Below are 140806 nucleotides of genomic sequence, written 5' to 3'. Positions count from 1 at the left end.
AACAACAATGCAAGCGACACAGCGTGCCTCATTAAAACAGAACTAAACATCCACCCTGTGTGTGTGTGTGTGTGTGTGTGTGTGTGGCTGTGTGGCTGTGTGTGTGTGTGTGTGTGTGTGTGTGTGTGTGTGTGTGTGTGTGTGTGTGTGTGTGGCCGTGCGTCTCCATTACCAGGTGTATGTGAGTGTGTGTGTGGGTGTCAGAGCGAGGATGAGGGGAGGTGGCTGGCGAGGATGGATCAGGGGCTTGATATGCAACGCAGCCTGTCGGCTCACACAACACACACTCTATAATTGGACTCAGAGGAGCGAGGAGATCCGCCCGCAGGCTTTGGATTATGCTGATGTATGGCATATATTGCTATCCTAACATTCCTATCTCATATCCGGCTCTATTGTAAGCCTGCATTTAGTACACCGGCAAAGCAGAGGGAGGGCAGAGCGGAAAGACCGTCCTGGCTGAACGCTAACGGAGCATCATGGCCGGCTGTCATGTCAGAGGAAATCTGGGATGTCTTGACACAAATCAGCTTCTAGCCTGAAGCGTTTTATCTCCAGAAACATTTCTGTATCAGACAACAGACCACCCCTCTGGGGCATGACACACACAGACAATCACAGGGACACACGCTCAAAGGGCTTCATTTACACCAGCTCATTCATCAGAGGAAATTGATTTTCCTTGATCATCTGCTCGGAATCAGAACTGCAGCAAAATGCTCGGGAGCGTCTGAGAAACGCCCGCAAACGACGGCCTGGATGAGGAGCCGTACGGAGTCCCAGGAGTGCCGATGCTGCTAATAGGCTGAACAAAACAACAGCAGTATTTCAAATCATAAATAAACAGCAGATTGAGCTGAATGATTAAAATACTGTGAAGCTAGTATTATTGAGTACTTTTATCAGTGAGTATCTTAGGGTCTGTTTTAATGTATTTGTAATCGTTATTTTGAAAGGCGCTGTGGTACAAAGTTCATTATTTTACACTAGACTTACTCACATAATCGTTGGTTTTGAAAACATTTTCCTTTCTCCTCACAGACCTTTTCCCACGTTCTTCACCACTAATACCAACAAGTATGTGTCGACAGCGCCTCAGTGGTTTTTAGCTCCCATTAACGTACAGTACAGCAGGAGTTAAGTTAATATTCAGCACTTAGATTAGATCCATCCATCCATCCATTGTCTATACCCGACTATCCCTTCTCGGGGTTGCGGGGGGGCTGGAACCTATCCCAGCTGTCAACGGGCTAGAGGCGGGGTACAACCTGAACCAGTCGCCAGTCGATCGCAGGGCAACATATACAGACAGACAACCATTCAACCAATTTAGAGTCACCAATTAATCTAATGAACATGTTTTTGGTCTGTGGGAGGAAGCCGGAGTGCCCGGAAAAAAACCCACGCAAGCACGGGAAGAACATGCAAACTTCACACAGAGGCACATGCACTACCTGCTGCCCCACCGTGCCGCCCACTTAGATTAGATGATGTGGTAAACCTTTGAACCTTTGGCAAAGAGCCTGAAGAGTTCACCAACTTGTTGATCTCATTTTGTGGAGTCCCAAATCTGATACTGAATCCACATTTAAATTAAAAATATTTAATTCTGCAAGCAAACATATCTGAACATCAATCAGCAACTGCGTTTTATTCAACACACCTGATATATTCTGAACAAATTAGGCTGTGTCCTCGTCTAATGACGTGATGTTTGCGTGGATCCTTCATCGAGAGCTGCAGCTCAAACCAAACGCCGGCTGTCTGAAGCCTGAGCAGCTCGCTCTCCATCACGTCCGGCCTCTCACTTAAAATTCAACTCGTGTGGCTGTTTCGCTCATTAATTTGTTTTGGTGTGAGTGGTGGTGGTGGTGTGTGTGTGTGTGTGTGTGTGTGTGTGTGTGTGTGTGTGTGTGTGTGTGTGTGTGTGTGTTGTGTGGCTCAATGCTCAGTATTCATGCTTTGTTATGGCATGCAGACTGTTGCCATAGAAGAGAGCACAATTCATTTGAGCTCATTATGTGGCTGGCTGTGAAGCTGTCATTAGCAGCGTCTCAGATGGAGGTAATGTGAGCACACTTTAAAAACTGGAGGGGGTGGGGGTGGGGGTGACAAAAGGCAAAAGGCAAGTCTATGCATATGCATGTTTTTCTCTTTATACACTTTGTCTAATGCACTGCTGCCTGTAACACTCTAATTTCCCCTACGGAGGATTAATAAAGTCTTATCTTAACTTACGCTGGGACCAAACTCTTATGGGAGATACAGTAAACAGTGTCGATACTCACAAACACAATGAACACAGAGTGCAGGTGCCTGAGCCCTGAAGCAAGAAAAAGCACATAAAAATGAATAAAAACATTATGAGTTCAAAAATTTTTTAGAATAAAAGTATTTCTCATTATGTGGCTGAATTATTTTGCATTTATCTTTACCTTTTTACTGATTTTTTTGTTTTCCCTCAACATATTATTCCCCTGGCATCAACAGCCTGAGGTGAGAATTACTTCATCGACTCCCTACGTTTCAGTTTAGTGTTTACATAGTGTGGTATTTCTCCTGCACTAAATCTGTTTGAAGACTTTTTACACTAAACATACTCAGATCATACGATGCTCGACGTAAACTGCCTTAAAGTGAGATTCTGTTTACAAGTTGATAATTCCTACAAATTAATCTTCTTCATAAAGACAGCTTGTGATGTGTAAGATGCACACATTTCCATTTAAAGATGCACGAATCAATATTTTGAAGTCGACTTTTAGCATCTTGTTTTGGTTTTCATCTGTATTTTAACTGCTCTGATTGACTCACTTGGCTCTCATCAGCATTGTTTCCATGCCCAGCACCAAACAGCAGACAGACAAAGTGACCAGCTCGTGGAGCTGAAGAGTCAGATGTTCTCAGAGGTTGGTGGAGACCAATACTAAATATTGGACTTACGTTCCTTTAGCGGCCAGAGACATGAGTCAAAATGAATGCTAATGTCGATTTGTGTCTGTTTAATGTGTAAAAGGCATCTTGATAAGGTGTCATCAGGTGACAACGTTGTGTTTTCAGCTTCCCACAAGTGTGAACTAAATTAATGAATGTAGTTTTAAGTAAAATATTTGACTGAGGATTTTTCCTGTTGGGGTTTAAACACTGAATTGAATTGAATAAGAAGTCTCCTGCTTCACTGAGAAGTCCATTATCAGTGTATGTACACCTCAGGTGTCCAGTTTCACGCTTGTGTCATTTGCAAATCGGGCCAATGATTGGATCCAAACTGCAGCAAAACTTTCTTCCTTGAGTTGATGAATGTGTCAAACTCTGCGCATACCGCATCATTCTGCACAACGAAGCTCAAACGTCGAGCTTGGAAACAATAAGCAAAACAAACAGAAGATTTCCTCCCCCACTGACAACAACTTCAGACATTTCCAGAGCAGCTGCAGCGGAGTTATCAGGCTTTTTTTACGGATCTAATAAACATCTGGATTTGGAGTCTGTCTGACCAGTTTCTCCTTCCAAAGGGGTGAGAAGAAAAGACCAGAATGCAGTGCAGCTGCAGTCAGGGACTGTCGATAATGTGTGAAATACAGTGACATTCGAGTCCTTCGAACAAAAAGCACACGGACAAAAGTCTCTTTCCAGCTTCACATTTAGTCATCTCAAACTTATCTCCACCTCGATGTAAAGACCAACAACCAATAAGGGACCCTGCTGAAGTCCGCAGCAGATGTTCTGCATTTGACAGCTAATTGAAAACACCTGCTTTGATATTCCTGTGGCGTAGTACAGCAGTGGCTCCTCCGCCTGATTTAGAGTTGATTTACTTTTTAATGAGGAGTCCACTGGAAGAGTCGAGGGTTTTGTGTTTGTGCGTTTATGCGTGAAGATCAATTTAGATGCCTGAGAGTCTTGATGACCAGCCAGTCGATAGTTGCTGGTCCAGGAGCTGAGGCTGGGCAGCTTTAGATGCTCCTGTCAGCTCTGATCAGTGTGATGGAGCAGAACACTGGCGAACAGGACAGCAATGTGCCACAAGGGTTACTGCAGTATCAGGAAAACCAATATCTGTCTCTGCCAACTCTCAGCTCCAGCATATATTGCCGGTCTCCTTTTAACTTCGGTTTGGGTGATCTTCACATGTGATTGCACATTTGAAGAACCCTTGTTAGCAGCTCTGCCTCTTGAGCAGTCCAATAAATTTTGTTTATATCGCCCCAAAATCATAGATTTGCTTCAGATTGTGAAGCAGACGTGGAACCAGAGGGTGGTGTCAGAGAAAGTCCAGCTGTCACTTCTGCAGACAGCATGTCAAATTTCCCAAACTGTGCTTCTTCAGCCCCAGCTTGCATCTCCTGTTGTGCCTTAGAGTGGAGGCACTAAGCCACGATGCAACTGTCTTCAAACAGTGTGAGGAAGAGGCTGCATGTTGCTCCAGGTACGGAAGAGAACATGAAATGATCTGGAAAGTCCAGTTTGAGTAATACACCCATGATGTTTTAAGACGCATCAGACGCCAAAACACTGCAGCTCACAGAGGTTTCTAAGGCTCCATCGCCACAGGTGATAAAATCCTCACTCATCATCATCAGAAGGGAGTTCAACTGTACATTATCAAGCAACAGAAGGTCAGAGTTTGCTCACTTAAGCCTGCTGTCATCTCTCCTAATGATGAATGATGTGCATTTGAGCCGACTGTCTTCGTTTCACCTGTACCTGAGGTGTAGTTGCACCTGAATCCAGCCACCTTATAATTTGTGTGGTCAGGCCTTTGATGGAGCCAGAGCACCGGTCTACCCGAGCTTCAGGTCTTTGTGCTGAACTGCTTTAAATACTCTGAGCCACTTCTGTGTCGAAGTTTCTCAAAACGTTTCTACTGACCTCCACTTCAGGGAATTTATTCTATAAAGCATATATTTGCTGCAAAATTAGACTAAATAATCACAGTCGGTCAACATGGATTTTGGAGTGGACTCTTTCCATCGCTGCCAACAAGCCAATAGCAGTATTTAGCAGTGTTTATATAATTCGCAGTGTTCCTCTTGTACTATTCTGGCAAAGTACAGCAGCACTCAGATGCACCATGTGTTGTGTGGTGTTTGAGGCGATCTGTCTTTGTTACCATTAATTCACATGGTAACATGGTGGCAGTGAGCCAGCCAATCAGAGAGCCTCTGGAGAGCAGCGTGGGAGCTCTGTCTTTACTCAATAACAGCAGGGACTGCACACTCCGCTGACCTTGAGAGAACGTGTGTATTTTTCTCCTCCTTTTTCTTCTTGAATCCATGCGATTGTCCTGCAGAGACTTTTCCATGCAGGGAAAAAGACATCCCAGAGATTTCATTTTCCGCTGATTTTCTTTCATTTAAAACAGCCCGAGGCCCCTGAAATCCTCTCCATGGGAGCCTATTTTGAATATCACTAAGAAATGACAAAAAATGGGAAAGTGAAAGTGTATATTTTAGCCGACAGTGAATTGACTGGTCACTAAATTCCTCCCCCAAACAGTCCAAATATAGCTTAGCAACTGTCACCGGGCATGGCAGGTTTGTGCAGGATTGGGTCTCTCAACATGCTTAAGCAGTGAACGTGGGGCTGCAGTGATAGAGAGACGAAGGCTTTCACCTTTCCAAAACCAAAAATACCAGCGCAAACAGGTACGGAAACTGATTTAAACGTGTTTCAATAGGCGCGCTCACTTATTACCCACAGTTGTTGCCTTACTCAGAGCCAAAGAATTAGCATCATCAGGTAATTATATTATTTTGTGGGTTTGGAAATCTAGCGGCACGGTGGTTCCTTCCTCCCACAGACCAAAAACATCCTCATTAAGTAAATTGGTGACTGTAAATTATCCTTAGTTGTGAGTGTGAGCGTGAATGGTTGTGTGTTTCTATATGTTGCTCTGCGATCGACTGGCGACCGGTTCAGGGCGTACCCCGCCTCTCGCCTGTTGACATCTGGGATAGGCTCCAGCCCCCCCCCAACCCCAAAAGGGATAGTCGGGTAGAGAAAATGGATGGATGGATGGATGGATGGATGGATGGATGGATGGATGGATGGATGGATGGATGGATGGATGGGTTTAGAAATCTCAATGAGGACAGAGTTTGGGTCACGTTAGCAAGTCTTTAGTGGATTCAGGAGTTTCGCTCTGCATTTATTGGTTTGTCTCCATCCTCGACGCAAATTTTCTTGTCAAAGCTACACATATTCTTTGAAAACAGTGGAGAAGCATAAATTTAAATATTTAGTTGTCCATCAGAACATTGTTACATTAGAAAGAAAAAGACGTTTGATATTACATTTATTCTCATGATACTGCACTGTAATACTCCGCCTATCTATCCAGTGTGATGCACGCATTTAACACGCTCATGTTTTTGGAAGTGAACGTGAGCTGAATGAACCCGTTTGCAAGTAATGAACATGAACGTGTTTGTGTGTTGAGTGTTGTTAACCCCCGTGAGAGCTCACGCTCACGCACTGTGTTTTACAGCGCCGCAGCATACTGGCATGGCTAATTGGCAATGCAGATGCAGCTATGAATATTTTAAGGAGTTTTCTGAACAAGTTAGTACAGATTCAAATGGAAAAATATTCCACTTTTAAGCAAATGTGCTCGCTGGCTGAAAGTCAGCCACTCTGCAGCAAATTTGAGTTGAAGCATCTGACTTCAGTGAACGACGATCACAAGTAATCATTAGCGAAGGGTAAGAAGTTTGTCCACCGAAGTCAAAAATTTTGCACAGGACAGGACTTCTAACTTACTAGACTTCGTTCTAAGAGATGTGCAGCCTTTCCAGCTCATTTGACAGGAAAAAATGGAGGAAATGAGTGTGAACTAGTTAATTTTTTGGGAGTACACTTGGTTCAGCATTGTGAACTATGAGCATGAACCAGTTCATTGTAATCTGTGTGAACTGAGCTTTGAATTGGCTCCTGTGAAGCACAACCATGCGTCTATGTACTGCAATGCAGAAAAAACACTGCTCTGTCCACGTCTCCTGCGTGGATCAGCTGACTTTTTACCAGAGACTTGTAGCTTTAGCCTCAGTCTTTTCCACATAATTACACAGTGCTGTTATCAAGCACGTGTGCTTCAAATGAATACTCAAGTCCCTTTAGAGGTTTTCCAGAGCGTACGTTAGCGTGACGAGGCAGGAAGGTTCAGCTAACAAAGCCTGCATGCGACAGTATCCACCTGAGCAAAATCAATGGACCCCGATGAAACTCAAGGAGCTGCTTTTCTCCACCTGTGTGAAATCGAGGACCTGTTGTTTCAAAATTGACTGAGACGCTCGATAAATTTGCCCATGTGTGTAAAAGTGCTTGGAAAGCTTAAACGACATAGCAACAGCAATTAAGGGGAGGTGGTGGGGCTTAGCGAAGGGCCAGCTGACGCATTGGAGACCCATCTCATTAGCTTGGAACAATACTAAACAGTCTGCTTACTGATTATATGATCATTGTCCTCAAATCTAAGCAAATGTGATGAAGTGTGACGCACTGCAGTCTGTGGATGCGACTGTGAATTCAGTCTGTAACACAGAGACAACACACAGGTGACGAGTGGCGGTGTAACGGTTTGTGAATGTTCATTTTCGCTAGCAGCTAGCAGTAATCGCTCAGACGATCATTCACACAGTCCTCGGAGACGTCTGACTGTTAACTGTGTTGGGGCACATCGTCTCACAAGAGACAAAACATCCTCTGTTTAGTCTCACCGTATCTGTTTCCAATATGTGGATTTGAAGCAGCCTTGCAGAGGGATTTGAAGCCTCTTGTGCACACAGCACCTATTGTAAAATGCTTTTTGTCAAACTGACAGTTACTTGGTTTTTTACAAACTTAAGTCATTTTAATCCATTCGGTAATTACAGCATAGCGTCATGATGCTTTCAAGTAGGCCATGTAAAATTCTGTTCACATTTTGTGCCATTTCATTAAAGCTGAAGTTGATAGCTGGAAAGTCTCTGCTGCACGTGTTGTTCCTGAGAATATACGCATGTTTTGACGAAATCCAGCAGTGTGTATTAAAATAGTGCACAAGGTGACTCATTGCTGACAGGTATTAAGAGCTCTTAATCCCTTTCTGTCTCACTGCAGCTATTTCTTGATCCAGAAGGAGCAGGCTGTTGCAGGAGGTGTCATGCTAAATGTAGTAACTACCCTTTATTTTCAACAGTAATTAACAAAAAAGTACTAATTAGCATACTAAAAAAGCAAACTGTCAGCTTGGGATGAGGTCAAAAAGAAAGATTTTATGACTGAAAATGCTAATCTTTTTGAGGTAGCAGCACAGCCACAGTCACACTGGATGACGCCAGTTGAATAATGTATCAAGAATTATTTATGAGTCGTGTCTGTAAAATGAAATGGAAATCAAAGAAATGCCAACCCGTAGATCTTTCTCTCAGCAGGTATTTGATTGTTAAACAGATGAAATGAATAATGTGTTGGCTGTATTCCATTTAGATGCTCCCACGCCAGCGCTTTGTTATTGTCAAACCGGATTACTGATCATTGCCCAAAGGTGTGTTTGGGGCAGGATGACTGTAAAGGCATCGTACAAACCTCAGAAATGTTTCTCTCGGTGTTTCCATGGACAGTGTGCCCTTTCCCAGCGGGTACTTTATGTGTTTACTTCCAGTCAGACTCATAACTACGTGTGATGGTTTGAGGAGGCTCAGCTTACCACTACGTGTTGTATCCGAACCTCTACAACGGAGGTGCCTAGTAAAGGTGGCACGACCCTTAGAGCCATGATGGACGCGTCCGTGGGAACTTCTCAGCTTAAGTGGTGAGAACGTCTGTCGGTTATGCTGTGCCTGACATGTCAAGGTAAACTACACCTGTCCTGAATAAAGAGCTCATAGCAGTTTTCTTCACTGTATTTTATTCCATTCTACTCTTTTCATCCTTTCTTTTCTATCTCTCGTGGCAGGAGCTTTGACATCTGATGAAACACGGTGTAGTCTGCCTTTAAAGTGCCCCATTTTTAACCATTTTGCATGCATATCATCATCTTTTATGAAACCATCAGCAGACTGCCTGAGAGAGGCTCCAGGCCATGAAACCCTCACGCCCCCCCGATCTTCCTATACCCCATCATCCCTACCTCTGTGATGTCATCTATCGGTCTGTGAGGGGATAAAGTTGCCACCGCCTCCCATCTGCCCCATCGCAGCCTCATCATCCACGGAGAAACAACACGAGACAAGCTGGCAAGGAACCCGAGGGAAATATCAGGATCCAGCCTGTAAGGAGAAAAAGTCTGAGTGATGAAAGCAGAGAGGGGGAGAAAGATGAGATGAGAAGTAAAGCGAGAGAGCAGCCAGACGGAGGGAAGGTGTCAGATAAGAGGACAAAGAGGAGGTTCAAGGAGGAGAGGGAGGGATGGCGGGGAGAAGAGGAGGAGGAGGAGGGGAAGGAGGAGAGGTGAGCGGTGATGGCGAAGCAGAGAAATTGCATTTTGATGGAGGCAAATTGAATCAGCTCTGCGATGGAGGCCTCAGGGCACAAAGACAGATTGAGACGGTCATGTCAGCAGCGAGAGATTACTGACACCTGTGTGTGTGTGTGTGTGTGTGTGTGTGTGTGTGTGTGTGTGTGTGTGTGTGTGTGTGTGTGTGTGTGTGTGTGTGTGATGATTGCCTGCCGTCACCGTCTTCAAGTCTTGCACAAGGATATTTGCTCTCATACTGTGACAGCCACCCATCTTTGGAGTGAATGAACACACACTAACACACACACACGCACGCACGCACACACTCACGCACGCACACACACGCACACACACACACACACACACACACACTTTCATTGTCTGGATTTTGAACTGAAATGCCATCAACATGTGCTAACAGGATTATGGCTGTGAGTGGAAAAATAGAGGCCACACAAGTCTGTGCGAGGACTCGCAGCTCTGAATCGATGATGACTGTGATGAAGTCAAAGTCACATTGAAGAAATTTGGACCCTCGCTCTCAGCAGTTGTGCTGTGCCCCGTCTCACCTCTGTCATCCATCAGAAACTGTGTGAGGTGGGGAAGCCTACGCGGTCGGCTCTTCACAAGTCGAGTTTACTGCTTGAACAGGTTTAGATTCATCCGGAGTCGACTGAGGAAAATGTACCTTTGTTATCAAAAGATCTGCAGATGAAGCAAAAGTAAGCCAGAGAAGAGTTTGAGTGTGTCTCATCACCGCGTGGGCACAGTTGGTGGGTGTTTAGAGCAAAAACAGCTCAGCATTAAATATAAATAAATAAAAATACAAGGACACTGGTGAGGGTGGGTCCACTCCAGGTATTGAATCTCAGTTTGGGCTGTAGATCCACGAGGCTGAAGGCTTATTAGACATCAGATCAGTTAATGATATGATGAGGAAGGATTTTACTGCTCTCCAAAATGATGATTTTAACAGCAGAAACTCACTGCTGATGTTACAAAGTAATATACCATGAATGTGTGCATGCATCTATGTGATCAACAAAAGCACCGTCTGATACAACACAGCAGCAAAAGTTCAACGTTTTTGCAGATGACTCTGTGTTTTATTTGTGTGAACTCCTCCGCTGGGTCAACAGAGTGGCTTCATTCACACAAATGAGGAAGCTGCATTTATGGACAAAGTGCTAAAGTCAGTCTGGACATGGCTTTACTGTGGAGGATTATAATCAAAGCACAATATAGCCCGAGCCAAGACAGTGAAAAAGGAAACACTGGCATTGAAACACAAGCTAATATGCAGCACTCAGCACTACGACTGTCTGATGACAAACGTCAGATATCTATGGACTTCTTTTATTTCTCCTCCTGTTGAATGGGACATACAACAAACCAACAAGTAACTTAGATTTTTAGGTTTTACTGATTCATTTCTGCATGTTGGGTAAATGCCGAGGAGACGAGAGCCTACGTAAGATTCATTTCAGCTTGTAAGATTCATTTTGTCAGATGTCAGTATTTGCTGAAAATTTACAAAACTTTACCAGAAATATTTCTAATGAAGTTCAGCCTTGTAACATTCACTTGATACAAAATGAAAAGAAGCCACTTTCCCACACATTCAACCATATTTTGATAAAAGAAACCAATGCTGCAGAATGGAAGAGCTGTCAGGAAGGTACAAATTCAGAGTAAGTATATATTTACAAAAATCAATGAAGGTGATGAGGTAAAACATTAATGTGCTGTCTGTGTACTGTATTCGATTGAGTTTCTGTCAAAACGTGAAGAATGCAAGAATGCAATGCTGCCATTAACAGTTTGGAGAATGTGGTCTGGAATTACACACGTGGCTTTAATGGAAGCTGATGAAGCCAAGACAACGTCAGAAAAATCGACAGAGCAGGAAGAAGAGCTGTGGGAGTCAGGTCAGACACCAGTAACTCCCCTGGCAGAGAGCTGGCAAGAGAAAGCATGTTCTGGTGAAAGCTTTGTTTAAGCCACCGAAGGTGCCGAGAGGATCCTTGAAGAGCTTTAGCAGAGTCATCCAACATAGTGATCTAGCTCTTACCAGGATACGAATGATGAGCTGAGTTGATGGTGGAAGAACTTAAACTGGATGGCACAGATGGCAAAACTAAGAATTACTGAATCAGAGGCCAGATCTCACAAATCATTATGCTGGAAAAGGTGGGAAACAAAGTCCTTGTTTTCCACAAATCTGCCGAAGAGTCAGTCCTCAGATTCGTGGTAAAGCTCAGGTGCAAACTGTTTCTCAGCCCCTGCAGACACAGCATCCCTGAAGCTTCTCATTCAGGGCTTTGATAACCTGGAGAACACGATCCCAAAGAAGACCAGGAGGCCTGAAAGGACACGGACGAGACCTGCCGCGTCCAGAGGATTGCCAGGGACATTTCCAGGGGCCGGAGCAACATCACCACCAAGAAGTGATGTAGTCTACTACCACCTAAACCCGGAACAGGACGAAGGCCACACTTTCTGGTTGAGATTCAGACAAAAGTCAACCATTTCATGAAGCTGATGTGGAACTGACCTGATCAGCATGAGAGAAAGAATGACCTCATGAGGGTTGCTCTGAGGAAGATTAGTCTGTCAGCACTTATAGAGGGCCCTTCAGTAACAGACCCTGACAGTGTGACACCTGTCCAAGCGTTTAAAGTAGTGCCAGCTGCTGTCACTGAAGATCCAGCTGCCGATGAGGGAGCTGCTAAAGCTGCTCCTGAAGCCACATCTCACACAGTACAAGACTGGCACAAAAAAGTGAGCTCTGAACGCTCCTCTGACAAGTCAGATACCGTGATAAACGTTTACTGGGACCTGAAGACCCTCTTTTCACCTCCTCTGTGCTACCCGCCTCAGTTCAGATAGTGGCACACACAGTTTAGCCTGGAGATGCTTGTTTTGAATCATAGATAGACAGATAGATGCCCTGTATGTTAAAAGATACGACAGTGACGAGCAGCTTCCTCTGTGTTCAATCTACAATGATCCATTTGGACGGAAACGCAGCCGTGCACATCCCAACCTGCATCTCATCAGCGTCATTATTTTACAGCATGAACTTAACTGTTGCGTCAGGGGTCTGCTTCTTGTTGCCCCCTTGAAGTTGATCACTTTTACATTATTTGACTCGTCAAATCAGTGTGCAGAGTGATCTCAACCACACATCTGACACAGACTCTTTGGAAGTAAGTTGGAGTTGAGGAAAGCATCATCGGCATTTATCATCATCATCATCAACAACAAGCGATGGTTTTGTTCTCTCGGCTGTGTGACTGAGCCCACTGTGTGGCTATATTTAGTTTGCCAGCCTGTTCCATAAAAACAGACCTAATGATGAAACTAGGGCAGCCCACAGTGACAGAGCCTCTTGCAACCTGAAGCAACGCTCTCTGAAGCCCTTGATGTTATTAATAACAACCCCAAGAACCTGCAAAATTAATTTTCAAAAAACACATTCAGCTGTGGAAGGTCAGCTAAACGCTTGAATCATTATTCTACAGTATGTTGGTAAGCAGAACGTTAATTTATTACGGCTTGATCTGAGCTGCGTTTGAGGAAACATGAGACAGAATGATGATTTATGGCTGCAGCTGGTTAGTATGCAAACAGCAGAGGGTCTCAGCTGCAGGGGGTGTGAGACACGCCTGGCTGCCATCTGCGTTTTAAGAATTAGGGAAAAAAGTATTAGATGTGGATCCAAGATAAAATAAACTAATTTAATTTCAGATAGAAAGATAGTCATCAAAAATTAAATGCAACAAATCACCCCAACAAACCAAAAGTAACTCGGTCCAACTTTAACGTATTTAAATATTTTAGAAATTCAGAAACGTGGAGGCATGAGCTCCCTCCACGGAGGTTGGGTTGGCGTCTCAAGGCGCTCATGGATCGCTGCGATGAATAATTAACCAGATGGAAATGGAGATCCCTTTAATGAAACCTGCCTGTTGGAGGAGTACTCAGTCATTTACTCACCAACTAATATTCACATTTACACTCGTTTCCACAGAGACACACAATCAGAGTGAGGAAAGGGAAGTCTATGAGCGATACACACACACACACACACACACACACACACACACACACCAGCTACACTGCATCACCACTCAATCAACTGGCGCTACAGCGACACAGCAGCCATTCTTGAAATGAACAAACCAAACTGATGAATTCCCTGGATTGCACAAAAAGCACGATTTCAGAATATAAAACAAATCAAAAATATCGCTTTTTTAAATTAACCCTTCACAGATCCGAGATGTTTGTGTTGAACTCTGACCTTATTTAATCAGACTGTAATTAAAATCAACACAGGTCGCTAGCCAGCTGATGGGCCGATGCTGTCAGCCATTGGACAGCTTCATTTCTATTTTTTTTGTATTATGGGTTACTGTGGGCGGTTATGCTACGTGGAGAGACATGTCATATGGTTCAAGGGAACCACTCTTGGATGGAACAGAACCACTTGTCATCTGTCCACTTCGGTCAGAGTGAGCTGACAGATCGATCTATCTATCAATACATTGAGATTTCACAAAATGCTAATGAATTCACTTCAGTGCCAGGACTAACACACCATGGCACATCTGAGCATTTTCCCATTAATTGTCACTGAAAAGTAATAAATACAAACTTCTGAAAGCATTCATTATTTCTCTAAATGCACTGAACTTATTATTACTCTGTTTGAAAATTTGAAATGGCAGTAATTGGGGGTTAGGGCTTGAAAGTGCGTCTGTCTGCTCGTGAGTTTTACCATTTTCTTTGGGCGAGAACGTGTGTGTGTGTGTGCATGTTTTAGTCACATTGCGAGGACACAAATCGGTTTGCGCAGTCACATTGCTGAGACTTACTTTCCTTATGGGGACAAAACACAAGTGAGCATAACGTAAATCATTCCATTTTTGGCTGTAGACTTGTGTTAGTGTTAGGGTGAGGTGAGGGTCAGGGGTCGGGGTCAGGGTCAGGCAGACAGAGGTTATGGTGGTGGTACGTCTCCCAGAAATGAATGTGTCTAGGAAGTGTCCCCAAAAGGGGTGGAAAAAAGAGTGTGTGTGTGTGTGTGTGTGTGTGTGGGGGGGGGGGGGGGGGGGGGGGGGGGGTCCCCACAATTTAAATCATAACATGTTAGGGTGAAGACTGAGGATAGTGTGTGTGTGTGTGTGTGTGTGTGTGTGTGTGTGTGTGTGTGTGTGTGTGTGTGTGTGTGTGTGTGTGTGTGTGCGTGCGTGTGTGTGTGTGTGTGTGTGTGTGCAACATTCCAGAATGTGGCTTTGGTGTCATGTGATCAAAGCACATCCAGTCTGTACATAGAGGAGCAGACCTCAAAGCACACGTTAGAGAACTTTCAGCATTTCAGGAGCATCGATTGCAGATAGTGGCAGCATTACTGAAAACAGGCGAACTAAGAAACCAAGAGATGGAAAACGACTCTGCAGACAGAATTGAGCCATTACAGGCGACCACCAAGTCCACTGATCCTCCACCCTCCATTTGTGAGCCCACAATGGAGGAAGGGAGTGACAACCTACTCAGGCTGTTTGTCACCTCGGTGATGGTGAGAGTGCAGAACGAGTGTCAGGCTTTGGAGAACCGCAGCCATACGGTGTGGGCCGCCCACATAAAGAGACTGGTGGACCAGACCATGGAGGGACTGAACATCGACGGAAGCTGCTTGGGCGTCAAGGACACCAAGAAAGTGTGCAAGGCTGTGATGAAGGACCTGAAGATGAAGTATGGCTATAGCAGGCGCCTGCTGGGGACCTTAATATCATTAGAGGAACCATCAGTGGACGCAGCCATCGTCCAGTCTTTGCAGACTCACATCAGAGAGCTCCCCGCTCGCTATGCAAAGAAGGTCTCCTTCCAAAAAAACTGTAAGGAGGCGCTCAAGGTTGTAGGATTCGGTCTGGGCTTATTCATGTCCCTTGTGGTCATTGCAGTCATCCCTTGAAGAAGCACACCAGCTCCAGATACCTAAGAGAGCTACAGGTGGAAAAGACAGATAGATAGATAGATAGATAGATAGATAGATAGATAGATAGATAGATAGATAGATAGATAGATAGATAGATAGATAGATAGATAGATAGATAGATAGATAGATAGATAGATAGAAAACTGATAGAAAAGCTGAGTTCAACCAATCCAAAACATGAGTGTCCAAGCTTAATCGGTTGCTCAAAGTCCAAGCCAGGATGAGCAGACACGGATTCAACAATCAGCCTCATGGAGGCTTACGAGGAGGTGAAGGACCAAATTAAAAAGAAAGGCAACACTGCCGGGCTGCACGGTGGCACAGCAGGTAGTGCGCGTGCCTCACAGCAACAAGGTTGCCGGCCCGGTTCCCGGGTCGGGCCTTTCTGTGTGAAGTTTGCATGTTCTTCCCGTGCATGCGTGGGTTTTCTCCGGGCGCTCCGGTTTCCTCCCACAGGCCAAAAACATGCTCATTAGGTTAATTGGTGACTGTAAAATTGTCCCTAGGTGTGAGTGTCAGTGGTTGTGTGTTTGTGCACTGCGATCCACTGCCGTCCAGTCCAGGGTGTACCCCGCCTCTCGCCTGCCGATGGCAGGGATAGGCTGCAGCACCACCACCCCCCGCAACCCCGAAAGGGATACGCGGTATAGAAAATGGATGGACGGATGGCAACACCGCCACAGTTATAAAACAATGAGAAAAAGTGTGGCAAAGTATTGCAGACTGCACAAATACCCACTCACTGATTAACATCTCTGAAGTCCAAGGAAGGGTCATCTGCAAGCATCTATTTCCAAAGAAATATTCAGGTGGAATCGGACAAACTGACAGATGAAACAGCCTCCGGATACGGATGAAAGCGTCCGTATCCGTTATTTACGGAGGGTATAAATGGGCCTTTAGTCTATGAAGTGTCCCCAAAAGTGGTGGAAAAAAGAGTGTGTGTGTGTGTGTGTGGGGGGGGGGGGGGGGTACAGGTCCCCACAATTTAAATCATAACATGTTAGGGTGAAGACTGAGGATAGTGTGTGTGTGTGTGTGTGTGTGTGTGTGTGTGTGTGTGTGTGTGTGTGTGTGTGTGTGTGTGTGTGTGCGTGTGTGCAACATTCCAGAATGTGGCTTTGGTGTCATGTGATCAAAGCACATCCAGTCTGTACATAGAGGAGCAGACCTCAAAGCACACGTTAGAGAACTTTCAGCATTTCAGGAGCATCGATTGCAGATAGTGGCAGCATTACTGAAAACAGGCGAACTAAGAAACCAAGAGATGGAAAACGACTCTGCAGACAGAATTGAGCCATTACAGGCGACCACCAAGTCCACTGATCCTCCACCCTCCGTTTGTGAGCCCACAATGGAGGAAGGGAGTGACAACCAACTCAGGCTGTTTGTCACCTCGGTGATGGTGAGAGTGCAGAACGAGTGTCAGGCTTTGGAGAACCGCAGCCATACGGTGTGGGCCGCCCACATAAAGAGACTGGTGGACCAGACCATGGAGGGACTGAACATCGACGGAAGCTGCTTGGGCGTCAAGGACACCAAGAAAGTGTGCAAGGCTGTGATGAAGGACCTGAAGATGAAGTATGGCTATAGTAGGCGCCTGCTGGGGACCTTAATATCATTAGAGGAACCATCAGTGGACGCAGCCATCGTCCAGTCTTTGCAGACTCACATCAGAGAGCTCCCCGCTCGCTATGCAAAGAAGGTCTCCTTCCAAAAAAACTGTAAGGAGGCGCTCAAGGTTGTAGGATTCGGTCTGGGCTTATTCATGTCCCTCGTGGTCATTGCAGTCATCCCTTGAAGAAGCACACCAGCTCCAGATACCTAAGAGAGCTACAGGTGGAAAAGATAGATAGATAGATAGATAGATAGATAGATAGATAGATAGATAGATAGATAGATAGATAGATAGATAGATAGATAGATAGAAAAGCTGAGTTCAACCAATCCAAAACATGAGTGTCCAAGCTTAATCGGTTGCACAAAGTCCAAGCCAGGATGAGCAGACACGGATTCAACAATCAGCCTCATGGAGGCTTACGAGGAGGTGAAGGACCAAATTAAAAAGAAAGGCAACACTGCCGGGCTGCACGGTGGCACAGCAGGTAGTGCGCGTGCCTCGCAGCAACAAGGTTGCCGGCCCGGTTCCCGGGTCGGGCCTTTCTGTGTGAAGTTTGCATGTTCTTCCCGTGCATGCGTGGGTTTTCTCCGGGCGCTCCGGTTTCCTCCCACAGGCCAAAAACATGCTCATTAGGTTAATTGGTGACTGTAAAATTGTCCCTAGGTGTGAGTGTGAGTGGTTGTGTGTTTGTGCACTGCGATCCACTGCCGTCCAGTCCAGGGTGTACCCTGCCTCTCGCCTGCCGATGGCAGGGATAGGCTGCAGCACCACCACCCCCCGCAACCCCGAAAGGGATACGCGGTATAGAAAATGGATGGACGGATGGCAACACCGCCACAGTTATAAAACAATGAGAAAAAGTGTGGCAAAGTATTGCAGACTGCACAAATACCCACTCACTGATTAACATCTCCGAAGTCCAAGAAAGAGTCATCTGCAAGCATCTATTTCCAAAGAAATATTCAGGTGGAATCCCACTTTATCTTTCAATAAAATCCTCAGTGTTTGCAGAAAACAGACATACACTTTGTCATGACCAATAATTAAATTATTTCAACGTTGTTAATGAGAAAACTGATGTCAGATCAGTATAGCATGAGTCTCAGCAGTCTGAGATGTGGATCAGAGCAGCAGCAAATTCAAAACCCAAAAACAAAATCGAACACTGTGGTATTTCAGCACCTCCTGACTTCAACTAAAGTTGACCCCAAAATGTTTCAGCAGTGTTATCTTTAGCTCCTGCCCACTGTTACTGGCTCGCATGACAGAACGTTAAGGCCAGCGAATGGAGCTGTCTTTCACAGATGGATTTCAGGAGTCTGTGCATGTGTCTTTTACACAGAAAGCAATAACTTTATAATGCAGCCTTTAGTTATTTAGACTGATGACTGAACTCGTACTTTCATGCCATCACAGTTTACATTTCCTCATAGAAAACATGAGGGAAATTCAAAGGCAGTTTGGCTTTAATTCACTGGCTTTTTTCCAGCTCAGAGGGTTGACAAAGACAAAAATCAGTGCTGTTAATTTCAAAAAGCCCAGGCAGACAAAGATCCATAATTCACAGCCACGTAGCCACAGTTTGATCAAGCACCGGCTCTGTTTTCGACCTCGATTACAGAGGTAGTTCAAAACATGTCTGCAGGAGACTCAGCCTCGGCTCTCCCTGCGAAATTCTTACGAGGATTGTCTGTCATCCATCTTTCTCTTCCTGCTTCTCCCGCTCTCACGGCTTCTGCATATCTATCCATCCATCCTCGTCTCCATGCATCCACCCATCTCTCCCTCCATCCATCTGTCTCTAACTGGGTGGCACGCTGCAGCTAAAACATAATGTCAGGGAGGATGAAGATGTCATGTTGCAGGCTTATCGCCGGATCTCCATTTCCATGGCAGAGATCCATGTGCTTTGTTATTAACAAGGTTGCCTGGAGCTGCCTACACACTGCGTCACCTTCTATTTGAAGACAAGTCTTAATTTTAGCATTGGGGAAAATAAAAAATCCAACTCTGCTGTTTGTGTTTATGACGAAACACTCCCTCATCTGCCTCTTCTTGTTTTTCCACGTCCTCCAAAATCTGTATTTTCTTAAATCTTAAAATCTGTATTTTAAGAGATGACATTTCAAAGGCTTTTGGACTAGCGGTTGCGTTTGTAGCAGATGCTTTTCACGCTAATTAATGCCAGCAAAGACAACTCTGACATTCACTCACCAAGACCAGCAGAAACACAAACTCTCTCTTTCCCACACTCACAGATAAAGAGAGCACGGCATTGCTGCTGTTCATCTTTCTGCCTGGCACTTTTACACCAGCTATAGGTTAATTGGCTAATCCCAAGTGGATGGAGGGATTGATGACCATGAAGACGCACAGAGAGGGTGAGGAAAAGACTGACAGCGAGGGTAGAGATGCAGGCAGAATGGCAAGTGGGAAAAGAGAAAATGAGGGGGACATCGGGACCAATTTGCCGTCTTCTCCCATCATTAGCTGATAGCTGGGGCAGGTCATTAGCTGAGGCTGTCCTGTGTGCGAGTCTCATGGTGCAGGATGAGGAACACCTGCTGAAGATGGCAGATGGCAGACTAAAGAGCCCAGAAACAGACGTCCATGAGGGGGAACGGGAGATAACTGCCTTATTTTCTAAGCATTCATTTAAAAAGGGGGAAATATAAAAGTGTGTGAAGGAGCAGTATCGCAGGTCATTCCTTCCTGCAGCTGTCAGACTACACAACAAAAACTGCTCCAAGTAATCTGCAAATCATCTGTAAATAATCTGTAAATCATCTATGCAATAATCTGTGCAATCCATCCAGTACATAACAGTCTGTAAATGCAATTTATAATATAAGATAATGTTTATTTTTATTACACTCTTTTGTATATACTTATTGTTTTTACTTATCTAACTAATCTATCTTTTACTGATGCTGCTGTAAATTGGAATTTCCCCTTGCGGGACTAATAAAGGTATACTGAATTGAATTGAATTGAATTGAATTGAATTGAATTGAATTGAATTGAATTGAATTGAATTGAATTGAATTGAATTGAATTGAATTGAAAGTTAGTCTAAAAGATGTTTGCTGTTATTTCTCTTCTGAACCACTGCAGAAGAGGTGAGCACGATGTAGAAAATCTGATTAAAGTACACCATTTATGTTTGTTTCACGTATTAATTTCAGGAAGGTTAATGGCGCGGCGCACAGAATGGAGGCTTCTAGTCAACACACACCAAACTCAAGAGAAAGACAAAAATACATGTGTTGTTTTGAACTGAAAGCTTTAAGCCAGGCTAAAACAATGAACACATCCTTTCTCTTAAAGCATCTTCATCTCATACACTGATGTACTCAGGACTTAGCAAGCCCCGGAAAGTGGTGGCACAGTTCCTCAAAGACAAAGATCTCTCTTGGTTTTAAGGCTTTCTGAGCTGCGTCGGCTCTCACACAGAAAATAATAAGACTCAGATTTCAGATGAGCTCATCAGATGGATCAGAGTGATCAACAGAATCGGGATAATGAATATTTACACTGACGTTATCGCTCAACATGATCTACATCATCGTATTCTGCCAGCGCTTTATCAAAGCAGTGTGAACATGTTTCTGACACAAAAATATTGTTCAAATTTTAGCTGAGTGAGAAGCTGAGACTTCTTGGAGAGTTCTTCTCTGCACAGATCAGCGCTGAGGAGAAAAACGCACCTGAAACCACAAAATCAAATCCCAGCATGCACACAAAGTAAATGCATTCACACAAGAGGGATGATCAACAGCCAAAACATCCAGAAATGGCTGTAGGTCAAATGTACATGCGAACAGCAGCTGAATGTCAGAATGACACATGTAAGCGTCGTCTGAACTGTGGCTTCCAGAGCTGCTGCAAACATCAGTCTGTGTTGTGATGTGACACCTCCAGCCTGACTGGCTGAGGGAAGATCATGGTTTGGGTTAAAACTAAGCTCTTCCTGAAGGGTACAGCAGGTGACCCGTGCCGTCATAGTTACTATAATAACACCTGGTTGTCGCTGGTTGTCATAATTTTGGCTGCCGCTCACTTGAACTTTAACATTCAGCATGTTGTTTTCAGTAAACAGCTGAGGCTGCTGACAGTCTCTAAAAAACAAGCATTTCTACATTTAGTTTCATCTGATCGTTTGCAATCGCCGCTAACTGTCTGTGTGCAGCAAACTTCCACCAGAAGAAGCGAAAACAGAGCGTAAACAGAACCGTCTGTCAGTGTGGACATGTCCCGAGCTTCAGGGGCTTCACTCTCCATTACCTTCCCCCATCAGAGCAGACGCATGCAGCCGGCCTGCCATCAGACCTGTTTACCCTCATTGCGCGGCCCTGCTTCCCACTCCTTTAATTCTATTTCTGCGTGCTGGCCCAAACACAAAGCGTGCGCCAGTTTGCCGGGAAGCGTCCAGGATGCTCTGATGCAACAGCGCGCGGCAGCCTGCCAAACGCTGGCCAAGAAAAGCAAAAGCACAGGAGGGATTTAGTCAAGTGCTCATTTAAATATGAGCGAGGAACAGACTGTGGAATTTGAATGAGATTACAAAGGGAGACGGGGCAGGATGAATTTCAATTTGAGAGCATTACATGTATTCTTCCTCTGCCTCACCCCCTCCTCCCCCCTCCTCCCAGAGGTGAGATAATGACTCCCTACAATGAGCAGGAGGGAGGAAGCTGGCAGCGCTGTCGCCACAGTGAAGCCCAACGGTTATTATGGCACGGCTGCTCCTCCCCTCCTATTTATCTGTGAACACATAAACACACGCACAAACACCAGCAAGCATGTGTGCACGCACCCACACACACACACACACGCTCAGATTTAGGTTAACAGCATCATATCTGAGTGCATCTCACCAGCAGCTCCACTGCAGTGGTACGCATTGCACCTCCAAAATATCACAACACAACCTCCCTCAGCACATACACACTGTGTATATAGAGAGAAGTATAGTGTGTGTGTGTGTGTGTGTGTGTGTGTGTGTGTGTGTGTGTGTGTGTGTGTGTGTGTGTGTGTGTGTGTGTGTGTGTGTGTGCTTGGTGATGGTCGGGGGTTTGCCTAATGCAGCTTCAAAGACAGCAGCAGGTTGAGGGAAGACTCTGAAGGAGGGGGGAGAAGAGGCAGATGGAGAAAAACCAGCGAGTGACGGGGGAAAAGAGCAAGGAGGGTGAGGGAGGAGGGCGGGAGAGAGCAGAGTGAGAGAGAGGGGAGGGGGAGAGGAGCGGAGAGGAGAGACAGAGAGAGAGAGAGGAGGGTGGGAAGGTTTATCGAACAGCGCTGGTGATACAGAAGTTTCAGCTCTGCGCTTCACACGCAGCCAGGACAGAAGATCACACACACACACTCAGGTGAGACAACTCTTCATCTTCTTCTTCTCCTCTGAACGCTGGTTTTAAACCTTTCTGCATGCCGTAACGTGATGCCGACACTCAGACGCGAAGGTGAACGCAGTGTGAAAGCAGTGAACTTGGAGCTTGGACGCAGCGTAAGTTGTGAGTGTGCAGGCATGCAGCGCAAACGCCGGAGCATCACCGGGGGGTTTGTGGGGTCCTGAGGGATGAATGTCAACACGAGCGCCGAATGTGCAGCCCTGATCCCAATGCGAGAGTGTCCACATGAACTCTCAACACAAGCGGGGTGGAAGTGTAGGAATATTAATGGCTGCTTTTCCTTAAGTGTTGCATGCTGTGTGAGCGCTGGTGGAAAGCGCTATACTGCTATACTGTGTGTGTGTGTGTGTGTGTGTGTGTGTGTGTGTGTGTGCGTTCAGCAGTCGTGCCGCGTCTGAGCAGCATGCATTATTTATCTGCACTGATCTCCAGAAACAGCGATACCTCAACAGCAGCAGTGGGAGGAATGTACACAGTGTTGATATCATATGTGAAAGCTGGGCTGATCTAATGCGCTGAGTGTTGAGGAGAGCACAGGGACAACCTGCATCTTTCATACGCTCAGCTGTGCCACACTTGCTTTGTCTTGTTTGTGACATCTTGCCTCAGTAGGCTGCAGTGTGGCAGAAACAGTGTGCATGGATATCCTATGGTTTATTTATCTGTCATTATCTGTGGTGGAGAGCCCCGTGGCAGCAGGAGGCGGTGGATGAGGCGGAGGTGATGAGATCTCTCTTATCTGAGGAGGGTGACTCCTTTTGTCTGCAGATACAGTATCTTAATCCACATCAGTGTAACACACGGCTGCTGCGGGCTACAGATTCATCCTCTGACTCAGTGTGTGTGCAGATTACACATTGTAAGCGGCATATGCTTGTGTTATTTACAGCATCTGTGTGTGTTTGTGTGCCTGAACGCAGCTGCTTCTGGCCTCTTTTACTGAGGAGTAACTACAGCTCCTGATGTGGAGACAGCAAACAAAGAAACCAGCAGTTATAAGAGAATAACGCTGGCCCCATATCTACATCGCACAGCATCGAATACGCTTTAATGACAAGGACAGAAACTCCACTGAAACTCACCGCTCTGTAGTTTGGAGGCTGGAGTCGGTTTGGATTCACAGCAGCTGGTCAAGTCACTGGAAAAAATAAGAAATCATTTATAGAAACCTGTCACTTCTTTGCTGTCTGCATTCAAGCACAGCTAAATACTCGGCTTTCATTTGTCACTAGTGCAGCTTTTGTTGTTCATGACCAACGTGAAGCTGGAAACACACCGAGACTGTTTCCACCAGTCCACACAGATGCTTTCAGTCTTTGCGGTTGAAGGCAGCACACATAGGTGGTGTACGATTAGAGTCATGCAACCTCTGAAGAGTTCCTGCGCCAATGCAAAAGTCGTTCAGAAACAGTCTGTCGTGCTGATTTATGCTGAAGTGTAAGCGGGAAAGGCAACAAGCGAACATGCAGCTTAAAGCCACAAACTTCTCGGAGCGGTAAGCGTCTGATACTCAGCACACGCTTCTTTAAAGTGCTGGTGACAGAATGTGAGAATTAAAGAAGCACACACTGTCTTCGCTCGTGCTCCGGCCACCCTGCCCACATCTTACCAGAAGGACCTGCTGAAGGCCTTCAGCAGGTCTCGTTTGGAGGAGGATCGCTGCTGTTCGCTGATGCAAACGTTACAGGTGTTTTCCCAGAGGAAGTTCTCCTGATGTGAGCCGAGCTGGTTTAATCTCAAGTTTATTCAGTTTTTTTTTTTTTTTTCATGTAACAGAGCCACTAACAAGCCTCAGACTTCTTCTGTTTCATGCTGCAATTATTTTTAGATGTCCTAACACATGAACAGTATGGATGCAGAAATAATAGGCCTGTTCTTCTCCTGCACAGTTAGCACCACAGAGTCTCCCTCGGCCTCGTGCAACACTCTGAATTACTGATGCCTCGCTGTAACGTTACATTTGCTCCTCACTGACTGATGATCCTCAATGAGATCCTTTTCAAAAAGACTGCAGACAGCAGATCTCAGCTCCTGAGGAGGTCCTGAACATGATTTAGCACAGTGCAGCTGCCACTGGAGCAGTGCTACAGGGTTACACCATTTAGGGCTTCACCAAAGCATTCAGCAAAGGAAAAATTAATATCCATCACGTCTGTATCTTGTAATTATGACTTAACATTAAATTATCATAATTCTGAGATATTTATCTCGTACTTCTGGGACAGGGAGGTCATAATTACAGCGTCTCTGTTAGTTTCTGTGGGAAATGCACTGCCATAATAACCAGACCGTGAAACTGATTCAAACGCTGACAGCGATGCAGAACAGGGGACAGTTAAACTGATCATTTCTACACGTTGCAGCAGACTGAAGCCTTGCTGGTATTCTGAACGAGACTCCTGAGTGAAGCAGGAGCAGCTAATTACACCAGCAGCCTTCTGTAAGTCAGCGGAGGATGGCAGTGGTTTGATCTTTGAGCTACTGCTACGCTGCAGAGAGGAATATGAAGTGTTTTGCAAAATAAAGATTAAACTTGTGCAAAGTTTCTGAGATGGAAGGAGTAACCTGCCTGATGAGTCGAGATGAGACGTGTCATATGTGTACTGATGGGACGCCGTCAGACATTGAATGATTTGAACTAGACTGCTGCTGGCAGCGCGCTCCGAATAAAACTGAATGTGGGCCGTTTGCAAAGGCAGGTTAGCCGAATACACCTCCGCAAGCAGCAACCAGAATACTCGAAGCAGATGGAGCTCTGCTTGTTCTGAAACCACAATACACACCCACACAGGACACAGAGACAGAACGCAGCCGGCCACATGTCTTCAGCGAGCAGCTGCAGGTGAGCGTGAGGCGAGGCAGCGAGCACAGCAGCGTGAAACAAAGTGAGAAGTACAAGAGAAGGAGAGATGCAGTCAGACTATTTTAAGCGTTGACTTCACACCTCCAGCTTTGGATTATTGTGAGTGTCTGTTATAAACAAGTCATAAAATAAGCCCTGAGCAGAGCAACATGACAGCGCTGCAGCAGAGGATGTCTTTGAGTTAGACAGGGAGTCATCATCTGATAATCCCTCTGTGGCTGCACTTATCTGCCTCCTGCAATATCCTGAACACCTCATGGGCGCGCACACACGCACGCACACACACACAGAGCCAGACGCTTTCCTCTGTGAACCAAAACTTAACCTTTATGTGACCTGAGCCTCCCTCCAATCCCAATTAGAGAAAATCCTTCAGAGGATTCTTCTCGTCTGAAGCCGAGGGTGTGAAGTCACAGCTAGCAAGACGGTTAGTTAGTTTGGTAAGTTGACCCGGAGGTACCGTCCACGCTCTTAATGTCTGCGTTTACTTCTGGTCAGAAGCTTTAGGATGGATGCGTTTGCCTCGATACACGCTGCACGATATCTACCAGAGCCATCATAGCTGCAGCTATGGCAAACGAGAAGACCAGATCTTTTTTTCTAGTTTTTCTGAAGCTTTTTGTTACGTTCTGTTAGGTGATTACACTGTTTACATTTCACTTGAGTGTTGTTTTAATTGTCGCTGTAACCATTTTTTCCCGTAGGTTTTACTGTCACCTGAACGCTTCACCTCAGTACGTCACTCATGGTTCTGATTAGGCTGTTTGTAACGAAGCAGTTAACAAGGCTTCTCTTCCTCTCATGGCTGGAAACTCCACCGTTAACAGAGACAGGTGATAACCAGCGATATGATGCTGGTCCAGGACCAGAAGTGGTAGTTTCAGTGGAGCAGGTGACTCAGAGACAGAGCGCTCAGGACGGAAGCTACGGAGCTTCTACAAACTTTGTTTTCTCATCGCAGACAAACTCTGAAAGAATCGACTTCAGTAAAACTCGACATGCTAAAAACAGTATTGTTACGCAAGTGCTGTTTGAGGAACACAGTGTCTTGGTCCTCTACCTCTTTTGCCTCCGTTGTTTCCTTTTCTGGAAGGTGTGTTCATACCTGCTGTCTCCACCCGACTGAGTGGAGGTTTGATTTAGCGACAGCCGGAGAGAGACAGGACATGCAGGGGAGAAAGGGAGAGGATCGAGCTCTCAGGTTGGACTGATGGCACCTGCTCCGCCAGGTGAGCTACAGAGTATAATCTTTAAACAAAGAAAAGTTTGAGCATGAACTCAAAGAGATGGAGGCGTGTCAAACTCCCCTCTTTCAAAGACTGGGGGCATCCAGACACCCAGAAAGAAAAATCTCTACACTTATGAGAAATCCTGGCATTTATCGTTCCTGGAGGATCCAGCGCCACCATCAGGTCCAACACTTTTACTGATTTATGATTAAATCTGCAAATTAACAACTTTGTCAATGCACCAAACCAAGATGGTGAACATTACGCCTGCTAAACATCAGCATGTTAGAACTGTGAGCATGTTAGCACGTTAGCATTTAGCTCAAAGCTAATGCTATGGATTCAGTCAGTACACTCAGTTCATCTGGAGGGTTTGAAACTTGTTTGTTCATGAACTGAACATCGAGTTTAATCGTAGAAACTGAGACAGTGCAGGTGAGACTCATATGAGTAAAAACGCTGAAATCAGATTATTTTAAAGTACTCAGTGGATTAAGCATAAGTAGGCGGATAAATCTGTCTCTGCTCGTCTTCTCAACGTAGGATTGTTGAATAGAAAAGTAAAACGGCGGCTCCAAAACGAAGCTCATCGATTCTGAGGAACTGACACCAAAACCTGCTGGATGCATGAGATCAGCGGGGCTGGAGATGCATCACTGTCGAAACAATTCCCATGTTTTATTCATGCATTCATTTATTCATTCTGGTTGGTTTCCAGCAGAGGAAGAAAAATCCAGAATCTGACAGTGAAAATGATGCGAGGCAGTTCGCTAATAGATGCTTGTTGGTGTTTAAATCTTACATTTTCTCTGCAACCCTACACTCACATTTTAATCCCAAAGCAGATCCTTACATGACTGACATTTGTGTGCTTTGTGCTCATTACCACACACATAACGAGCGGCGGTCTGCCGGCCCAGTCTGCTGCCTCGCTCGAGTCTGTCGCTGCTGGATCGAACCCTGCCGCGTTTCCTGGCAGGACACCAGGCCGCTGCCGTGGCTTCACTTTTTCTCGCTCTGTCTCTGCAGTCGCACCGGCTGAACTGACAGCACTGAGCGCCTTTCTGCTCCAGGTTTTCTTTGTACTGAGGCTGTGGCAGGAGAAAGAAGACAGGACGGATTAGAGTTCATAGAAATGGATCTTTTCTGTTGTTTGCTTCAGCTGACAAGTCTGGCTTACACCTCAAAATCTTCCTTTCTTTTGTGTTCCTTCTTCCCGTCTTCTCTCCATCCATGCGGTCCCCCCGGCTGGTCCTGTGTCTACAGTTGAGCAGGCAGCTGACAGCATGGTGACGAGTGTTGAGGATGAGAAGCAGTGGAGGGAGGGAGGAAGATGGACTAATGAGAGGGACAGCCACAGCGGGGGTCTGTCACTGCCCCTCCAGATAACAGCCCCCCGACTCCCTTTGATATCCGTCCCAACTGACCAGGTCACTCCATCTTCAGCTTGTAGCAGTGAGGCGGGGGGCAGGAGGGCTTATTAGCCACTGCTTTTTTTCTTTTGTCCTCCATGCACTTGTGGAGAGAGGAGGAGGAGGAGAAGCAGAGGAGGGTGGTGTCAGACCTGGCATGGATCAGAAAGCCAACAGCAGAGTCGGGAGACGATCCAATAATGAGGAAGGATGGGAGATTGTTTGTTTTAGAGGATTACAGACACACTCAGGTTCTCCACCCAAAACATCCTCCCCCCTCAGTGTTTATCTGAAAAATGCAGCAGGTTGTACACGAGGAGCTGCAGGAGGAGGCGACAGGGAGAGACTGGAGCAGTCATCATGTGGGAAATACCAAAACAACACGACTGCTGGCTCGCAGCAGAAAACAACAGTCATTCAGTGCATTTAATATACATTCACATGTTTCTTTAATCAGATATAATGTCCATACACGACTGATGTTCAGATAAATATGTTAAATATGTGGATTATATGAAGGAATCATTTGAACGTTATGTGAAAAGCAGCATAGATTCTCTTAGTCTTTACAGCACGAAGCTTTCACCTGTGCAGTGGTGATAAATTGAGAGTTGGCACATCCTGCAGGACGTAGTTTTATGTATTTCACATTACATTTTAATGTAACATTACTTAACGTATGCCGATATATCCCCTCGCCATAAATAGACATTGTAGTTGTGCTCCATAGCTGGAGATGCTTCCTGACATCTTAACCTAAATATACAAGAAGTAATAATATCCACGAGGCCTCTTATGTATTCATAGGCACTGCACAGCAGGGTGCAAATCCTTCCCGTTCTGTCACTTACAGCTCTAAGATTTATGCAGCTGCTCAACACATGAGCCACAGAGGTGACAGGCTGAACTGGATGTAAAGCAGGTGCAAAGACACCAGTGCAAGGTTTTATAGGGAGGAAAAGCCGGAGAACAACCTGTGAGAAGGTGCGTTTGTCGATTATTGCAGAGAAAAAGCTCATCGATATGTTCCTCCGTTTCCTTACTTTTCCAGCAGCTTTGGCGGTCGTGGCTCAGCGGGAGGTCAGGTGGTCCGAGCAGGAGCTCTGCTGACGTCAGGGCCTGTGGGACTGGGGGGGGGGGATTGAGAGACAGATCGTGAAGTGCTTCAGATAAAAGCGCCGTATAAATGCAGCACATATGCAGCTGATCCCTGTAACTTAATCATCTCTCACACGCGTTTATCCTGCAAACAACAGAATTAACGGAGATCATTTGAACACAGGCAGAATTTGGGTTGCTGCGCACGATAGTCACATAACATCCTAAATGAACTGGCATCTTGAAATGTGTATCTACATTCTTTAATTTGTTTTCAAGCAGTTTTTAGAGGAGAGGAGAACTCGCACATTACAGAGGAACAGACAGCCAGAGGCCTGCTTGTATGAGCCGGTGGAGGTGATGGTGTCTGCATACGTTTTGCCTCCAGCTGTGTGATGTGTGGACAGCCTCCACTGATTTAATAAAAAAACAGGCTCAAAACCCAGTCATCTCTTCTAAATCTATTTAAGGGTTTCACTCTGTCACCACAGGAAACGCAGAGCCAGATTTTTACGATTTGTCCCAGATAAAGCGCGATGACCGCCGTCTTTATGAGAAAGTTCTCTTCAAAACTGGCTTCGAAAAGAAAGGCAGTGAGAAGTAAGAGCATTAAATATTTATAGGTTAAAACTTTGAGGGACACTGAAGGTATTTTAGTTCAGAGTCCAGGTTCAGTTCTCCTCCTCAGACTCCTCTGGGCTTTCTCCTGCACTCATGCTCATTTTTATGAACTGTGCATTACAAAAGTCTGTGGGGCTTCACTCTAAAGACTTTCCTCTACAAATTAGACTCTTTGCTCCACCAACGCCAAGGAGCATAATCATTTAGGACCATCCTGTGATTCCAGGCATCCCCTCTCAAGACTGCACGTCCCAATAATGGACATAATCACAGCAATGGACTGAGCGCTTTGATGTGCGCCCTCAGTCGACGTGCACATTTTGATATTGACTTCTAGTCAGAGGTGTGAACCTTTATATCCACCCTCCCTCAGAAGCCTGTGCTTTGATTTCGCCCTCCCAGCAGGTAGGAGTCTGACTGAGGCGGCTTCAGAGCATCAGTCACACCCTCCAGCCCTCGTGGAAAACAGAACAGCAGCACTGATCATTATGGAGACCTTAATGTGTGGGATTTCTCTGAGCGTGCAGATGGCAGCGATATTAATTCCTTGTGTTTTTGCATGAAACTGACCGGAGGACGTTTTTGTGCTCTTGCTAATAAGCCTGAGTGGGTTTTGAGTTGGAATCATTCAGCTCACTGAGAGAAACAGGTAACACACATATTGATTTTCATTCCTTTTCAAACTGGTGACCCTCAATAGATTTGAAAGGGCACTGAAGTCTGCCGGGGGGGTTGTGAGCTTACGATGTGTCTCCCACAGTGCTCTGAACTATATACTGAACTATATATAGGACTGTGGTAAATGATGGTGGTTTAAGTGCACTTTGGCACAGTCTGGTAGCTGTTTGGATGACGTGTTTCTAAATAAAAAAGCAAAAAAGATGTCAGAGGATAATTCTGGTTCATCACAGCTCGGGTCTTATTCTCATACTTTAGGCCGTCAGTAGTTCCAGTAACATCATGCTCACCGAGTTAACTGTCTTGACAGAGCTAAAAAAAAAAAGCAGTCAGATGATCAGAGAGGTTTTAAAGAAACTCCCACGCAGGCCAAGCTTATTTGCAAGAGACGATAAAGTGAACTGAGCGTTATTTCCCAAACTGTCCATTATAAACATCCATCACAGTTTATGGGACTGACTTCCTGGTTCAACTTCGATCTTGCTGTACTTAGATTTCCTGTGATGCAGGTTTATTACAGACATTTCAGTGGTGCTCCCTCAGGTTTTACTTCAAAATAAAGTGCTTTAGGTGCACAACAGCTGGCTAAGCTGTCGGCTGTTTGCAACCGTCCTCTGAAGCATCGTGAATGTCTGCTGTGACTACATTTATGCCAAATTCATGCTGTAAATGTAGATATACTACACTGGATATGTAAAAACAGCCGGCGGCACTCAAGGAAAAGTCACCAAAGTCCATCTGCTTCATCATCTGATGTCCATTAAAGTCTGCACCAAAGATCATGGTGATCCAAACAAAGGTTGAGATATTTCAGTCTGGACCAAAGTGGTGGTGGACGGACGGACAGACAGACAGACAGACAGACAGACAGACAGACAGACAGACAGACAGACAGACAGACAGACAGACAGACAGACATCATTAGAGCCATGCTGCTAGTGTGGCTACAAATGCTATATAAATTAATAAATTCTGTAAAACCTGGAAAGAGCAAAGCACGTCAACGTTTGGTCAAAGTCTGCCTGTAAACTCTGGTGGATGTTTACAACAAACACTTTGGGAACGATGTTACAGCTCAGCTCCATCCTCTCTTCCAAACAACTTCACATAATGTCATATTTCTTGGAACATTTTGTCATGTTTGTTTATGAATAACCAGACTAAACACGTTTTTTGTGCTTGTATCTTAAAACATCATCGGCACCATTTTGCCTTCGATGTGTGAATATTTTTTCAGCCATGTTAGCGGTAACCTCTCTCTTACTGCTAATCTCATTTTAACTGCATAATACTGATCCAAGGTCAGATGAGAAGTTGCTGAAAGGCATTTTGGGAAAAGGACATCATCACAAGTGGCAGGCACCTGAGGGGAGGATGAAGCTTGGGGGAAGGTGCAGCGTACAGAGTTTCTCTCGGTTCTGTAAACCAGTAAATTGGATGTGAAATGAAACAGTGGCCGTGCAGTGAAAGAGCTGAATTTAGATGAACCGTTTAGAAACTGTACTTCTTTCTTAAAACCCTCTGAGAACCTGCAAACAGCTGATTTCTTGGTGATCAGTGGAAACAAGTTGTGAACGTAGTATTGACGTATTATCGTCTTTTAAGTTGAAATGAAGAACCTGTTAGCAAACGCTTCATTATCTACACATCCAGCAGCATTTTCACACAAAGCCAAGTTTGCGTCACCTGATGAATTCACGTCCGATAGTCTCTCTCTTTTAGCTCCGTGTTTGGTCTCCACCAGCTCCTGAGGGAAATATCTGGCTCTTTAGCTGCTGAATGCTCCACTACGTTCACCAGCTGCTCTCTAATTGTCTTTCTGCCGTTTGCTGCTGAGCAGGTTGTGTGCAGCGAGTTTTCACAGACTGATGAGAGTGAACCATTGCAGCTAAACAACGATCTAAATTCATCATAAAGCTGTGAGGAGCTGCAGATTCAGGTGATCGTTCTCTGAAGGTTCATCTCCACCAGCGACCTCTTTGGCATTTAATACTTTGTTAATAGAGAAATATCCACTTCTGCTACTTTAAAGTGAGAAGTGTTACACTGCTCAACCAATATGGACGTGAACACAAACTGAAAGTCAACGTTTTAACCCCACAGCACAATGAAAACATCACTGTTGTAATGTATCGTACTCCATCACAAAACAACGGTTTGACGGTGCGTGACAGCGGAAGAGGAGGGGCTTTGCTTAAATCTGCATTAACATCCTTGCTGATGACATTAAGGAGAGATGGAAAACCATCATCATGAATAAGCAAATCAGTTTCCGTGGCCTTCAGCATTTCATGTTGCTGCTTGTTCACATGGTTCGATGAGCATCCGCGCTAACACAACGTGTCAAAGGCAGTGAGTCATTTTCAAAGGCACTTTTACTCACATGGCAGTGGGAGAGGAGCAGGCGGCAGCCTCCACCGCCCCCCCCCCCCCCCCCCCCCCCCCGTTTGTTGTGAGGAGATGGGGGGGCGGGGGGGTTGGCTTTGGACTGGAGCTTCACAATGGATGTTTGTCTGAAATCATGAAGCGAAAGATGCTTCATCCCCTGTGTGGGTAAACAGGCAGTAATGGGGACGTACGCCTTCAGTGCATGTCCACGGGCCTGGACAGACACATTGGACACAGGGACAGGCAGGATGTTTGATGAATCCTCTGTGAGCATGAGAAGCTCATTAAGTTGGATTTTTAACTAAAACTTTTGTGATATTAAGCATATTTCACATTTCTGGTCATGAATTTACTGCTGCAGTGGAGGTGTGTTTAGCCTAGCTTAGCATAAAGAAAGGAAACAGCTGCCTACCGACACCTTTCGCTAATTAGCTCGCTAATTTACACAATTTAGCACAGGTTCACAGATACAGTCAGTGAGCCCAGACAGGCACAATGGTACTAAACCCTCACACTGTGGTGACAAGACTGGAGGATGCTGCACTCAGTCACTGCATCCAACACTATATGTAAATGAATAGAGGTGCACCAGCAGCTGACCTGGTAAAGCACACCATGCATCAAGGTGGAGTCCAGACTGCAGCGGCCTGGATTCGATGCTGCATGTCGTCCCTTATCTCCTTTAAGCTGTGACTATCTAAAAAAAAAAAAAAAAACAGAAATACAGGGAAAAACTGATGTTTAGGAAAAGAAATATTAAAATCACATGACTTTTACCTTCCTGTTCAAATACAGAAAAACAAACATGATGTAAGGTGTTAGTCAGCGACTTAATTTTAGGCTTGTTTTACCCTCGTCTTAATGCTAATTTGACCCCAGCTCTGCACATTATGACATTTTTCTGGATTTTGGGAAATATGTTTCACTCAGTTTGTTTCTGGGAGTTGAATTAGAAGATCTATACAACACGTGTTCCTTACGTATGAAGCAAGAGACAGGGGATAGTGTCAACATGTCTTCATCTTCATCAGTGTTTGTCAGTACATGGTGCACTAATGTACGATGACTGTCGCAGCTTTATCTGAGTGTCTGCACTACAAAGTGCTCAACAAATCCCAACAATGGAACAAAAAAAGTAGTGTCCATGTTGTGTATACTACTTCATACCAACAATCCCACAATGCATTGCACTGCATTTTGCAAATGACAGAATGAGATGATGAGTAAACTTCTGAGTGCCTGTTACATAAGGAGAAGAGTGAACGAGGCAAAGATTTGGACGCAGCCCCAGCGTCCATAACACGTACAGTTCTTTCTGCTAACAATCCCACAATGCAAAGCAGCCCATTTATAGATGCTACAATTAGGACGCCGATCTGAAAGTGTCGGAAATTTAGTGCTCAGAATAGATCAAACCACGGAGTGTCTCCAGGAAGCAGGGGATGAGTGGACGAGGGAGTTATTTCAGACACAACTGAGGAAGTCACCGTTCACCCTTTCCTCCAATATTTATGCTAGGCCATGCTCAAAAAGCAATAATCCCAACATGATGAACTGCTTCTTTAAGCTAAAATTTCCTTGCATGTAAATGAAGGAGCATAAAACAATAAGTAGTGTGTGCGTGCTCACCCATGCATCTGTGCGATGAGTGTTTCTTTGTTGTTCGGGCCTCAGTGCAGGCAGGCGGCCTGCTCGACTACGCAGCCGAACAATAGTTTTCTCTGTGTGGCTTTGATCTAATGAGAGAGAGAGGTGGGGGATATGAGAGGACAGCACAGAGAGAGCGAGGGAGGCTGTTCAGGGAAGCAGAGAAGAGAGATGGATTCACCCTTGGATCACGCTGATAATGAAACCGCTACTCCGAGACCTGATTTCTCATTGGCTCGACTGCGGGTGGCCTTTGAGGATTTTCCCAGAAGCAATTTTGAAGACAGTAGTGGACAAATTCTGTGAGAGTCATTACAAATCAGAAAAATAAAATGAACTGCAACAGCAGCAAGGACAATGGTACAGACTAGCTGTCCCTCATGAAAGAAAGACATTCAGTAAACACACAGGAAAAGTTAAAAGACTAAAATGCAGTTAGCCAAACATTCGCTAATTAGAGTGTGCCTCTGATAGCTAACATAGTGGCTAGTTGGTTGGCAGCAAACTACAACCTCCAGGTCTGAACAATGAAGGCAACCCAGAAGTGCCAGAAACTGCAGTTCCTCAAATGGCCACTTGAGGCTGGCTCCAAAAGCGAGTCAATCCCCATAGACCCCCACATTAAAATGCCCTACTTTACAGCAGAAACAACTGCACAGGGGTGTTTCTTCTATTTACATCACTCACTTGTTTAAATTATATTAAAGCTCAAAGTTATGCATATTTATGAGCATGGCTGCTCTAAATGACAGCTAGCCACTAGGTTTCAGCAACCAGGCTCAGCTCCACCCACGCTCCACCTCTTTCCTCATTTTTGGATTACCTGGGAGTCGAGGACTGTTAAGATGGCGACGGCCGGTGTCACTGTCACTGAGCTTTTCGACAGTTTTTCGACAGCTACGTCCTCGTTTTAAACAGTCTGACATGAGCTGTTTAAGCCAGTGTTTCCCAACCACTGTTCCACAGCACATAAGTGTGCTGTGAGAAATCATCAGGTGTGCCATGGAAGATTATCCAATTTCACCTGATTGGTGCTCTAAGGCTTAGAGCACCAATCAGGTGAAATCTTTCTTCAGTTCCTGAAAAATATCAGCTTTGTGTTCGACTAAAGAGGCCAGGTTTCACAGTGAGTAAGTAAATTGAGACTAGACTTTCATTATATTTCAATAAATATACTTTTTGTGCCATTTTTGTTTGGTGGTGTGCCTTGTAACGTTTCTAATGTAAAATATGTGACGTGGCTCAAAAAGGGCGGGAAACACTGGTTTAAGATGAGGCCGATCAGAGCGCTCAGTGTGTCATAAAACCAAAACAACGAGCTAAAAGAGGCTAAAAAGGCTCACAGAGCTGCAGTGAAAAAGCCAGCCCTCTACAGCACAGCTCCCAGCCTGGGGTCCACGCCTCCCACTGGGGGGCGCCAGAGGTCACAGGGGGTGCGCACAATTTTGTCTGCACTGAGGTTGTGAGCTTTCCAAAATTATATTTGTGCACATTAAATTTATAAATAACACACCAATTGAATAATCAAAACTCTGTATAATCCAAATTAAAAAATGTTTGGTCCACATTTAAATTCATTAAGATATTTATTACCTCTGACCTTTTAAATGTTTGTATTCAATCACTTTATTCTTTTAGTGCGTGTATGCAGGTACGAGTTGGGGCTGGGGTGGCCTGGCTTGTCTTGGACACAGGCAAGGGGGGGCTTCAAGGAAAAAAGGCTGGGAACCACTGTTCTGCAGCATCCATGAAGTCAGTTCATATTAATGTGCCTATAAGCAAACAGCTCCAGTCACAGTGGAATCAACCTCCAATCTTCTTAGCTGTGAGACAAATTCAGCAGCCCCCGGTGGAGGTTAAATGGCCCCCTGAGACATTCAGACGAAGCACGAGGAAAGATGAAAACATATTAACAGGTTCTCAGAGAAGACTTAAAGGTAATATAAACTAGTAATCCTCAGCCAGCCGGTGAGAGTCGGAGGACGGTTGTTTTGCTTCAGTCGGAGGGCTTATGTGTTCGTTATCACCTTGAGCAGATGGCCCAGCGTGGAGGAGGATTCACTCACTCACACACACACACACACACACACACACACACACACACACACACACACACACACACACACAGAAACACACACCGGAATACACAACCACTACAGCACTGCCACACATGCATATCATGTATGCACACACCCAACATAAGGCTGAACACACACACACACACACACACACACACACACACACACACACACACACACACACACACACACACAGTTTCACAATATTAAATAGGGGCACACACATGTCCGTAAACCCACTTTTTATCTGCACACACATACAGTCACACATTTGTTCAGATACACACACTAACAGCAACCTACACAGCCAGGACTACACAAACACACACATTTCCACCCCCACAACAAAGTTATACGGGCCACACACACATTTACTGTACATCCAGTCCCCCATAAACACAAACAACAGCAACGCAAACAACTTCCCACATCTTCACATTTTATTCTGAAACCACGCTCACGAGAAATTTTGTCACTTTTGTTCAGCCCTCCTTCTCATCATCTCCTCCTTCTCCTTCTCCGCCTTTCATTTCCTCTCCCTCCTCCTGTCCTCCGTTTCATCCCGTCTCAATCATCAGTTATTGATCTGTCTCCCGGGAGGAGAAATCAGCCTTTCTCCTTGCTCTATTTTTAGACATGGGGAAGATCTCAGGGAGAGCCGCAGCCTCAGAGAGAGACGGAGTAGAAGCTCAGATGCGACTGATACTGCGAGGTGGTGGTTAATTTGATGGCGAGGTGATACAAGAGCTGAATAAAGAGCGAGCCTGTAAAGAAATGATCCTGCCGATGTTCAGCTGGATGTTTTCTTCACCACAGACACAATGTGATATGCACATGAAGAGTCTTTTTACATATTTTTGCATTTAAACTTAAATTTAAAAGTTAGATGGAGATCCAGGGGTTGAAAACGACGATCGTGGTCTGCGAGACACCTTCACAGTCCACCGGGTAATTTCAAAAATGCATGAAGGTCATCCTAAAAATAAGGCTGGTTTAGAAATCCTTCGTAAGTTGACCTTCTGGAGACAAAAGGGGTTCGGCTGACAGACTCCTGCTGCCTTGAAAACACACAAATAAGTGCTGTTGTGTTGAGACGTGGTCCCTCTGTCTCTGTTTCTTAGGACACATCAGTCCGTGAAGCTCGAGCAGATCGACTCTGAATGTCAAACACTGTTGCAGTCACAGAGGTTTCGTAGATGCGAGAGATCAGATGACAGCTGAGGTAATTATGCAGCTGCTGAGGGAGAGGTGACTGTCGAATGAGGAAAAGAGTAGAGTATGATATCTGACTGAATCCTCTTTCATCCTCAAAGTCCCTCCAATGTCAGCTCCGCTCCTTTTTCAACCCTACTGCCAGACGAGACGTCGATATTAGAGGATTCAGCGAAACCCCAGATTACATTCAGCATTTTTAAAATCTCTGCAATGATTATGTAAAGCACGCGCGGCCATGGTGGAGATTCAGGCAAACATGGACTCCTGCAAAACAACGTCCAGGCCACTGGAGTCAACTGAAAAAGACTTCTACAGCCGTCCTCTTCACACACTTGTCTCTGAGACAGACTGAGAGTAAAATGCCCATTGCGTCTGTCTGCACACAGATCTACAGAGTTAGCAATGCCAACGTTTTTGGGAACCCCTTCAGGCTGAGGCAAGCTTTTAATAAAAATGCAATGCTGGTTTGCAACAAGTCAGACGTGCTAGTCCACCAGCTCCACCTCCCACCTCGCTGCAGAAGTGACACACTTGCTTCCTGTATTGACACTGGACATAAATGGCATGGTGCAGAATTGTCCTCGGGACACTGCGCTGCCTTGTGTTTTGCCCATCAGGCATTGCAGCAGACCTCCCTCCTTCGCACCATGTGTGGTGAACACACACACCCGCAGCCCTATTCTGCTGCTTCAGGCATCACTCAGCTGTGGGGACTCACCCGTCCATGCAGACAGTGACAGCTCGTCCGAGTCCGGCTCGTCCCGGATGACACCCCCCGAAGCTCAGAGTCAGGGTCAGTGAGGCGTGCGCACAACAGGATAATTTTTTTCTTCAGAATTAAACTGTCAGGAAGCACGAGGAAATGTTTGAAAGCACATGATGGCACAGAGAGAAGGATCCGCGCTGTTTTCGGTTGGCAGATATCTCTTGACGGTTCCTCAGGAGGCGTCGTTTGTGCTTAAAGGAGTGAGTCTGCCTGGTTTTCTTTGGATCTCCCCTCTTTGGATTGACGCTGCTGTGGGACTGTAGTGAAACCTAAAGATGGAGTGATCATTAAAACCTGATACATCTTGAGGGCTTTTCTTCACAAGCTACATGTTTACTCTGTGAATGGATTCGAGTAGTCTCGAGCAGTCCTCTCCAGGTGACATTTGAGCAGCTGCACATGTGAAGGAAGGATGAAGTCATTTTACATTGTGATGAAGGCGACTGTCACTGTCAGTGCTGCAGGATTTCAGACATTTCACGAGACTTTGCTCGTGATGACAGAGCAGAGCCAAACGCAAATCTCTGGATTCAAAAACAGTCATCTGGTCGCTGAAGCAACTTTGTTCAAGTAATCCTCGCTGCAGCCTGCATGACGGTGACATGGGGTTTTTATGCAAATGAACACTGACACAGGAGATGTTCATGTATCACAGATCTGTTGGATCGAGTAGTGTCTCTCTGCAAATTCCCTAATGTTTGTTTTGCAATCCACAAGCCATGTGCTTGTTTACTTCCTCACTGGAAACCAGCATCTCTGACAGGCATCAGTACTGGTGTGAGCTTGTACACACACATTTTTAACTTAAGCATACATTGAAGTGCAGTAAAATTAAAGCCTGGAGGGTGGGTGGCACCGAGACTGACCACATTATGACTCTGGAGCAAAAGAGGAAGTCAAGTTACATTACTTTAGAGCGAAAGTCAGTGAGGTGATGGGATGACTGCTGTCCATTTCCTGTTTCAAACTATCAATCAGCATTTATTTCCTTTAATCATCGCCAGACCTAATTACATCTGAATCATAGTGTAAAACCGTAGCACAGCAGTTTTGGAAGACGAATGAATGAATGAGTGAAGGCCGTGAAAAAAAAGGAGGGTGGAAAACAAATACGTCTTTCTCCTCGCTAAAAAAAATACTGTCTGCACATCTGAATCCTCCTAAAGGCCGCATACATTCACACAGGTGACTTTGCTTATTTTAGCTGTCATTATAGCTCCTCTGAGGTGCAGACGAAGCTTGATGCTCCTATGCTAATTTCTGTTGCGCCTGATTCTTTTGAGAAGACAAAGTGTGATTATTTCTGCACATTGTAAACACAGCACTGCCCAACTTCTGAGGAGGAGAAGCTTTATTACACCCAGACTGATAAAAAAGAAATAAAGTAAGAAAACAGTCTCTGAAGACAAATAAATAAGTGGAACGAGGAGGGCGAAGGAATTCATTTTCTCCAGCACGTTACAGTGAACCTCATTCTGTCACCATCCTGATGCTGCTGGAAGTACGACCACTGTGTAACAGTAACGGTGTAACTGTGAGGAGACCCCAGAGCAGATCCAGGAAGAGCTCCCTAAGTCTGCTCGAGCCTCTGGACATCCCCCAGGAGAACCTGGAGGAAGCTGCTGGGCAAAGGAGTCTGGGCTGGGGGGCTCATCCTGTGGGGATTTTACCTCAGACACAGATCAGTGGGGGGAAACTGGATGGATGGATGGATGGATGGATGGATGGATGGATGGATGGATGGATGGATGGATGGATGGATGGATGGATGGAGATTAGGACAGTAATTATCTGCAAAAAATGCAATTAATAACATAATTCATGGCATTAATCAAATTGTACCATAATCTGCTTAGTGTATTTATCTATTGAAAATGAACTGATGATTTCCTTCAGTCGCTCTGCTGGCAGCGGGCCATCGTAATTAAGTGCTGGTGGCCCCATTAAGTTTGCATAAACCGTAATTTACTGGAAGGTTGCTGCTTCATACACGATCGAGCAGGAAGTAGCAGCATTGTGAGGGAAGAAATGGACAAATACTCTCGTCCTGAAACAAGTATCATCACCGCTTTCATCGAGGTAATTAACATGTACAGGTTCCAGCCAAGCACTGTCGCGCTGTGAGGCTCACAGGAGTGTGTTCTCTAAATATCATCATCCAGAAACACAATGTTAGAGCCGTTTATTCAACGACCCCCGTCAGCGCCTGCTTTGGTGTAGCTTGATAGTCAAGTTAAATGAAGGTCTCACGCACAGTATATCTGAACAGCTACTGGATGGATCACCGTGTGGTTGTTTCTGGCTGAACTGTAATAACGTGGTGATTTTCTGACTTTTCATCAAGCGTCATCATCATCAGGTCCAGCGCTTTGGTTTATGACCAAATATCTACAAAACCATCACACTCCCATCAGCCTCAGCTGCATTTAGTGCAGAGCAAGCAACATCCTCTGAGGCCAAAAACCGCAGCTTCTTGAATGACCACCTGAGGCTCCAAAAGCAGCTCAGTCCCCATAGTCCTCCGTATTAAAAAGCCAAAAGTTACAGCAGAAACAAACATGTTTACAGCCTGGAACAAAAAACGCTTTCGGCCTCCTGAGCTAATTTCCCCGTTCATGACAACTGGACACAGGTGAATTTTTATACAAGTCACTCATTTAAATGATGTTAAGGCTTTAATTTATGCATTCTTGTGGGCATGGCCGCTTTGAGTGACAGCCAGCTGCTCGGTTTCAGCAACCAGGCTTCATTCAGCTCGCCTCAGCTCCACCAATGCTGCACCCCTTTGCTCATTTTATTGCTCTTTGTACAGTCTGCGGTGCTAAGGAGCAAATGTTAGCATGCTAACGCACACACATAAAGTTACATTAGCCTGTAGCTGATGCTGAAGTTGTATAAAAGTTTAATTCACTAGTTAATCGCAGTGCTGTTAGCGATCAGATAACTGTAATTATCATTTGTGCATGTACAATACGGTACATAAATGAATATACTAAGATATGTTTAAACCATATAAATATATGCAGATGGTTCCATAATGCTCCTTCAGAATGGTGCATTGAACAAAGTAAGACAAAAGTAAGCGACAAGTCAGTGAAAAGCGCATAGCAGTGCACTTTTTTCTGTTTGCATGGACTAATTCTGCTGGAGTCTATTCTCTTCAGCTCAGCGCCGCTGCTCCTCTCTGTGCTTAACTCCCATGGGTGCTCATTACGGAAGAGGCTTGTTTGATCTATTCTTTCATTGCTGTTTGAACCTGAAGCATCGCGCTCTCTAAGGAGTGCAGTCTGTTGACACGACTGATTAAAACTGCTGCCATTACACAGACAAACAAACACTATTTCTTTGTGCAAGCTGCCATTATACGAACAAGCCTAACTGCTGCATTGTCGGTTTTGTGTTACTTTAGGCTCCAGTAAAAAAAAAACAAAAAAAAACTGCCTGCTCAGATTCATAAAGGAAAGTTATAATATATGCAGGGCACTGGTGCTGCAGCATCTTTTGCTTTTGCAGAATGGATTTCTCCCCCTGCTGCAACGGGACAAGTAATCAGACTAAAACGATCAGTTGCGCCTCGGTGCCTTAAGTACAATTAACTGCTATAATTAGTTTCCATTTAAAGAGGTCGATTCAGTACAAACATACAAGAACATTTAGCTTCAACGGTAAATAACTTGGAGGCCTTGGCAGTGTGGCATTGCGACTTTGAAAATAGATTTTGTTCACAATAAAGACCAAACAGAGAAATATGCAACACATTAGACAGTACATTTAATATCATCACACTGGCTGAGATGTGTCATCATTCAGCGCTGATGTATTCATTCAGCGGTGAGGAGGAGGCCGCCAGAGGCAAACAGCTTATGATAAGCAGTGATTCACACCAGTAACAGCAAATAACATGATCACTCCTCACAAGAAAGCACAGTCTGACACACACGCATGTTTCCTGGTGCTAAAAATGTTCCTGAAGGCAACATCAGGACATCATTTCCACTCAGGTCTCCAAACTGATCTGAACACGAACCACATGAAGGGAATTTATACTGTGGATGTAATCAGTGCAGCATGGCTGTTTCAGTTTTGAGGACATTTCATCTCCCTTCAAAGAGGCTTCAGAAGTTCTGTTGATTGCTTTTGCAGAAATAAATCAGCTTTCAAAGCCGTTGCATGAATCCTTTGTTTTGCATCGTCCAGGCATCCTGGAAAAACTCCTGTCCGATATAAATACATAGAACTGTTACTGAAAGAACAGAATCAGCTAGGTGCTCTGAATAAAACCAATAATTGGTTTGTAAACCCACAGGATTCTGTCCTTTTATGCAGAGGTAGATATTATTGGACTAGTGAGTGCAGAGCGGTGGAGGATAAATGTTTGGAAATCAATTTTCCTGCCTGAGCAAAAGCGAACTTGGGAGGGAAAAGAAAAGGAAAGTCTTTTGGGGAATACAGAGCAAGAAGAGTTTTTCTGTCAGTTATTCATCATTCAGAGTGGACACACATACAATAATTTTCATATCAGAGTCTGGTGTGTGCAGTAACACCTGTCTCCACAGGTAGCTGCAGTCTTTCCATCAGCAGAGGACATACCTGCAGTTTATCGTTGGAGGCGTCTTTAAAAGCCTCCTCTGTCCTCTGAGATGCTTCTGGGTCACAGGCCGGAGGGTGGACGAGTCACGATGAGGCGAAGCATAATATATTAGCTGGAAAGGAAAAGACCCAAAGAGGTTTACAGTAAACGCCTGGACTTCCTGCCATAGTCAATAAAACTGCTGAAGCCTCTCAGGTGACTAAAGAAGACTAAAACAACAGATCCAGACGCTTTACAAAACCCGCTTCTTGACTTCATCATTAAGGATGGATTAAGAGATTAAGCAGCCTCTAAATGCTGCGTCACACATTTCATAGCAGTCACATTATCCTCATGTCGGCTGATAAACTGACCGTGGAGCAGCTCCTCTGGGTCCGGGAGCTCTCGACATGATTCGCTGTGTCTTTTTGTTGTCAGGGTGCTCGGAGAGCGCTGACAGCTCCACCTGAGTGTGTCTGCTTCCTGCTGCTTCATTAGTGGAGGACAATGAGACAATGAGAGCACTTGTCTCTGCTAATAAAAGACACATTAATGCCTCCTCTGCTGAGAGCGATCTGCTTGATTTCCTCAAACACAGCACAGTGTGTTTTGTCTTTGAGGCACGTTTATTGAAGTCTGTTTTGTGATGTGTAAATGCATGCTCGCTCCACTGTGTGAGTTTGTCAGTCTGTGTGTCAGCTTTTGGTGTTTTACCTCCAGACTTGCGCTCACAGATGCTTCTTTCAGTCGAGAGGTGAAGTTTTGCCTGTTGCTGATGCCCACATTTCTCTCAGCTGAGGCGTTTTTCTTGCGGTGATGTGAGGCGTTTAAGGCTGTGTATCGAACCTCGGTGCTTTTTTTGGTACTGACTAAAATGTGCCTGCAGCATCGAAAACTGCAAAGAACAAAAAGCTGGTATGCAGTGTGTGGTCAGTGAATCTTTGATCAGATCGTTCCTGGTTTAAATGATGGGATGAGTCAGATTAAATATCCCGGAAATGAAGGAAAATGTGAGACTTATTACAGATATTATCACAAAAGGTACAATCAATGAGCAGCCATCTTGCTATAGATGTTGTGTGACCTGAAGTTGTTGACCGAAATTGATTAGATCCCCTTCAGGAGCATCAGGAGAGGCACGAAAAGAGGTGAGCTGCAACTGACCTCACCAGAAACATCAATACACACTGGTTTTCCCAGCTTCCTCGTCACTCATTAGTTACCTTTGCCAGGTGATCTGAGCTTTCTCCATATCACGTTAAACACCAGAGCTGCGCCTCACCTGCAGTATGTAAAGGTCGGAGGGTTTTTCATGGGGCTAAAAATGATCCAAATGTCTCACTTTTCAATGTTTCTGCAGATACAATGCTGCTGCCAGCGAGCCTGCTGATTGGCCTGCTGTGCCTGAGCCATGTGGGCGGCGTGTGGGGCTTCGCCCGTCTGCTGGACGACGTGGAGCTACGCTCGGCTTTCTCTGTGGCGCGCACCAACAGCATGGAGGGCGGGCCCAAGATGACCGTGACCTTCGACACTGTTTACGTCAACATCGGAGGGGATTTTGACCCCAAGGCTGGCATGCTGCGCTGCCGTATCCCCGGGGCCTACTACTTCTCCTTCACAGTGGGCAAGTTTCCACACAAAGACCTGTCTGTGATGCTGATGAAGAACAGGAACGAGGTGCAGGCCATCGTGTACGAGGAAAACGCTGGAGAGGAGAGGAAGGTAGGTCTCAGGCCTCTGAATCAGGCTCGGTTTGGGTTTTTCTGGTTCCTGGTTGGAGCTCCAGCCAAGCCAATCAGAGCACTTGTGGGTGGGACTAAGGTTATCGGACTGGCACTGTCGAGATTTATATCCAACAAATTCCATGAGGAGACTAAAACCAACAAGTATCGCGTGTATCACACTAATCCATTAAAACACATCAGTGATCCTCGCTGTTGTTCCTTCATCACCATGAACACACACACTGTAGTTTACTTTGACTCAGTCCCACACACACCATCCGGCTGCCTCAAATACTCACTACAGAGCCAAATGTGGATTAATCCACGGCTGAAAATAGTCCCAACAAATGCACTTTCCCTCCTGTTTCAGTAATGTCTGGATATCAGGCTAATGATCCTTTAACATGAGAAGTGTAAGAATTTCTTAAATGAAAGAAATAGTTCAACATTTCTTCAGCTTTCGAGCTGAACTTTGGACAGCCAGGCTAGTTTTGTCCCCCTGCTTCCTGTCTTTGTGCTAAGCTAAGCTAACTGCCACTTGGCTCCACCACCATAGCTGTCGCACTGACAAGAGTGTGGCGCTGAGCTCCTCATCTAACTCTTAAGCGTATTTCCTAAAATATGGAAGCACAGTATTCCTCTGAGCAGGCTGTGTGATTTTCACTCTCAGACTTTGGTTCAGATAATGGCTGGATTCGGTTTCAGGAAGGATTTTCCCTCCAAGGAAATGTTTACAAAGGTCTTCCATCATGTCAAAGCTCTCCGGGTGTCTTACGGTGCGATATGGCTGTTATCACAGAGGGTGTGTTTGTGTTGGGGTGGTGAATGAAAGCACAACAGAGGGGATTACACACCAAATTCCCCAGAATGAAGAGCTGCATGAGGTAGATGATCGGATTATGTTTGGTGTCGGTGCCTTGATGTAAAACAGACCTGGATGTGGCTCGACGGCCGGGGTAATAAAGTCTGCTTCGCCCCTCAGGTGCAGAGCCAGAGCGTCATGCTGCAGCTGGAGTTCGGCGACACCGTCTGGCTCCGTCTCCATGGTGACCCTCGCTACGCGCTCTACAGCAACACCGGACATTACACCACCTTCAACGGTTACCTCGTCTACCCGGACACCTACGGCTACCAGACGCACCATCACCAGCCCCATCCTGCCTCCCAGCAGCCCCAGCACGACAACATGCACCTGTTAGAGAACAACCAGGCCACAGAGCACGGCAGGTCCGCAACAAGAGGCGCGGAGGAGGAGGAGAAGGAGCTGCAGAAGAGGGAGGAGGAGGAGGAGGAGGATGACGAGGATGAAGAAGATGACCAGAGATCTGCCTTCTCAGTGGGGCGCACTCAGAGCATCGTGGGAGTGGACCAAGCGGGCATGCCGCAGCACCAGCCGGTCAGCTTCGACACAGCGTTCGTTAACATCGGAGAAGACTTCAACGTGACGGAGGGGGTGTTCACCTGCCACGTTCCCGGGGCCTACTACTTCTCCTTCAACGTGGGCAAGCTGCCGCAGAAGACGCTGTCCGTCAAGCTGATGAAGAACCGCCTGGAGGTGCAGGCGATGATCTACGACGACAGCCAGGGCGAGAAAGCTCTGCAGAGCCAGAGCCTGATGCTGTCGCTGAAACCAGGAGACACAGTCTGGCTCTACTCCCACCAGAGAGACGGCTTTGGGGCCTACAGCAACCACGCCAAGTACATCACCTTCACTGGCTTCCTGGTTTATCCAGACTTCCCCCCCATCACCACCACTAAAACCAGCAGCCAGTCAGATGCAGACAAGAAACCCTAGCTGCAGCACGCAGGCTGGGGACTGAACATTGTGGGAGGAATTCATGCAAAGTGGAAAAGTCAGAGTCCACAAAAGGCGTTGGGAAGTTTCTGCGTTGTGTGGGGAATACTGGAGGTGAACGTCGCTCCGTGGGCCACTTTGAAGCTTCCTCTTCTTATGAATTCCTTCACAAAGTCGCAGAGACCGAGGACTGAGGGCAGAGCTTATGTGAAAATCTCTTCAATTTCCAGCTAATGGCCTCCCGGGATCTGACTTCATCGCACTCTAATGTGGAACCTTGAATGACAGTAACGTGAACTGTAATTAAATATTTCACTCTGTAATGAAAACACTGTCATTACCTGCTCACCTCTGTGTCGGCCCAACTCTCATTTAAGTTAGTGCAGCCGACAAAAAGGCACACATTTAGCTTTGGTATGTGTGATGGGAAAAAAAAAGCCTGACTATCAGGCTCAGGCTACATCTTTTAAGCTCTGTTTTCAGTTAACCAGGCTCATCGCCTGCAGGTTTTGGGGGAATTGGTGATCTACATATTGTGCTTAGGTGTGGCCTGACATGAAGGTGAGGAGGTAAAGCGAAGCTGAAGTGAAATATTTCTGTCAGTGCATTCGTTCTCCTCGTCAAAGACTTGGTGTTTCTGCTCGTTTGTAAAAAGAAGTCACTTTCTTTATGTCTTTAGAGGCATGTGAAAACAATATGAACTGCGTGTTTTGTGTCAGAATGAGTCTTTCTTTTCTTCTTTCTGGAGCGTTTCTCGGCCTGCTTCTCGGCACAGTGGGAGCAGAGGACGACAGGACCAAACCGACAGCTGTGGGAGGTGCAGAGTGCATATCCATCCCATACCGACTGTTGACCACATGCCGCCTGTGGGCCCGCGGGGATCCGGACCATAATGTCATTTCTAATTCTAGCAGCGTTTAATTCATTTCTTCGGGAGGAAACCACTGTGGGGAAAATTGAACTGCTTCTCCCGGGCCGCTGTAATATGCATGTCTGTTTAATTTCACACCGCCGGGAGAAAGATGATGCCGTTCAAGTTGTGATGAACCTTGACTTTATGAAATCACCATCTCTGGTGGAGAGTGAAGTGATACTTCACTGTGATTGAACATTACTTCTTTTTCTTTTTTTTTAGCTAACTGGATGTGAATTTATGAGCAGCTCTGGTACAAACACAGCAGTGTACTGCAAGCAGCCCAATTTACTTTTTAAAAAACTGATTTTAGACAGAGAGGGAGGGAGAGAGAGAGAGGGCACTGTTTGGACTACAGGTTTAAAGGTTTGTATTAAGCCTCTTAATCACCTGATCTCTGTTGCCACATCTACTACACTACAAGTGAAACGAGTTCAGTTCAAAGCACTGAAAATGCTTAATTAAAGCTAAACTAATCCATATTTTCTGCTAACAATCAACCAGTTGATGATGAGTAATATGAAAGAAAAAACCCTTTACAGAATAACCACCTGATGCTACAGCTCTCAGCTGCACGGAGCATTTTTACACTTTCAGCTCAATATTTTGGATTTTCAGCCCAGATTTGCTTCATTCTGTCTGCTCTCGTCAACTCTGTTTCCAGTGAAAAAAACAACCCCGCTTCACGCTACCAGCCCATCACCAGATGATGCGCAGTTGGTGACCAGCTGCTGAACACAGTGGAGCAGGTCACTAGAAGATCGCCAAGAGAGGAGAGCCAAGAGCAGCATAAAATGACGTGTATAATGATGATATGAAGCATGCAGCCTGTCATAAGAGGTCTCAGATAGGCATGGACCCCCAAAGATAGATCTGAGGGGTCCTGAGATGATTCGTACACAAACAAGTTGACCAAATTCTGTTTATCTCTTCTGATTTGAATCCATCAAATGAGAAATATTCCCTCTTACCTTGAAGCTGTGAAGACGGGTCCACAAGCCAAAACAGGTTAGAAACCACTTCGTTCAGGACTCCAGCAGCTCCTGGACCAGACTTTGGAAACACGGGTTCGAGCCTGCTAAAAAGTTTCCATTCAAAGGAAAGCTTGTGGATTGAAAGTGTTTTCTTATTCATCTGAAGATCAACGCAGAGCCTGATGCACTAAAGCGAAGCACAACATTAAAATTAGGCTCCTCTTGATATGAAATATGAAAACCTAAAAAAGGTCAAATGAAATACCATCAACATAAATCTGGAAATGTGGCCACGCTGTGCGGTCAGAGGGGTGAAAAGCTGAATTTCCTTCCAAGTGATAACAGTGTTGACCTCTCCTCTGCACCTGGGAAATGGTCTCACACCTTCTCTGAAAACTAATAACAGACAGCGAGTCTCTCCAGGCCCCCCCGCGCCACGCCGTCACTCCTCGACCACTTCCTGTCCCGCACGGCGGAGACCGTGACCACATTCTGGACAACGACAGGCTCGTTATTTTCCTCTCCACAGTATGAAATGATGCTGTGAGTGTGCTTTGTTTCAGATCACCTTTGGCGGTTCCTCTGGTTCAGCCTCAGTGCACAGGTGAGGACCACACCTGACACAGTTCAGCAAATCAGGCTGTGGAGGTGACGCCTGCTGACAAATGATGAGGACTCCAGGTGTTTGGTGGGACCTGAGCGTAACTCACCTGAAGCACTTGTGATGCATGCATGTCACTGAAAAGCTGAATTGAAAAGATTTGTCCTCATGATGGCTGAGCAGTCGACGCCTGTTAACCGTGTCTCTGTGAAGTGAATTATCTGTACAGTAACTGACATGTTGGATGTTTCTTGTCTGTGCTTCTTGCTTTCTGATAATCCTGATGAAAGACTGATCGTTGTGTATTACAAATTACGTCACGCAAACATGGGTCAAAATGTGCTTGACAGTACTTCCTGCTTGTTGCTAAACGTTTGCATCCCAAAAGCACAAATTCAGCCATGATGGAAACCTAAAAAGAATATTAACATTCTGACCCTGGTGTTGTTTTCAGCCGTCCGGCTCGAGCTGACTCTTTGAAATTTTACATGTAAAATGAATGCTTCAATGAAAATGTTTGACAAAATAAAAAGTGAGAAATGTCCAGCCTGAGCAGTTATTGCATCCGTGATGGAGGCAGCAGCATTCAGAAACTTCCAGCTGCGCGTCTTCGCTCTCATTTCATGTTCTGCGCTGCAGCACCACCTGCTGGACGAGTCCATTATGGCAGATTTACATGACGGCCAAAGGGACTGAGATTTGGCTCTAATTCATTTTAAGTCCCTGAAAACTGATTTTCTAATTCAGTTTCTCTCTGTTCATTTCTTTATCTGCCAAAGTTGCTCCAGTCTTGGTTGTTTCCTGCTCCTCACGGCTCCTCTCACGGGTCAAATTTCTGTGCACCAGTTTAGCAGTATTTGCTTTTTTTTTTAGTTACAGCTGTTTTCTTTTGTTTCCAGGTGACTGTCAATCAAACCTGGCCAAGTCACACCCACTCAGCCATGATTTTTTAGTATTAAACATTAATTTAATGATCCGGAAAGATTTTTTTTTCTTTCTTTAGGCATGAATTTGTAGAATTATGGAGAAATAAATCAACAATCCTATGAATTAGTGTGATATCTGTCAAACACTGAAATTAGCATAAAACGTATCAACAGCTACACCTTGTGGCCAAAAATATGTGGACACATCTGCTTTGGGACTATTTTCATGTTTTGTTCTGGACCTCTTAGTTCTAATTAAGGCAGACAATATTTGAGATTTATGCTCTTGTGGCTGAATGGGAGAAAATCCCTGCAGCCAAAACTCTGATGGAAAGTCTGAAAGCAGAGGAGTGGAGGCAGTGATTGTGGCTTTAGATGAGAAGTGAGAAGCACTCGTGCATGTTTGGTTATAAAGTGTATTTCTGCAAAAATCACGACTCCACAGAAACTCTCTTGAGGTTTGTTCTATTAGTATTTTATTTACATAAATATTCCAGGTGTGTTTGTTGAGGGTGACACTAACAGACAGAACACGGTGGTGAAACAGAGGGGCTTCATTTCTTCTCAGGGGCCTCACCAGCCTCCAGTTTGGGCGCAGCCTCTTTGGGCTCTCGGTGGGCGGGGAACACCTCCCAGGGCGTGTTCAAGTCGAACTTCCTGAACTCCTGCGACAGCTCGACGGGCTCCGCCACCACGCGCTTCACCTCGTCATCATAACGCACCTGCACGGGGAGGCAGAACGTTCTGAATGTTTGAACTCGACTTAAAGAAACAAAAAAAACAAAAAGCTAAACTACTCGAGAAGTCGAGCCCGTGGCGATATCCTGATCAAAGGAAGAATTTTAAATCAGATCTCTTTCCCCGGAGTGTGAAGTGTTCATCGTCGGACAGAGGGAGGTAAATAAAATGAATTTGTGTACTGTCTTCAAATCAATAATTCATTCTTTCAAGGAAGCTCGGTTTCAGAGAGGATCCAGGCCATAAATTATTCTCTCAGCACAAACTATCAAGGATTTCCAAGGCTTGTGGGAACCCTGAATTTCTCATCACGAGCTGAATAAATAAATAAAAATCACAGGAGAGTTTGAGCGTCTGGGCACAGCTTTCATCCTGCAACATCCTGCCAATGCGACTACATTAATATTTGGAGGATGCCAGTGAATCACACACGCCGAGGACTCGAAATAAAGCTGACGTGTCGACGCACGTGTCGCTGGCAGGACTCACCTCAACGTATCCTGAGAGAGGGAAGTCCTTCCTGAAGGGGTGACCCTCGAAGCCGTAGTCGGTCAGAATGCGCCTCAGGTCTGGGTGGTTGGCGAAGAACACACCGAACATGTCCCATACCTGAGCAAACACACACACACACACACACACACACACACACACACACACACACACACACACACACACACACACACACACACACACACACACACACACACACACACACACACACACTTTAACTTTGCATCAATGACTGCTTCACTGTTGCTGTGAAGAAAGAAGAATCCAGTGAACGCTGTAATGACTCTCGCTGGGGCTGCACTCACCTCCCTCTCGTACCAGTTGGCAGCCTTGTGGACCGAGACCACCGAGTCTATCGGCGTTAACTCGTCCGTGTACGTCTTCACGCGGATACGAGAGTTGTAGCGTAGTGACATCAGGCTGTAAACAATCTGCAAGGCGGGAACACGTTATCAATATAAACACATTGAGGCAGCTCATTAGATGATACGTGTGTCAGACTACGAGGACGGCCGCGGCGCATAAATGTTTGACTTCCAAACACGAAGCATTTCATTTCAGAGGAGAATGAGCGCTGACAGATGATCCTGCTGAAGTGTTGCTACATGCAAACCATCAACGTAGGCGTGGATTTACAGTTCAGTGTAAAATTAAAGCTTCTGTCTGGAACAGCACTGCCGCAGCACACAGCTGTGTCATGCATCATTAGGCAGAGTCGGGCTGAGGAGCTTAAACGGTTTCATTTACTTTAGACGGAGAGAGTCAACGTGAGGAGGCGTGCAACGGAATGCAAAATCACAAAATCACAAGTTTATCTCCAGAGTTCAATGAATTCCACGGTACAACATCCAGGATGTTTTTCTACAGAGACAAAGTCAAGCGTTCACGTGTTTCACAGGCGGAAATGAGACGGAGTGGAATGACTGAAGTACAAGGGCAATGTTACCATTACAACGTGTTTCTAGGGGAGAGTGTGTGTGTGTGTGTGTGTGTGTGTGTGTGTGTGTGGGTGTGTGTGTGTGTGTGTGTGTGTGTGTGTGTGTGTGTGTGTGTGTGTGTGTGTGTGTGTGTCAGCTACCTCAAAGCGGTTCTGCCGTGTAGGGACATCGACAGCAGTCAGGTCAACCATGTTCCTGAACTGGGCGTTGGTGTGGTCCTTCAGGAAGGTCAGCACTGGGATCACTCCGTCAGGATGGATCATCACCTCCAGCTCATTGTAACACGTCACCTACACACACACACGCGCGCGCATGCACACACACTTCGAAGTCATCTGCACGCGTCTGAAATCTACATAAAGCCATTTTAATCGTTAGCAGGAGAAACGTTTAAGACCAGATGAAAAGGCTGCAGAGATTGGTCGATTCCAACGTTCAGCTAAAGATTTCAACTTCGATGCTCGAACGCAAACGAAACACTAAAAGCTCTTTTGGTGGTTCGAGCAGGAAGCAGCACCAGAGGAAGAAGAGCTCAGAACTCGCACACTGATGAGCGCATGAACTGACCTGGACCTGCTGCACATATTTGGGCATCATCTCAGACACATACTCCCCGAACGCAGCCAGCTGCTTGTGAGTGACAGGATCTTTGGGTCTGACGGTGGCTGCATGAAGGACAGAGGAGACGAGGTTTAAGACGACCGAAGGACACAGTGATTGGACAGACAGGTATCTGCCACTATATGGATTCTGCAATACTGCCATTACTGTGAAAAATACTTCAGCATACTAAAAATAATCTGCTTTACTGTGGCTGTGATAACATGCAGGTCGGGGGCTTTGCACGTACTCATAGAACTGGAGTTCCATCCAGTAACTAATATTTCCCTCACTGAAACAGATGTGAAGGAAACATTATGAGCAGTTTCTCTGTTTCTGGCTGCAAAGACCAAAACAAAAGTCTTCATTTGCTCCCACAATCCGAGGCAGCGAAGACCCAGCGGATCAACTTCATGGAAATGTCCCCACAACAACAACAACAACCACAACACCAACAACAACAGGAAAATTGGAGGCTGGAGCAGTGTTGCACATTTGATACTGACAGACAGTCAAGGGAAACTGTGTGAACGTTAAGCCTGATTTGAAGCCAGTTAAATAAGCGGTGGCCTGGATGTGACAAACGATTTTTACACATTGCTTTTTGTGTCGCCTCACGCAGCCAGAGCTAACGTTAGCTCCACGCTTCACACTGCATGACAAGCTCAGCCGGTACAGATATGACAGGAAAGCCTCCCCTGCTGCGTCTCTATGTGAACGTACGTGACAAACATGGCCTGTGCTACACTGACTGTTGTCCTTCTATACTTTGGATTTCCTGTCAAATAAATGCTGTCTGAAAATGAATCACGTTACATTTACTGATTAACTTGCATCACGGGGCAGGTAACTCCTCCCCAAAAACATGCTCAAGCTCATTTTCAGTCCTATTTGGAGACAATAAACAACCTGTTTCTTAAATCTTCCTGTCCTCCATGAGATGTGTCTCTCACTTTGCCAATAGAGTGAGTGTGTTTTCAGTGGAGTATTCCTACATTTTACAGTACTGTGGTAAAATACTGTCATATCATCCGACTCTCAGGGAGACAAACGATCCACTGAGCCCCTCTGTTATCACCAATTTCCTCACACGAGACCCATGCGTAGAAACTGAGCTTTGAAGTCTCGTTCATTTGAAATGAATTGGAATAACTCAGCTGACTCATTGTTAGTCTTAAGTTTTGGGGGGGTCATGTAGCTCCAGGGGCTCGGGGCACTTACACAAGCTTGGCCACCCTTCACGGCTGCTGGTAAAGAGTCTTACATGAACAGTTTCGGCAGTGTGTACTCACGGCTGGTCTCAGTGGTGGAGCTCTGCAGCCTGGTCTGCTGCTGCAGGAGACACGAAGTCCTTGCAACTGGAAAAAAGCAGGAAGATGGAGTCAAAGAGGAGAGCAAACACGCCGCTAACAACTGACTGTGCAGAGGGATGGTGGGGTATGTGAGCAACACACCAAGAATAACAAGCAACGGCCCAAAACCCACTCTGAACACCCCTGAATTCTGCTAATGCTGTCTGGTTGAATAACAGATTGATTTTTGTGATGGATGAGTTCATATCCATCACAAAAATCAATCTGTTATTCAAATCTATGGAGGCTAACGCTACGTTAGCATTAGCTAGCTCGAAGGTCAAACCGGAGACATTTGACGGTTGAAAATGAGACAAAGCGGTTTTCAGTGGTAAGTAAAGGCATACAGAGTCAAACAGATCGCTGCAGCAAACATGGTGTGCAAAGTCAAACGGGCATTTAGTCAACTTACCGTTAAAACTCCTTCCAAGACCTCCGCGGACAAACCGAACCAACGACGCCGCCATGTTTGCTCTGCAGCCGCTCTTCTTCGGGCAGACACGCGCCTGTTGGCGGTGTGTCTCCTCCTGCTGGGCCGGAGGAGAAGTGCCGGTGCCGCCCATGTAGCGTTAAATACTCAATTTGAAGTCTCCGGGTCAAAATTCAAGTGTCTCACAGAATACCAAATCATCAAATCAAAATTACTTTAAATCCCTAATTACAATTACCACAGGGAAATATGTCTCTGTGGCAGCAGTGCAGGCTTATCAACCTACTTTATACTGCAATAACTTCATTTAAGTGCAGTTCTTGTGAAGATAGTTCCTCTATAGCTTTAGTTAAAATGGATAGGCTGCTTCCACACGTTTGCAAGTAATGCCTAGATGCTGAAAATAAAGCATAAACACCAAGAGGCTGTACTTGTCACACAAATATTTTTATTATAATATTTTAAAATTCTGAGGCACCAGAGCAAACTATAATAAACTGAAATAAAGTCTTTACACAGTAATCATTCGATTGCTGTGTTGTACAGTCACGTCCTCGTCTTGTTGTGTCACCACAGTCCAAAACCACCTAGCCAAAGCAGCTCCATTAAGTGAAGTGTTTTTTCGACTTGCTTGTGGAATCTGAAAGCATTTTTGACTGAAACAGGAAGGTGTTGGAAAACCCAAACATGGCACTGTTCAGATCATTTTAAATTTTGTGTTTTCATTTCATCAAACATCATGCTGAACTTCAGAAAGTCCTGATATGAAAATGAAAATGTTTCAGCCACAAGCAGGAAACCAGGAGCTGACTGATAAGTTGTGAAACTTCTGAATCTTAACATTTTTGAGTAAAAGCATTTGATTTAAAAACACGGCCTGGCCTTTCCCTCTGCGGGGACACGTTATGATACGGAGGACTGGCTGAACCTCAGCCGTGCGTCATGTCAAAGCTCAGAGTCCAGACTTCCAGCTGCTGCGGGAACACGATGAGAGGTGACCGCCGCCCCGCTCGCTCAGCCGGACTGCCCGCACACCTGCTGGTGGTATTTCCTCAGCATCTCCAGCTGAGCCGAGCGCACCAGCACGTGCGGCCGAACGGACGCCAGCTTCTGGCAGGCCTCCTCTGGAGTGCAGCAGTGTAACTGTGAGGAGGAAAGTCGAAATCAGGATCAAAGAAATGGACTGAGAAGAGTTAGTTCAATCAAACAATCTAATTTTTCTGTGCTGTCCTTCTTCTAAAACCTGACGTTGGAGTGCAGAGCGGACGCTGCGACCTCCCACAGTCACGTACTGACCCGAATGAGGTACGCAGCAGCCAGCGTGGCGCTGCGGGAGCGTCCCGCCTTGCAGTGGACGTACACGCTGGTTCCCTGCCCTCGGTGCTGCAGGGCGAACTCCACGCCTCGGTGGAGGTTCTCCAGGCTGGGAACGCCAATGAGGTCGACGGTGCTCAACCTCAGCTGCTCCACCCCCGCCGCCCGCCACTCCTGCCGCCAGCATCAAACACACGAAGCATTAGTCAATGACTGGAACATGAAAAGGAGTCAGACTCAGTTCTGTGGACACTGTTGTAACAGTGGATTTCCTGGGACTTTAAATACATTACATATAATATAAATTCATACGTTACAACCTGTCGCAGGCTCTCTGACGTATTTAACGGTGTGTATCGACCGTCCCTGCTCTCCTGATGTAACTTCACCAGGTGAGTGCTCTGCACACCTGAGCTCTCTTTTGCCTCCTCCTGTCTAACAGCTGCACTGCTTTTCCTTTTCTTGATAAACAGACGCTCTTTTGTCGTCATGTGGGCTCGAGCTGAACTGAGCCTGCCGCAGCCTGAGCTGAGAGGGAGTCTGGGCTTTTATGGAGGGACGACAGCGCACCGCTGGGTTTATAGCGCAGCTCAAAACGAGCTTATTACTACTTTTTTAACTCAATTATCTTGTTTTAATAATCACTGGAAGCCAAATTGTAACAGAAAATAATATTTGAGCAATTGCCCTGTTAAAAATATGCCTGTTATAATCTCCTGGAGCTCGTTTTGTCCAACCAGCATCCCAGGAGCAGCAAAAGAAGCTGGAACGAGCAACTTGAAAAATGACTGACATAATTCAATTTATCAACATGGTTGCTGATTAATTTTCCATTGACTGACTAGTCAATTACCTGATGATTAATTTCAGCACACACACACACACACACACACACACACACACACACACACACACACACACACACAGCTCTAAGAGGACATACAAAGAGAAGTGAACTCACCTCAGCAGAGTTGCAGAAATATTTGGTTTCATACATCTCGTTCATGGTGATGACGCCTCGGATGTTTTCTGTTTCCACCAGCTGCAAAGCAACAAACACACACACATGCACTTTGCGTGAAAAACATGAGAATGGACAAAATCTTCCAAATGTGAGATACTGATCAGTTTACTTTGACTTGTGTGTATGTATATGCGTGTATGTATGCGCGTGTATGTCACAGAGTGAAAGTCTTATTAGATAATATGTAATATATATATATATATATATATATATATATATATATATAAAAGGATTACAGCTGATGACTAGTTTCATAATAAATGAATAAGATGATCATTTCTTCTATTAATCATTATGTCAAACTGAAGCCCAGAGAGATCTATTCAACTTATTTCACTCAGTATCAAAAGCGTCAAATTTTCTGAAAGCTGAAACCACCATAACCAATGACTAAAACATTTATATAGTTTCATATTTTATATTAAATAAAACAAGTTAAAATATAAAGAAACTCCAGATGACATTATCTGATATTTAGGGCTTCATATCTCACCATTTTAAATTAGCATAAACCTTTTATTTTTATTATTCCTGACTTTAAACCATCTTTCTTTACTTTTCCGGGTCACAATGAGCTTCCGTCATAACGTCCGTTTCTCTTATGGTTCCGTCTCTCTCGGTGAAGGCTGATGTGATTAAAATGAAATTACCCAGAGAGCAAGTCACCACAGGCGGAATAAAAACTTTTATTCTGCTGGTAAGTTTATTTCTGCGGTGAAAATAGAAAGAAGGCAGGCAGAGAGGCCGCTGCTCGGTGTCAGCTGGTGAGGCTAACGTGTTCCGGTCTCACCTGTCCGGTCATGGATCTGAACGGCAGCGCTCCGAGGACCACGGTCTCGTCCACTCGGTCAAACCACCGTCTCGACGACACCTTCTCCATGACAACATTGTAGGCTAACGTCGGGTAGAAAAGCAGCCTTGCTAACGCTCCGGACATGACTGAGCTACTTTTAGAAAATGATGTGAAAGCTGAGTTTTCACTGACAGCTTCCTGTGACTGGCTGTTTGTTCGCTGTGTCTGGTCCGCTCTGACGTCTGACCTGTCAGCATGCGCTCCTCTAGGAGTTAAATTTCTCCTCAGGAAGGTTGTTCCGGCAATAGAAGAACTTCCGGTAAGAATTCTTCAAAATAAAACCCGTTGTTGCGTAAAATTGTTGCTTTTGAGGCATTTTTACAGTTTACCATTACTGTACTGTAACTGTACTCTATTTTTATTTCCGGTCTATTCCATATGTATGTTATTTTCAGTCATTTCATCTACGTTTGAAATAAAAAAAAATTTGCTTGTTTCTTAATTTTATCTTTTTAATTTTGTTGAAAACACTTTGAATTGCCTTTGAATTGTGTTGAAAATGTGGCTTTTGCCATTGATTCTTTATATTTTGAGGACAATATCTGTTTATCTCATTTCAATTGATCAATTTGTTGCATGTCCAATTGATTTATTCTATTTTACTGAATTTTATTTTACTTCCAATGTTAAAAAAAACGACTAAACAAATGATACATAATGTATGAAAAGAAGAGATGCTGCGTACTAGTGTCTCTTCTTTTAGATAACAAATTACAAGCCAATCTGGGTGGGCGCGTAACAAAACAATGAAAGCAGCCAGAAGTCTTATCACAGTTTCAAAGCCCTCTGAGATGAAGTCAGACAACAGCAGCTCGTCTCCACTCGTGTTTAATCAACCCTGATTTGATTAAGCAGGCTTGGTGAACAGTTGACCTAAATGTTGACATCAGTCTGTCCTTCGTACTGAAAGCAAACCTCAAATCAGTTCTGACCTACTTCACTTGATGGCAAAGTTTCAGTCCTACGACGCTGTCCTCAGACTGTATTGATTAGATTCATCAGCGGAACCAAAAATCTGTGTAGAACGAGTAATTGATTGTGAAGTGTTGACAGTCAAATCAGATGAATTCATTCACACCTGACAAACTTCAAACGCATCTGATTTTTTGATTGACTGAATTGGTCAAAATACCTTTATTGATACTGTGTTAAGTGCAAATTGTTAGATTCAGAAGTAAGAACTATTCTTAACCAGGAACACATGAATTTTAATATCCCGTTTGAGCTTGAGGCTGAAATAAAAAGAAAACCGTGAATCTTAAAAAAATATAATCAGTCTGTGCTTTTTAAGTGAAAATGCGTTTATTATATTTTGACAAGCTTTTCCAAATCAGCCATGATGGCGCGCTGAATTCATGTGATGTAGTACATTAACTAACAGTCTAACCGGCCCGTTTAACAACAGTGACCAGTCTATGACGACAACAGTGGATAGAGAAATATATACAAATACATAACACGTCTAAAAATAGATTTGGATGCAACAGTGTGTGTGTGTGTGTGTGTGTGTGTGTGTAAAATTACACAATGCGCTGCGATATATTTTCTAACAAAAAAAAAAACTAAAAAAAAGTGCAAAGTACTCATTATACATTTGGCCTGTAACCCCGGATTGCATAACAATAGAAAGTAAAACTTTATTTCATTTCTTTTTGAAAAATGTGCAGCACAAGATGCTGAACACACTCATTACACCTCAATAACCGGCAGAATTTAGAGCCAGCGTAGTGTCACCACAAACTTTTTCCCCTCCTCACACTTGTCCAGCAGCGCTGAAGACAACAGATTCCTTGTCCATCATCGACCTGACACTGTATATACATATATATTTATATATATTATTACCTTCATTTACATATAAAAGCAGATAGCAGAGAAAGGTAGTGAGATCAGAACGTCACTGAAAGGATTACGATTGGACAGCTGATGCAGTCACCGTCGGGGTGCAGAGGTCAAAGGTTGGTGGTGGTCGAGTTCAGGACACCGTGCTGAACCTTGGAGTTAGAGGTGTTGGACAGGTCTCGCTGTGGACACAGAAGAATCTGTCAAGGTCGATTCCTCGTATGTAACGTGATGATAAGAGGTAGAGACGAGCAGGTGTTAAAACAGCTGAGTCATCATGAAAAGACAAACTGTGACGGCTGTTAGTGTGAGCAGATGAATGATCGGGTCTGATCAGGTTATTCATACCGAGACGTTATTTTCCTGAACTTTTACAAACCCACATTTACCAGGATGCTGTCTGACAAGCCACTAACATTGGCTTGAAATTGCAGCAACACTAGGAAATGCACTTTTTCCCTTGAATGAAAAGGAGGCTGTGAGACAGACGTCTGCCAACAGAGCGTCAGGTGTAAAAAGGGTTCAGGAAGGCAGAGGTGTAGGAATAATCATCTGTCAGAGCGGTGAAGGCTGTGGCAGGGCCAGCGGCCATGCTGCGAGGCCACATTCAGACCGCCCTGAGCCCTGCGTGAAGAAACCCTGAGTCCAGACCTGAGGATCCACTCAGTCCAGAGAACTGACTGATTTGAGGACATCAGGACACACAGGCGAGACTAACACCCAAGGAGGAGTGACAACACTGACGACTGCTGTAGACAACAGAGACGCTGCTAGATAACGCCTCTGCATCGACTGGCGTCTGATGATTGGTTAAATCGGACGCGCTGTGAGACAGAAGATGGAAACCAAGTGTAACAAACTCACAAAGCTGCCTGATATCAGGCAACAAGCAAACAAACAAACAGCTTCCAAAGCTGTAAATCACACCTCAGTATTATGAGTGTTATGCCTGAGAAGCCCTCGAATCCACAGATCTGTTCCTCAAACTGGATTTCCTGCTTCTATTGAACACCTCCTTCATGTTTTTCCACACAGGGCTGATTTCGGTCTGAAGACCTGCTTACTGCGCACATTTAAACTCAAGCAGCACAATAACTTTCTCTTTGATTAGAGGCATGCGGTCACTGAGCGTTACAGGGGTTAGTCTCAAGCTTTTAGGATTCCCAACACACCTTGACTGAACAGATTCAGTGCTGACCAAGTCCCTCTACAATACAAATGTACATCATTAGCATTCGTTCGTACTCTACAGTACACTTCAATGTGTTGTTGCACACAAATGAAAAAGACGCAGACAGAACAGATAAGAGACAAAAGTGTACATTACCACAAACTCTGAATATGTGCTGGCAACAGAGGCTATGCTGAAGTTAGGCTTTGGACTTGCGGGGGTCAGCAACGCACCACTCAGAGGAGTCCCCTTCAGCTGAGCCTCATTCTCTTTGTTACAGCCCTGCAGCCGCGGGTGGGGGGGCTTCCCGCTGCCCGGGGTCCGTGCCGCTGGAGTCTGGAGGACACACAGCAGGAGACAACTGTCAACTGTCCTCCTTAACAGAACAACACAGCAGTCAAGTCAGTTCAATGGATAGAGAGTAAACAGAGGAAGGAAGGAACAAAGCACCCGACTCTGCAACCAAAATCATCAGGATGAACTGATGAAGCAGAGCGAGCACAAGAACCAGCAGACGTTAAGGAAACGTTTCTGCATGAACGCTTTGACGAGCGTACAACTTCTACTTCTGTCATCTTGATCAAACCAACCTTGTTTGCTGAGAGAGGTGGGCGGGCCACAGGTGAGCGACAGACAGTTCCACCAAAGGCAGAGCGCATGGTGCTGTTAGGGGTGGCGCTAAAAATGCTGGAAGTGGCGTTAAACTGATGAGAGACACAGAGGGAGGGGGTTAGTGCTGACAGGCAGAAGGCTGAAGAGTTTATGTTCAACAAAGATTTTCCACCGTGACGAGAAACGTGAGCCACAAACTGTTCTCAGCACCTTTCGGGATTTATTCGGCGTCGCGGCGCCGAGGAGTCTGCGCTTGGTGGGCGTCCGCACTGTTGTTCCGTACAGCATGTCCTCCTCCGTCTGCTTGCTCTTCTTGAGATGCTGTTCAGAGTGAAGAGTAAAGTCAGCACAGGTGCCAGAGATCACACCTGCTCAGCCTTCAGCACGACAAAGACGCTGGTTTACCCTTTCCTGCTTCTCCTTCTCTTTCTCTACTCGGTGCAGCTCCCATCGCTCCTCCACGTACTGCAGAAACCTCTGGTTGTTCACCAGAAACTCGCGGCCCTGTTCACGTTCCCACACGTCAATCTGGGCTTTTAGTTTCTTTTCAAGCTTAAAAAAACAAAACAAACGTAGACACATGACGGTGAGTCAGTGTGAAATGAAAGTTCAGTTCAGAAGCTAACAGGTGGCCGTGTGTTACCTTCGGCAGACTTTTGTGCAGCTCAGACCTCTGTTTCTCCTCTTTGAGAAGATTCCCTCCTCTGTTGGTGAATCTTGTCGGATCTGTGGCTTTTTTCTGTGAATTAGAAGTTAATTTGTAATTGAAAGCTATTTCTCGTTCAGATCGAGCACCTGGTTGTCTGTTGGATCCAGTGGGCTCTGGTTTAGCTCCTCTCCAAGCTTCAGGCGGATGACTGGACTGGAAAGTTTTGTTGCTGCTTTGGTTTTTGTTCGTTTCCCTTTCAGACTCACCTCCAGCTCCAGGAAGAGGCTCCAGCTTTCTTCCCATTGGTGAACTCCGTCAAAAAGCTCTCTGTGATCTTCATAATGCTGCTTCAAGCGCTGGATCTCAGCATCGTGCAGACTCAGCAGCTCTTCAGTAAAATCCTCTAAAAATGGTCAGTCAGAGTCTTAGAACTTTTCTGAACTCCAATATTGCTCTGATTAAGACTCAAACAAAGAAACAAAACCCACCGCTAAAATATGGTGCAAACGCCTGCCGCTGGTCGATGCTGAGGAAGCACTTTTCCCAAAGCACAGCGATCTCGGAGCGGATGGCGTCAGTGACGTTACGGATGTTTAGCAGCTTGAGCTCCTCAAGACGCTGAACTTCTGCTCGTAACTGAGGAAGGAAACGAAAGAGTCAGCTGAAGAGCAAAAACAGCCGCGACAGTCCTGAATGACCACGAACAAGAGAAAAACCAAAAAAACGCTTCTCACCGCTTCCAGGTTCCTCTTCTTGGATGTGACCATGTGGTCGTTGAAGGCCTCTCTCTCCTGCTGGGGCACCTGCAGGCGGTCCCACAGCTGCTGGATCTTCTCTCTGTGATTCTCACACATCGCCTCGTTCTCTGCTTTACGCTCCTCCAGCTGCAGGATCGACGGGACACAAAGCTGCATCAGTTACCAACTCAGCCGCTGGTTGTACATATTTGACCGGACGATATAAAACATGCAGCATCAGACATTCAGCTTCCAGGGCCGGACTGTAATTTGATGGAAAAATGACTTGAATGAAAGAATACAGAAATAAATCAATTTTACCTGACAAACAAGCAGTTTGAGTGATGTGATATTGTCTCTGGAGAGGCAAAAAGCGTCCTCGTCCTCACAGACGACGTCCTTCTCGAAGCTGGTCTCAGGGATGTGGTCCAGCTCTTCCATGTACAAGATGATCTGCCGTTTGAGGTCCATGAACTCACCATACCGCCTGGCCTGAAAACACGAGAGCAGCACACTGCAGATTAAACTGTGTTTCCCAATGTGAGGGCGGACTTTTCATCCTGTCAACATAAGTCTCAGTAGAAGCAAACTGTGAAGTATCAGGTTGCAAATAAACACTGTACACAAGCACAGCGGCTTCAATGTCATCGTTAAGAAGAGGATGTGACGGGAGGACAGAGTGACGAAGCGAGCGCCCACCTTCTCTGCATTCTGGTTATTGACGTGCTGGCAGAAGTTCTCCAGCTGTTCCAGTGAGGGCACGGAGTCCGGAGAGATGCCGTACGGCATGGAGCACAGGACGTCGCACAGCTCCTGGTCCTGCTCCAGCAGAGCCTTCAGCTGCTGCACCCGGCGAGTCTTCTCCTTCATCAGAGCCTCCAGCTGAGTGCGGATGTTCTTCTCCAGCTGGAGCATGCTGATGCCTCTTTCCTCCTGAGCACACAGAGGAGACCACAGCGAATTCACTTCACAAGATGTTTCTCAAGCCAGCGATTTATCTTTATGATCACAGGTAATAACTGCATGAAATCTACAGCTAGCAACTTCACTTCGCTGGTGGCATTAAAAATAGGTGTTTCGTAGCACTGAGGATGTTACAGATGTTGTTACCTCAAACACAGGCAGCTGAAGTTCCAGGCAGATTTTCTCCATTTCTGTCTTGCATGCTTGAATACTGTGTATGAGCCTCTTTTTCAGAGATTCCTCCTCTTTGATCATCATATCTAGTAAGCTCTGGTGGATAAATACGACAGATTAATCGGCATTATGCGGATGGATTAGTGTAAACATTAAGGTTTTTACCACTTTTTTTAACTTGACTTTTTCTTCTTTTTTTTTGCTTTTTCTTTTTGTGACACTTAGAAACCTGTCAACGCTTTTAGGCTCTTTCCGCTGTGGCATTGATCAATCAATGCCCATATTTCTGAGATAAACCTCAGACAAATCAGCGGTAGAATCAGTCCATCCAACACATGTGACAGATAATAACAAAGAAATCAGAGCACAGATGTGACATGTGACCTACCCTAATCAATACATCTTGTCCTAATTCTTAATTATCAGATGTGTTAAACTCTCCAATGTCAATAGCACCCCTCCAGTATCAGCCAGGACCTTGTGAGTATCAATAGCTGCAACCCAAAACTAAAACCTCCGCTTTGTTAACTAATGAATAGACGACCTGAGTGTAGTTTCACTCATCGTTGACCTCCTCCTCCTCCTCCTCTGAACTGAGGAAACAGCAGGTTTACCACAGGTTTCATCACACGTTCACAGCCACGCTCGTGTCTCACCTTGATGTGGTCCTTGACTACATTGGTCCTCTGTAGTCTCTGGTCCTCTGGGATTCCGATTTCCTCCCAGATGTCCTTCAGCGTACACAGCGCTTTATTCAGGCACGACACCGACTCGGCTGCGAGCACCTCGCTGCGGGGACGGAAATGTCCAGCGAGAGCCAGAGTCAGTTTACGTTAACGTTAATCTCATAATAACGCCACGTCAAACAAGCAAACCGAAGAAAACACCCAGAATTCACTCGTCTGATCGAGCTAACCGTCAGTTCAGCTAACGTTAGCTAGTTAGTTAACCATCAGCTACTTGCTATCGCGTCTATTTTATAACAATAAACGTTATTTTACTTTCTACAAACAGACTCTATGGAGAAAAAAGTTTTGACCTTACCTCCTTCTCATCGTTAATGTCCAGACTCTGAGGCGTGTGTTGGTGAACAGTTTAAAATGACTAAAAGTTGTTAGACGGACAAGCGGAGGGTCGTTTCTCTGTCTGCCCTCACCTCAGTCCGTTTGTACAGTTCAAAATACGCTCACATCGGCGTTCTGCGCTCTGATTGGCTCGTTTTGTGGGAGCGCGTGTTGCGTGAAACCAACGACGGCCGGCGGTCTTCGACTCCCCCTTCTACACGGAGACCCGCCCATCGCCGATTGACTAATGTTAAAAACAAATGCACCGGTTTCATGGAGGGTGCGGTGACGCATCTTAGCAGCAGTTTGACACTTCATGCAACAATGACGCTGTTGTTAATTTTAGACAGAAGAATTCAGAGCAGTTCGACCCTCAGACAAGCCGAAATAAAACCAGCAGCACGCGTATTAAAAACATTTATTCATTTTGTACATCTTTGCACTTCTTTCGCTGTAAGACACAGACTCTTTATGCATATGTTCATCTGTACTTCCAGTGCTGCAGGGAACGCAGGACAGTGTCCGCAGGAATGTCTCAGTTTGTGTCCATCAGGCTTCATACGTGGTTGTCCAGCAGCGCCTCGATCAGTCTTGAACTGTTTGTAATGGCAGTTGTTACCACAATGAATTTATAACCTGGAAACACAAAGAAGTACTGTTTATTTAAGTCACTTTAACCTTCATTCAGCTCTTTTGTCACAAAGGGACATGTCTCCATAAGGCTTTCTGCTAACTTCTAAGCAGTTTCATGGAAAGAACTCATGGATTTGGTACACCTCCAGTTAATTAAATCCATTGTCTATGAACACAAAGTCAGCTGAACATGCAAACATTTGTCCACAGAAAAGCATAAAAGCAGACGTACATGGAGGTTACATTTTCCAGTAATTAATAATGAATTAATATTCACTTGAAAGCTAACTTCTCTTTCCTTTATTAGGAAATTACAGACTCATAAAGAAAATATGAGTTATAGCCTAATCATGTGTTACACATTCTTATATGTAGGTTTATTTATCTTTATATAATAAAAAGAGACACAAAAAGGTGGAAAATCTTGTTTTCAGTAAAACAATACTGCTGAATGTGATGTGACATGTTTCTGAGGGATTCATCTCTGGAAGAAAATTCAGTTTCTTCTGTGGATGTCTGGTGATTGCCAGGAATTATGGCACCAAAAGAATACAAGACACGTCGTACCATCCGACCAATGTCTTCTACACTACCAATTATATTACGGTTCAATTCAGTTCAAAGGCTTCTGTCTGTTAGGTTAACATTCAGGGCCAAACAGCAGCAGCGTTCTCCCGTAACATCAGCGTTCGGCCTCGTTTACCTCTCTCTCTGCCGAGGAAACGCAGGGCTGAAATCTCAGAAAAGGTGCAGCCGCCGAGGAACATGACAAGAATGATGCGCTGGGCGTCGCTCTTCGCTCTTAAATCAGCGCCGTTGCTGCCTGGTGAGAGAAAATACCTTCAGCATTCATCAGTTCGGAGCATTCAGAAGTGGCTGGACTTGTTCTGTCTGAACAGTCGGTGTGTTTGCAGGCACACAGGAAATCAGGTTACACCTGTGTACAGGTAGCAGGTCAGTAATCCTATTTCTCCCTTACTCCCACCAAATCTTACTTATCTTAACTGTATTGTGCTCATGCAAGCTACGATTTCCTGCTTCCTCACTGCTTTTCTGTGTCAGAGCATTTGGACCAACAGAAGTTTACAATGAAAATGAAATATCTGAATTTGACTAAAAGTGCTGGAAACCAACTAACTTAGACTTCTAGAGGCCACTTTGTGTTAGTTCCAGAACTCAGTCGGACTTAGAATTAAATTATTTGGAGTATGAGGATGAATCTCAAGCTTAATGATCTTTCCTTTCATGCCGCCCGTGTGAAGCCTTTGTCTTGTCATAAAAAATAACCCAGTACGTGAACTCAACAGCCTGTTAAACACAACACTGTATTAACCTGTAACAGCGAATTCGTGCCCATTTAGCAGCCTGGTGACTTCTTCGAGCCCCGTCCAGCTGTCTCGCTCCAGCACCTGCAGATGACCACACCAGGAGCAGCGTTCAGGAACGTTTCATCATGAGTCAGATCCTGTGGAATAATTAAACCTCACCGGTTTCCTCACCTGCTCGACGAGTTTGCAGCTCAGAGGGACGTAGGCGCCGCTGAAGATGTAAGCCATGTCTCGTGGGACGCGCAGGTCGTACTCTTCACCTGACTTTGGCACCTGTACATAAAATATGATGATATGATGCAGTTAAGACACAAAAAAACCTGCTGAATGACCTTCTGTGACATGATGGAAATTCATTTTGGAGCAAAGGATGATAAAAATGACCAGGTTGAGTTTCCGGCTCAGAGCTCTGAAATTGCTCTTCTTGGCGAGAGACGAGAAGGCGTCGGTCAGCTTTCCTGGAAAAAAACAAAGAATGAAAAGAGCAGTACGGATGATGATGAAATCTGCCTCCGTCAGGTTTGTGTGCACGTGGAGACGCTGAGCAGATGCCAAACGAAGCCTGTCTCACCTGCTGTTCTGTCGTTGACCAGTTTGCCCACTTTGCTCTCCATGACCGTGAGCGTTTCCCCCGGCTGCTGCTCCACCAGCAGCCCCAGCTGCCTCAGGTTGGCGAATGTGAGCAGGTGGTTCACGCCGTAGCTCTGACGCCATCAAACAGAGACAATGTCACACAGACCAAAACTTCTTTCTGTTTAAGACTGTCAGAAACATGAACTGAAGGTTAGTTTGGGAGATAAAAAACAGTCTCGGACACGTTGAAGCTCACCTGCAGATACTGTGCTTTTAATGAGCGGTAATCTTTCGGCAGGAGTCCTGTGAGAGAAAAACAAAAAAATCAGTTGTTGAAACGGCATTTTAGACATTTTTCATGAAGCAATTATATGAAGACAACCCACCGTTTTCTGTGATAGACAGAAGACAAAGCAGCCTCAGACTTTCTATCATGGAGACCTTCAAAAACAGAAAATAAATAAGCCTCCAGCATATTATTAGTAATTATTTGGCCTGCTGGTCCATCAGACTGTGTTAATCACCTGTCTGTTGATGTGCTCCTCTATGAACGAAATGCATTCACGGATTTCAAATCCTTCAAGTAAAGCTGGAACAGAAAACAGATTTACATCAGAAACATTTACCGGAAATACAGCGCGTGGACAGACAGAGGACAGACAGAGAATTCTCACAGTGTTCAGTCTTCAACAGCTCCTGAAAATCCTGCTTTGTCTTCTTCTTCATTATCGACTCACAGGCGCCGATGTCTGAAAGAGGAGCGACGGTCAGCGACGCAGCTTTGCTAACATGACGTGAAACTGAGCGACACACAGCGAGCGGCTGCTACACTCACGCAGGCTGAGAAGACGATGTTCCTGCTTCAACCCCTTCAGCTCCTCTGACACGAACGTCTTCATCTGCTTTATGTCCATCCCCCGACGCTTCTGCAGCATCAGCACAGGAAACAGCGTCAGCTACGCCGCCGTGACACAATGACTGACGAGGGTCACTAACGTTTACTCACATCGTATGCAGTCTGGAGATTCCTGGCTTTCTGACTGAGAAAACCAAAGACGTTGGAGAAATGCTCGTTCCTGATTTCACCGAACACCTGTGAGACATGTGAGAGTTCAGACATTTAACGTCAAGCCACGATGATGAAAGCTCCGCAGGCGACGGCTCCACGCTGACCTACCTTATCCTGAGAGTTCACCATGACTTTGACACTTTTGTCTGAGGAGGTGACATCAGGTCCAAACTCCACGCACCCTGCAGAAGAGATTTAGCCATTGTCATGTTATCGGGGTGTTTCCGTGTTTCAGACACGTGATTCTCAGATTTAAACAGAGTTTTCAGATTTCTCTGCCTTCGTGTGGACACGGTCTCGGTGTCTGGATGCAGATTTTCACTTTGATACCCACCACATTTGATCCTAAACACATCGTCCACGAGTCCTTCATAGACAACTTGTGAGCACAGAGGAGTGACAAAGTCCACATCTGCAAAGACAATGACGGCGTCAGCGAGGAGACACGCACAGCTCAGCATGTCTTCCACTCAGAGACGGCCACCTCACCTCTGTCGATAAGAAAAACTTTTCCTATTTCAGCCTGACGAGCTCTTTGTTCTCCCTCTTCGACCTGCTCCCTCCACGACTCGTACGCCATCTGGAACCAGACACAGTGAACGGACAGTCAATCCTCCATCGTGAGCATCCTGAAACCAGGACAAGCCAAAACACACGACAGCGGCCCTGAGAGTTAAACTCGATCACACCGCAGTTTCTACTGCACCTTGGAGCATCGTCCAATCCCGTAGATCTTTGAGAAGGGGCCGTAGAGGGAGTGAAGGAGGTGCAGAGCGCTGCCGGCCGTCCTCACCCACCGCTGGTCCCCCGCCTGCGTGAAGAGACTCAACCTGATGCACCTGTGCTGCACTTTGGTGCTATTTAAACGCTGGTTCAAACTGCCATTAGTGCTGGAATTCATAATCAATTTCTCACATTTTTCACAATTTAATTGAAAATAATCATTAGCTGCAGCCACAATGTGCAGCCAAGGTGAAACCAAAGAATTTTATGGAGCTTTTTTTAAACAATTAATTATCAATCTTGATCAGAATTCTTATTATTGTGTTAATAAATGAGTCGACTGATCATTTCACACGCGGTGCACGTTATTTACCAGGAAGTTGTCTCTGAAGAATTCTGGCAGCTCCAGACTGATGATGTCATCGTCAAGCGGAAGCAGGTAGAAAGCCCACTCATCAGTGGTCACATCTGTGGGAGGGCAAGGGTCAGCACTGATCACTGCTACTAAAACACAGAGTGAAGAAGAAAGGATGCTCACGTACCTCCGAAGATCCCCTGCTCCTCCAGCACCGCCTCGCACGCATAGAACTGCAGGATACGAGAGGGTCAGCAGGTAAACATGAAGACCCTCACCCGAAACGACCCAAAGCAAACAGCAGCAGGGCGGAAATACCTTCTGAGGGGTAAAGATGATCTTGTATCTCCTAAATTTTCCTGCTGCCTTGTCTGCATTGGCCACATCTGGAACAAGAAGGAGCACCACGTGATGTTTTCCTTCGTTATCGATCTACGTTGAACTGTCAAAGTGTCACTGAGCCTTCATCAGAGCAAGCAAACGTCCAACTCCTCTTACCACAGATCCATTTCACAGTTTTTATTCTGGGCCGGATCAGAAAACAGAGCCTGTAAGAGAGAAACACCACAATGTCGAGCAGTCACATCAGGTGTGTGTGTGTGTGTGTGTGTGTGTGCGTGCATGCGTGCGTGCGTGCGTGTGTGTGTGGAGGAGGCTGCTGGGCTCACTGATCTGAGGTGCTGATAACAGGTTTGTATTCCACTTTGTAGAGTTTGTCGACTTCGTGTTGCTGTAAAAAAAAAAAGGTAGAAAATATTTGAAAGCGATACTGGAAACTGCAGTTTTTCTCAACCCGAACAGTCAGACGTGTCCCAGCTGACGAGGTTCACCTTCAGCGTTGACACATTAGCGATACGATCCAGCGGGCTCATCAGGTCCCCCTCGATGAAGAGGTCCTTCTTCCCCGGGAGCTGTGCGACAAAGAGAAGAAGACAGAGGAGTGAAGACAATCTGTCCAACAACACACGCAGTTTGTTTTCTGCTCTTCGCGACACAAACAGGATTCACTCTCCACTGAAATACAGAGCTATTTGGTGACACTGCAGAGTAAAAACATTTATTTCCAGTCTTAATCAGGAGCTGGAGAACAGCACAAATCCACCTCGGTGGAAAACGTCATGAGGTGGAGGAAAGACGTGAAGGAGAATTCATCAGGAAGAGACGACAGCAGTGCAGAGAATCTGACTGTGGTCAGTATGAATCGCTTTAAACGCTGCTGCTGCTGCTGCTGCTGCTGCTGCTGCAAGGAATTGTGGGACGGCATTCTCTCCTTTCCTTTCCTAGCACCCTACGCTAAAGATAAGAAAGGAAGCTTTAAAGCACCTTTCATTGGCATTTAGAGAACGCATGAAGCTCTTGTCATGGCTGCCGCTTAGATAACACCGGCTCTGAACGATCCCCAACGTCGGATCTGAAACAGTTTCTCATGTTTAACTTCTGCTATCAAGCGATGTGACACTTGGAGGGAGAATAAAATCCATTTCAGACATCTAATAGGTGATGCTTAACCTGTATACGCAGAGTATCAGGACACACAGACAGTAATTCACTGTAGGTTTTAGTCTTTTTTTGTGATTTGTTGGCAATAAGAACAACAGAGATTATCGAGACAAAGCAAAGCGTTTCACCTGTGACCTACACCTGCTGTGACATCACAGATGGGGCGTGGTCAGAAGTGTAACAGCTGCTTCGTAACTGCTCACATTCTGAAATCTCATTCAGAGTAAAAGCATCCTTCATTTCTCCTTTTTGCTAACTGTCATCTGTATGTTCGCGTGATGCCCAATAATAAAAACGCTGACATCAGCTGTTTCCACATTCATATCACCGGTGGCATGTTTGCAGTAAGAGCCAGGTGGCAGCCAGCCAAGTAAATTAAGCAGAGACACACTGTGGCTTGGTCCTACCTGTTCTAGCAGGTAGATGAGCTGATCTCTGGCCAGCCTCTTGAGCAGAGAGAAGTCAGGGAGCTCCGGGGAATCTCTCCTGGTGCTGTGAGCCATCCTGGGCCACAACGGCAACAAGACAATAATCACCCAGAAACCAAAAAAAGGACCTCATATAACGGTACTACGCCAGGAGGAGACTGTGTAATGACAGAGAGGCTCCAACCACCAGAAACACACGGATGAGGCAAGAATCTCTGCTGTTCACCTGCTAGCTGGGTTAGCTTATTGGCTAAAAACACACCCTTCACATGACACGTATTTTAAAGAATACGATTGGCGTTAAGATACTGTCACTGACATGAAAGTAATTTCACAAAAATATTCAAGACGGAAAATTAAGCAGTGACGATCTGTCAAAACTTCATCAAAAATGCGTTTACGCGATGTTTGAAACTGCCTGCTTCCGTAGCTAAATAAATGGAAGTAATCCCATCGTCAGCTGTTTCTACCCGGACACCACAAGGAACGGACTGGTACGCTACATAAGCAGCGAGCGACGTTGGAGTTAAAATCACCTGACTCAGATTTTTTCTCACTTTATATTGTTTAACACCATGAATTCAGACGCAGTTTTATTGTTAGAGACTGTTCATTTTGCCGCAGAGAAACATCGTAACCAACGCCGTAAAGATACAGAACAAACGCCGTACATTAATCACCCCATTGGTAGGTAGGAGTCTTCGTACTTTGTTGTGATGCCTTCCAGTGTTGCTCGGAAATCTTCAATACTGAAATGTCGAAATAAGAAGTGGGGTGTCGACGAATGACGAGGACATTATTATTGTTGTTGTTGTTGTTGTTGTTGTTGTTGTTGTACTATAGCAGACAGCAAACTTGAATGCCAACATATTGTTTGTCACTGCAGCCACAGTAACAGTATGTTTTTTCTCTGCTGTAGTTTAAAACCTTCTCAAAGTACACTCACTGTGTGGTACTCTCTTCATAAATGAAGTATTGGTTGGGATATAATAACCCTATTTATATACTAGCTAGCAATATTGCAAAACCTTTCAAATTTACTTTAAAACACCTAAATAGAAGCTATTCAGCTCCTGTATTTGAAGTTGTACTTACAACACAATCTGAATAACATATAGTGCCACAGGGATCTGTGAGAACAGATCTTTTTTATCACAGACTTCAAAGCTTGAATAAAAAGTAGTAATGAAGAAATTGTTTGAGTTCAATTCAATTCAATTCAATTCAATTCAATTCAATTCAATTCAATTCAATTTTATTTGTATAGCGCCAAATCACAACAGAAGTTGTCTCAGGACACTTTCCATATAGAGCTGGTACAGACCAAGCTCTTTTATCTACAAAGAAACCAACAATTCCCCCATGAGCAAGCACTTGGCGACAGTGGCGAGGAAAAGTTCCAGTTTGTTTTCAAATTAATAAGCTTTCATAAAGGAGCTGAAGTAAAATTTCATTATATTTGTGGGGGAAAAACAGAAAATGCATTGAGGATGTTACTGAACAGTCAGTGGAACAGAGAGTTTCATGTTCTCTGGCTACTAATTGAAATGAAAAACAAACAATGAAGTGTCGCTCACAAAGTTCTGTTTGTTTATGAAATGTTAATATTTGCCGGTTAAACATTATGTTTGTACAATTTCCAGAGTAGTTTTTTCTGTTTGTGTCACGTGTCCTAAAAGAAACCTTTAACATCTTTGCTACTAAATGTTTTGCCATGAACTTTTTCATCTGTTTGGATTGCAGTGAACAGACAGCTGAATGTATTATATCTGAGACTCTCCTCGTCGTGTTGATAACTTGGTTGAGTGGTTCATGCCCACTCAGTTTATAATCCTGTTGTTTGTGGCAGCAGCTGAAAACAATGAGAGCTCTTGTTGCTTTTCCTCTCTGATACTCACAGCTCTGTGTGTACTTTTAAGGAGTAGCAAGAATCCTCAGCCACGAAGGAGGCGTCACAGACATCGAGGTTTTGCAAGTATGTTATCAGTCAGTTGCTGTCAGTGAACACTGTCATGGCCGGCGTTTGTTGTGTTGCTCAGGCTGTGTGGCGTTTGTTGCAGGCCGCTCTGCTTCATGACACGGTGGAGGACACGGACACCTCTCCTGCAGAGCTTGAGGCAAAGTTCGGACCGACCGTCACTCGTATCGTTCAGGAGGTGACGGACGACAAAAGCTTGCCCAAACAGGAGAGGAAGCGTCAGCAGGTGGAACATGCGCCTCACTGCAGCCACCAAGCCAAACTGGTCAAACTGGCTGATAAACTGTACAACCTGAGGGACCTGAACCGCTGCACACCTGTCGGTCAGCACCTTCCTCTCACTGTCACTGCTCCTTTACTGTAACTGTGGAGAGGACTTCATTCAAGTTTTAAAAAAGTTCAAAATGCAATACAATACAAGTAGATTTACTCATGCTTTTTCTGATTTCTGATTTTATTCGTGTGTGTTTGGCAGGTTGGTCAGCCGAGCGGGTCCAGGAGTATTTTGTGTGGGCCAGTGAGGTGGTGAAAGGCCTGAGAGGGGCCAGCTCAGTTCTGGAGGAGAAGCTGGACGAGCTGTTCAGACAGAGAGGAGTCCAGCTCTGACAACACGGCGCAGCGCAGTGCTAAACAGAATGTTCAAATGACAAATCAAATGCATTTTCATTTCTAAATTATGCAAATAAATGAAATTTCATACACATTAGTGTGTGCTCTAATTTCTTCTTTGGTTGTACAGATGAGGTTATGCTGACAGCTTGGTGTAGTGACATCTAGTGTCTTTATGAGCATTAGAATGAGTATTACTGTTGTTTTAGTTATCAGTTAATGATGTGAATTTGACACACTGGATCAGTCACTCTTTGTAATCAGAGTTTGCAGTATTCAAAGACGTGACCTACAGCATGATAATAAGCAACTTTGCAGTTTTTACCAGATGAGGAACCAGTACCATTCAGTGTGTCGTAATGGATCGGTTTCTATTTTAATGATAAACATCCATCCATTATCTATACCGCCTATCCCTTTCGGGGTTGCGGGGGGCTGGAGCCTATCCCAGCTACAATGGGCGAGAGGCGGGGTACACCCTGAACCGGTCGCCAGCCGATTGCAGGGCTAATGATAAACAATAGTCAATTAATGTTCAGACAGAAGACCAGAATATTTCATCAGAATCAGGATTTACTGATCAAGGCTTTATCGGCAAAGTATGTGACTATATATAAATCCTCTCCTATACAAACCCTGTTTTTAGACTAAAACATAGGATTTATATATATAGTTTTGTGTTTCTCGTAGGGCGGAATTACCCCACGGAACAAGTCAAGTTCCGGTCCGCTCACTCTTCAGTGTGCTAAACTTCCGTTTAATAGGAGCGAAGACGAGCGCATTTTGTCCAAGTAAAAAACTAATTTTTACCTTTATTCAGTTAATACCATCGACCAGGCAGCCATGTCTAGTCGCGAAGCTCTCAACATGAAGCTTCCTCCCATCCAGTCCACGGCCGGAGCCGTGCCGGTCCGGAATGAGAAAGGTGAGACGTAGCGCTCAGCTAGCAGGCGGCTAGCGGCGTGCTAGGTTAGCCAGCTAGCCTAGCCTAGCTTAACCTCACTGCTAAAAAACAAAAATATTCTGAAACGATGGGAAGGATCAGTTAGTAATTAATACTGACATACTAAATCTTTAAATTAGTATATTCATTCAGGCTGCAGGAGCGTATTCATGGTCACTGATCGGGAGCGAGATGCTCAACCATCACTGGCGTGATGTTTTGGTGTCCACATACTTTTGGCCTTATAGTGTAGATGGGAAGCTACAGTTAATCTCTCTTGGGTTTTTCTGTCAGCTGCTAAAACCTAAATAGTTGATCACAAAAAGCAGAATGAGCTGAATATTAATGAATCATCATATTTCTGACTCATCCTCAAACAAAAACGTAACATTACAAACTTGACAGAGTGTTTTTTGCTGAGCTGTTGAATAGTTCTCCCTAATGAAGGTATTTTAATAAAACCTGAAATAGATTTAAGCAAAGATCTGTGCCGTCAGCACCAGGAGTTGGAAAGCTCATTACTGTCTCTGCATATCTCAGGTGAGCTCTCGATGGAAAAGGTGAAGGTGAAGCGGTACGTGTCAGGGAAACGTCCTGACTATGCGCCGATGGAGTCGTCTGATGAGGAAGAAGAAGACTTCCAGTTTGTGAAGAAGGGGAAGGAAATGGAGCCAGAGGTGGAGCTGGAGGAAGAGGAGGTCTCGGACCCACGTCTCAAACGTCTACTCAACCGTGTCTCTGAGGACGTGGAGGAGAGGTAACACACAGCTCTGAGGGTTCGACTGAGTCGTGGAGCTGAAATGCTCATTTGATCCACTTTGCTTCCTGTTTGTTTGTCCTCAGGCTTGCGAGACACAGACAGATTGCGGAGCCTGAAGTGGTGGCTGAGAGCAGCGAGGACTCTGATGAAGGTACCTGGCACCCAGAGCGGGAGGAGAGTAGTGAGGAAGAAGAGGAGGAAGAAGAGGAAGTGGATGATGAGGTTGCTATGAGTGTGCTTGTCCCAGTCAGAATTCCTGTCAGTGCTTCTTTTGTTCCATCCGGAAAAGTTTTTAACGTGGACTTTGTCTTTCTGTGCAGGAAATCGAGAGGAGACGAGCAATGATGCGTCAGCGAGCCGTCGAACGGAAGAATGAGGAGATGGAGGTCATGGAGGTGGAGGAGGAAGGGAAGTCCGGGGAGGAGTCTGAGTCTGAGTCTGAATATGAAGAGTACACAGACAGCGAGGACGAAGCGGAGCCACGTCTCAAACCCGTCTTCATCCGCAAGTATGAGCTGATGGAGAGCGAGCTGTCCCCACAATGCCATTTAACAGTTAAAAGGAGCCCCCTCAATCCACGACACAGTGTGTCCTTCTGACTGTAGTAACACACTACTAATATATACGTCCCATAGATCTGAAGAGCCCACGCTTGAGACTGCACATCGTCATGCTCAGCGATGCGGTCACCCAGCGTGAGGTCGATCGAATGGAACGGACAGAGTAGTTAGATTACTTCAAGTCACATTAAATGTTCAGCTAATGAGTTTTGAGGTTTGGTCTCCTCCTTTGTGATGAAGCAGGACATTGTGTTGGAACTGGATGTCTCTCAGTCTGGAGTTGTTTCACGTATCGCTCTTAAATATAAGATTTTTAGAAGCTGAAGCATTTTTGCAAACTGATGAACTTACATCCAGTCAGTCAGCTGCTGGAGTGTGAAGGGGAAAATCATGAATTCAAGGTAACGCTTCATTTTCACCTCACAGATGTTTAATGTGTATCTTCCGTCTGTTCTGTCAGGAAGGACAGAGTCACGGTGGCTGAGCGCGAAGCAGAGGAGCAGAGGCAAAGAGAGCTGGAGGCCGAGGCCAAGAGGCAGGCCGAGGAGCGACGGCGCTACACCCTCAAGATTGTGGAGGAGGAGGCTAAGAAGGAGTTTGAGGAGAACCGGCGCACGCTGGCTGCTCTCGAGGCTTTGGACACCGACGGAGAGAACGAGGAGGAAGAATACGAAGCCTGGAAAGTCAGAGAGCTGAAACGCATCAAGAGGGACAGAGAGGCCAGAGAACAGTGAGTACAGACGCGACTCTCTGAAAGGAGTTTAGATGTGTAGCAGCTTCCAGTAAGCTCGGTGCTGTTGTTGAGGTGGTAATGATGGGGTTCGTCCTCAGGATGGAGCGGGAGAAGTCTGAAATCGAGAGATTCCACAACCTGACGGAGGAGGAGCGCAGGGCGGAGCTCCGCAACAGCGGCAAAGTCATCACCAACAAAGCCACCAAAGGCAAATACAAGTTCCTCCAGAAGTACTACCACAGAGGAGCCTTCTTCATGGTGAGGCCACTGAAACGTTAGCGTTTCCGCTCTGACCTCAGCTGTGTTGTTAACACTTCATCACTACTTTAATGTCTTAGCGTTCCCTTTGGTCAGGACACACGTCTGAAATAGATCTTTAATCTCAGTGATGCACTTTTCTGGTTAAATGAAGCTTTGAATAAGGTGAAGAGCAGACAAGTTTAACTAATGTCGCTCAGCAGGTGTGTTTGCTTTGTTTCCATCACTGAAGGAGCTTATGAAGTCTGACCTGATGCAGCGTTGCAGACGGTAAATCTGCAGCTGCAGGTTGCTCAGCGGTCTGAAGCTGTAAACATGATTTCTGTTACAGGACGGGGAGGACGACGTCTACAAGAGAGATTTCAGCGCTCCGACTCTGGAGGACCACTTCAACAAAACCATCCTACCCAAAGTCATGCAGGTGAGCTGCCGTCTCTCCTCACGTGTTTGCTGTTGGTGGCATGTTGAAGCCTGAAAGGTCAGCTGAGTGTTACAGCAGAGTAATTCCCCTCTGATCACTGAATCACACCTTAATCAAATCAAACCAGATTGTGTTCATGTGATGGGAAACATGCAACTGAACAGTTTCCACGTCTGTCTGAAGTCAAGAATCCCGAGAAGATGAAGTGAATGTGGCGACTTCTTGCCATAAAATGTTGTTAGTCTGTCGAATCATGCACCAAATGTGTACATCACCTTAAATGTGTTAAATGCAGAAGAAAAAAAAATCACATTTCCACATTAGAATCATAATTTGTATCTGTTTCATTGCTGTCAAATATTAACCTGCACAATATTTTAACCCAAGAAAATGAAGACGTTTTTTCCATCAACTGTATTTTAGTGGTTTTCCTTTGCATAAAGGCGAAGTCATTCCGCTCAGAGCTGATCTGTTCTGCTTTGTTTCCCTCACAAGGTCAAAAACTTCGGTCGGTCTGGACGCACCAAGTACACCCACCTGGTGGACCAGGACACCACGTCGTTCGACTCGGCCTGGGCCCAGGAGAGCGCTCAGAACAGCAAGTTCTTCAAGCAGAAGGCGGCGGGCGTGAGGGACGTGTTCGAGCGGCCCACAGTGAAGAAGAGGAAGACTTAAGGCGTGACACACTTCACCAGGTCTTCAGAGGCCGCCCAGAGACTGAGCTGCGTCCTGCTGAGTCCACGGACTCCTTCGGACGACTTCACGTCGTGGAAGGAAAACAGACTGAATCCACTGTTTATCCACCAGGAAGCTGCACCAGCAGTTAAAAAACGAACTTAATGTCGGCTCCTTCTTAAAATGCAGCTGCTTTATTCGAGAATTGCTGCATTTTGAGGAGATGAAGGGAAAATATTTGTGATGTAAAGTCCTAAACATTTGTGGCTTTGAGCCACCTCACACTCAGATACCTCGTTCAGCTGTAAGGCAGCGGGGCGGGGTTTCATTTTGTAAAAATCAGCTTTCAGATTTGGCAGATTCTTCTTCTTATTTCCTGCGTTACCTTTTTATTTTTCATATTTGTGAAGGTACAGGTATGTAACTTGTTTTGTTTGTGAATAAAACTTGTATTTTCTTCCTTTTTAAAACTTTTCAAACAAGTATTAAAATGAATTTAATCTCAGGCACAAAAGGAGGCGGGTCAACTTTTATTTTATAAAAGAAAAAAAGGATTTGGGGTCGATTACGTCACAAGACTTAACGGCTGACTTCAGTTCAGCCTTGTGACGATGAGCCCAGGTAAAAAACACGCGGTGAAGCAGTCCAGTGTGTAAATGCTGTTTGTTCAGTTGGTCAGAGCCACCAGAGCCTCCACCACGTTCCCCATGTGTTCCCTCAGACTGCGCTCGGCCACGGCCCTCGAAATCTCCATCTCTGACATCTGCACGGCGACACGAAAACGTTCAGTTTGACACCGACAAGCTTATGATGAAAAAGCAGGTTTAACTAATAAATACATGACACAGCTGCAAGTCTGGATGTACATCATGGCACAGCATGTGGACCCCCTCCCCCATACGGGTTTCTTAGTTTGGCCGTCTTGATCACTGTGACAGGAAACCAAAAGCTGAGCACTCAGTCGTGTTTTCAGTGGTCAAGCCAACGCTCCAGCTGGTCCATAAAGAAGTGGTTTTCAAAGACCATTAACGCTCTGGTGACTTTAAAAGTTAAGAATAAGACATGCTAAGTGATGCTACGTGGTTTTAGCATGGCTTTTCATTGTCTCGTGTGTGCTATTCCAGTGTCCACATACTTTTGGCCGTGTTGTGCACCAAAACCGGACTTAAACAACAACTGAAGAACTTACAATTAGTTCTACGTCCTCTTTCTTGATGGTGACTTTGGCCAACTCTTTTTCCCTGAAAGCAAAACGACAAAGTGAGAAAAATCAACAGCTTGTGTGTTTTCTGAGGAGAAGCTCAGGCTGCACGTGAGAACGCTTTGACCCCCAAAACCTGCCGATAACTACTAACACTTTGCTTCTCGTAGTCAGATCTGGGTTTGCTGACTGCTGAGTAACTACAGGATCCACGTACGATCCACAGGAAGAAATGATGCTGCTGATACACATCGTGTGTCCACATGTGAAGACCACGAGGCTCACCGCTGATCTCACCTCTCTTGTTTGGCTTTCTGTTCTCGTGACCTTCGGTCTCCAATCACTGACATGGCCTGAAAGGAGAAACATTGGAATTAGTATTAATATTAGTATTAACTGTAACATCACAACAGATAAAGTTTGACCAATGAAACGAGGGATTTATTTGCGTTGTATATTATATCATCGTTCAGGTCTTTTATCTTCAATTTAAGCATATGAAATATGAAATAGATTCTAAAATGTTATTTTAAAATGAAGCACAAATAAGAAGGTGCACGTATGTATGTGGCATTTGGCCATCATCACTACATCATTAAAAACAAAACTCATGATATAAAATGTAAATCAAAGGTAAAGGAAAATCAAAAAGAGGTCACAGATTCACCAAATGTTATTCATCCTTATTACAGAAAATCATATCTTTTCTGAGCCAACCTGTAAAAACCTGTAAAGACACATTTAACTCCTCAATCCTCCGAAAGATGAAGAGGACTATTTAAAAAATATGGATGAGACTGACACTTCACCTCGTCTGAAAACTCACTGACACTGAATTTTCACATGTTGGTTCAATGAAGCAAACTGACAAACAGTTTAAGCTAGCTCGCTAAGAGGCAGTTAGCCGCCGAGCTAACCGTTAGCTGCATAATAACCAAGCAAACAATAGCTCATTTTTAACATAAAGTGATGGGAATTACTTAGAAATCTATGAATCCAACAAGACATCCACTTAAATAAAACACAGTACAACTCCTCTGAGCTAAACACATGGTTTGGTATGAGTGATGATGTTCGGCAGTGCAGCCAGCGGCAGCCGCACGTTGCCCCGCTAACGTTAACGTTAGCCGGGAGCTCTCACCGTCTCTAAGTCAGAGCTGGAGATTTCCTTCTCCTCCGCGTAGTCCGTGACTCTCTCCAGGTCTGCGGCTCCGCTGTCATGTTTCCGAGGCTTTTCTGCCGGTTTTCCAGTGCAGTTTTCCTCGGCTTCCAGGTCCAAATCGACATCTCCCTCTGCCGCCATGTTTGCTCCAGTTAGGCCGGAACGAAGAGAAAGGTTCCTTCAAACGTCGGAGGGAAAACAGGGTCGTACCGGAAGTGACGGACGATTTAATGAAGAAATCCGTATATTTATAAAATATCTGTATACTACATATAATCAATTACTGTACATAAGTACAATTTTGAGGTAGCTAACGTTACTTCTGTCCAATACATTTTAGAATGCAGTATTCTACTTTTTCGACATTTATTTACCGCTATTTGTTACTATAAAAGTAATCAGATTACAAATGCAAAATAGAAGTCAACAAATAAATTACAATGTATTATAATAGATTAAAATAAATCTGCATATAAACTAGTCCAGTCTGTCAATCAAGCATTTCATCCATACACTTTTTAACTGTGACTTAACACTGACACCTCATTTTTGCATTTTCAGTGAAATAACTGCAACAGTGTGCCACAGTTTATTCTGACATGAGCAACAAGTACTGCATCAAAATCCAAAAAATACACAGAAGTGGGTCCGTACTACAACATATGCATCAGATCCACTTACTGTGCATTCAGTAGAGAGTTTTGGACAATTACAGAATAAGTTTACCTGCATGTATCATGATGAACTGATGAGTGATCTGTATGAATGTATAGGATGTATCTCTATAGCTGGATTAACGTTATGGAAGGTCCTGGAGGCAAGATTTATCTTTAATATAGTTTGTTCATATGCTGGTATCTTTCAATTCCCACTAAATACAGATACACAGCAGAACAGAGACCCAGGAACTAAGCAGGGCTGAAATGATACTGACTGGCTCCAGGTTTTTTGTGACAGTTCATTTGAGGTCATTTGATTAAATGCAATTTTATAAAGGAATCTGCTTCTCATGAGGACAATAAAACTGAATTAACAAAGGTGTTAAAGATTATGACACATGCTCTCTCTACAAACAGTGTCACAAGATTAGGTCATACTGCAGGGCCCACCTTTGTTGATACAGTACCGTAGTACTGCAAATAAATCGGTAATTAATCAAATTACCATAAACCAATAGATGTGCAGTGAACCTGGGCCTCTGGGGCTCATCTGCTTTGCCAGATTGGTAATCCAGTCGTGTTTGTTTTCCCCAGGAGTCCAGGAAAACTACTTTATTTTAACTGCAACCTTACACAACATGTTTTGGAGAAAATCCAACAAATACTTCAAAATCCTTCGAGGACAGCGGGACATGATGTATTTCCTGGGATGAAGGTGCATTAATCTCAGGTCTGAACTACAGATTTTTCATTCATTCATTGTCAGTCAAGTGGATGACGTTTATTTTTTGACTTGATCACATATGAATCAGGAGGCTCAGTTAGTGGGTTGAAGACAATGATTTATCTACTGTGCTGCCGTCTGGGTGGTGTTGAAAAACAATAACAGGATTATGTGGACTTTTAAATAAATCACTCTGCGCTCCTCCTCATTCTATTCTTGTCTATTATAAGAGGTTTACTTGTCGTGGAATACAAATAGCCCTTCAACCACTGTAACAGATTTCCTGTGTCTCCGGACTTTCCAGGCCTTTCGTGTGTTGGAGCTTTTTCAATCCGCCTCCCAATAATCAGATTAAAAGAAAGAAAAACGTGCTCGTGCCTTGAGCCCCGAGCAGGACTGAAAAGCGCATCAGTGCTCTCTGGGTTCCCTGCTTCATCCCTCAGGAGATGTGTGTGGTGGTGAGCAGCTGCAGGAATGGCGCCGGAGTCGGAGAGACGTCACTGTCATCACACCAACCCCTTCATCCTGCTGTATGACTGACGGCTGTCTGACTGTTTGGACGCGTCATCGTCTCAGGCCTCAGAGACGGGATGTCGGGACGCAGGCTGCGGGCTCAGGTGAGACTCTGCAGGATGCGACAGTTTGACGGTGCATGAAAGATGCTGAGATGATAAAAGACGTCACAGCGGATGTCTCTCAGAGCGGGAAAAATAAACAAAGGGTGAGAAGGATGACTACACATGAATGGATGCATGTGAGAGGGTTTACCTAAAAAGGGCCAAGACATTTTTGGAAATCTGATCTGATGTTTGCATTTAACAAAGTGCAACAATAAAAGGTGTCAAATAAATGGGTAACACCCCTCCCCACCCCTATTTAGCATTTATAAAGGGCATACAAACGTTTAATAAATCATTTCTAACTCACCAAACAGAGCTGTACACAGCTGTGACGACAGTTTGTTTTAATGTATTGATCAACAAATCTAACTTCTCAAATAAAGACATATTTTATATCATTACAGCTTTAACTATATTGTCATCTGTTACACATTCATCCAGCAGAGTTGTTGACAAATACATTAATAGATATTAATATCTGTTTATATGTACACTACAGTGTGTAATAAAGCATTTTTAAATGTTTGTATTCTGCTAATGAATGCCAAATAGGAGGGTTAAAGTGTAAAAAAGGAAACTGAGCGCCTCTCTAAGACACCTGAAAGGGAAATGCTGGATGCATGTTTTTCATTATCTGTTAATATCTGAAAAATAAAAATGCTTCAGAAGCCCAAAATTAAAAGCTGCTATAAACAAATAGATCATAATTCTCCATAACGTCATTATAAAGAGTCTATGAAAACATCTTAAACAGCAGATATTTCATTTTTGAACGCAAGTCTTTAGTTTCGATATGAAACTAAGATAAGAATTTGCTGAGTATCTTCATTTAAAAGCTTCCATAATAAATTAATTAATGCTAATATGCAGATGGAGTACTAATAAATTGAAGGGAAAAATTTGTTGATGTACTTTGTTGGATTTCTGGGTCTATTTTCTTTTAATAACTAATGGAAAGAAAATAGGCTTCATGGCCAAAAATATGTGCACACCCAAATATTCTGAACACGTGATTTTTGAAGCATTTTTCCCAAACGGCGAGCATCACTCTGCTGCTGTAACTTCTTCTTCTTCTTCTGGTTTGATTCTTTCCACTAAACATCGAACCTGCTGCAGGGACTTGCTCCCATTGAGACGCGGTCAGGTCTGGCTTTCAGTCACCATCCCAGTTCGTCTCAGAGGTGTTGGATGGATGTGCAGGACGGTCAAGTCCTACAACACCAAACTGGGAAAGCCTTTTCTTTATGGTTCTGGCTCTGTGCACGCAGGATTTCCATAATGAAACAAGAAAGAGACAAATACAAACTGTTAAGACAGAGGTGGAAGCTAAGTTTATTGTCTAAAACAACGGTTACAACCCGCGAGGTCTCAGCGTGAAGCTGAGGGCTCAACACATGATCAAAGGGATGAAGAGGAAAAAATGTATTGTTCACTTTTCTGATTTTTCTCCAATTTTTGCTTCTTTTCTTGTGAAACACTGCATGAAACCTTTCAAACAGACAAATCTAATGCAGAAAAACAGACTTGGGAGCCACTGTCGTTGAATTTCACAGCACAGTTTGCTGAAGTATTGAACTTGAACTAAGATGTTTTGTCCAAACCATAAAAAACAGCCTCAAAACAAAAAGAAAACCAAGTGTTCAGACGGGGTGTCCACATACTTTTAATCAGTAGAGACAACATGTGCATCCAAACTGTCAGAGTTAAACGTCACATTTGGTGTCAAACCACTGAAAACATGAGCTTCTCTCCATGTTCACCAAAGGCCAGCCATTGATATGTGCGGTAAGGACTGTGGCACAGATTAAATCTTTCTGGACTCTTCTAATAGTCTCAGTCCTCAGACTATGGGCAGGTTGTGCACTCAGTCATGCCACAGTAATCAATGGCTGCATTGTGTTTCTATGGGAAGGACGACTCTGTTTGCAGCCACATGTGAATCATGTGCAACACTGAGCTTTTTATTTACATACATCTAAAACAGGCTTAAAAACTGCCTGAAAACCGTCTCCTCGCCGTTTTGCTGAAAAAGAGTCGTAAATGATTAATGACTGAGTCACTTTTCTCGTCCTTTTTTGTAAACAAGCTTGGATTTCAGCCAACTGTTATTGCGCCAGCCTGCTGAAAACATAGATTGAACGCTTTCACTCAAGCGGCAATTTGCATCCGCTTATTTGCTTTTGTTTGTTCTCTTCCTCCTCTCCCACAAGGCAGCGGCAATTATCTGAGAGTGAAAGGGGCCCCCAGGAATGCCGGGCCCGGCCGCCCGGACCGCTCACAGCAACACGTGTTTATGGCAGGGGCTCGCTGGTTTACACCCACTCATGTTGGAGGGAATAATCCAAAGCGAGATTGAGGATCTGATGTGAAACTGCGGTCGTTTTTAAGCTTGTATCTGATCTGGAGGAGGACGTGTTCACGAGACAAATATTTAAATGCAAAATTCAGATTGAATCTTTTGTTTTGCTTTTAGACTTTATGAGACTGTAAAAAGTATAAATTATAGTTACGACAGAACAAGTAGAGCAAACAGACAAACTGCTTGCTCTACTGTGTGATCCATGTTTTAACACTTTGCTGTTACTTCCCTGCAGTAGCTTCAGTATGCAGTATTACACATTTCCTTTCGTACTAAGCCTTATATTTTTTTCCAGCTGTGTTATTCCATCTGCTGACTTTGCTTGCCGTCTGTAACACCTTAATTTCCCTTAAATGTCGCTGGAGTTGAAGTCTGACAGGCGTTGGGATGAAGGACCTGTGGTAGCGTTCCTTCCTGCTCAGTGGATGCAGCAGTCTGCTGCTGAAGGAGCTGCTCAGGGCCCCCACCGTCTCATGCAGGGGGTCAGAGGGGTTGTCCACGACTGATGTCAGCTCGGCTAACATCCTCGTCTCACCTATAGCCCGAGCTGCGGGTCATGTGAGCATGGAGGTGGCTCTACCTTGGACCTGCTGCTCTGCCTCCATCTGCTCCTCAGACTTATAATCCTACAACTGTTGATATGTGGAGAGAGTTCATTCACAGGGTTCGTCAGTCCAAGCCTCTTAGCTGAGTCTGAACCGAGCTGACATTTGTCTTATTTAACCTCGTTTGCTACTTGGTTCTTAGAAAGTGAACCCAGACTGACGTTGGTTCTTCTGAAGGGTTACGCTATAAGATTTTGGCACCGGCTGCTTTTTTCCAACATGCATGTAAAGAGGGAGAGTCCTAAAAACAACTCATCCTGCTAATGCGGTTACAGCACAGGCGAACATCAGCTCATTTCTGTCACCTTCGTCAACATCAGAGCAGACGGAAGCAAAAAAGCACCATTTCACTGCAAAATGTCCCTACAGAAACCCTCCACAGCCAAACCAAGTGCAAACACGTCCCATCGACGAGACAAAGAATCTACTTCCAGTTTTACAGACGTGTTAAAGTTAATAAAAGGAAAGTGTGCATTATACAGCTCTGCAGTGTTTTTAAAGATCAATATTCATAATAATATTTCAAAAAATGTTTCTTTTGCAGTGAGTCAAACCCAATAATCTGTGATACATGCAATGCTAACATATTAGTCTTTACATCTTTGAGTGTTATGCATCACCTGCAGTTTACTCTCATTTCAGTGGCAGATGAAACATTCAGATCCTTTACTTCAGTAGAAGCACCAATACACACTGTACACACACAGTAAAAATACCTAATTTGATACTTGGATTAAAAATATTACTAAGTAAAAGCATGCTGTTGCAATCAGAACAGAATCATTTCCCAAATTGGGATCAATAAAGAAACAATCTAAGTCAGTCTAAGTCTAAGTAATCAGGAAAATGTACTTAAAATATTAAAATCTGAGTTAAATTAAAGGTTGACTCACTTTGCCTTAAGCACATAAAGCAGAAGCTAAAGCTGTCCGAAAATGCATTGAAGTCCAAAGTGCAGTTCTTTCCTCTGACACGTAGTGGAGTAGAATATTAAGTACCTCAGATTTGTACTTATCAAGTGCAGTACTTGAGTAAATGTACTTAGTTACGTGCCACCACTGGGTGTGAGTAATCTAAATTCAACAGGTCAGACAGAGAAGAGGCTGTGATGCAGAGGACTGTGGGCCTTCATCATTTCAGCATGAACTGCAGCAGTACGAGGGACGCTGTGTGTTACCAGGCGAGACGCAGCAAAGGGACAAATCAGTGAGTGCACTTTGACGGACAGTCTCCGGCTCAGTGACGCCGCCTGTGGACGCAGCTCTGGGCTGGTGAAGGTCATCCTGCCCGAGAGGAGGGTTCAACAGCGGCGGGATTATCTCGGCTCTCCGCCCTGCACACTAACCCAAATCTAATCTGACTCTCTCCTCATGCACTCAGCGCTTTTTACCAGATACCAGAAGCATCGGTTCATTTAACATGTCTCCAGACGGCTTTCACACGTCCATTCTCACCGAGTTCTTCTTCCAGAGAATTAGCTTCGACTGGTGCAGTAACTGCAAAACACCTAACAACAAACTGTCACCAAAACAGAGCAAAGAAAAATACAGCAAAGTCTTAAAGAAACTTCAAAGTTTAGCCAGAAAGAAATGTTTGCACGACTTAAACTGGAGTTAAAAGTCTTCTGAAGGCTTGTTGAGTGATCCTCCCAGTGTCAGACTTACAACTTTGAACAAACAGTAAGAAGGGGAAATACATCTAAAAGGCACAAAGATGGACATAAATACAAACAAGGCTGCAGGAAACTTCAGAAAACTAGAGTTGCAAACGTTCCAGAGCAGCAGGAAAGCTTAATCCAAAGAAGTGCACGTCTAAATCTGCTGGAGAAAAGTGAACGTTATGAGCTTTTCTGATAATAGTGAATTAAAAGTGCAAATCATTTGAAAGCTAAAATACATGTATTAGTTTCAGCCCTCCATTAGAGCCCCAAAAACTCCACTGGCCTGTTTATTATAAGCTGTGAGCACATCTACTAATGCACCCGGCCTTTGTTGATTCCATCACAGACAGCCGCGTCCAGTCTGTCCCACTTCACTGTTTCTGGGTCGTAACGCGGTCGTGGTAACGTGGCCTCTTTCTGAGTGACACACAGACTCAGACTGGGGCGAGGTCTGTGGGGTCTGTAGGTGGGCGGCATCTACGAATCACACGGGGTAATTGTTTAATTTCTAAGTCTGGATTAAACAGTATTGCCCAGTCCCTTTGTGCTGCGAGGTCTGTGCAGCGCTGGGGGAAGGGAAGGGAAGGGAGGGACAGATGGGACTGACACATGGTCCCTGTCGACCTCCTCCTCGTCCTCCTCACCCCTCCTCCCCTCGCAGACTCTCTGCCTAATCTGAGCGGGTAGGACGGGGGAGGATGGGGGAGGGCACCGGGCATTCGCCACCACCTCTCCCTCTTTTCTGGCAGCACCCAACGCAGCAGCTGAGCCAAAGCACGCAGGATATGGGCAAAAAAACAACGTCTTCCCCAGCGAGGCTGGACTGATTGCAGCTGAACCGGTGCTCATGCTGAGGCTGTCGGCTGCAGGGAGCCCAGCCGGACCAGATTTACTGCTAATCCAGCATAAGGAGCGTGGAGGGACGACCTGCTGGACTCTGTGGTTTTACTTTTTATCGTCACTTTCAGTCGGGCCAGTGAGAGGAAGTTGTGTTCTGGCCTCTTTGAGGATGTGAGGATGCCATCTTTGCAGGCACGCTGAGAAAACCTGCTCGTCCTGGAAGTTCATGGCCAAATGTAGAGTCGTGGTGGCCGAGGAGAAGCAGTTCAGAGGCACGATGTCGGCCACTCAGGGGGTGAACCGCAGCGGCGCCTACAACTACTTCCTCAACATGGTGGCCTATCAGGTGAGAGCTGATGAGCAGCGGCGCGGCAGGAAGCGACCGCAGCTGGAGGTTCAACTTTTTAGAGTTTGTTCGGTGTCAGCTGAGAGTTGATTATTAGACAACAGTCTATTTTTTCTCATTGGATGATTAAATATAAACTATGCAGTTGATTTTATTAATTACAACACTGGTGGGGCTGTGATTGATGAGATTTACCTCATCAAGATAAATATTTAGGATTGTAAGTATTCAGATCTTTGATTACACAAAAGTTGCAATGCCAGAGTGTAAAATACTCTAATACAAACACTGCTTTCAAAGTCTGACTGAAGTAAAAGTAAAGAAATAGACTGATAGTGTCAAAAGTTAAAGTACTTGTTTTGCAGAATGGCCTCTTTCAGTGTCATATATTGTATATATTATACAATGTTATTATTTTCACTAATGCATAAACGTGTAAGCAGCATTTTAATGTTGCAGCTGTGTTGAGGTGAAGCTATTTTTTTAAACAATTTAAAATATTGTTTGGAAGTTCATTCTGAATCTGCAAAATGCCCAGAAAACATAGCTGTCAAATAAATGTCAAGGAGCGAAAAGTTAAATATCACCATCTGACATGGATCTACTCAAGTACTGTAAAGCACAGGAAATGCAAAATTGTGCTCGGGTTCGCGTGCTTTGTTATGATGTTCCACCTCTGCATCCATCACTGGCAAAGGTTGATTTCTGTCGTGGTGAGTTTGTCTCTCGCCTCTGACCTGCACAGTCTGATTCAATGATAAATAATGTCTTTCTGAGGCTTAAGATTATTCTTTTGCAGTTGAAGCTGTCAGAGAGCTGGGGATTGAAGTTTTGGGGCCTTAGTTTGTGGTGTCGTTCTGAATTGATATTGTCAGGTGTCCGCGATGGGTTTCTGAAAACTTTTTTCCTATAAATTGTCTAAAAAGTCGGTATTTTGGGCTTTCAGACGTATGAGGGATGGTCAGTCTGCTCTGGATTTGTTCACTGAGCATCTACAAACAAGCGAATCTCCCAAAGCCACAAAGAGAAAATCTAATGGCTGGTCAGGATGTGAAAGTTCACCAGCCCTCAGAAATGAAGGTTTTTCATTGGCAGTTATTTGGAGCTCCTGATTGGACAGTTGTTTGGTTCTGGGGTAGCTCGCTGGAAACGATTAAGTAATGAAAAGACTCGTGTGACTTATAGAAAAGTCAACAAAACAAAGCCACAGTGTCTGTTTCTTAACACCTTCTGCAAAAGATCTGTGGTTCCTCCAGAAGACTCGACGTTCAGGAAGAGCCACAAATAAATGGTTTCATGTGGAAAAGTCTCTTTGAACAGCTGCTGACGCTACTTTTCATCAGATGGTAGGAAGGAGGAAATAGGAGCATTTGTTGGGGACTATTTTCAGCGGTGGATTAATCCACATTTGGAGCTGTAGTGAGTGTTTGAGGCAGCAGGACGGTGTGTGTGTGTGTGTGTGTGTGTGTGTGTGTGTGTGTGTGTGTGTTCTTGGTGGTGGATGAACATGTGCAGCAGAGACACTCTTCAGTGGGTTTTTAACAGTTTTTGGACAATGATGGAGCTCTGTGGCTCAGAGGAGGAAGACCTATCAGACTGACACACACACCTTTGTGGTGTGTCTGTAGGGACGGAAAGGTCAGTCGGTTGGTCCAGACTGACGCTGCCCTCAGGGTGAACTGTAAAAACTCTGGTGATGGTCTGAATTTTCATCTAGTGCCGTCAGTCCACCTCTTTGGTTCATGACCAAACACCTGAAAACAAATTAATTCCCAGCAGCCTCATCTGTTACTGTGTGTTTTGTGCTAATTTTCAAGCTAACATGTGACTGTGGTAAATCTGATGAGCATTAGCATGTTAGCACTGTCAATGTGAACAGGTTAGCATGAGGATGTTAGCGTGTAGCTCACTGCTGCAATCAGAAGCTGATAGTCGGTTTTCCGAGCTTCAAATCCCAGCGTGTCCCAGTGCAGCTGCTCGAGAAAACATGAAGCGAACTGATGTTTGAATGTCAAACCTGTAAACTTAACAAACACATTAGCACACTTTAAAAAAAGGTGGAGGAGCAGGCTGGAACCACACGCTCGCCCAGACGTCTGTCAAACATAAATCGACTGAACGCGAACGAACAGCACATGAAGTCAGAACTGCTGAATGCTGCTTGTTCGCTGTGTGTCGCCATATTGCTGTGACTTCTCGAGGTGCAATACTCGCATCGCTTCACTGACTCTAATCAATTAATTGTTGGTTTTGGTTGTTTTATGTGATTTGTTGCAGAAGATCAGCAGGTTTATCTTTTACGTCAAAGCTTTTTATTTTTAAAAGGTGAACTCAAATTTGTGCCTCTGTTTTAAAAGTGTTAGATAAAGTGTTTTTGGGTTTTCACAAAAGTAAAACGGGAAGTGCTTGCAGCTCCATTCCTCATTCAGGTCATCTATTGATGAAGTCTGTAAAGAAACTGAGTCAGGAGGATCATGGGAAATGATCCTGCGTGCTGTTAATCCTGTCATTCACCGCTTGTGGCCACCGTGGCCGCTGTTTGAGGTCTGAGAGGCATCAGGTGGGAATAAAACAACTCGACATTTTCACTCTTCTACAGTGCAAAGACTGCTTCTTTTGATCAGTTCTGCTGAAAGATTGTACGTTTATGTGATATAGAACACGTTTCACTACGCAGTGGCTCCAGCGCACTTAATTTGCTGTCACACTGTGTACAGTACATCCTGATGGCAGACTGTGTTTGGTGCATATGAAGGACTTTAGTTTATCTGCATGAGATAAATCAGAATGAAATATAGTTCACTGAGTGCATGCAGATGAGGTGTTTCTTTTGCTGAGAATGTAGATTTAATAGATTTAACTTAAGCTCAAAATATATTTAAATTAGATAAAATAATATTATTGACAACATTAGATGTATAAAATATTCTGTTTAAAATCCCCATATGGAGTTAAAGGAAAATAGGTCATTTTAATTTACAAATATATATATTTCTCCGTATAAGAGCTAAAGAAAGACGTGTTTCCATGAGTTCCATACAAAAGTACCTCTGTAACTTACTGAAATATGACCTGTGCTCATAAAATCCAGTTTCATTCAGGCGGCTCATCAGTGTTAGCATTTACTGCTAACTGCTCAGATCAGCCACTAAAACTTCATTTGCATGATATTATGCATGTGTGTGTGTGTGTGTGTGTGTGTGTGTGTGTGTGTGTGTGTGTGTCTGTGTGAGATACATGCGGGATTAGCTCTCAGATTAGCTTCTTGGAAAGATGCAGAGGATCCGATAATCATCTGCGAACAAACAACTGGAGTGAGTCGTGCTCTGTGTGTGTGGAGAGCATACATGACCCGAACATCCTGCGTTGACCTGCCACCATGCTCAAATTTAGAGTTCAGAAAATAAGGATGCACGCTCTCCGGTTACTCCTCAACCCACAAACACGCTGCCGTTTGGCCCGCATATGACCGGCTGTGTTATTTGGACTTTTTAATCACAGTGATTATTCTGTGTTTATGCCAGATTTGAGCTCCTCGCTTACTGCAACAACTTCGCTCTGAGCATTAATCCTGTATTATAGACCTTAAACCAGACATGCAGCGGTCAGTCGTAAAACACCTGGCTGTGTGGAAGACGGCTCAACAAATGAAATGTTTGACACAAATGACAAATTTTGACATTTAACCTTTTATTAGATTTTTAAAAACCATGACAAACTGACGTCACAAAGCTCTGACATAAACTGAGTTTTGCAGTCTGCAAAAAGCTGATTAAAAACAGCATTATTGACCACCTTTACCTCTGAGTGTACATTCAACCACACGGTCCATAAATGAGAGATTATGAAAAGTAACTTAAGAGGAGCATCTTTAAACTCAAAGGTTGAATCATGTTTTCGGTTGGAAACATGACGCTCTGGTCTGCATCCTGCAGCAAACAAATGCAATTATTTGATGGGTCCTGCAGGGTGAATGACTGAGTGAATGAATGAGTTGGTTATTTTCTGGGGGGGGGGGCAGCCTCAGCAGAAACTTTGCTTCTCTTTGTCGTGACAAACAGTGCAGTCAGGGAGCAGATGGTAAACAACAAAATGATGCTTGTGGAGCCAAACAGCTACAAGCAGTAACAGCGAAGGCAAATGGAAGCAAAAATGAACAATGAAAACATGAAAAAACATCTGAAATGGCAGGAGAAGAAGAGTAAAACCAGAGGAAAGCAGGTTGAAACTAACAGAAGACAAGGTTCAGCTTTACCGCGTCATTATGATGCTTCTCTGTAAGCATCTCTTTCATTCTGCAGCTCTGTCTCAGGTACGACCTACGGAGAAAATGAGTACTGACAGTCTGCTCTCATGTGTCCATTATAGACTGACTGACTGACTGAATGAATGAACGAATGAATGAATGAACTCTTTCTCCTACTGACAGTTTCACGTCTCCTTGTCCGTGAACATGCCTCTTTCTTGTCTCTTATTTCCAACGTGCTGCTGATCGTTTGGAAACTCGCAGTGTGTCTTAGTTTGTGCTGCTCTGAGGAAAACAAAGTCATCTGGCTGTCTTTGCGACAGCAGCATCAGCAGTAAAACCACTTGAAAAGTTTTCTGTTTCCACTTTAATATGTAAATTTAAAGATGTTTGTGTGTGAGACTCTGCGTGGGATTCTGAAAATGTGGGTCAGAAACGATTTCTCAGAAAAGCGACCTGAGGACGACGCTGCAGGATCTGCAGCAGCAGCATCAGGAGCAATCAGCTGCAGCATTTTGGACAAACTGTCCCTTGAATAATGTTTCCTCTGCTGCAGGATCAAATCGTTTGAGCTACTGTACACGATTAAAGCTCTATTTTTATTTAGTCTTCACTTCAATGAGAAGATGGATAATCTTCTTGCATTATCCATCAGATTATAACTTGCATGTGATGAGTAATAATAACTGCAGCAGCGTTCAGTGCATGCATGCAGACAGAAGCCGACAGGCTGCATGTTTGTCCAAAGATCATTTTAGCTTTGCATCTTCCTCCATGTGACGAATTCCCAGACATTTCAATCATTTCACAGAACAGCACCACATGTGCAGAGCTGAAGCCATTTTTCCTCTCCCACACATGCCGCTGCGGCCCTGATCGTGCCGACAGACCTCCAGACTGTAATCTGCAGAGTTTGCCGAAGCATCAGACAGATGTGCGTGCAGGTTTTGCCTCCTTAGATTTAGTTGAGGATCAGCAGTGATGGGCTTATGTCCAGTCGTCCACAGCCCTCATTTATCAGAATCAGAACCAGCCAGATGCTGTTGGACTCATTAGATTAATCTGCCACCGGCCGCCCCGTTGCCAAACACTCGCTCAGTGTAAGATGTCTGACACACTGACCTCCAAAAGTTTGAACTGGGCGTAATGCAGACACGAACGAATCACCAGTCACATACTGTCCATGCAGTGCTCGAGCACTGTGACAGAAACTTAAATATAACTTAGTCTTTTAGATTTATAGTGCAGATGATTGGTCGCAATTTGTTTTCAAATTATTATTTAAGCACTTTGACAGCCAGCAGCCGTCAGAGACGAGGAAACGTGGGAAGAGACAGAGGAACACAACGTGCAACAAATGTCCCTGCACTATTATCCCGTCACATTGTTTCTCAGAGCAGCACATGAACTCTGAAAGTGATTGCTTGAAACTGAAAGCCGCCACAAAGTCGCTCTTAAAGCTATTTTATTATGAGTGATGGGAGAAAATCCACAGCTCAGCTGAAGCTAATGTGAGAGTTCAGCAGACGAATCAAAGAAAAAAAGTCTCTTTGGTCCCTTTTTTGTGTCTTTGTCCTTCTGCTGACACCCCACTACTACCATCACTGTGTTTATCAGCACACGTCTCTGATCCTGGCCTCATGGACGTACTTACAGAACATATTTACACGTGTTTGAGTCTTCATACCTCCACTCTTCCTCCTCTGCTGAGGCTGTGTTTCCTGTTGTGTGTCATGTGGATGCTGAGCTGCCTTCCTCCTCCTCCTCAGATCTGCTGTTGCTGTGGACCGGCTCCCTGCTCGCTCTGCTGTGCCTTCTGTCCTCCGGTCAAATCCTCCACCAGCACACGGGGCATGTACACCCTCTTCCACATCATGAGCTGCGCCGTCTCCTGCCTCATGCTGTCCCGCACCGTCTCCGAGCTCGTCAGGGAAAATGTGAGTACTGGATCTCTTCCTCCTGGTCACAAAACATAACCACAAATCAAAGAAATCAACTGAAATATGACCATAACGATCATTAATCTCCTGCTGGGCAAGTGGCAGCAGAGCTGAAATCATCCTGTGCAAAAGTCCTGATACAAATACCTAAAAACACAGAACACACAGCAGAAAATGAGGCCTTAAACTTCAGCTCTGCAGCTCTGCAGCTCTGACGGTCTGTGATCGGCTGCAGGTCGACAGATATACCAGACAGTAGAACATGATCCGTCATTTCAGGTGGGCACATGAGAAGAAGCTGAAAACCTTTGGAGGTCAAAGAGCATAAAAGACACGCTAACAGCTGACTTTACTTACTGACCTGATAATGTTTTACACTGAGAGCAGCTGTGTGCATAACTTACCTTTTTATGTCAACAGACAGCAGCTGAAAGACCTCAATAACAGTCAATAAGGGGCCTTTCAATACATGCAAACCATCAGTGTTAACTGGACATAATGAACTTTTTATGTGACTCTAATTTGAATTTAACTACTACAGAACTATCCGACCAACAAGGCCAGCTAATATCAGTGAAGCCTTCCCCTCCACTGGCTCTCCAGAGGCCCCTTCAGCAGGCTTTACTGGCAGTATGGGTGTACTGATTAACTGCAACATGGTATTCCAAAAACATGGTCATGTGCATCTAACATTTAAAAACGGATCGAAATGAATCTTCCCACCAATGCTGCTCAAAGCACATGTCTTGTTTTTGTCGTCTTGTCTTGTTTACCTGCTGCTAAACTGTTGTGGAGGTGCTGATTTAAAAGAAAAAACAAAATCTCTTTGCCTCAGGCTCAAGAAATACAGAATCTAACTCAAATGCAGTCAAGATGGCCCGTTCATTTCAGTAATAAAGAAAAAAAAGCTTACAGGTAAAGGCAGGCAGGTAGATGCAGCTCCAGGTAAACATTCAGGAAACAAAAGCCAGAAACAAACCTGGAAAGGACTGAAGAGAAGAGGGAACAGGTGTGTGGATGGGTGGGCCGATCAGGTGATGAGGAAAGTCCGAGGACATCTAGTGGACGGGAGGAAAAAAGGCAATGAAGGGGCCTGAGCCTGGAGAGGGGGGACAGGGGGACAGACTGTGACACCTGTCCTTTAAGACGAGGTTAGGAGAAGCTCTTGCTGTTCATTATGAAATTATTTTGCGTGTGCATTTCAGGTGCCTTTCTTCAACATGGTGTGTGACCAGGCGCACGGTGGGGGCCACTGTGAGATGCTGGTGGGCTACTCAGCGGTCTACAGGGTCTGCTTTGGCACTTCCTGTTTCTACCTGATGATGGCGATCTTCCTCATAGACGTGAAGTCCAGTCAGGACTTCAGGGCGCTCATACACAACGGGTCAGTCCGCCTCGTCCAGCAGGATCCTCCTGAGCCGAGACGTCTGTCTTTTTGTCAAACGGCTGTCTTTTTGTCAAACGTCTGTCTTTTTGTAATTATCCACATAATAGATTATAGATGTAATTACAAACCATTCAGACAAACAAGACAAGTTATTCTGTTTCAGACAAAATAGGTCATGAATGCAACACCATTCATTTTTAGACTTAGAAATGCAGGACTTTTGTACAAGCACCTGAACGCAGCACCAGTGTCAAAAAACAAAAGTTGAAACCTGACATAAAAATGTTTTTTTGTTTGTTTTGTTTTATTGGTCCTGCTGACAAACAGGCCATCAGAAAGAAAAACATGAAGGGCTGAAAAAAACATCACCTCAGCTTCTTCTGAAATTCTCAAATCTACCTCAAAAATGGCCAAAAAATCCCAAATGAAGCCTGGAAAACTTCACATTTTCTCTGAATTTACAATGAGGTCACAGAGATTACGATGTCTTTTCTCTGACTCAGATTATTTAGCGCAGATCTGATACCAGAACAGAAACGTTGGCACACTCTCTTGAAATAAACGCATCTTTAAATACTTGACTGCAGTCGTGCTTTGTGCCTGGCTCACCTGGCCTGGCCTCCTGCTCTATTTAAAGCTCGTTATTGTCGCACTTTCCATTGCAGCGCAGCAGATTAGAGGGTGACGTAGCTCAGATTAGGATTGGACAGGCTGGATTGCTGCTCCACTCTGATATAAATCCACTCACAGGAGTCTTACTGGTGCCACGTTGAGAGGCTTCAGGGTCTTTGGCAAAGGTTACGGGTCTTATTGGTCTGCAGGGGGATCAGGGAGTGACCCAGTGTCCCGCTGGAACCTCGTATGTCCTCTTAAAGTTCAAACAAGGATTTGATTAAAGACTCACGCTGTACTTCCTTCTGGTGAATGAAAAACAAGCCTTTTTGGATTAAAATATTCAACATTTAGTCCAGTGTTTTCAAATATTTGTGCCATTTGTTTCACAGAGATTTAGTTGCTTGATAATGAGTGATGCTGTTATCTGGTACTGTGATTTTAGTGCTACTCAAATCACATAAAGACAAAAAGTCTGTTCATTTTACTTTTGTTTTGGCAAAATTTCCACTTTGGACATGTAGTATTTTCATCCTTATACCTGATTATGATACATTAGTTGAATCTTGTCTGGATTTCAAACAGCAGAGATCATCCAAAGTGGTCAAAAAATGCAGCTTTTTGCAAACATCAGAGAACTCAATTAAGTTTCCCCGCAGAGTCATGTGCATGGAAACAGCAAGAAACTAAAACACAAAGGTGAATTAAAGCAGAGTTTAAAAGCAGACAGGACGGCACTTTGAGTCTGAGTCTTGACTGTAAACTGTTTTTTCTCTGTGTCTCTGCAGCTTCTGGTTCCTGAAGTTCATCACGCTGCTCGGGATGTGCACCGCTGCCTTCTTCATCCCCACAGAGTCCTTCCTCCATGGTGAGAAGCAGGCATTCATGATGATGATGATGAAGGTGTTAGTGCACCGCCCTCTGCGTCCTGCTAGAGGGCAGCAGAGACCTGCTCCTGAGAGCTCCTCAGGTCGACTCTGCTGTGAATTATTGGCTCATAAATCTCTGTGGCTTAATTTCACTTTGTTTGGGAACAATAAATCTGATGGTGATACGAGCCTGATACCACAGCTGAGCTGTGATTTACGGCTCGCTTTCTGTCTCTCCGTTTGTCTCTCCTGCTCTCACTTCCCTGAAATAAATCAAACTATATGGATCACGCTTCTTCTTTTCCTCCCCCTCTCAGCTTGGCATTATGTTGGCGTGGTGGGAGGATTTGCCTTCATCCTCATCCAGCTCATCCTCATCACAGCTTTTGCACACACCTGGAACAAGAACTGGTGAGTGAGAGGCTCATAGAGATAAATTATGCTATCATGGTGGGTGTGTCATGCAGTGACAGGGGTTTAAATCATGTCACAGGACATTTGTGCAAATCTTAAGTAAAACCTGGTGACAGATAAAATATTCACATGTGAATTATATGGCCAAAAGTAAGTGGACACATCTGCCCAGTCTTAATACTACAGCATACAATGTTATTTTAGTGTCCCTCCAGTGTTTGGGGCTGCTTGTCCTTTTCCTTTTTCTAAATAATAACGTCCCTTTGCATAAAGCAGCTCCACAAACAAATGGTTTTCCCAGTTTGGTGTTGAAGAACTTGACTGAACCCCGACCTCAACCCCATCCGACACCTCTGAGATGAACTGGAACACCTGCACAAGCCAGACCTGATCAGCCGACATCAGTAACGCTTTTGTGGATCAGTGGGAGCAAATCCTGCAGTCCAACATCTGGTGGACAGACCGGAGGAGTGGAGGCAGATCACATATGGATGTAACGTTTAAGTGTCCACATACTTCTGGCCACACAGTGAAACTCTGCCTCTTTGATTTTCAACATTTTTAATAATGGTCCAACATTAATCTAGTAGGATTATCTCCACAAAACTCCCTAAATTCAATCTATTTTTTCACACTTTTACTCTAAACTCCCTAAATTCCCCCCGTGTGATTTATTGGGCACTTTTCAGGCCTCTGAGGGAAACTCTCAGGTTAACCTTATGATAGACATGAGCAGTGTTGATGACTCAAAGCGGACGCTACTTTATTTCAAGGGGTCACATGTCAGAGAGGTCGGAAACCACGAGTCTAAAGCAGCTGGAGACGATGAAGGAGCTCTGAGGTTTGAGGTGAAGGAAACGCGTTGTGGTGCAGAGGAGGTTCAGACATCCAATGAAAACCATGCATCTACAATTAGATTTTTTCAGATAAACTGAAAGAATAAACGTTATCCCACTTCTTAGATCAAACCACTGGGGGCGTCCCGGGGGTGTCGGGTTGGACCACCAGCCCTGAACCTCAGTCTCTGCATGTCTTACCCACATCTCGCTGTCTCCTGTCAAACAATGCACAAACTAATTTGAAATAATAAGAAAAATGAAATCCCACCGGATCATCTGAAAAACAAAGCAGAGCTGTTTTTAGTCACATTTTGGAGATACAGGGTTCTCACAGGACAGTGATGACATGTTATTTAAGGTCCCTCTTAAATATACATACTGGCTCCAGCCTGGTTCACATCTGGAGAAGAGAGTCTCTCTTCTTCTGTGGTGATGATGGATTCATGTTCTGTCCAGCAGAGCTGCATAAATCACACCAACAACTTCAGCCACATCTGTCCTGTCCGTCTCAACATCTGGAACTTTCTCTCCTTTGCTTTTTCTAGTTTGTGGCTTAAATTTTTGCTTGCTTAGTTGCAGTTTGGCTCTTTGGTGCTGGGTGGTACACTCATTCTGCCCTTCATTCCTTCTGCTTCTTCTTATTCTTCATTATTGTAATTATTAATTCACTTCAGTCAGAGAGACTTTAAAGAAGGAGCTGATCATTTGTAACAAAGATGCTGCGGCAGCAAACAGGACTGGTGGGCGGGTATCAGTCTCAGGTCAAACGGCCTCACTGCACACCTGCATGGACATGATTGGATGTTGCTGGTCAGCTGGTACTCACACAGCTGATGAATGGAGAAGCAGGAGTGAGTCAGCTGGTGCCCATCAGCTAATGCTAATGCCTGAGCTAATGCTACGCCCCATTTGTTTTTGCTCGTTTACCACTTTGCTCATCTGAACTTCATTTTCCTTATTTTTTATTGCTTTGTTTGTTTGCCTGTTTGCGTCCACATGAATTCTCTCGTTGATGCTCCCTCCTCTCGGCGTCCTCCCTGTCGTGTCCTCATTCTCTGAGCCAGACTCGTCCCCTGACAGCCAGCTTGTCCCAGATGTTATTTACTGAGTCCAGCTGCTGCTATCTGTCACTCAGCCACCTCTGAACTCTGCTGTGACAGGGCAGAGTTGTAGCTACAACAACTAAGAGGATTTATTCATTCAGGACCTTTTCCAAAGCAAACGCGCACACAGCTAAAAATCCTCTTATTGCCTTTACAGCGATGGGAGACATGACGAGAGGAGGAAATATGGAACAAACAGTGAATTACCTGACTGTCAGCAGCATTAAAACGGCCATTGATTTCTCCTTAACACACAGTTTTTAGCTGTTGTTAGATTAAAGTGTGTTGTCTGACTTTGACGCCTCTTGGTCCCCTAAAACACATCCCAGCAGCACATAGGCCGCACCAGGCGTCATTTGGATTTCAGCATTTTCTTCAAATGCAAACAGATGCAATCGTAATGGTTTCAGAAATGCTTCTTCATTTCTGCACATTGTGGGTTTATGATGCAATGAGGCTCAGCGCAGTAATTCACGAGAAAACAAGGAAAATGCTATAAAAATATGAGAAATCCCTCTTAAAAAATCCTGGAATTGCACCACAAATTAAACCTTGTCTTGTAACCTTCATTTATGGCAACATTCATCTCAGCTGTCAGCAGATTTTAGTGAACTCAAACTGCTCGAAAAAGCGTTTATAGAAGGATGTGAAGCTGAAAGTCGTCCTCTGTGTCGCCCTCAGGTTGACCGGAGCAGCAGAGAACAAGCGTTGGTATCTGGCGGTGATGTGCGCCACCCTCTTCTTCTACACCATTGCCACCATGGCCTTCACCTTCATGTACAAGTACTACACACACCCCATCGCCTGCCACTTCAACAAGGCCCTGCTGTGGATCAACCTGGGCCTCTGCGGCCTCATGTCCTTCATTGCCGTCACACCGTGCGTGAAGCAGAGTGAGTTGAGGAAACACGCTCGCATGTCTGTCGTCGATTTTCAGCTGTGAAATAACACTTAGTCCATCTCCAGCTACGCAAACACCCCCTGCTGAAACCGCTGCTGCTGCTGCAGATGATAATAATTAGATGTAAGCTAACATTATCTGTTTCTCCCTTTAAAAACTGAACGTCGACTGCGGGCCTGCTTCGCCTGCACTTGTCTGTGTTTTATGACTGAATCATGCAGCGGCTGACAGAGGCGGAGGTAGCTGAGTACATCAGTAGTACTACAAGATAAGATAAGATAAGATAAGATATACATTTATTGATCGCACGCCTGTTTTCTTAACTTGCATTGCATTGTGCTCTCAGGGCCACCGTGATACGCCTTCAGCCTTTCATTACTGATTCATCAAAGCTTGTCATTTTTCAGTTTTCACCGATTTACAATAAAAGTTGCACAGATTTCACATCCTGATTTTTCCTCTGGACGGTTTAAGAAAATAAACACAGTTAAAGTTCTGATTTTTACTTCTTCTTAATCAGTATTTCCATTGGTGGTAAAGGATTTGAGCATGTTCTCACTGCTACCTGCTTGTGAAGTGTGTGTGCATGTGTGTGTGTGTGTGTGTGTTTGGGGGTGTTTGCACTGTGACCCTGACTCTTCATCTCCTGCCTCTGCAGAGCAGCCTCGGTCCGGACTCCTTCAAGCCTCCATCATCAGCTGTTACGTCATGTACCTGACTTTCTCCGCGCTGTCCAGCCGTCCTCCAGAGAAAGGTGAGCTGAGCACAGGCGGATCTCTGCAGCTCCACAGAGACTCTGAACATGTGTGTCTGCCCAGCGTCACACACCAACCTCCATGAGCACACTTCAGAAGATGCAGCGTACCTCAGTCCGACTGCTGACATGTTGTTGTTAACGATGGCTTCTTTGATTGCAAGTGAAGTGCACACGGCATGTTTTCCTTCCGTTAAATCTGCAGGAATCAGTATTCTTAAATGAACATTGGCTCAAATGACCGCTGAAGGGTCGGCCCATAGTGACTAACCCACAGAGAAGTGTCACCCAGCTCTGCAGCCCCTCTTTTTTGGCATCTTTCAGCTCGTTGTTTTGGTTTTGGTTATTTTCCTCAGGAGCTGGTGGAGACCACTACAGAGATAGAAGAGAGCCTTTATTTAGATGAAAGCCTCTTATTTTGAAATTTATCAAAATTTCTGTGCTTGTACCTCATGATCCAGTCCTACTTAGACTTAATACTGAAGCGCCCACACACACACACACACACACACACACACACACACACACACACATATGGAAAAATCCTCCATAATTGGCCTTTGCTTTCCTCATAATGACTCACCTGTTGGCTCCAGGTAAGACAAAGAGCCTCCACATGACTGAGACATTAGTGCAGAGGCTTGTCAGAGGCCCACGTCTTATCCGGGGTTTACATCTTAATGGCACACATGCAAATACAGACGTCCACACACACACGTCCACACACACACACACACACACACACACACACACACACACACACACACACACACACACACACAGATAATCTGGGATGAGATGTGCTCTGACATGCTGCCTGCTGGGCTGGTGGCCTGTGGTGAGGGCACACTGAAGGATATTTGTTTCACATTCCTCATGGATCCATTGACAACATAATAACACAGGAACACAGCCTGGCAGCGGCATTATATATGTTCTCACACAGCACATCCTGCTGAACGACGCACTACGTTATTAGATCTGCCAGTAAGGAGTGTTTAATACACCTGAGGAGAGGCTCGGTAACATAAAGGTTAAAGGAAAAACACGACGGGCCTGATACGCGGCTGCTCGTGGTGGGCCTCGTGGGTTGTCTGTTGGTGTATTTTTCTCATTCTTGTACACACTTCAGTTGGTCAGAGTCGGCATGGACAGATGTTTAAACCTGCCGCAAAGGCAGAAAATGTCTCTGAGAGGTAAAACATCAACAGTGAGAAGAAGTGGAGGCACAGAGGCAAAAGGTGAAGCAGGCACAGCGCAGGTTTCCAAAGCCAACACTCAAGCAAAACACTCATGACCAAATATGCTGTTTCTTCATGCACCTTTATCCTCCCCAAGCCTCTGAAGGTCCACTGATGCAGAATGTTTAGTGATTTATTGGAAAAATGACAGTTAGTTGAAACATACTGAAGCTCCCCCGAAGCTCGGAAACCGGAGATCGACTTCTCGGAGAAGAGCTTTTAAATGAATCCTGTGAGATTTGGCTTCGATCAGTCTGGACGTTTGCAGCATGTTCCTTCACTGTGGACGGCGGCAGTCGTCAGTTAGCTACAGTTAGAGCTGGAACAGTCAGTTAATTGATCAATTAATCATTTTGATGGTTCCAAGTATAGTTTGTAGTTTCTAAAATAAATCAGGCCAAACGACTGACTCATTCTGAGCATCTGCAGGTTAATCAGCAGACGAATTGCAGCACTAGTAGCAGTTAATCAAATGCTGATGCAGGATAAGTAGAAAAATGTGTCAAACAGGAAATCCGGAGAGGTTTGAGAGGCTTCTGTGGATGTTTTGATCCTTTTCTCTTCATTGAAACTGTTGCTCTTAACACTGAGACTCTAAGCTAACGATGCTAAAGCTCAAACAGCAGTGAGCTCTGTGCCCACACAGGTCTGTGGTTCAGCGCTGCTTCAGTGCTGCTGATGCTTTGTATTTAACACGCTGTCGTCCACAGAGGTGAGCTGTGAGGACACACACACACTCATACTGTGTACAGTATGAGTGTGTGTGTGTGTGTGTGTGTGTGTGTGTGTGTGTGTGTGTGTGTGTGTGTGAGTGAGTCCCGGGGCAGTGCAGAACATTGTAGCAACTTGTTGAGAAAATATGCGCTCAGTCTGTTATAAAAACACTTTTTCAGCACAGACGGCGAACCACACACAAAGACACACACACACACACACACACACACACACACACACACACACACACACACACACACACACACACACACACACACACACACATTCGGTGATATTCAGTTTCCATTTCCACCCACTGCTGCTGAGTTTCCTTTTTCAGATGCTTTAATTTGGGGTTCTTTCACCCGTCATGGTAACAAGGCGTGTGTGTGTGTGTGTGTGTGTGTGTGTGCGTGTGTGTGTGTGTGTGTGTGTGTGTGTGTGTGTGTGTGTGTGTGTGTGTGTGTTTCTGTGTGTGTGTGTGTGTGTGTGTGTGTGTGTGTGTGTGTGTGTGTGTGTGTGTGTGTGTGTGTTTCTGTGTGTGTGTGTGTGTGTGCGTGTGTGTGTGTGTCTGTGTTTGCAGGTTTGACAAAGAGATCCATCCTCGTTACTGTCTTCTTAGGTCTTTGTTAGCCTAGTCTGTCCCCGGAAGGCTTATTCTGCTCTATGACCTCACCATGACACACACACACACACACACACACACACACACACACACACACACACACACACACACACACACACACACACGCACTGAGGAAGAATTAGTCTGGAGTTCAATTGAAAAGGCAACTCAAAGAGCAGGACATGTTCTCTCTCCCTTGACGACTCTTGACCCGCATGAGTGTGTGCGTGTGTGTGTGTGTGTGTGTGTGTGTGTGTGTGTGTGTGTGTATAATATAATCTGGGTCCTGTAATTAGCCAGTGTTTTCACTGAGCTCAGGTTCCTTGTTCCACAACACACAAACACTAAACTTCTCTCAGGAATCCACAGCCGGCTGAAACAAAACGACCCTTTGGAGGTTTGTCTCAATCTGTGTGTGTGTGTGTGTGTGTGTGTGTGTGTGTGTGTGTGCGTGTGTGTGTGTGTGTGTGTGTGTGTGGGAGTTCGAGCTTGCACGCATGCATGTGTATGTGTGAGCATACAGTACATATTACGAGCGCTCTGTGAGCGTCCAGAGGGCGAGTCTCTCGGAGTCCCAGAGGGGACCCCGTTTACAAGAAAGAAAGGAAAAGTGAACAGAAAAAAGTGGCTCAACGCTCGACCTCCACATCACACCTTTTCTCTGCGGGGCCGGCACGAAAAAGCAGAAGTCTATTTTCAGACGGGGCGGCAGCATTTTGTTTGTTAATCTGAATGCTGTGAACAGTACGGAAGACGATTCATTTACTCATTAATCAATGAACACATCAGAGGTTCAGATGCTGACCGCACTGACACTGTGTCGTCTCTCCGACATGCTATCAGTCAAATAGCAACAGAATATAATTTGTAGATTAACAGTGTCACAGGTTTGAGTTTTCTGTTTCTATTGTATCTTATTGTATTTTATGAGCCTTTATCGCTTTGAGCTGCTGGAACTCCAATTTCCCCGAGGGCTCAGTAAAGTCCAATCTAATCTAATCCAATCTACTCTAATCTAATCTAATTTAGAAAAAATGAAATCATGTCTGACTATTAAAGCATCACATTTTATGTCAAACTGGTGCATTTGATTTTAACTTGTGCCATCCTTACGTTTATCTTTAGCTGAGCATTTTCTTCAAACACAAATCATTATTGATGAACTCAAAAGGCTGATTTCATTTTTTTTTGCCTTTGGGCAGAAATTCAGAATCAAAAATGAATGTTTTTCATGAGTAAAACATACAGAAGTCTTTCATTGTATTCTGTAAAATACAACACATTTCCTGTTTCGGATCAAACACGGATTGTTCTGTTTGTGTTGTCGTTTCCACAGAAACAGTCTGATAAAAGGACATTTTCTCTGAATGACACTGTGATGAAGCTTGACATGCTGCCTTCTCCTGTCTCAGTGGTGTATCAGGGCATGAACATGACCGTCTGTTACCCCAGTGTGGGACAAGACGGCATCCAGAAGGAAGGCAACGCCGTGGCCATAATTGGAGCCGCCATCATGTACTGCTGTGTCCTCTTTGCGTGGTGCGTACACGCTTTGTCTTTCAGCAGAATCGAATGCAAATGAATGAAATGTGCGTAACGCAGCAATCATTAGCAAACCACGAGTCAGCAGAATAAAACCGACCTCAAACTCATCTCTCCTCAGTAACGAAGCTTCGTACCTGGCCGAGGTGTTTGGCCCGTTTTGGATGATCAAAGTTTACCGCTACGAGTTCCAGAAGGCGACCTGCTGCTTCTGCTGCCCCGAGGAAGAGGAAGGTCTGTGCTGTTAACGTTACATAAATGTCTTCTTAGAGGCGCTCTGTGCTGTGTTTTTACATCCATCAAGATCTCAGTCAATAAATTTAAGGTAAAATTTGAGCTGACGTTGGGTAAAGGGGCAGCCGCCCTGGCTGACTGTAATAGGCTGAGACTCCTGTCAATCAAGCACAGAATAAAAGCCTCTTTAAGCCTTTAATGTCGGCTTATAGACTCCCCGTGGAGATGCAGCCGTTAGTGGAAGAGTGGAGTGGAAGAAGTCAGCCGGCTCATAAACAAGCATGTAAACACAACACAAACTTAAATATTTAAAAACATCAGCTTTGCAGGTGTTTTGTGAGGGAGGAAATGCCCTCAGCGTGTTTGTTAGGCCTCAAGGATGAGCGCAGAGACTCAACATAAACTCAACTTTTGTTTGTTTACGAGGAAACTCTGCAGGGCGCCTTTAATGACGGCGCTCTGAGGCGACGTGAAGTCAGCGTGGCGGAGGCTTCTGTAGGTTTGAGCTTCGACCAGACGTTTCTGAATGTGTCTCTTTCAGCTGAGGAGGAGTTTGAGGTTGACGAAGAGAACAAAGGCTGTCAGAAGGTCATTCACAACGAGACCCAGAGAGTGGCCTACAGCTACTTCTTCTTCCATTTTGTCTTCTTCTTGGCCTCGCTGTACGTCATGATGACCCTCACCAACTGGTTCAGGTTCGTCCAGTCGATGCATGTGATTGCTGCGTTTCTTGTATGAAAGGTTCAATAGAAATAAAGTTTATTTATTTATTTACTATTATTATAAATAATTATTAGGATCAGAAAAGGTGGAGGGTCGACACACGTTAGCACATCATACAGCCCACTTTATTCTGCAGTTAAACAGAGAGCACGACTACAGTAAATAAAAAAGTGCCATATAAGATAAGATAAGATAAGATAAGATAAGATAAGATAAGATAAGATAAGATAAGATAAGATAAGATATACTTTATTGATCCCACATTGGGGAAATTACGGCAGAAATTCCACTTCTATCATGTGACTCAGTGGTTTTATGACAGTAATTATTCCGTGAACATATTAAGGTTTAAGTTTGTGATTTAAAATTCTTTTATTTATTTTTCCGTACTTCTTATATTCCTTTGAGATATTGTAAGAATTCTTCTTATTATTATTATTATTTATCTTAATTTCCTGTAAGTCAAGCAAAGCAGGAAAAAACCCTAAAGTGAGACATGATGTCCAGCTCCCCTCCTCGTCCTGATCCTTTTGGACCAGATCCTAAACTCTGTCTTTTATTCCTCCTGGGGCAGCCTGGAGTTAACTGTGTTGTCCTCCCCCAGCTATGAATCAGCAGTGTTGGAGACCACCTTCACCCACGGCAGCTGGTCTACCTTCTGGGTGAAGATGTCGTCCTGCTGGGCCTGTGTGATCCTCTACCTCTGGCTGCTGCTGGGCCCTCTGTGCAGCTGTCAGTCTGAATCCAGGCCTCGCCGCTCACGGATCAAACGCCGCTCGGCGTCCTCCCGTCACGTCTCCGTCAGCGTCTGACACTCTCTGTGAGGGCCCGGCGGGGAGGGAGGCGCGATGTGGACGCGAGGTCAGCCGGTGCCCCGCAGGAGGGGATTTTCAGGAGTGGGGGTCACAGGGGTCAGGTGTCAAAGACTCACAGTGCTGTGAGAAGGACCAATCAGAGGGCTCAATGCTCGGTGAAGACCTGGATAAAGACCTGATGTCTCAGGCTGGACACCACGAAACGAAACCACCAATGAAGACTTGACGGTGGTTTGGAAACACACTCACAGAATTGCCAAAGGGATCAGACGGGGTGAACGCTCACGCCCTCTAACGCGGGAATTACAGTAAATAGGAGGAAAGATGGACACATTTATCAGTTTTTACTCTTTAATGTTAGTGTTATTTTCTTTATTTAGACTTTTAACATTGTAACAGGAGGATTAGAGATATTTGCTATGATATTGCTTCTGAGGCACACATCCCAATTATGTTTTTTATTCTGATTAACAAACGAATCTGCACTGAACAGCAAAGCCCCGCCAGTCCTCGGATCAATAGTTTTCATCATGAACAAATCTTTCTTGAAGCCGGAAACAGACCTGCGAGCTGCTTGCATCAACTGTGTTCAGCTCCGTCCTCGCTTTCCTTTCCTGCCAAACTGCAGCAGAGGTTTAATCTGTGCCATCAGCACACGTGATGTTTGCTCGGAGGCAGAACTTCCCTCTCTTTGAAGCTTCAATTCATACCTTGTTCAACAGTTTGGGAAACACGCCGCACCTGGAGAGGAATTATTTCAGTGCACAATTCCCAGTAAAACCACAGCTCTTTGATTTTACATTTCTGTTTGTGTGCACATTAAACAAACGAGATATAACGTGCTAATTAGCGAGTTTGAAGGTGCGGCTGGGTGCATGTTTGAGCTGTTGATGCATGCTGTTTCCAGTCTTTATGCTAAGCTAAAGCTAACTGGCTCCTGGCCATAGCTGAGGCACAGACATCAGACTCTTATTGATAAAAAATGAGCATGTGTACATCCCAAAATGCAAAACTATCACACTGAACATGTTGAGTCTTTTAAATCCAGTGTAATAATGAACTTGCATTGCTGCAAATCAGCCTCCAACTCCAATTTGAAGTCAGCTGTTTGGATGAAGATGAAAATCACACTGTAGCTACAGATAATGACAGAATTAACTTTATTTCATTTAGCGCTCACAGTTACAAACCAGAAAGCGCACAGACAGAACCAGTTTAGCTGCATCCTTCATCCCTGCTGATGAGGAGCTTCAGGGTCCTGATTTCCAGCCCAACACCAAAGATTTGTTCATGTGTTGAACCGAAGCTCTTCCGGGATTGCGGGAATAACAGATTCTCTTGAAGTATTTTCTCTGCATCTTTACATGAGATTGATTTTAACTGCTCAGTGACAGAAGGTCTGCCGGAGCGACTGAGAGGCAGCTACAGAGGAATGTATGACGTTCTTCAAAGTCCAGCACAGGAGGAGTAACCCGGGCGAAAATGCTTTCATCTGACCGACAAAGAGGAACAAGTGGCAGACCGGCGTTTTGCTGCTTTACGGTGCGTTCTCACTTCTAAATTCATCCAAAATGTCTGGATTGATCCTTGTTTACATTTTGTGTTGCGTCTGAAACTTTAAAAAATAAAACCAAGAGTGCTCAAAACACAAGAAAAACACTACGGGACGTCCAGAAGGGATAGAAGCGTTCTGTCTCATGCCTTCACATGAAGTAGTCGAAAATAAACCCGAATAAACCCGGGACCGGTTTCCACATCTGTCCCCACTGCTGAGGGACGCCGAGCCGAGCGTCTGTGAAGACTTCCTCGCAGTTAATGAGCAGCAAACTGGCTCAGCAAAGGTTTCTGTGTAGACTTCTCTCATCTGCAGTTTAAAGTAGTTTTTCCTTTGAAGCTTTTTTGTAAATACATTGTTTTCTTACAAACGCTGCTGTTCTCAGATCTGGTTTGTGAAACTGTGCTGTGGGATACATATAAAAAAAAAATCACTTAAAAAAAATGTGTAATCAGCTTTAATTTCAAATCCAACAGCAATGCTTGTTTTTTGTGAATATCTACAATAAGTTTACATTAAGAGGAGCCGGTCTTTAGCATTCACACACTCTGTACAAAGAAATTCTTTTGGCACACGTCCATGAGGTTTGACAGAAAACTGATCATTTCAAAAGCATAAAACAAAAGGCACGAGAGTTAACTGACTATTCAACAGACTGCACGTTTTCTCAAAACAATTAGACTCAAATTATACTTTAGTATATTTGCAGCTAATCAGTGCCACACAATAAAATACTGTATATTTCATAATCTCTTTCACGTAAAGTATCACAAAGCAGACCTGATTTAACACACTATAAAAAATGAATACCACAAAGACACTGTGAGGGACGTTAAACAAACAAGAGTGTTATTTTTTATACATAAATACGTTGTGAAGCATTGTGTTGTTACTATATGGTGAGTTGAAACTGAAAGAAAAATCCACCTCTGAATCCTGACTGTGTTACAACGAGCACGTGTGTTTAGTTACAGTGACGTGCTGTAAAAAGAAAGCTAAGAGTCTTCATCACATTCTGGTCTGTGTTCAGGAGGTATTTTCTTTAAACGGCATCTTCAGCGCTCCTCAACAAAGAAACACTGGAGTCTCGTGCACAATTTACTGATATTTTAGCTTTATGTTACAGCCATCAGTTCTGTTACGGCAGCTCGAGAGAGAAGTCCTCAACCCAACGCTTCGTCTCCGTGACATCAGAAGCAGATTTGGTCATTTTTCTTTCATATTTGTGCTGAAAGGAGGCCATGTATGCAGTTGCATTTATTGTTGATGTACCACTGGGAGTCTGCGCAGTGTTTTATTTTGAAAATTTTCCGGATACTCTACATCGTTCCGGTGTCTCACTTCCTGTCTAGCTGGATCTGCTCGGTGCAGAACAATGCGTCGTCTGTCAAAAATAGACTGTGTGTGTATTTTATGTGGAGCAGAGCGGAGAGACGCCTCTGAGACGGAGACAGGACGCTCGCGGTGGACTCATGCACTCATTGACCAGAATGGCAGCAGTCAGCTGACGCGTTGCACATGGACGCTGGACGTTAACACTGGAATTTAGAGGTTACTGATGATGTTCTGGATCGCTGAAACATTTGCTGTTTCACTAAATCTCCTGAGCTGCTGGAAACATCTGGATGAGCTGTAACATTCAATGAGATGGAACAACACATCCTCAGAAATAAGCAGGAGACGAGGTCGAAGCGGTGTTTGATAGGATTCACGGAGCTGTTCTCAGGTGAATTTTTCTTTTAAGTTCACACACACACACAAAAGTACAATTATATCAAAAAATAAATGATAGCTGTGGGAAAACAGCAATAACAAAAAGGCCATTTTCAGTCACTGTTCTTCTCTTTGGTATGCGTTTAAAGGTGGGCTCAAGCTTCCACCTAAAGTGCTCTATATGGTACAGTAAGCTGGTCAGGCTTTTAAATAAACGTGCAGTCTCGATGTGGAGAGTCTGGAAGAGGCCGAGACTGTCTGTCGACGCTCCAGCTGTCATTTTTCTCCAGTGACGCCACTCTGGAAATCACCAGACCATCACATGGATCGCATGCGAGTCTGAGGATGTTTTGAAAGTCCAGAAATGAAAGAGCGGACGTGAGGAGAGCTTCGGTCGGAGCTTCGCTGTCGGACGCGCTCATCCCCGAGCGTCTGCCGGCTGCTTGGCTCCTCTGTTGCTGCAGAGTCTTTCGAGCGGCCGCAGCAGTTCGTCCTCTCGGGGTCTGTACGGCACCACGTAGCTGTCCTCCTCCAGCAGGATGCGGTTTAGCGTGTGCTCGTAGTTAATGTGACGACGCACCATCAGTATATACTGTTTCCCCTCCTCCAGGTGGGGGCAGTCGCACAAATTAGGGACCCACAAGAACTCCCGATGCTCCAGGCGGAAGCTGTTCCGGTAGGTGTGGATGATCTGGACGTCGTAACGCGTCTCCTCGCCTTTGTACAGCTTCCCAAGGACTCTGCCCCGGAAAACTAACAGCAAACAGACATTTCAGTTTCCACGACGATTAACGTTCTGACACAAGCTCTTAAAAACTGCAAATCTGCATGACTCACCAAAGTCCTTCAGGCAATATTGTCTCTGCCGTTCCCTCCTGCCTTTAACCCGCTGACATTTCCCACAATGCCCTGCATGATAAACCAAGCAGACACAAGCTCACAGTCATGATGCGTCACATACCTGACCACCTTGACATGTTGGGAAACATGCGTGCTTTGACGGTCAGCTGTTTCCAACTGCTTCAACATTTTATGCTAGGCTTGGTTTAACACATGTACGAATGAGCAGCGTGTAGCGGGTCGCGGTTAGCTGGACTTAGCTCGTCGGGGGGCGGGGTAAACGGTGAACATACTTCCAGGTGAGGGCTGAGGCAGCAGGTTCCTGTGGTTCTCCTCGCGCTCCAGGCGGGGCAGGATGGGCTGGTGAGGACGCTGGTGGCGGTTGTGGTGGGAAGGCTGGCGTGGCGGCTTCACGGGCCTTAAAACTGGTGAACACAAATCACACACGCTGTTTTCAACAATGGCTCGATTCTGACGGAGAGAGCCGGCTAATAATATAATTAAATAAATTAGTTTAATTGTAATTAAATTATTCAAAGCCTCTGATTTGAACCGCTACCAGAGAACTAGCTAACTGACAGCACTGGTTGCTGCTTTGAAACAGATTAAGTATTTCAGCACCTCCAGCAATGCAATCAATCAAAACCCACCAGCATTAAGCAGAATAATGTTCTCTTTAGCTCTGGATCATAAAAACATCATGTTGTTGCTGAAAAGCATCACTTAGTTTGGTGGTTTGCTGCTGTTCATTTCAGTTTGGAAAGGACTCCTGGATTCAGCTGATGGCCTCGCACTGACAACGAGTAACTCAGCCCACTGCTGCAATGTTGCACAACTGATGAGAGAAAACACTACATCCTTTGTTTGGATGTGCTGGTTTCACGGCGATGAAGCAGCAGACCTCTCTGAAAACGCCTGCAGTGTCCAAACAGCCTGATTTCACATGAAAATTTCATTATCAAACAAATATTCTGTCTTCCAGACTACAACCATTCCAACCTCATTATGTCATGCACAACATGAGAAATCATGTCCAAACTCCGCGGCTGGAAAGTTCACCTTGTTACCTAAACAATCGACACGCTATTTCTGGCAACAGCAAACAAGAACCAGATTGAGTTTGGCTCGAATCCATCAGCGGGAAAACCTTTCCAGAGAGGTTATTTAGATTTATTACAGTATTGGATAGAATCCGACAGAAAGCACAAGTCCTCGGGCTGCGTGCAGATTTCCATGTGAGTGTGAGTATTTAGGGAGGTAAGAGGAGATCCAGCACATGTGTACTGCAGGCTTATCATGCGAGATAAACCAGCTGCATTCCTCAGCTTCAGCAACCAGGTCAGCCTGCAGATAAACTGCTTTAAATGAAATGTGACCTGAAGATGGATTAGTATTAACCCATCGTCCACCACACAGGTGCTTTCACTTATTGTGCCTGATTGGACCTGGACTTTGTGGGCGTGTGCAGACTGTGATTGGCTGAGATCTCCCTCATTCTCCTGTTAGTTTGTTGCACCAGTTAACTTTGCATTAGTACAAGAACATGACAGAAAACAGCTGTGACGGCGTGCAGGGACTTCAATGTGATCAAGATCAGTGTCATTTAAACACATTTCTATTCAATTCTAATATTTCCTCCAGTTATAATAAGAAATATCAGAATGCTGCTGTCCACTCATGTACAGGCAGTAAAACACACTCATTTGCTAATCTTGGCTTAATATTCTCTTACAGAAGTCTTTCTCCTGCCCTCAGCTGAAACTCCATTACAGGTTGAAGGAAAAAGTTTAGCAGCTTCTCCATGCTGCTGCTGCTGCATCATCTCAGGGCTTTAAACAGCATCCAAAGATCCAGTACTTCCCTCCGTCCCTCCCAGCTCTGACAGAGGTCTGTTTGCTACTGTAGACTGACTGTTGGCTTGTTGTTCACCGAAGCCATGAGGAACATCTTGGGATAAACTCTGGACTTTTGAACCATCAGTGCGAATGTTTAGCTACAAAACAACTGCCAGATGCTGTAAGAGATGATAGACTTTAGGGTGTTGGTCTCATTCTGGTAAACGTGGCCTTCAGTAATTGCTGATATCTGGGAACGGCTACAGCTACAGAGGTCATTACATTACAGTAATAATCCCTCCTTGGCCAGGAAAGGTGTTGTTTTTTAGTCTTTGGAGGAGAACTTAGTTTGTTTACAACCTGCTCGAGGATCTTGTCCAGTGAAACGTCGTTGTAGTGACGCTGAAGATCTCAGCAGTAAAATTCTTACTGATAAACTGTGTGAAACTATAATTTTACTTTGTGACTATTTGTCTGTTTTTGAAGTTGGTAAACTGAGGCTTCATAAGCGTTCAGGGCTTGAAGGAACACCGAGGAACTTCGCTCAACCTTAAACAGAGCTGAGTGGAAAAACTCAAGGGGCTGCTTCAGGTACTGCCGAGCTGATGAAATATTACCCAGAACTTTTTACCGCTTATAACGACAATAATTTAAACTTTCAGTGATCGCCAGGTAAACAGGAGAAGTCATCCAGCAGGAATGTGCGCTTGCACCTCCCTGGATGACGATGTGTTGTGGAAAAAGTTGGGTTCCACTTTTCTGCTGGACAATCCCTCGATATGTTCTGCAGAAGCCTGGATGTGTCAACGCAGCGTCCTCGTTGAAACGAAGGAGGCAGCTGAGACGTCTGTTTAAACACTCCTCGAGTTCTGACATCCAGATGAGTAATTAACTCATTAACTTAGATTTTGGGAGACTTATTTCTATGCTTTCATCCATGAATACGTATACTTACACCAGTGGGGTCGGGTGGTGGCAGGAGGAGCCTGGGTGGTGGTGGTGGTGGTGGTGGTGGTGGTGATGGCTGTAGTGGCGGGTTGATCCCAGGGGAGGAAGTTGGCAGTGTGGTGAGCTTGACGCAGTGGGCTCCTCCTCCCATGGTAGAGGGCGTACTGGTCTGGTGGTAACCAGTACTCGTACTCGATCCCTGTGTTTCTGTCTGTGGCCAGGACCTGCACGAGAAGACACATATATCATATATTTACTCACTAGAAACACTTTCTTGGCTTTAGGGTTACAGTGACAACCTATCTCTACTAACCGAAGGCCTGGCTGACCCTGTGCCCTACGAAGCTTGAGGAAAAGGTTGTCTAAACCCTGAGAATTCGGCTTAGCTCCTACCCTTTAGGACTTAGGGTTGCAATAGTACTGGGACTAATTAAAGGCAATAAACCCGAGCACTAGCCAACAAGGAAGAGTACTCGAGTCATCAAATGAAAGAAACACTGTGCTTACAACCAGCGTGAATGTTTTACAGAGCTCAGAGCAGCAGACTGGCCTTCCTATCTCAGAGGGAAGCAATAGTTAACAGCTGTTTGGTAGCGGAGCCAGGTCTGTTTGCAGAATACCTGCACAGAGCCTGACTGGAAACAATCAATTATTCATGCAGACCTGATGTTTTAGGTGCCTTGTGAAATGCTTAACGATAAGATGAATAACTTCAATTTAACAGTCCCTTGCACAATGTAGGAAAGTAGAATGTGTTTATCGTGCCTGTCTGGCTCAACGGTTGGCTGTGATAAAACAGACTTACCACAATGGCCTCAATAAGGTACGCGGAGTATAAAATACAGGTATTTTGCATGCAAACAGGCATGAAGAAGAAGAAATTTCCACATCCTGACACCTGATGCTGACTGCCCTGTTCCAGTATCTTGAACCTCTCACCATTAAGTGGAGGTCTTCCCGGGTGGGTCCCGGTACCTCGAAGCTCTCCCAGGTGTCCGCGGAGCGCCGGTACAGCAGCTTCGTCCCGGCCACATTGTACTCGCCTGGAATGTTGATCTTCCAGTTACCGTTGATCACAAACTGGGAGCGACCGTTCTGGAGGGCTGAAGGAGGAAAGACGGTAAGGGAGGGAAGGAAGGAAAAGATTGATAAGTAGTCAAATATTTTTAAATTCTCCACATATGTGGGTCACGTTGAGGTAAAGGCAGGCTGTCAGAAGCAGAAATATGCCGGCTGGCTATATATGGCAGCTGCCCTCCTCAGTGCCCGCACAGGGATTTTCCATGACATGAAATGGAAACAAGTACCTTCACCTGCTTCGCTCCAGCGGTCAGATAAAGCCTTTATGAGCGTCCCTTTCAAGACCACAGTGTGTGCCATTTCGGGACGGTTTTATTTTGGTCTCATAAACGTGGATGAGAATATATGTCCTTGGTTATTGGTTGCCTGGAAAACACATAGCGGGTCCAGAGACCAGATGGGACTGCTGAGCCCCTCTTGTCTCCGGGGAGAGGAAGTAAAAGCAAGTCTACGAATTAATTTTAAGTGCCTGATTTACACGGCAGCTCCGGAGGCAGTGACGTAAAGAGAGTGGTCTGCAGAAAGCTGAAAGTGATATACACGGCAGGCCAGGTGTCCTGTGTGAGCGTGACAGGCGGAGTCTTACCTAGATAATTCCTGCTGTTATCAGTGACTCGGATGTGAGTGGCTCCAGCTGGTATCATGGCCACTTCGTTGTATCCAAAAGGTCCGACTGACAAACAGAGACACTCGGTTAGAGGCTTGGTTTTAATGTTCGTTTCCCCCTTTTTGACTGCTTCACTTGATTAAAGGAAATGTCAACTTTTTACAATCCAGGACACACATGCTGCACTGAAAACAGCTTTAAGACGCTTTAAAATCAGGCCAAGAGGAGAAAAGCCTCAGATGGCTTTTAAAGTTACAGTTATTTGAATCTAAATGAAGGAAAACATTAAAAGTTAGTAACGTAATCCCTTAAGAGTGTCTGCTGCATTGCAGAGCAGATTCAAACTGCAGGTTGACTGGATGTCCCAGCGTCCTGTTCACACTGGGACGCTGGGACGTGACCTAAAGTAACTCAGAGGTCAAACAGAATGAGAGATGATGCTTATGATATAAAACATGTTGTTGTTAAAGGAGCATTTCATCAACTTTCATCAACAACATATCAGAGTCAACATGATGATGCAGCCTGCAACACGCTTCTGAAGGAGTTCAGAAAATTACTCAGGTGATGTCACTTGACGTGCATTCGTGAGGTGAGGAGGGTCTAAAGCGGGTGTGAGACGGTTTGATCCGGCCCATGAGGCAGTTCATAGATACGAAAACAGCAAATGAATACAGCTGTCTACACAAGCTGCGTCAGGGCTCATGTTTCACTCATACTATGAGTAAAAATGAGACCTGAAGTCTGTTTTTCATGCATGTGACTACAGTAACATTGTTGCATTATGGGAAGTGTAGGATCCAGGGTTTCTGAGGAGTTTGACCCCACAAAGGACCAACAGTCAGTCATTTTTTAAGACTCTTTGGGTGAAAGAAGTCGTCACAGGTCAGAACAGGTCTGCTCACTGAGCAACACCAGCACAACCTGCAGCACATGGTGGGCATTTATCTAAAAACAAGCTCTTTGAGGAACTCGTACGCATCAATGAATGAATGTGGATACACTCCAACAACAGCTGCACGGCTACACGTCATACTGAAGCACTGCTGCAGGCCTTCAGCTTGTACTCCGCTTTACATTCAGGGTTTATCTCTGAGCAGCACACTATTAGCAATGAGACAGCGATGCTCTTCTGAGGACGTCGGCAGGCTGTGGCTCTTATCACAACGCTGTAACAAAGTCTTGATTGTCTGTCATTACAAAACAATCAAAAGCCATGATGTCAGTAATGATTTACTATGATTAATGGTTTACAGGATCGGTTTACGAGCACAAAGAGAGATAATTTATGAATGAGCTGAAGTCGAAACCATTCATTACAGAGCGATATTTCACCTCTGAGCCAAAACAAAAAGAGGCCGGGACAGCTCTATGGTTCCCCTGCTGTTCCACGCTGAAAAGCAGCCGCAGGATGAACTCCATTCATTACGGCCTCTGAAGAGCGTGAGACTTCGGTTGCCCCCGTTTACCCGCTTCAGAGGGAAACTATGCACAAGCTTCGTCAGCCTCATTAGCTATATGAAGACGTAGCGCTGCGATTGAGGAAACGTCAGAGTCACAGACAGGCGGCCGTGAGCTCAAGGCCATCTGCGTCTGACCTTGTGAGCGGCGAATCTTTGCGACCGCCCTCCGTCAGTCTCCCTCCGTTGGGAAACGCAGCTGCAGGAGGAGAGAAAACCTCCCAAGGCTGTTGAGTCACCCAAACAAAGCAGCCATTATCATCCTGTTTTCTTCCTCCTCAGACTGAGTCATTATGGCCGGGAAGCAGCTCTGCCTGCACAGATCCGCATGAGGAAGCCGCCGTTAGAGACGGGTCCCGAGCCAAGGAGCACGCCAGAGGTGCTGCACTTGTGTGTCCATGATGTGTTGAAGGCCACGCAGGATCTAAATGACGTTTTTGTCCCGTCGTGATCACACCTGCATCAGTTTTCTTTGCCATCTACATCGCTACCGGCATTGTTCTGTTTTATCTTCATCCCATCACAATCTGAGGGATTATTTGCCCCAAAACCCAGAGTAGGCTCCACAAAACAGACCAGTGATTTTAAGTGTTTGCGATAAAACGTTGACATGTTGTGCTTTCTGAACAGAATCACTCCTCACCTTAACTTAGCTTCAGTTTCAATCTCGAGAGAGTCAATGGAAAGACTCCGTCACTTCTCATTTGATGCTGTGGGCGTCTCAATAAGCTAGCCAACCCTGTGCAAATAAGCAACCTACGACTTTCTTGGAGCACTTTGTGTTTGCATCTGCAGACTTGCAGGAAAGAGGCGTTCAGCACAGGCAACTCCAACGATGATCTGCTCCTCCTCACATTTCTGTGCTGCAGGTGAAGACTGAACTTCCTGCCCTTCACTGCTTCACTTTCTTTCTCTGTTTTTCAGCAAATGTCTACAGTCTACAGGCACATATTACGCTCATTTGCATTAAGTAAGCTTCAACTTTGAGCAGGTGTGTCTGTAATTTACCCAGGTGGAGAAGAGGTGGAGATAATTGAACTATTATCAGTCCACGCAGAGGGTTTCAAAGTTGATGAGTTTGCAGGTTTTCCTCTGTGTCTCTGACTGAACTGAACAGAGTAAATGCAGTCAAGGCAGCAGCACAGGAAGTCATAATAATAAGTACATTTGCATGTAAATGTGTTATTTTACACACGTTTGCACTGACAGTTGCATGGACTCAGCAGCAGCTAGTCCACTTCAGTTAAAGCTGTTCATGTATTTACAGGTACATCGTCTTCATATTGAAGCTGTTTTTATTATTTCAGGGACGTACAGACAAAGCTGAGAAAACCCCACAGATTCAAACCTTCCCAACATGTTTGATGTGAACAGTCAGATCTGACGTGAGCCTCTGAACTGCAGACACCAACGGAGGCAGAAAATGTGTCGCTGGCATTGAGCCAAAGTGTCACCTGGAGCCTGAAGAGCTCGGTGTTCTTCCTCCTCCAACCTGAAATCCTAACAACTGTAATTTTAGAGGACCTGTTGTTAGCTGAATGTATTCCTGGAAGGCAGCCAGCAGGTTTTGTTTGGCACGGCTGTTACCATGGCTAATGTTCACTCCATCAGAGAACAATAACCTCTTGACTAAACTGGATTGACTAATAACACTTGGGAGGGAAAACACAAAGAGGGCCTGGAATTATCCCCAGATCGTGTTGGGCTGAGACTGCTGCAATTGATTCCTCGTGGAGATAATAATGATGATTGTTTGTGAGTGTGTGTGTGTGTGTGTGTGTGTGTGTGTGTGTGTGTGTGTGTGTGTGTGTGTGTGTGTGTGTGTGTGTGTGTGTGTCCTACCTGCCTCCAGACTGTTGCTCTGGTACACACTCTTGTGGTGCAGACATGTGGTGTTTTGCCCTCCACACACCATACAGGCGTCCTCCTGCTGCTCTGAACCCAGGATGGAGTCACAGCCGGGTTTCTGAACGACACACACACAGAGACACACGATTTCGGACACGGCGGTCTGATCTGGTTCTGGTCTCAGGTTCAAGTTGTTTCTCTGACCTCATGTTGATGTGCAGCGCTCCAACTTCACACATTTTCCGGCGACGGCCCCGGCAACTTCTAACCTTTCTTGTTTTGTCTCTGCTGCACAGCCGCCTAAAACCTCCTGCCGTAACTCAGCTCAATCCACTCTCCCTCTCTCTCCTCTTATTTGCTCCTCTCTGTCATTTTCTCCTCCACACAAACATTTACTTTGGGGGAAAAACAGCAGCTCAGGGCCCCAAGAGAGGAGGACTGGTTGGACAGTTGTCTCTGTAAACGTTAAAATGCCAAAGCAAAGAGCACGCGGGAAGAGCTGGATGGTTTATGGTGTGTGGAGAAACTCGTTGCTAGATAGATTACAGCGGGCGCTTTCTTCCCCGGCCTTCATCTCCAGCTCTGCACAGCAAACCAATCAAGGGGGAGGTTCCCGGGCAAGAGAGCAACAATCTAGGGAACTTATAATCAGCCCCTAAGCCCCTAAAAACACGAAAACACTGCAAGCATCTGTGTGTGCACAACAGGAAATGAAGCCTCGGTGACAGAGTAGAGGAGTGCACGAGGGGCCCACTGAGGGAGTGACCGTGGCCCCAGAAAACACCAGAAAACACCAGAAAACACTCAAACATCCAGAAACTCATCTGTGTAACTTTGAAAGCGCAGAACTAAACAGATTCTTTCATCCTACAGACTTCAGGGTTTTGGTTTCCAGCTGCTCGACTCACTCTTTTGGTTAGTTTTGAAGCAATTAGTCAATTAACTGATTAGCCAGCAGAATGTTAACCGACCTCAACTCTGATCATCATCAAACCAAAGAAAATCTAAAACATACTCTTGTTTCAGCCTCTTAATTAGCTAAAACAGTTTGGTCTAGACTGAAACACATCAACAACCAATGGAAGGACTGCCTGTAATTCATGACATTCGTGGTCTCCAGAGGAGGAATCACAATGACTTCAGCGATCACTCAAACTTACTCTAGCGCCACCCTGAGGATGATATCTTTTTTTTTGTTGTTTTGAGTCAAATATCTACTCTAACTTCTGGGTGGATAGTGGGGAAATTTGCTGCAGACATTCAGCGTCCACAGAGGATAAACTGTGATGACGCCTCTGCTGTATGTGGCCTGCATGTTAGCATCATCACTGTTAGCATGTTAGCATCATGATGTGAGTGAGTACAGCCTCACAGAGCTGCTAACTTAGTCTTATTTCTATTTTATAATCATTTTCAACAGTTGGCTGGAAAAAGCAAACAGTTTGCAGACATCCTCTTGTCTCTCTGGTTGGTTATGACGAGCGTTTTGTCACCATTCTGGGACAGTTTCATAGAAAGAGTCAGAAAATGGAATTCGATAATTAGAGAATTGCTTTTATAGAACAAACTCCCAGATCAACATTTAGCAGCAGCAAATAAAAATAACATTGTAAAATTAGCTGTGACAGAGCATCAACACACACTGCACACACATACCACATGCATGCACGCACACACACACACACACACACAGATGTGCTGCGTCCAAACCAGCCATGTGTTCTGCAGTCTGATCTCAGTTCGTGACGTGCAGCCTTCCTCACCAGCTGCAGGCTGCATCTGCTTCCTGTTTCAGGCCCTGTGCTCTTCTGACCTCGACCAGTCGAGTCAAAGTTCTATAAAATCCACTTATTTACATCACACGGCAAACAATAGCACGTACACACAGACGCACAGATAGATAGATAGATGTTAATCCTTTGTCAATGGTGTAAAAATAACTTTTCCCACGAGCGTCCCCTCATGCAGCACATGTGTCCGCTGAGTATTACGTATGCATGTTATTAATCTGCATGTGCTGCAGGACCCGCGGGATGCGAGTTCATTTCCAACCATCGACATCTGTGTGAGGGGTGAGCAGGGGACAGGCTGGATGTGGGAGTAGGACTGTGGACTGTGTGCAGAGCAGAGCTGTAATGCTAACTGAAGGCTGCAGTCCACACTGATGAGTGCACTCTGGCCCTAACGCACAGCATGGAGTTCACTTCTCCAGAGAGCTGCAGTCAGAGTGGTCAACATCACTTATACCACAACAGGGTGGGAATGAAGAGAGGGAAGGCAGAGAGGAACTTAAGCTCAGTCATAGTCGGGGGACTTATTTCAGGCGTCACAGACAAGGTGAGGCGACTCTTTCCAGGTTTGGAAGTCAACTATAGCTGCAAAGGGCATTCTGGTCACTTCGATCACAGAGTTTAGAATTTGGTGTCTTGTGCTGCTGACAGTGAGCACAGGCTGATTTTTACGCTTAATCTTTTACACGTAATCTTTTTCATGCTCTTTTAACAAAAGAAGTCACATGTTAATCTAAACACATGCATCAAGAACTCAACAAGCCACCATCCATACTGCCATCAATGCTCTTCTGAGGAGCAAGATGGAGGAGCTGCACCTGAACACAACAGTCTGCAATGATACCAGGTCTCTGTGAAGTCATGATCTTCACAGAGACCTGGTTTCAAGGGGACTTCCTGGACCCATGTTGATTCTGCTGACATGGGCTCTTCAAGTGGAGCAAGTTTGTCCACAAATCAGTCACTGTCTGCATTTTCAGCTCAAGCTCAGGGTCCATGGAGTGGATAAAAGCATAATGTTAAAACTCAGATCACAAATTCACATCTCCAAATCCTGATCAGAGGGGCTGAAAGAGTACTTGGCATGCCGCCCCATCTTTTCTGTGGGAGATGTTTGAGGAAGCAGAGTGCTAGCTCTACACGACCTGTCCACGACCCGCCAACCACCAAACGGCAAACAGACAAAATGATCAAACATGATGGAGCATGGAGCAGCTCAAATCCAGATATTTTTCTCATGAGTTGGTGGAGGCCAAATTGAGCTAAATGAGAGTGAATATTGGACTTACATTCATTAATTTGATGAAAACACAACTCAAACCAGTGGATTTGCAAATAAGCAAATTGTTGCTAACACGTTAGCCATTACAGCTTCCAGGAATAATATGCAATAATACATCAGAACTGTATGTTGTGGAGTGCTATTGCACACCTGTGGCTGAAAATCAACTTAAAAATCAATAAAATAAGCATCACTGAACACAAAATGCATGAAGTGTGTAGAGAAAACAGCGACACACACAGCTTTGCTGGCACTCACCAGGCAGCGTCCGTTGACACACACCACTCCGGCCTCCTTGTCGCAGGCTGTGCCATCGAGCACGCGGCCAAAGTTGTAGTAGAAGTTGTGACCCAGGGCCAGGCAGCTCAGTTCACAGGGGTTAGAGCCTGGCAGGGAAGATCTCCAGTCAGTGGCTCATTAGTTTATTATGGGAAAATAGGCAAGGGAAAAGGACAGAGAGGGAGAGGAGGCAAAAAAGCAGCAGATGTCGAGGAGAAAACTCATGAAGCCGTGTGGATTAAACACCCAGCAGGCCTCACAGTGGTCAGGAGAGCCACGGCAGCATGGAAAGTTTACAACATGACTGCCAACGACTAAAGGGCGGACAAGCAGAAAGAAACTCAAATTATGCTTCACTCCCATCTGCAAAGCCACAAGAGCGTGAGTGATGTCAGCTTCCACACAAACGCCACACACCTGCACGAACACAGGCTGAACACAGGTTGTAATGAATCTTAGCTTTGTAAGTAAAGTACGTTCAGACTAAATTTTAGGGTCGGATGATGTGATAAAATGAATAGTCAGCATTTCTACTGAGGCAGACGTCCTTTGAATATCTCTGATGTGGCTCTGAGTCCAAACATTCATCAGGATAGATGAATCACAGACGTGACACTCTGTGATTCTTGTAACTACACAGAAACACTCTTATACTCTGTGTGTATGAGGCCGAAGAACAGGACACATTTATCAGAAGATTTCAGGCATTTAATTCACTGGATTCACCAAAAACAGCTCATCTGGATATATTATCTGTTAGTGGTAATAAATATGTGCTGTAACAAATTTACACACGTATGCAATTATATATATTTTTTTGCCTTTTATCACCTTTTATTAGATGTTTGACAGTTATGTATTCTATATAGTAGTATGTAACTTTGTAGTTTTTACCTGTTTTTGTACCTTTTTCAAATATTTCATCCTTCTTCTAACTTCATGTAACTTCTCTGCAGGGATCGATGAACTTTTTCTGAATCTGACACAAATCGAACCAACATTACGTTTAGCATCCGACTCGTGGCTTGTTCTGGTTGCTCTTCATTTGAGTCTTAAGATTTTAGTCTCGGGAGATGCGACCACACTAGTTCTTCTTCTGGTGGCACAGCAGCTCTGAGGGCTTTCTCACAAACGGAGTGACGCCGTCGAGCTAATTCAGGCAGTCGGCCGGAGCCGCGCTGCAGATTCACATGTGCCCTGCCTCACTGCTCTGCTGGGGCCACTGCTGCTTGGTCTTTCAGCCGCAGCACCACCCGAGCATCCACCTGCAGGCTGCAGGCGAGGGGGGGGTTTAAGATATTTGCTCATGAGGTCTGAGTCTAGACGCCAAACTCTACGTTCTGCTGCGGAGATAAACCTCTTCAAACATGAGCTGTCTGACTGAACTGTGTTTGTGCTTCCAGTAAAATGGGAGGAATTAACTTTGTAATTTAAACACGCCTGCAGAAAAATCGTACCTGCGTCAACGCCACTGTTGTGAAAACCTCGTATCTCCGGCTGAAAGGTGAATCGTCTCACTCACCTCCATGAAAGGTGGTCCATCTGAAGGAGTTTCCCCCCACCAACGGCCTGTCATTGAATGCAGCACACTGCATCTCTCTGAAGTCCTCCGAGTTGGGGGGGCACTCCTGCACACACACACACGCACACACACACGCACACACACACACACACACACACACACGCACACACACTGTGAGGACATTGATTTTTGTGTCCATTCGTTCGAAGCTCTGAGCGAATCACTCCATACAAACAGCAGCATGCACATACACGCTGCACGCCAACTGTGTGTTTCTCCTTTAATCAATCACGCGCACACACACACACACACACACACACAGCCCAGCATTCAAACACAATAGCAGCTCTGATGCTTGACTGCGACATTAAACCTGAGTTCAGTGTGAAGCCGTGTGGTGAAGACGTGGGTTAATATGTCAGTGAAATTCCAGATCACACCCCGAAAGTCCTCACCTGCCCTCAACACACCTATCTGAGCAACCTCTAGAGCAAACCTCATGCATTGTTCTAAAAAGCTTGCATGGAAGGTCGTTTTCATGCACGTCCGTGCTGAAATCACCTTGGTGTTGCAGATCTTGTATTGTCTGGGATCTCCTGCACATGGTCCACCCACTGGGTTCCTGGGACACAGAGGAAAGACATTTCTGAGACTAAGCACGGTAAAGACAGCAGGAAGGAGGTTTCATCATCGACTGGAAACATGTGTGTGAGAGTTCAGGCTGCTGTGCTCACCTGGTGATGCAGGTGCGTGTCCTCACCGAGGCTCCGGCCCCGCAGCTTCGCGAGCAGACAGACCAGCCGCTCCACGTCGCCCACTCGTTCCTGAAGTGCAGCTGCCGCCGGGCGCGCGCCGGACGCCCTGATGAGGACTCGCCGGAAGGACCCCACGCAGAAATCCAGGACTGAGACACAAACGACGGACAGACTTTTAATGCTGACACTTAACACAAAGCAGTCCAGAGGAAAGGAAGCCTGTCGATCAGCAAACCAGTGCTGTTATATATGAGCTTTTAAATCGACTGCTATGTGCATCAGAGCATTTCAACTGCTTTCTCTTGCTAATCCTGCTTCAACTTGTAGTTTTCATTAGAAAATCTCCATCTCGCCATCTTGTTTCAGTTTCTACTGACTCTTCAGTGTTTAGAAAAGTGACTTTTTAAGTAAATAACAACATGTTGATAACTCTGAACAGTCTAAGTGATAGATGTAAAATCTCATTTGTATCAGCATCTCCTCACAATGATCAGAATGTTAACACTTGTCAATATTTGATCAGTTTCTGTCCCGTTCTGCTCGGCTTTGCTCTGTTTCTGTTGTGTTTGGTGGACACAGTATAGCAGTGAGTGTGGGGGGACAACACGACTCTACTCACTCTGCAGCATCACTCTGCATGTTCAAAGCTGTCAGGTGGCGACTGTCAGCAGCTCACAATCCCTGTATGCATGCATGTGTGTGTGACAAACCGCAGTGTTGACAGAATGATGGGATGTCGTTTGTGAAAGGGAAAAAGTGTGTTGGGGGTAGTTATGCGTGACGCCTGACAAAACCACAGTTATATTTAGGTCAGAAAGCAGCAGGCGGATCGATCTATTCAAAGAGTAGATGGTACAAAAACACCTTGTGAGCCTGGTGGATCAGGATCGTCAGAGCCAAACAATAAAAGTGATTAGAAAAATCTCAATGGCGCTCCTCAAACACATTCCAGAGTTTTTGCCTGGAGGAGGACTGAAACTGGCAGCGTTCCCACCGGTTTCTCATACAGGAGCTGGCTCACACACACTTAACTCTTTGCACACACATTTGCTCCAGCTGCACGTCTGTCAGGAAGGGCTGGAGTCAAAGTAAAGTATGGCAGCACAGCTCCCTGCATGCACAGTGCATTCTCCCATCACGTGCAGCCAACATCAACGCACTGTCAGAGCCAGACTGCAGGCTTTCAATCGAAACCTGATTAGACTACCGCAGTGAAAATATGTCATGTTTTTATCATATTCCACTTGACCTGCAGACAGCAGCCTAAAGCAAAGTACACCCTCTGCTAATGTTTGCTAGCTCACTGTTAGCATGTAGCTTGACTGAGAATGCTAACAAGCAGGGTTTTCAATTAATGCTGCTTAAGATATGGTGAAATTTTTATTTCTATCTGCATATGAAGGTAAATACAGGCTGAGCAAATAACCCCTACAGTTCTCTTCCTGTAAATTCACATGCAAATATTTCCACCTTGAAAATTGGAAATTTTGCTTCCCTAATCTGGAGCACCTGCTGTTCAAAAGGAGAATTAACAGGCAGAAAACATAACTTAAAGCTCTCGTCTTGTTTCCTGCCACTCGTCCTCATTAAAATGTAAATGCATGCAGCAGGATCCTCTGCTGTGTAATCAGATCTGCTGTAAAGCAGGAGGAATGTGGTGACGGCACGATGTTTCTGTCATGTTATGCACTTGATTTATCGTCCTGACGATACGAGAGTCGAACAAAAGTTTCCGTTATTCTCTCAATTATTTTTACAATCCTCTGATAATTTCTTCAGTCTGTTATATTAATAGAGATTTTGTCCAAATTTACAATGACGTCTTGAGAAATGATTTAAACAATTAATAAACCATCAAAATGTTCCGTCAATCGACTAATTAATTATTAACTGACTCTGACGGATCACATACCTCCATAACTGACACTAAAAAACATCAACACAGGAGCCAAAACACCTGATTCTGAGTTGTGGATTTCTTTGATCCTGAAAATGAAGTTTATGGGATTTTTTTTAACTCAACACGATATAATTCTGCATATAAACATAAAACATAAAATCATACATGTGTGTATAAGGAGTGTGTTTTAGCTGTTTGGGTTTCCAGCAGGTGGTTTCCTTCAACCGTCCTGGTTCTGATCTCACCATCGCCTTCCTCAATGGACGCCGCCGTGATGAAGGCAGACACAATGTCATCATAAACAACAGCAGATAATGCTGCTGGTTTCTACACACTGACCACCTGCCTCACCTGAGCTGTGAAAAAAAGGGATTTCCACTCATGTGACGCCTGTACCACCCCCGCTCATTGACATGACATGAAATCGTAGCAACCTCAGTCAACCCTGCAGGTGACAGCTGAATGTTGCAACCTGGTGAAAAATCAGCGTTCACTGCAAAGGTTATGAAAAATAAAACCAAAATCATGAATAAATGAAACTAATAAATGACTGAGTTGAATGAAAACAACCGTGTTGTACGGCTGACAGACCTCAGAACAAATAAACTGCACTTCTCACTGTTTGTCTGCAGCTAACTGACATTTATGTGGCGTTTCTGTACTTACATCAGTAAATTGGTCAGACACGCACACACACACACACACACACACACACACACACTCAGCTGAGAGCGACCTGTGCTGTGACTCTCCATCATTTTCCATGGCTGGGTCACCTGAGGTTGCCCTCATTAGTGTTACCGCCGGCCAAATTAGCGTTGATAACAGTTGGAGATGGGGTCGGCCGGCATTCTAGATTAATGAAAGTGACCTTTGACCTTTACACTGCACCCCTCCGCCCTCCTTCGGATGAGTAGAAAAAAATCTGCTCTCCGTTTGAAAAGCAAAGTGCATACAGTAACAGACGCAGACAGAAACAGAAGGAGGTGAAGGTCAAACGTCTTCAGACTGTACAACCCAACGTGCAGGTCGGAGAGTCCTCCCATCTGTCAGCAGACCAGTTCTCCCAGTCTGCAGCGACAGTCTGGAGCTGACACACAAACTGGAAAATATGTCCACCTTGAAGGCAACAAGAGGACAGCAGGTGAAGACAGGGACCATATTCAGATCCCCAGTCTGTGCAAACTACACACACCTCAGCTGCCTTTGATAAGACGTCCTGTTTGTTCATTTGTTTTCTCGTCTGTCCGTCCGTTAGCAGGGCATCTAAAAACCGTGAACTTAATGAAATAATGTTAAAAAAAAGTCTGAACATGGGCCAAAGAACAAGCAGTAATGGACCAGCTCACACTGAACGCAAGCATGGAAAAGGCCTGGTCATGTTTGTGCAGTGACAATTCCAGTAATATTCAAACAAGATGGCTGCATCGTCAACAAGGCTGGAAAACAGAGAGGAAGAGCCTCACGCTGTGTAACTCATCTACAAATGGAAAGCAAGAAGAAAAAAAGAAAACTATGGAGGCACAGATGTCTGGAAGATGCAGACAACATGGTGTCTGTTCTGCAGTGAAGTTCAGTTTAATATCACGGCAGTCTGAAGACCACAGCTTCTCCAGCGATGTTAAAACAAGCTCACAGATCTTCTGACAGCAGCCATGAAGGCAGCCGAGCCATGAAGCTGCTCAGACAGCAAGACAGCTCACCAAAATGATTAGACCACAGACTGTAGAAACAGAGGACGAGCTTCAGCTTCAAAGGTGTCTGCTTTGGCCAGCAGGGGGCGACTCCACTGGTTGCAAAAAGAAATCTGATTGTTTGTAAACTTATGAGAAAATGCGCAGACTTCTCACTTCAATTATTACCTCAATAAACAGTTTCCAGATGAGTTTATGGTCTCAATCACTAGTTTCAGACAATAAAGCAGGGTATGCTTTCTGGCTCCAAAAAAAAGTCCACCAACCAATGTGGATCACAGTGGCTCCATCCACTATTAATCATACAGACTATGGCTTGAGCCAAATGACTCAGTTAGAAAAAAGAAAAGGTACAACTAGATAAAACCAAGCGTACTGACTTTACTGAGGAAATCCACCCACAGCTCGACATGGTTACAATCAGCTCTTAGTCCTGTTTTTGGCATTTCTCGATCCATTTGGTCTATTTGTCTTGTTTTCATCTTTAACTGGCCAAATGTCGACAACAGAGACGCTGTCGGTGCAGCTGTGATGATGACTCAATGCAGAAAATGTTTCAGCCATCTGAAACATCTTGTTAAAAGTGGCACGGTTCGGTTTTCCTCAGAGTGTCAGTACTTCTGTTTAAAGGATGGGAGTCTAATGCTGACTTAAAATGTAAAGCCAATCTCAAGTGCGTGGACTGCACTACATTCCTGTGTTTGATGTGACGTGACAGAGCGGGAGATGGGCAGCCAATCTCTGTCCTCGTCTGGTTATTCCAGACGGGCCTGGGGGAAGGTTGGGGGACGTCTGCCTGACAACAAGACAAACAGTGATGAAAGATGGACACTGCGGCAGAAAAGGTGGTGCAGCAGCAATCAGAGCATGGAAAGAGCCCATAAAAGCCTGTTGGAACATTAGCATTTTCAAGATGAAATACCATGAAGAGGCAAACATGCTGCAAAAACAATCCAATCAGCACGCTCCCTGACCTCAGCGACCAGCAGACCTGCTCACATCTGATGCTGGTCTAAGGGCTGTGATTGGTTTATTATCTAAATGAGCTGGATTTTCCTCTTTGGAACCTGAGAGCAGGGTTTTCTCTGCGCAAACTAGCTTAATCACAGTATTTAACTGTCAAATGTAAGGAAACCAAGGCAGGAAAACGTTGTGGGAAATGGTCTTGGGCCCTGCCAGATCAGGTCTACGGGACCTGTGTGTAAATTCAGCACAGTGCACTTGTTGAAACACTGTCATCCAACTCATAGCTTTGCGTATTTGCACAACACAACACAAAGGTTGACATCATGGCTACCGACTGACATACTGTGTACAGCTGGACTCCTTTAAAGTCCACATAAGTACACTAAAAAGAGTTCTGTTATACTGTATGAATTCAGATACATTTAACGAAGATCTCCTTTAAGGCTCCATTAATTTTAACTAATTCAATGTTTTTCAGTAAATATAAATGACACTGTGGAATGTGAATGAGACTTTTCTCAGTGACGAACCCACAAAAAACTCCATCCAATTCTGCAGCTTCATGGAGCTTTAGCCTCTTTAAGCTAATTGTGTTGGTCTTCACAGCACATTAATGGTTCATTGATGCTGCTTCTCTTTGCTCTGTGTGATAATAAAGTGAACTCCTTTGGGATTTGGACTCATCTTAGACACCTTTGCATCTTTTTGATATCTCATGACAACTAATTAATTCATCACAAAGCTCAGCAGGTTAGTCAATGATAAAAATAATGATTAGCTTCAGCTGTTGGGTTCAGTTTGGGCGGGCAGTTTTGGACGGTCTCATGGAGCCTCATCACAGCTGTGTTTATTGGCTATTAAAAGCCGTTCACTGTGTAGGGCTGCGTCATCTGAACGAGCTGTGCTTGACCATCGATCCAGGGTCAGTTTAGTAAGAGGTGTTGACGCCGAGCAGAGGCGTTTCCGTCGAGGCCACGCAGTGATTTGTGCTGATGTGAGCCGGTCGGACTTACGCTTTGTGGGGACGACAGGCAGACGGGAGCGACCAGCAGCAGGACAAAGGTCAGGGCCTGGCACAGAGTCAGCTTCCTGGAGAAGGGGAGAGAAATAAGTACCTCAGTCAGCTAGAAACATCACCCTCACTGTATTGCATATAAAATGCACAGAGGTGCACAAACACAAAAGAGAGGATGTGGAAGCTTTTACAGCAGAAGTGTTTGAGAAGGAGACAGAGTGCCCAAGAGAGGAAACAGAAAGGAAAGACGCGACTGACACTTCAAACAGCAGAGGTCTTTAGGTCATTGATAATATCCACAAATAAGCTGCCACACTACTGTGATCCCCTGCAGGCAGGAGCCAAGGTCAGGAATGCCCCCCCATCCAGCGAGTATCATTAATTTCCCCTACCCCACCCCAACAGGGTCTTATTAACTCCCACACAGCCCGAGAGGCAGAGACCGCCTGCCTGTCCGAACCCCAACTCCAACTGTTGACCTCCGTTACATAAAAACATGCTAACAAACCAGGATCCCCCACTGTGTTTACATGAAGCCTTTTCACTTCACTAATAATCCGAAGAGGAGCTCAGTTAGAATAAATATCCGGCTGCACCAGCTCGTCAGGAGTTCAAACTCATGAAGAAGAAAAAACATAACAGGCTGTACCACACAAACTAGTTTACACACAGGCAGGTGTTGTTACTTAGCTAACTGGCAAAGCTAATGTTAGCTTGCTAATATGAGACGCGTTGAGTGAAGGGATATGAAATGTGCTCGACACATCTGAGCTAACGTGTTGTTTATTAATGATGCTTCATTTCACAAAAATAACACAACATGCCTCAAAGAACAAAACATGCTAACGGCTAAATAGACTAACCTACTGTAATAACATCAGCCAGATTAGCATGATTGGATAACAACAAAACACACATATTTCTCCATATATGCATATACAAATAAGCTTGCAGCTACATTTGCAAATAAAAAAGCAAAAGATCATTTTGCCCCCTGAAACTGAATTCTAGAAGTTATGCTACAGCTCGTGATGCTGCACTGACTTCCTGTTGATCGCTTTAGCATTGATAAACAAAGCTACATGTTTCCAAACAACCTATTTACAAACTACAAAAGTCCTAACGAGCTTAGTTTTGATGCTGCAATTCGATTTAGCAAAATCTTCATAATCTGTTCATACAATGACAGTTTGTCACGTATCGTACACACTCTCTGATTAGCTTCTATGTTTGCTTCGGTTTCTTTCCACACATGCTTGACCACGTGAATTCAGTGATTCCTCTGGAAAACTCACCTGTCTGTCTTTTGTCTTCACTGCACTTTGCAGAGCCGTGAGGCGATGAGGCCTCACCTCCTGTTCAGTACTGTCTCTTCATTACAGACGCAGTAAACCCACAGATGAACCAAGCACTTCCTGCAGGTCCCCTCATGGTGGAAAACTGGACCAAGTGTTTCAGACTCTTCACATGTCAACAGGACACCACATCTGATCATTTTTATTTCAGACCATTTTATTTCTCTCTGTGAATGTTTATCACATGTTTATGTACCGTGATGAACGCCGGTGCATTCGGCAAACAAAGACCTGATCGGCCTCGACGTTGACCTTCTTGATCAGTTTGGGGCAGTCCTGGAACAAACCCAGGCGGCTCTGACAGCAGAATAAACCTCATGTGAACCTCAGCTGACAACACCGGCTTCGTTTTCAGACCAAAAGCAGCGTATTTTTGCATAGTGAGCCACCTCAGAGGTTCCACCGGGTTAGACCTCCACTGAGCCTTGTGCTGACTGTCTGTTGCGTTTACCAGCTGGCTCATCTCCTCCTTTAGCACGGGGCGACTGTGAGCTATGGACTCTCCATCTTTTCCTCCTTCTGACTCATCAAAGGACAAGTGCTCTTTTCTGAGAAGTGCCGGTGATTCGTGGAAAGCCCCTCTCTTTGATCACTTCCTGGCATTGCCTTGCTGATGGCCGCAGTGTGTCGTACCTTCGCTGGTCTGTTTCCTGATGGGGGTCATTTTCATTAACACACACTGAGGAGGAATCGTTCTGGAAAATTACGACAGCTCAATCTTCTCTGTTTCCTCTGCCCCGGCCTTCTCTTCTCACTCCGTCCTCCGCCAGCTTCCAGTCTGTCTGACATTTATCTCTCTCAGTCTGTTTTGCCTCTTTTATCTCTCCCTGGGCAATAAACACAGAGCAGGTCCAAAGCTTTTGGAGTTGGCTTCTGGCTCGGTCCCAGGTCAGTAGTTGCCCTGTCCAATTAAACGATACACATCTCCCTCACACTCGGCTGAGCAGCCCTTCCCTTCAGCTCCCGTCCTGGCCTTACATGGGGGAATTCATATCAGAGGAGCGAGGAAGGTCGCGCTGACCGAAAGAGGCAATGGGCTCATAAATCATGACTGATGCGAGAGGTCGTCTCATTTCCACACAGACTTTATTTTACTTCCAGAATCAGAGCTGCGTGACTGAAGGGCCATTGTGTTTGACCTCAGCTGCAGATCAACTTCACATTGTTGCAATCTGAGGGTACGTCTCCTACAATTTAGCAGTTAGCAGACTTAAAAACTGGCTTGATAATTAATTAATGCCTTTTCGACATCAGTGTTAAGGGGCAGGATCTTAAAAGTATTCTGCAGAGATGAAGCCATTTCACCCAGTTTCGCCGGATGTTTGGCGTCAGCGTTTGAACATGAAAAGACGGCAGCCCTGGTCACTGACTGCTCGGCCCCCCTCCCTACAGGGGCCCTTACAGAGGTGAGCAGGGGTCAGTCCGCCTCCTCCTGCTCTCATTAAGACTATAGCAGCACATTAGTGAATAGCTCCGGGACAGGGAGAGGGAAATGGCTTTAATCAATACGAGACTCGCTGTTTATTTTGACTGACATTAGTCGCTCTCATGACGGACGAAGAACGCCGGCCCCACCCGACACAAACAACACCAAACTGCTTTAATAATAAACAAATAATATTCAGACTGAAATCATCAAGAAAAGGAGATTTTATCACAGTGTGGCTGTATTATAAATAGACTGAGTGCTAACGAATCATTTGATCAAACTATCAGTGAACCTGGTTATACACATCTGGAAAAACAAACTTTTATATTCTTGCTTACCTTAAATTCATTAAATAGAGTTTTGTAGGATAAAAAGTTCCATTAACAGCTCATTCAAATGAGCTGAGCAAATGAGATTTTCTTTACACTTGCTCGTCAGATTTTGGCAAAAATGTGATGAAATGTTTAGATTTTTGATCATCAGTTAATCATTTGAGAGTTCTTTGTTGATTCCAGCTTCTCAAATTTCAGCTTTTCTCAGTCGTCTGTCGAAGTAAATTTATTTTTTATTATTTCAGACTGTTCCTCCAATCTATCCGTCCACTGGCAGTTACATACTGACAGTGACAAGGCAACATGTTTAAAAGAGAAAAATAATCAATATATTAATCAATAAAGAAAAGAATTGGTTGTTTTGGGTGCAGGTCCAGATACATTTAAAGCCGTTTAACACTGGCCCTGGTCCCATGTGATGTAAATAACTTGCACATGTATCCAGTGAATTTCAATCTGTGTATTTTGATGCAGATCTGGAATAAACAAAATGAGATTTACAGGCCTGTGCAGCTTTGACAGGGATAAACACTTTGTAATTATGGTTGCAAAACTCTGGTCGTCTTATGATGAAAATCGCAGATGAACATCACCACCGAAAAACCATCAACTGAGGCCTGAACAAAGAGCGACCCTGTCTCCACACGGCCAGGCGACAGACCGAACATCCAGATGAACTCTCCCCACCCTCACCGGTTATTCCTCTGAACTTTGCTTTAACACACCCTGACAGACGTGCGGCTCTCACATTCCCACCCTGCTCAAATAAACAACACCTCCATGCTGTTATCATTCAATTAAAACGCAGCTATTATTGCGCTCTGGTCGAGTTCATCACAGGTGAGAATGTGTTCTTTGACCTCCGGGAAGGTGTGAGTCATGTCGACGCAGCAGACACCTGACTGAAGATCTCTGCTGCTTGACTTTCTTTGTGTGGGATCTTGCTCTAAGTGTTTCTGTATGGTGACCTACAGGCGTCCTTTTTACAACTGTCTGCACACCCACCAAGTTTAGAAAAGCAATGCGTCCTCCAACCAGGGGCCGGTCTTAACCTTTGACCCACCCAGAGATTTAGCTGTGACCCACCCAGCGTTCGGCGAGCCTGGTGGAGGGTCTGCTGGTTATATGGAGCACGCTGCTGAATGAATTGACACAACCTTTAACAGATGTTCAGTGTGAAGGCTCTGTGGTCACCGCTGACCTCTGGATCTGTATTGACTATGAATGAGGCAGCAACAATCGAGCACTCAGTGGCCTCGGTCAGCACGCATTAACCAAACGAGCCTCTTTGAGCACGAGTGGAGGCTCTTTGTGCTTCCGCAGCTGCTTCGCTTGAGGACACAGTGAAACATTTTAGCGTAAAGAAATTAAATACTTTTGTGTGTGAGGACAAAGCATCTAGAGAGGATTGCGGTAAATGACTAAATGAAAGACAGGCGTCGGTAAAGCGTTGTTGGTTTTGTTGTTGCCAAAATGTCTAGACTCAGCCTCTTGCTCAACTATGGTTCCCTTCCCTTCGCTTCGCTGCACTTAACTCGCTCCTTCCACGACAGGGAGAACAAACTTGGTACACCGTCATACCTCAGGGATTATGAGATTATCTTTTCACAGCCACTTTGACTGAGGCAGAGCCTCTCAGGTCATCACAGTCATGGTCTAATAGCATGAGAAACATGCAGAGATGCACGCAAGTAATAAAAAAATAAACGTGATGAACGATGAGCAAAACCGATAAACTTTTAAATTCTGACAAGCAGAGAGGATGATCACTTCTTCAAGTCTTCACCCGGCTTTACACTCTGATGTACCCGCGGGATTGGGAGTTTCTCAAGTTTTTGTCTCCATCAGTTTCATAATTACAGTTTAAAAACACTAATGGTCCACTGGCAGAAATCCCAGATCTGGATCACCACCAAAACCAAATCAATTGTTCCTTGGCGCAAAGCCGACGCATCCATCAAATTTCATGGAAATTCTTTCACAGGGTTTAAAACGTCCTGCTGACAGACACAGAAACGCAGCAACTGTGTAAAACCGCAACTCTAATCCTGCTTGGAAGCAGACCTTTCAAACAGTAGAGAGCAGGCTTTTCATCAGGTTCGTGCAGAGAGACACAAACACCGAGCAGTAAACTCTTATCTGACTGAACCTTGAAACTGCCCATCAGACCTCCGACAGGGAGCAGAGCTCAGCGTGCACAAGCGGATCAAGTTCAGGACCTGGATCACAGTAAATCAGAAACAGTATTTAGATGAGCAGGATGTTGTAGTGGGACGTGACATGAGGAGGATTCTTCAGATCTAACTGTGGTTCTCATCCTACAACATGTGCGAACCGCCTGTTTGAGAGGCTTCGTATCTTCAGTTTATGTGGTTTTGTTAATAAATGTTTGACTTACTGACAGGATGTAGACTCTCAGGCAAAGGTTGAGACAGTTTTTTCCTGTATGTATACTCAGCCATTTGTACCTTCAACAGAACAATTACAGCATGCAGCCAAAGTACCAATCGGCCTTTTCACGACAGAGTTTTGATTTGTCGCAGCAGGAAAAGTACAGGTGTTACTAATTACAGTAACTTCAGCTCTGTGCTATGACAGCGTGACAATGAGCCAGCATGAACAGCAGAGCTCTGAAACTGAAGCAGCTGAATTATCTAATCCTGTACTTTTCCTCTTGTGACACGTCAGAACGTCGTCTGTGAAAAATGGCCTTTTGAGGAAACGAGTGTGCTGTCGATCCCGATCCCTGCTGCTGTTTCCTCTCATTACTGCTCTTTTGGGTTCTCCAGCATGAACAGATTCAGCCACTGGGATGCAACCTTTACTTTAACATGTGCACCTCTGGGGTTTGTATCGTGGAGGCCTGTGTGCTGTTACTCAGAAATCTGTGATTAATCACTGGAGCACCTCGAGGCTTGAACGGACATGAAACTCTCCCAGTTGAACCATCGGGAGAGAAGATGAGCAACAGTTAGAAATACCTGTTTTGCATAACAGGCCCAAAAGCTGGTGGACATTAAACGTTAAGGTGGTTCCTTAAGGGGACGTTAACTTTGACTCCTGTGGTGTATTTAATAAAAAACAATCAGTAGAAGCTAAAGTTTACCTGAGAAAACCTCATTGAACTGCAGTTTACATCAGTTCACTTTCAGATTCTGGGTCAGTTTTGGATGAATTCAGGGCCTGTGGAGCACTTTCCTCTTTCCAAATGCAACAACAAATGTTTTTTGTTGCTGCACTGTCCTCGTAAGACGGTGTGTCTTAAAGTTTGCAAGTGAACTGATCTATGATTTTATTATCTGTGAAAAATGGACTTTTCAGTACAAAAATGTACAAAGTCACTGCTCAGTGCTCGAAGTCCACAGACGGGAAGAAAAGAACTGAACTCCCTCCCCACAGAAGAAAGTGACATCACTGCATGTAAGACCAAATTAGAGTCCTCGTTTTGAAGCTATATGCTCAGTGTTCCATGGTAAGTAGATTAAATCTGTTCGAGGGGCCGATGGCTCCTTCCCAAACAAACATTCCTGCAAAGAGTTATCAGAGACGTAGAAAATGCGCCCTGAGCGAAATCTTTCTCCCTCGTCCTTCTCTTTCTGCAGACCAGCAGGCTGACAGTGGTCCACCTGACAGACAGCCTGCACATATCTCCTGACACATTCCATCTAATGCAGCCCAAAAAGGGGAAAACAACACGCTAACATCGTGGGTGTGAAGCGCAGAAGTGTCAGCATGTATTGTTACCAATAAGTGTCCAGAGGACCAGAGCAAAAGACACGGCTGATGTTGATTTAAGTTTAGGATTTTAGGAGAGGAATTAAGGCTCGTTGTGCAGTTTGAGCAAAGCCTCGGACCCTCTGCAGTCCCCTCTGTCTGTGCGCTCTGGTTCAGGGATGGGATTAGATACAATATGAGCAGAGTATTTATAGCCGGTGACATTTAGGAGATAAAGGTAGTGTAGCAGGATGGGTGGAATGCAGAGCCAGGAGCTGCAATATCACAGATACTGTGAGGCAGGAGGATTACCTCAGCCTCAGAGAAGCAGCCCACAGCAGGCTGGAGAGCAAACATGCACAGAGCACAGGAGGCTGCAGGGTTCTCTGACCTGAAGTCAAGTTTCTCAGATGCAAAGGCAAATACTGCACGGCACACAGAAATGTTGCAAATATGCACCCAAAGCTACTCAGAAAACGTTTTCCAACAATCCTTGTGATGAAGTGAACCACAAAACAAACAGAAACTGGGGGGAAAAAACTCAACTGTCCCTGGAATTTATCACCTCCCATCCTTCACTGTACTGCAAGAAGTGTTCAAGGCTTTGCAGCTCCTCGCAAGCAAAATGACTCAAGGTAAATATTTAAAGCAGCCACATATCCTCCCCCTGAAATGCAACTCAATCAGACCACAAACAGCGTCAACCTGGAGAGAAGAAAAACTCTACCTGTCTCTGGAATGTATCACCTCCCATCGAGGCTGAACGCTTCTTATAAATCACCTTAATTCAGTCCTCATGCGATCCTTCAGCAGGCAGCCAGAAAACTTCAGCAGAGACTCGTTCACAGGCCAGTCTTACCTCGTCAGTAGGGAGGACATAGTAGATCCTTGTGGATTTGACCTCGGGTGTGTTACATTCGTTGTCAGGTGCAGCTCTGCGCTCGTATCATGGTGTGAAACGTCGCGGCTCTGATGCACAGTGCGTCCCAGCTGCAGGCTGGACTCCAGACGCGACACCTTCCATGTCCTCCTCTCCTTCCTCGTCTTCTTCTTTTTTTTAAAGAGATACTTTGAAGAAACTTTTTTCCCACTTTCAGCTGCAGAGCTCGTCCATCCAAACAGCTGTTTGTTACTCAGCTCCTAAAACACATCACATCAGTTTTGTCTTTCGGGACGCGCAAAGAGTGAAAAGACGCATCCTCTGCAGGAGAAAAAAAAAAGTCAAGCTTTCCCTGTTCCTTCTTTACATTAAAAGCACTTGCTGTGTTCACACAGTAATCCAGAAAAAGCCGAAAATTCTGTCCCTGAACTGTGTCACGGGCGAACTATCGCCTCCAGGCAGGTGATTTCACTCGCGCCCAGTCCTGCACGGATAAAACACTCCTGTATCGGCAGGTAGATCCAGCAGTTGGCTCTGGTAGTTTCGACCTTCCCCTCAGTCCAAACAGGTCCACTGTGCGCACAAGGCGGCAGAACAGCCCGGTGAAGAGCACAAAGAGCCCCCGGCTGCAGAGCTCCAGTCCGCCGCGCTGCGCACTGTGAGCGCGGTGCCGCTGCGTCGGTGAGTCGGTGTCTCTCTCTCCACCTGAGCGCTGCATTCCTGCGTTAACACGCCTCTCTCCTCCAATCACAGCCCGGCAGCTCCTGTGAAGTCAGAGGTGACACGACGTTTCCTCCAGAAACCACGAAGGTGGAGAGGAGCAGAAAAACAGAAAGATACGGTCAACCTTTAAGGTCAGTGCTTTTGTGCATTGTCTCTGTTCAAATAAAGATACATGAAAGGTGACTCGCTTTCAGGTCTCAGGTGGTTCACATGAGGCGTGAATCACTGACCTAACAGAAGCAGTTTCAGAGCTTCGCAATAGTTTTTGATCTTATGATGAAAGTAAAATCTTAATCAGATAAAAAGTCCCGACAATGTGCCTCTAATGTCCACAAAGGTGGACATATTTCACCCCTGGTGACAGATTTATGGAAAAACCTGAATAAGAAACAAACCCCGATGCTTCCACAGAGGACAGGAGGGACAGCTGGACGGTGTGAGACACACACTTTGTCCTTCACACTCTGCAGACATGAAGAAATGCCTTCAGGAATAACAATGTTCATCTCCTTGCAGGCATTTGGAAAATCTAGTTGGAGTTTTGATGTTTTTACTTTATTGTATCACCCATCAGCATATTTCCTTTAATATCATGTTAATATATTTCCGTGTGGCCAGCAGTGTGGAGGCCTTAACTAACTAAAGAGCAGCTGTCTCTGTGGCCATATTAACATGCTAGAGGACAAAAAATGAGGTGCAAATAATGAGGATGTTGAAGCCATCGTTTTTAATTAAATTAACACAAACCAGTCTGCACACAGCAGTCCTGCTGCGTCAAGGGCCCCTGGAGATCTGGGGCCTCAGGGCCAGTTTCCTGTTTCTTGTTCACCCCCCCAAAAGGAAATGAGACAATTGTAAACTTATGTATTTACTAAAGTAAGCATCTTATTTTTCACTTTTTCTAGTTAAACCGGGATCTTATCAGAAATCAGAGATATTGGAGAGTGTTGAACAAAGTTTATCGACTGTTTTCATTTTTAGTTTCATGCCGTCAGTTTCATGAACTTTGTGGTCGCCGGTAGAGTTTGAAGTGACCTTATTTCATGTTTTGGTAAATTCTAATCTCCTGTATCACATCATATTAATGTAACATTCCCACAGAGGTTCAGTGCCGACGTGTAAGAGCTTTCACGGCTTCACTGTTTCTTCATCTTCTGCAGTGGCTCCCCCCATCCTCATCAACATGTCAGGACACCTTTCAGTGATCCCTCTTCATCGTGACATGTGCAACTGTATCCCCCCTTTGTTTCTCGCCGAGCTTTACGTTTGAAGAACCACGTTCTCTTTAAGCAGGTTTTGTTTTACAGTTTGAGCCCTTTTTTTTGACGCATCAGGCAGCAACATGCAGGTCATCTCCAGTTTCCTGTACTGCGTGTCCAACAGCACGAGCGGGAAGAAGCAACCCCGCGGCCTTTCCGTGAACCCAGAGCACCGTCTCCACCTCTGTCTGTCGCAGTCCCTTTAAGCTCAGCCAAGGCGGAGACGATTCATCTGAGGTGCGCTGCAGTTTCAACAGGCGACCTTGAACTCTCATCTGGAGCCGTGCAGACATAACAGAGGAAGCGGCTTCTCCACTCCGAGCTGCAGGGGCGTTAATAGTCTTATCTGTCTCAGAGCCTTAACTGTGATCTCAGCTGTCAGTTTCTGTTACTACTAGTA

At 45.0% G+C, this 140806-nt stretch overlaps 10 protein-coding genes across 13 annotated transcripts; 4 read left to right on the top strand and 6 right to left on the bottom strand.

Annotated features, from left to right (window-relative positions):
* The first annotated feature begins 22082 nt into the window (after positions 1–22082).
* Positions 22083–49591, top strand: c1qtnf4 (C1q and TNF related 4). Its single transcript, XM_070958481.1, has 3 exons — positions 22083–22433; positions 44401–44762; positions 45747–49591. Exons 2-3 carry the CDS (start codon positions 44406–44408, stop codon positions 46557–46559), a joined length of 1170 nt encoding a protein of 389 aa, XP_070814582.1. The 5' UTR covers positions 22083–22433; positions 44401–44405; the 3' UTR covers positions 46560–49591.
* An 835-nt stretch (positions 49592–50426) lies between these two features.
* Positions 50427–54597, bottom strand: ndufs3 (NADH:ubiquinone oxidoreductase core subunit S3). Its single transcript, XM_070961943.1, has 7 exons — positions 54524–54597; positions 54052–54117; positions 52727–52824; positions 52300–52449; positions 51527–51652; positions 51201–51320; positions 50427–50695 (listed from the first exon to the last, which is right to left on the bottom strand). Exons 1-7 carry the CDS (start codon positions 54576–54578, stop codon positions 50528–50530), a joined length of 783 nt encoding a protein of 260 aa, XP_070818044.1. The 5' UTR covers positions 54579–54597; the 3' UTR covers positions 50427–50527.
* A 371-nt stretch (positions 54598–54968) lies between these two features.
* On the bottom strand, positions 54969–57972 carry ptpmt1 (protein tyrosine phosphatase mitochondrial 1). The gene is made up of 4 exons (XM_070958533.1): positions 57670–57972; positions 56817–56897; positions 55838–56029; positions 54969–55684 (listed from the first exon to the last, which is right to left on the bottom strand). The coding sequence occupies exons 1-4, from the start codon at positions 57814–57816 to the stop codon at positions 55556–55558; spliced, it is 549 nt and encodes a 182-aa protein (XP_070814634.1). The 5' UTR covers positions 57817–57972; the 3' UTR covers positions 54969–55555.
* A 1651-nt stretch (positions 57973–59623) lies between these two features.
* On the bottom strand, positions 59624–64971 carry prc1b (protein regulator of cytokinesis 1b). Of its 3 annotated transcripts, none has more exons than XM_070958414.1 (14): positions 64925–64971; positions 64537–64669; positions 63854–63976; positions 63443–63676; positions 63065–63235; positions 62741–62890; positions 62495–62642; positions 62273–62409; positions 62001–62096; positions 61763–61909; positions 61568–61678; positions 61336–61449; positions 60902–61081; positions 59624–59756 (listed from the first exon to the last, which is right to left on the bottom strand). In XM_070958414.1, the coding sequence occupies exons 1-14, from the start codon at positions 64933–64935 to the stop codon at positions 59685–59687; spliced, it is 1827 nt and encodes a 608-aa protein (XP_070814515.1). In that variant the 5' UTR covers positions 64936–64971; the 3' UTR covers positions 59624–59684. The 3 variants fall into 3 exon arrangements, with proteins under 3 accessions (XP_070814515.1, XP_070814523.1, XP_070814531.1); XM_070958430.1 differs by having other exon boundaries at positions 59684–59756; positions 60979–61081; XM_070958422.1 differs by lacking the exon at positions 61336–61449.
* A 376-nt stretch (positions 64972–65347) lies between these two features.
* On the bottom strand, positions 65348–72034 carry vps33b (VPS33B late endosome and lysosome associated). Its single transcript, XM_070965974.1, has 23 exons — positions 71533–72034; positions 70456–70536; positions 70294–70355; positions 70124–70173; positions 69944–70011; positions 69813–69858; positions 69644–69738; positions 69254–69358; positions 69037–69127; positions 68882–68959; positions 68656–68729; positions 68485–68571; positions 68314–68404; positions 68153–68227; positions 68003–68067; positions 67865–67919; positions 67735–67781; positions 67477–67609; positions 67290–67363; positions 67077–67178; positions 66911–66986; positions 66281–66400; positions 65348–65580 (listed from the first exon to the last, which is right to left on the bottom strand). Exons 1-23 carry the CDS (start codon positions 71626–71628, stop codon positions 65501–65503), a joined length of 1851 nt encoding a protein of 616 aa, XP_070822075.1. The 5' UTR covers positions 71629–72034; the 3' UTR covers positions 65348–65500.
* Positions 72024–74238, top strand: hddc3 (HD domain containing 3). Its single transcript, XM_070965984.1, has 4 exons — positions 72024–72240; positions 73473–73528; positions 73614–73854; positions 74007–74238. Exons 1-4 carry the CDS (start codon positions 72129–72131, stop codon positions 74135–74137), a joined length of 540 nt encoding a protein of 179 aa, XP_070822085.1. The 5' UTR covers positions 72024–72128; the 3' UTR covers positions 74138–74238.
* Positions 74239–74856: 618 nt separating this feature from the next.
* mfap1 (microfibril associated protein 1) lies at positions 74857–79001 on the top strand. Its single transcript, XM_070968615.1, has 8 exons — positions 74857–75065; positions 75624–75840; positions 75927–76065; positions 76164–76351; positions 76864–77133; positions 77235–77394; positions 77726–77815; positions 78311–79001. Exons 1-8 carry the CDS (start codon positions 74984–74986, stop codon positions 78488–78490), a joined length of 1326 nt encoding a protein of 441 aa, XP_070824716.1. The 5' UTR covers positions 74857–74983; the 3' UTR covers positions 78491–79001.
* A 3-nt stretch (positions 79002–79004) lies between these two features.
* Positions 79005–81017, bottom strand: hypk (huntingtin interacting protein K). Its single transcript, XM_070968628.1, has 4 exons — positions 80833–81017; positions 79989–80044; positions 79680–79731; positions 79005–79253 (listed from the first exon to the last, which is right to left on the bottom strand). The coding sequence occupies exons 1-4, from the start codon at positions 80992–80994 to the stop codon at positions 79158–79160; spliced, it is 366 nt and encodes a 121-aa protein (XP_070824729.1). The 5' UTR covers positions 80995–81017; the 3' UTR covers positions 79005–79157.
* Positions 81018–82811: 1794 nt separating this feature from the next.
* Positions 82812–107787, top strand: serinc4 (serine incorporator 4). 2 transcript variants are annotated; one of them, XM_070958468.1, is made up of 11 exons: positions 82812–82853; positions 94682–94849; positions 96058–96236; positions 97640–97719; positions 98038–98131; positions 100758–100969; positions 101636–101731; positions 105724–105850; positions 105975–106087; positions 106629–106782; positions 107415–107787. In XM_070958468.1, exons 1-11 carry the CDS (start codon positions 82827–82829, stop codon positions 107620–107622), a joined length of 1458 nt encoding a protein of 485 aa, XP_070814569.1. In that variant the 5' UTR covers positions 82812–82826; the 3' UTR covers positions 107623–107787. The 2 variants fall into 2 exon arrangements, with proteins under 2 accessions (XP_070814569.1, XP_070814560.1); XM_070958459.1 differs by lacking the exon at positions 82812–82853 and adding an exon at positions 88221–88666.
* A 1834-nt stretch (positions 107788–109621) lies between these two features.
* Positions 109622–139119, bottom strand: adamtsl5 (ADAMTS like 5). The gene is made up of 13 exons (XM_070958445.1): positions 138404–139119; positions 130713–130788; positions 125119–125288; positions 124946–125006; positions 124385–124490; positions 122842–122969; positions 119506–119629; positions 116183–116269; positions 115456–115619; positions 114524–114740; positions 112027–112158; positions 111731–111802; positions 109622–111646 (listed from the first exon to the last, which is right to left on the bottom strand). The coding sequence occupies exons 1-13, from the start codon at positions 138421–138423 to the stop codon at positions 111312–111314; spliced, it is 1692 nt and encodes a 563-aa protein (XP_070814546.1). The 5' UTR covers positions 138424–139119; the 3' UTR covers positions 109622–111311.
* Between the last annotated feature and the right edge of the window lie 1687 nt (positions 139120–140806).

This window comes from Chaetodon trifascialis, chromosome 1, assembly GCF_039877785.1.
Source record: "Chaetodon trifascialis isolate fChaTrf1 chromosome 1, fChaTrf1.hap1, whole genome shotgun sequence".
Classification (NCBI taxonomy): Eukaryota; Metazoa; Chordata; class Actinopteri; order Chaetodontiformes; family Chaetodontidae; genus Chaetodon; species Chaetodon trifascialis.
The sequence above is the reverse complement of the archived record's forward strand: the minus strand, read 5'-3'. Positions and strand labels throughout refer to the sequence as shown.

Coding starts and splice junctions, on each gene's coding strand:
- vps33b (XM_070965974.1), bottom strand. CDS start 71,628: ATGGCTCACAGCACCAGGAGAGATTCCCCGGAGCTCCCTGACTTCTCT. Junction 68,960..69,036: donor AGTTTTTCTTATCGACAGAG/GTGAGGTGGCCG, acceptor TTGTCTTTGCAG/ATGTGGACTTTGTCACTCCT. Junction 67,610..67,734: donor TAAAAGCACAGTATCTGCAG/GTGAGCTTCAAC, acceptor TGATGGCGTCAG/AGCTACGGCGTGAACCACCT.
- hddc3 (XM_070965984.1), top strand. CDS start 72,129: ATGAATTCAGACGCAGTTTTATTGTTAGAGACTGTTCATTTTGCCGCA. Junction 73,529..73,613: donor CAGACATCGAGGTTTTGCAA/GTATGTTATCAG, acceptor CGTTTGTTGCAG/GCCGCTCTGCTTCATGACAC. Junction 73,855..74,006: donor GAACCGCTGCACACCTGTCG/GTCAGCACCTTC, acceptor TGTGTTTGGCAG/GTTGGTCAGCCGAGCGGGTC.
- c1qtnf4 (XM_070958481.1), top strand. CDS start 44,406: ATGCTGCTGCCAGCGAGCCTGCTGATTGGCCTGCTGTGCCTGAGCCAT. Junction 44,763..45,746: donor ACGCTGGAGAGGAGAGGAAG/GTAGGTCTCAGG, acceptor TTCGCCCCTCAG/GTGCAGAGCCAGAGCGTCAT.
- serinc4 (XM_070958459.1), top strand. CDS start 88,547: ATGGCCAAATGTAGAGTCGTGGTGGCCGAGGAGAAGCAGTTCAGAGGC. Junction 96,237..97,639: donor AGGGCGCTCATACACAACGG/GTCAGTCCGCCT, acceptor GTGTCTCTGCAG/CTTCTGGTTCCTGAAGTTCA. Junction 101,732..105,723: donor CAGCCGTCCTCCAGAGAAAG/GTGAGCTGAGCA, acceptor CTCCTGTCTCAG/TGGTGTATCAGGGCATGAAC.
- adamtsl5 (XM_070958445.1), bottom strand. CDS start 138,423: ATGTCCTCCCTACTGACGAG. Junction 130,789..138,403: donor ATGTCCTCCCTACTGACGAG/GTAAGACTGGCC, acceptor CCCCTTCTCCAG/GAAGCTGACTCTGTGCCAGG. Junction 124,491..124,945: donor ACAAGATCTGCAACACCAAG/GTGATTTCAGCA, acceptor GTGTGTGTGCAG/GAGTGCCCCCCCAACTCGGA.
- prc1b (XM_070958414.1), bottom strand. Junction 63,977..64,536: donor TAGTCAAGGACCACATCAAG/GTGAGACACGAG, acceptor TTTATCCACCAG/AGCTTACTAGATATGATGAT. Junction 59,757..60,901: donor GCACATATTCAGAGTTTGTG/GTAATGTACACT, acceptor CTGTGTCCACAG/CGAGACCTGTCCAACACCTC.
- hypk (XM_070968628.1), bottom strand. CDS start 80,994: ATGGCGGCAGAGGGAGATGTCGATTTGGACCTGGAAGCCGAGGAAAAC. Junction 80,045..80,832: donor CCAGCTCTGACTTAGAGACG/GTGAGAGCTCCC, acceptor TTCTCCTTTCAG/GCCATGTCAGTGATTGGAGA. Junction 79,254..79,679: donor AAGAGGACGTAGAACTAATT/GTAAGTTCTTCA, acceptor GTCGCCGTGCAG/ATGTCAGAGATGGAGATTTC.
- mfap1 (XM_070968615.1), top strand. CDS start 74,984: ATGTCTAGTCGCGAAGCTCTCAACATGAAGCTTCCTCCCATCCAGTCC. Junction 75,841..75,926: donor TCTGAGGACGTGGAGGAGAG/GTAACACACAGC, acceptor GTTTGTCCTCAG/GCTTGCGAGACACAGACAGA. Junction 77,816..78,310: donor TCCTACCCAAAGTCATGCAG/GTGAGCTGCCGT, acceptor TTCCCTCACAAG/GTCAAAAACTTCGGTCGGTC.
- ptpmt1 (XM_070958533.1), bottom strand. CDS start 57,816: ATGTCCGGAGCGTTAGCAAGGCTGCTTTTCTACCCGACGTTAGCCTAC. Junction 56,030..56,816: donor ATTTCTGCAACTCTGCTGAG/GTGAGTTCACTT, acceptor TGCTGGCGGCAG/GAGTGGCGGGCGGCGGGGGT. Junction 55,685..55,837: donor CTGCTGCGTACCTCATTCGG/GTCAGTACGTGA, acceptor TCCTCCTCACAG/TTACACTGCTGCACTCCAGA.
- ndufs3 (XM_070961943.1), bottom strand. CDS start 54,578: ATGGCGGCGTCGTTGGTTCGGTTTGTCCGCGGAGGTCTTGGAAGGAGT. Junction 52,825..54,051: donor CTCCACCACTGAGACCAGCC/GTGAGTACACAC, acceptor TCCTTCATGCAG/CCACCGTCAGACCCAAAGAT. Junction 52,450..52,726: donor AATATGTGCAGCAGGTCCAG/GTCAGTTCATGC, acceptor GTGTGTGTGTAG/GTGACGTGTTACAATGAGCT.